This window comes from Balaenoptera borealis (assembly GCF_965194805.1).
Source record: "Balaenoptera borealis genome assembly, chromosome: 3".
NCBI classification, from domain to species: domain Eukaryota; kingdom Metazoa; phylum Chordata; class Mammalia; order Artiodactyla; family Balaenopteridae; genus Balaenoptera; species Balaenoptera borealis.
Window position 1 is genome coordinate 149,045,632 of NC_138866.1, and position 144,179 is coordinate 149,189,810.

The 144,179-nt window shown below is 41.3% G+C and overlaps 4 protein-coding genes and 1 long non-coding RNA gene across 23 annotated transcripts in view; 2 read left to right on the forward strand and 3 right to left on the reverse strand.

The window, feature by feature from the left end:
* The first annotated feature begins 13,781 nt into the window (after window positions 1-13,781).
* RAMAC (RNA guanine-7 methyltransferase activating subunit) lies at window positions 13,782-18,425 on the forward strand. 4 transcript variants are annotated; one of them, XM_082388604.1, is made up of 5 exons: window positions 13,829-13,909; window positions 14,678-14,726; window positions 14,933-15,067; window positions 17,132-17,310; window positions 18,036-18,425. In XM_082388604.1, exons 4-5 carry the CDS (start codon window positions 17,141-17,143, stop codon window positions 18,220-18,222), a joined length of 357 nt encoding a protein of 118 aa, XP_082244730.1. In that variant the 5' UTR covers window positions 13,829-13,909; window positions 14,678-14,726; window positions 14,933-15,067; window positions 17,132-17,140; the 3' UTR covers window positions 18,223-18,425. The 4 variants fall into 4 exon arrangements, with proteins under 4 accessions (XP_082244732.1, XP_082244729.1, XP_082244730.1 ...); XM_082388606.1 differs by lacking the exon at window positions 14,933-15,067 and having other exon boundaries at window positions 13,782-13,909; XM_082388603.1 differs by lacking the exons at window positions 14,678-14,726; window positions 14,933-15,067 and having other exon boundaries at window positions 13,813-13,909.
* Window positions 18,426-24,362: 5,937 nt separating this feature from the next.
* On the reverse strand, window positions 24,363-34,768 carry LOC309627014 (UPF0235 protein C15orf40 homolog). 2 transcript variants are annotated; one of them, XM_082388567.1, is made up of 5 exons: window positions 34,603-34,768; window positions 33,332-33,458; window positions 31,049-31,176; window positions 29,578-29,689; window positions 24,363-29,248 (listed from the first exon to the last, which is right to left on the reverse strand). In XM_082388567.1, exons 1-4 carry the CDS (start codon window positions 34,714-34,716, stop codon window positions 29,594-29,596), a joined length of 465 nt encoding a protein of 154 aa, XP_082244693.1. In that variant the 5' UTR covers window positions 34,717-34,768; the 3' UTR covers window positions 24,363-29,248; window positions 29,578-29,593. The 2 variants fall into 2 exon arrangements, with proteins under 2 accessions (XP_082244693.1, XP_082244694.1); XM_082388568.1 differs by having other exon boundaries at window positions 34,696-34,759.
* Window positions 34,769-38,569: 3,801 nt separating this feature from the next.
* BTBD1 (BTB domain containing 1) lies at window positions 38,570-81,927 on the reverse strand. Of its 3 annotated transcripts, XM_082388524.1 has the most exons (8): window positions 81,388-81,919; window positions 70,903-71,059; window positions 66,800-66,905; window positions 61,042-61,239; window positions 51,245-51,437; window positions 44,391-44,478; window positions 40,649-40,795; window positions 38,570-40,138 (listed from the first exon to the last, which is right to left on the reverse strand). In XM_082388524.1, exons 1-8 carry the CDS (start codon window positions 81,798-81,800, stop codon window positions 39,980-39,982), a joined length of 1,461 nt encoding a protein of 486 aa, XP_082244650.1. In that variant the 5' UTR covers window positions 81,801-81,919; the 3' UTR covers window positions 38,570-39,979. The 3 variants fall into 3 exon arrangements, 2 of the variants coding, with proteins under 2 accessions (XP_082244650.1, XP_082244651.1); XM_082388525.1 differs by lacking the exon at window positions 61,042-61,239 and having other exon boundaries at window positions 81,388-81,921; XR_014243487.1 differs by lacking the exons at window positions 38,570-40,138; window positions 40,649-40,795 and adding an exon at window positions 44,743-44,883 and having other exon boundaries at window positions 81,388-81,927.
* A 38,280-nt stretch (window positions 81,928-120,207) lies between these two features.
* TM6SF1 (transmembrane 6 superfamily member 1) overlaps window positions 120,208-144,179 on the forward strand; it is a 61,956-nt gene continuing 37,984 nt past the window's right edge. For 3 of the 13 annotated variants that reach the window (XR_014243490.1, XR_014243491.1, XM_082388550.1), the window contains exons 1-9: window positions 120,212-122,014; window positions 126,948-127,051; window positions 129,215-129,312; window positions 132,857-132,960; window positions 134,738-134,820; window positions 135,449-135,570; window positions 137,333-137,437; window positions 139,248-139,340; window positions 139,544-139,663. Coding sequence is in view for 11 of the 13 variants with exons in the window: in XM_082388550.1 (XP_082244676.1) it covers window positions 121,923-122,014; window positions 126,948-127,051; window positions 129,215-129,312; window positions 132,857-132,960; window positions 134,738-134,820; window positions 135,449-135,570; window positions 137,333-137,437; window positions 139,248-139,340; window positions 139,544-139,663 (921 nt within the window). In the remaining 2 variants the exon portion in view is untranslated. Of the gene's footprint in view, window positions 122,015-126,947; window positions 127,052-129,214; window positions 129,313-132,856; window positions 132,978-134,737; window positions 134,821-135,448; window positions 135,571-136,110; window positions 137,210-137,332; window positions 137,438-139,247; window positions 139,341-139,543; window positions 139,664-144,100 lie in introns of those variants that run through there. The other 10 variants (XM_082388549.1, XM_082388548.1, XM_082388547.1 and 7 more) reach the window with 10 other exon arrangements.
* On the reverse strand, window positions 122,029-130,635 carry LOC309627041. Its single transcript, XR_014243506.1, has 4 exons — window positions 129,765-130,635; window positions 127,800-129,115; window positions 124,207-126,599; window positions 122,029-122,834 (listed from the first exon to the last, which is right to left on the reverse strand). It is a non-coding gene; the product is annotated as an uncharacterized lncRNA (long non-coding RNA).

The following is a 144,179-nucleotide window of genomic DNA, read 5'->3' on the forward strand; positions in this document are numbered from 1 at the left end:
CTGGGAGGCAATATGGAGGAGCAGGCCAGGGTGATGGGCCCAGGATGAATGGGAGGGTTCACTAAAATGTAGGGGAAAAGGAAAATTAAAAAATTAAAATTATTAAATTAAATTAAATTAAATTTAATTTAATTTAAATTAAAAAATTAAAAAATCAAATCACTTATCACTTATCTACAAAACAGAAATAGAGTTACAGATGTAGAAAACAAACTTATGGTTACCAAGGGGTAAGGGGAGGGAGGGATAAATTGGGAGATTGCGATTGACATATACACAGCACTATATATAAAATAGATAACTAATAAGGACCTACTGTATAGCACAGGGAGCTCTACTCAGTACTCTGTAGTGGCCTATATCGGAAAAAATTCTAAAAAAGAGTGGATATATGTATATGTATAACTGATTCACTTTGCTGTACACCTGAAACTAACACAACATTGTAAATCAACCATACTCCAACAAAAATTTTTTAAAAACTCAAATCAACCTTGAAACAGGTTATATAGAAATATGTACTTATGTGGGTCAATCAATGCATTATAAACACAAAAAAAGAGGAGAAAGTGGAGGAGGAGAAAGGAAAGAGTCAAACCTCACAGTTTCTTTTAAGACAGTGTTAGCTGTAATCTATGATACCCTAGAGTATACCCCATCACTCCCTGACTCTCTGATCCTAGTTTGGACAATGTGGAAAAGTTAAATTTACTAAGGAGTCTCCAGAGGGAGGAGGGTCACGCAGAACTCTAGTAAATAAAGATGGGAATTGTTAAGATACTAATAACCAAGAGGGAGAATGAAAAGGTTCTTGCTGGTGAGTTCCAGTGCTAAACTGGGGCCTCTCAAATTAGGATTTCAGTCATCTCACTGGCATTTCATGACTGACATCTACTGCCACACAGCACTGTGGGATACAGCAGGCAAAGGACTTCGTCAGAAACTCTTTAGAAAATGTTTGATTATGAATGGAACTTTAATAGCATCTAGTCCAACTTCAGTCATCTTCAGATAAGAAACTAACTTCTTCCAGATCTCATTATGGCTAAGAATGAACTTACCAGGTCAGTTCTGGGAGAAGGAGATTGGTCTCTTTAAAACAACAAAGCAACAAGTCAGCTCTAAAGAGGACATTTGTGAGGCACTCTGGGAAATGTGAACACTGCTCTTTGATGATATTAAGGAATAACTTAATTTTTTAGGTTGATAATGCATTGTAAGTAAGTTAAGAAAAAAAGAATCACTAGCTTTTAGAGGTGCATACTGAAATATCTACAGATTGCTTCAAAATAATCCAGTAGGTGTAGAGGGCAAGTGCTCAGGTATAAATGGAGTTAGATTTGCCATGAGTTGCTAATTGTTGAAGCTGAGTGGTAGGTAAGTGGGGTTCATTACACTGTTCTACTTTTGTATAAGTTTGGAATTTTCCATTAAAAACATCACAAAGCAGAGATATCTCATTGCACAGAGGGGCTATCTAATATAAATCTGTAAATATAATAGGCATTTTATTCATTCATTCACTCATTAAATATATATATATATATATATATATATATATATATATATATATATAAATATATATATAAATATAATTATGGTAAAATTCCTGTAACATAAAATTCACCATTTTAACCATTTCAAGTGTACAGTTCAGGGGCATTTTGTACATTCATAATGTTGTGCAACCATGACCACTATTCACTTCCAGAGTATTTTTTATTATTCCAAAAGGAAAGCCCATACCCAATAAAGCAGTCACTCCCCATTCCCTCTGCCTCCTAGCCCCTGGCTGCCACTAATCTGCTTTCAGTCTCTGCAGATTTGCCTATTCTGGATATTTGCAGATTTGCCTATTCTGGATATTTCAAATAAATTCAACATATTTTTTTCCTTTAAATTTTTTTTTTTTAAAGCCTCAAGTAATCTTGGGGTGGGCCATGTAGTCAATCTAGATTTTTATGTTGTCAGGTTTCCTCTTTTTTTAAAAAAAATTAATTAATTAATTAATTAATTTTCTAATGGCTGTGTTGGGTCTTTGTTTCTGTGCGAGGGCTTTCTCTAGTTGTGGCAAGCGGGGGCCACTCTTCATCGCGATGCGCGGGCCTCTCACTATCGCTGCCTCTCTTGTTGTGGAGCACAGGCTCCAGACGCGCATGCTCAGTAATTGTGGCTCACGGGCCCAGCCGCTGCGCAGCATGTGGGATCTTCCCAGACCAGGGCTCGAACCCGCGTCCCCTGCATTGGCAGGCAGATTCTCAACCACTGCACCACCAGGGAAGCCCCTAAATTTTATTTATTTATTTTTATCACTAAAACGTTCAACAGGGGTAAAATTCAAAAGGTACAAAAGAGTTTGCAGCGAAAAGTTTCCCTCCCACCTTTCTTCCCTCAACACACAGTTGACTTTTCCGAGGCATTCAGTTTCTTATACATCCTTCTAGAGAGTAAAACTTCCTGGGGCCTGTGCTCCGCAACAAGAGAGGCCGCGATAGTGAGAGGCCCGCGCATCGCGATGAAGAGTGGCCCCCGCTTGCCACAACTAGAGAAAGCCCTCGCACAGAAACGAAGACCCAATACAGCCATAAATAAGTAAATAAATAAATAAATTTTTTAAAAAAACAAAAAACTTCCTTTCCCCCTTCTCTACCCAAATGACAGTATTCTATACATGCTGATTTGCAGTTGGCCTTTTTCTCATCCTATAACATAATAAAAAGATGTCCCTCCTTCTTTCTACAGCTGTATAGTATTCCACTATTTCAAACTGTGGTAAGTGCTTTGGGGTTACAGATATGAATAAAATATGGTCCTTTTCTCAGGCAGCTCAGTCTAAAAAGTACTTTGTTTTCAGAAGTGGGGAAAGGCAAACTAAGGGTTGAGGTTCAAGGCTGATGATCATCTCAGCTATTTTCACAGCCAGGCACTTGGAAGGGAAAGGAGAGACCCAAACTGAAGGGTTCTGAGAAATCTTTGGGGATTAACTAGGTGTGGCTGCAAAGGGGACAGCAAATTGTTGTCTCTCTTCCACCTTCCCCTGTAAGACATAATTGATCATCTCACTTGTTTCCTCTCTTACTTCTTTCCTGATTAGAAAAGAAAGGGATTCTCATTGGGGGAATTTAGAAAGTGCATAGAGAAGCAGAAATTATCCATAGTATTTGTAAGCATTTTTAATAGCTGCTTAAAGCTGCATTGCATTGATACACCATAACTTACTAAATTATCTCTCCATTCACTTCTCCATTTTAGATATCCAGGAACCAAAGCCACAACAGATGTTTATTTTAAGGAAACAAAAGGACATCTAAGTGCATGCACTAAATGAGACAGGTAAGATATTTGGAATCAGATATGCATATTTGAAAATTATCTCTGTGAAATTGAAACTGTACTAATGAATAATCTTAGGGAGGATGCAGGGAGAGAAAGAGAAGAACAGCAGCTGATAGTTCAGACTTCAGGGATTCCTACAATTACTGGATAGTAAAATAAAAATAAAGAACATTGCAGGACTTCCCTGGTGGCGCAGTGGTTAAGAATCCGCCTGCCAATGCAGGGGACATGGGTTCAATCCCTGGTCCGGGAAGATCCCACATGCTGCAGAGCAACTAAGCCCATGCGCCACAACTACTGAGCCTGTGCTCTGGAGCCCCCATGCCACAACTACTGAAGCCCGCACGCCTAGAGCCTGTGCTCTGCAACAAGAGAAGCCACTGCAATGAGAAGCATGCACTCTGCAACAAAGAGTAGCCCCCACTTGCTGCAACTAGAGAAAGCCCGTGCTCAGCAGTGAAGACCCAGCACAGCCAAAAAAATAAATGAAATTTAAAAAATAATTTAAAAAAAGAACACTGCAAATTAAATAGAGGAACTTTTCACTTAAATAAAATGGAACCTCAGTATCCTCGACAACTACAGAAGATCTCTGCCAAACATATGCAATGAATATGTGTTGAATTGAACTGAACAAGCAGCCTGATGAAAAGGGATCTGGGAAGTCCAATGGGGGATGCAAGAGGACTCATGCACAGAATACACTGTTGCCTAAACACAGTCAGGGCCATACACCATAACTGAGGGTCAAAGGCTCCAGCACATAAGTGGCAGTGGAAGTCATAGGAATAAATATAATTCATGTGAAAAGCATGGAGAATGAGAAGAGGTCAAGGGTTGAGTCCTGGGCACACTGACCTCAGAGAGAGTAATGTCGTGGCAGCCAAGAGTTTTGAGCAAGACCTCCTCAATCTCAAACCAGAAACTCTTCCTGCCTGAGGCAAGGGGAAAACAGGGCTGTCAGGAGGGTCTGGGAACTTTTAGGAGAATCTACATCAGCAGAGGGTTTGAGAGGGCCCAAGAGAAGGGGAAGCCTGTTTGGGGGCCTGAGAAGAGGTCCCTCTCACCAGGGACCATAGTACCAGGGTTCTGACAAGTGGACAGGACTCTTCCTTCCCTAGCAATATAATTTTCCCTGAAAATGGACCTAATACTGTGCCTCACGCTACCATCAAGGCTAAATTGGACTCCACCGGCTCATAAGTCTTTTTATGTCTTCAGCTCTGATGCTTGCTTCCCATAGAACTTGGTAAATGACAGCACTGTTGTTCTTTCTACTGAAGAATCTATTTCAGGGACACACAGTGGACAGTCTATAGTTGTGTGTGCTATTATTACCGGTGGCACAGTGGGATCTTTTATAGCATTCATTTCAAATGTAAAGGAAAAGAGAAAACACAAAATGAAGTAGAGTGATATCTTGCTAGGTAAATCCCCTGAGATGAATTTTCTTTATGATGAAGTCAGCTCTGTGGGAAAAAAAAAAAAATCGAACAAATGGCTACTTCATAAATCTTGCCATGCAGTGTTCGCATGGATCCTTGTGGCTCAGAAACAGCATTTGACTAAGCTAATATGTGGGGTAAAAATACCTTTAGGTTTTGTTTGACTAAAAATGGCTGAAGATACACACATCTTATCCCTGGCAAAATTCAATTCAGTTTGGCAAATATTTATCAAGCACCAACTGTGTTCCAGGGATGCAGGGGCGGAAAGCCATAGTCCATGGCCCCAAGTAGCACCCAGATACCCAGACACCAGGAAAGGGGCACCCTGAATCACTGATGGGAAGGAAGTAGCCCATTCAAAGGGAAGGTGTATTTCTCATTGTAAATGAATAAACTGGTATCTGATTTAATGAGAAACCAGTATGGTAGCTTAGTTAAATAAGCTTGGTTAGCATAGCCAATCCTTGATAATGAGCAACGCTGATTTCTGGATTTTTCAGCTGAGGCCTGGGCGCCGGATCATGCCGCAGCTGCAGGTAATTAAAATCATTCTGGGAGGGTAGAGGAAGCTTATGTGCTCCTTCCTGCTGTTCCAACTCCCCACAGGGCACTAGGGCACGGTTCTTGTTTCTAAAGCTAGTGACTCCTGTCCCTCCTCTCTTAAGAATTCTGAACCAGGTGAGGGAAGAAGTGGTGGTCAAAGGCAGGAGGGAATGGGAGGGGGTGGTGGTGGTGGAGAGAAAGTGGCAGACAGACAGACAGACACACACACACACAGAGAAATGGATAGAGGCTGTTGGGAAGGCAGAGCCACTAAGGGTACCATTTTCTTACTTTGACACCATTTTCAAATAAATTTTACTAATTCTGGCACTGAGAGCCCCTAACCAGTGGCTGGGTGGCTAGCCAGCCTTAACCTGACATTTTAAATGCAACAACTTACTGTGGGGAATTTATTTTAAAATTCAAATAGATTTTAAAGAATTCCTGGAAGCAAAAAAATGATGGCTCTTGCTATTAAACTTTGACTCTGTTAAAGTCAGTCCCGCTCTGGACCAGTGCCTCAAAACCCTCTCTCTACTGTGGAAGAAAAAGAGAACAGATATGAGGGTGAGACAGAACCAGCTGTTTCTGCACAGCCATTATTAATATTACGATGGTCACCTTTCCAAGGGGTACATCAGGAAGGCAGATACTCAAAGTTAGATGTTTGGACACAGAGATTTTAACTATTAACTACTGCCTTTAACATTTTCTAGGCCAAAATCTTCTCTTCTGTGCTCCATGGCCAGTTACCCTGGGGCTTCATGGAAGTTCTAGCCATATATTCAAGCAGGTTCAGAGCTGCTGTTTTTTTTTTTCCCTCCCTCTCTCACATAATTTACACACCATAAAATTCATCTATTGTGAGTGTGCAATTCATGATTTTTAGCAAATTTATCGAGCAACCATCACCACAATCCAATTTTACAGTATTTCCATAACCCCCAAATGATCCTTCATGCTCATTTGTTGTCAATCCCTTTCCCACACTAAACCTCAGGCAATCACTTATCTGTTTTCTGTCTCTATTTCAGCTTCTTTTCCGAACAAAATTTTGGCCGTAACCATCCACGAACTCTTACCCCTCTACTTGAAAGCAGGGTGGCCCTCTGGGTAAGGATACAAATTGCATTCTTCAATTTTTACAATAGAATATAATTTTGTGCTGTGTGTCTGTAGTAGGCCATAGCCAGGCCTGCCTATGGAAAGTACCCAAGTGGACATAAATGGAAAATTCTTAGGCCTTGCAGTATAGGTGTAGGGAAAGGGAGACTGCTCCAAATTCTGGCACACACAACAGGAATTTCAAGGCCTATGATGATAGGCCTTCTCTTGAGTAGCAGAATGATTGCTTTAGATGGAGGCACAGTTGTTTCTGGGTGCTAAGCCCTCCACCCATAGTTTTTTATGCTTTGCACCTGTGGACATCTCACTTTGTGTGGGCTCTTAAAATACACCAGACTTTGGGTACACCTCCACTGGATACAAAAGAGGCAGGCATCAGGGAGCCTGCTGCCTCATTTATATTGCTTGCACTGTTTCTCTGCTTCAGGAATAAGCCAAAGTAAAAGTAACTGTGAGCTGAGTCTCAGCTGTCACTTCAACCCTGACAGACTCCAAGTTCTGGTTCCAGCAGTGTCTAATATGAAAGCAAATGGATCTTGCTTCAATCAATGCCACAGAACATTTGCATTCTACTCTCTCACCACAGAGGGTAATCTTGACTAGCCTGTCATACAGGTTTATCTCAAAACTCCAGCTCAAATATGTTGTTCTTCAGGTTCTTTGGTGTCCCTTCTACAGAAAGGAGCCAGTTCAAATCTCATTTCTCCTGCTTGCTTGTGTAACCTTGGATAAATTACCTGTCATCTCTAAGGTTTGTTTTAAAAAGAGATAATACCTACCTAGGTGTGTTATTGTGAGGAAAAAATGAGGTAATATAAAGCATTGCCCGGTGCCTGGCATGCAGTAATGCTCAATAAATAGTAATAGTAGTAATGTCCACATTTTGACATTGCTGTTTTCACAGGACTATTGTGAAATGTTTGCATCAGAACCCCTCCCTACTGTTCAAAACAGCCAAATCAAGAGTGTTCTACTTTGGTCTGGAAAACAGTGAGGAACGAGAGGGGGAACTAACATTTGTTAATTCTTATATTGTGGTGGTAGAAGTAATCATTATAATCTCATTTTAGAAATTAGGAAACTGAACCTCTATCTTGGCTAAAATCACTCGGGTTGGCCTGCATCTACAGCCAATACCCTTCGCACCTGAAAATGCTGAAGATTTCTGTAGAGATCTCACCCACCTGTGGGAGGGGGCCTGACTCCTACCTGCCATGGGGAAAGGAGAGTCAATCTTCAACAGTGTCTAACTGGAATATGCAGAAACCCGAAGAGAGACATGCATTTCCCCAAGTGAGCTGGGATCTCAACTCATAGTCCAAATATGACAGGGAAGATATTACACAGGGGGTCCCTGAGGGGACTTGGGAGAGAGCAGTAGTAAAGAGCCCTGCAAGGTGGCCTGAAGGGAAATGCAGCATCTTCCGAGTCTTTCTCTGAAGAGCATTCAACAGAAGAATGGCCAGTCTCCATCCTCTATACCCCCAAATCCAGATTACCCACAGGTCCTACTGCTGGCAATCCATTATTTTGTGTGTGGATATGTGTTATTGGAGATTCACCTCATTCAGTAAATTTCTCCTGGTTAATTTCACTTTGAGCTGATATTTTCCTCACTCTGAAGCCTCTCTGTACTTAGGTATCCAGTCTGAATTACTTTTTCCTGCACTCCATTAGGTTACCATGCACTATTTTATATTATGCATATGCTACATCATAACTATCTTCTGCTTGACTCTTCAATTAGATCTTAAGATTTGTGTTCCACGTTTTTTGAAATCTCTCCACTCCCCCCAACACTGAGCCTAGAAATATATTGGATATTGAAAAATGCTTGTGGAGTAAAAAAATAAGTCAGAAATCCTAAGAGTCTTTAGATTAGGGTTTTTTCCTAGAATTCTATCTGAACAGAAACAAAATAGTAAATAAATGACTAAACTTGGTGTTTAGTTTACAAAAATGAGCAAATTAAAAGAACATGCTGAAGAAAAAAAATAATTTTTGCTGCAGAGAAATAATGTGCTTTCAGCTCCTTTCTAGTAGTGGGGGTTTAGTCATAGGGAGGTTGTCAACCACCCTCCTGAGAAGCTCTCAAGGCATATGTGTCATATGCCTTGAGGGGACCGTATGGAACCCACCATCAGATGCAAAGGGGGTGTCTGTTACTACATGGATGCACTGTTTTGCCAACGTTCCTGTTCCTTTTGGAGGATTCACCTTCATTCCGGCTCACTTTCTTAAATGTTTACCTTTATATTTGCCAACTGTTTGAATTGGTGTTTCAACTGTTCTGACCATCTGCTGGGAGAAAGCTCTGAGATTATGTCACAGTTTTTGAAACCTCAAATCATATAGGTTTGGAGTTGAAGGAGAACTTAAAAATCAGCAAGTCTAACTCCTTCATTCATATGTTCACAATGCTCCTCCACTGCCTCATGTGTGACAGCCTCAGTGCTAGGTGTTGGCGAGGCAGACTCCTGGCACTTATACTCTAGTAGGGAAGATGGACATGAAAACAGATAGACTCAATAAAGTGATGCAGGTGCCATGATAGAGGGGTGTCCGGGGAACATGTGCTATGCACAGGAGGTGAGCTGAGTCTTTATCTAGGTAGAGTGTGTACTGAGAGGGGAGGAAGTGGGAAAAGATTAGTCAAAGATAGAACTGGAGAGGAAGGTAGGAGCCAGATCAATATACATTTACTGAACACCAATTATGTATCGTGTTGCCAGACTCTATGCTAATTGTTAAAGATGTGAAAAATAGAGCCTTACTCTCAAGGAGTTTATAATTTAAGTGCATGTAAACAAATTACAATACATTGTGATAAATGCATTGACTACATATGTTAAACATATAAAGGAAGAAATAATGAGGTCCACTTAGAGGTGGGGGGTGTATATGGACGACCACCTGAAGATGATGTAATAGGCTAAGGTTTACCAGGTAGTCCAGCGTGGTGAGGGCACTTCAAACAGAAGGAACAACACGTGTACAACACAGCATGAAGTATTCCAGAAACTTTAAGTAAACAGTTTGATATGGCTGTGCATTTAGTTCACTTAGGGGGAGTGGCAGGAGATGTGGTTGAACAGATAGTACAGAACTAAATCTTAACAGGCTGTGTTCCATGCCAAGGAGCTTAGAGTGCATCCTAGGAACCACTGAAAAGTGGACAGATCAAGGGATAAATGGAATCAGTTTGTGTTTTAGAAAGAGCCTTCTCTGAGCTGGTTGGTAGATACACAAGAATCGGCTACATTATTATCATCAGTTCTTTCCTGTACGTTTCAGGATAGTAATGGAGCACTCTACTAACGGGGTGGAGAAGCGTCTGGAGGGGAGCAGAGCTGCATACAGGGACCAGTTAGAGGCTATCACCATGGTCTGTATGAGAAGTGATGAGGGTCAGAACTAAGAGAGTGGTGGAAGAAAGGAAGAGTGAACAAACAGAAGAGACGGTCAGGAGCTGAAGTCCACAGGACTTGGGGAGGGACTGGGTCGGTAGGATGAGAGAGAGGGAGGAGTCCAGCATGACTGCCAGGTTTCCGATGTGGGTAACTGGGAAGAATCATTCTCCAAAAATAGAGATAGAGGCAGATGGACAGGTTCAGGAAGAAAGATGAACTCACATTTAGATATGTGCTGGAGATGCCTGTTGGACATCCAGATACAAATATCTAGCATTGCAGGAGCTCAGATATGATGGATGGCTAGAGGTATCTACTGTTGAGTCATCAGCACAGAGCAGGAAGCTGAAGCCATAAAAAGACTGAGTCTGCATAGGCAACACACGGAGAGTAGGGACAGGGCCATGGGCAGGGGAATGAGAAGTCAGCCAGGGAGATAGAGAACAAACAGCAATCCAGGGCAGAAAAGAATCATGAGAAATTTGGAAACAAAGTGAGAAGAAGGTTTAAGGGAGGGAGGAGATAAAAGTGTCAAATGCTGCACAGATACTAAATAAACTGAAGATTTTAGATGGACAGTAGTTGAATTTGGCCCTAGGTCAACTCTGTCCTAGGGAACTTTGTCAGAGTGGTTTCAGTGGTGTGTCTGTGGGCAGAAACCTGACTGCGGTGAATAGAAAAGAGGGGGAGGTAGAATACCGCAGCTGTGGGCACTCTTTGTAAGACACTCCCCAGGAGGGGAAAGGAGATCTGAGATATTCAGAGGCGGACACAGGACTGAGGGCAGGGTGTCAGTTTTGTTTTGAGACTGGAGAAACTTGAGCAAGTTTACACAGTGTGGTGGGTGAGGGGGTGGGAGGAGCCATCAAAGAGGGAGAGTTGAAAACAGAGAAGAGAGAAGGAATAACTGCAGGGGCGATGTCCAGAAGAGCAGAGGGTGCACTGACCAGAGACACAGTGGCAAGAGACTGGAAGACAAAAGGTCAAGGGGGCAGGAGGTCACACTGTAGGTGTGAGATTGGGAAATCAAAGGAACTCATGCTGAAGCTCCAATTTCATCTGCAAAATAAGAAAGTGAGAAAACTAAGGTCCAGAGAGGTGGTGACCTGCAGGATAACCCACAGGGAGTAAGATTTTAATTCCAGTTTCTTGACTCCTTGCCTGGTGCTCTTTCTACTCCCTAGATTTTACTCATTTGTTTTGAAGATACCTGCATCACTTGAACATCTGTTTTAAATATTTATTTATTTATTTATGGCTGTGTTGGGTCTTCGGTTCTGTGCGAGGGCTTTCTCTAGTTGTGGCAAGCGGGGGCCACTCTTCATCGCGGTGCGCAGGCCTCTCACTATCGCGGCCTCTCTCGTTGCGGAGCACAGGCTCCAGACGCGCAGGCTCAGTAATTGTGGCTCACGGGCCCAGCCGCTGCGCATCATGTGGGATCCTCCCAGACCAGGGCTCGAACCTGAACATCTGTTTTAAAATGGGGCTTTTTGTACCTTTCTTTTGAAAGGCAAGGCTGGCTTCCAAAAGGGCAGAATAAGCTACCTGTCACCAAGGACAGTAAGCCTGCCAAAACCCAGGATTGGGGCCTGGGAGAAGACTCACCCTCTTAAAATGGGTAAGAGAGCAGAAGTTCACCCTCGGACAGGGATCCTGACTTACTCATGCCACTTTCCAGTGCTTAGAAAATGCGTCTAACACTCAAAAACTGTGGTTATCACTTCACTGAAAAGTATCCTGGAAAAGCCCCTGGAGGAGACAGTATGGTGTTAATGGGGGAAGGAGTGGTTGAGAGTAATCTCTGGACAAGTCTCTTGGCCTCTCCACACATTTCCAAGGTCCCTTCTGAGGGTAACACACATATTTGAGGAAGAGGTGGATAGGACCAAGACACTAAAGTAGTTGACTAGAGGGAGCCAATGGAGCATACAGAGAAAACAGTCACCAAAAAAGCAAAGGAAGGGCTTCCCTGGTGGTGCAGTGGTTGAGAATCTGCCTGCCAATGCAGGGGACACGGGTTCGAGCCCTGGTCTGGGAAGATCCCACATGCCGCGGAGCAACTGGGCCCGTGAGCCACAACCACTGAGCCTGCGCATCTGGAGCCTGTGCTCCACAACAAGAGAGGCCGCGACAGTGAGAGGCCTGCGCACCGCGATGAAGAGTGGCCCCCGCTCACTGCACCTAGTGAAAGCCCTCGCATAGAAACGAAGACCCAACACAGCCAAAAATAAATAAATAAATTAAAAAAAAAAAAAGCAAAGGAAGGATAATAAAGATTAGAGCCATCATTTAGCCCTTGATGGGCCTGTCAAATGGAACAGAAATAGGCAGATATTTTGCAACTCGAGTCCAAATTTAGTCCAGTCAGAAAACATTGTTTGTGCTCTTACTTATATTAACATTAGGAAAAAGGTGAGAAAACACCTTCATATCACAATCACACATTTTAGAATTGGAAAAGGCTTTAGTCCAACCTATTAAAACCAATTCGTAGTTTTTTCATCCCCAAGATTGCTTATCTTTCCTTCTTCTGTGATTTCTTTAACAATATCAACTGGCTTCTACGGTAAATAGAAATTCTCAGGTAGTAAACAAACTTGCAACGAGCGCTGGCTTGCTTTCTGCGGTCTCCTGAAAAAAGGCCCCTACACAAAGACTCCTTATGTGGGAGGATGACACTGAGGTGGAGGACTAGATTAAGGTTTTGTAATCCCTGATCAAAACAATTTCATGTAATTAAAGCCACAAGAGTACAGATGTGAATCTAAACCGATGCCTCATATAACTTGAAATTTTTTCTTCTTGGAGATTAAACATTTATGTAACATATAACAACTCTAATTATTGTTAGAATTTACATAGTATCTTTCTTCACTTGAGCCTAAAGTGTTTTATATATGCAATAATTAATTCTTACAATAACCTTATGAAGCAGAGAAGTAGCACGGATTATTATTCCCATTTTGCAGAAGATAAAATCAGGGCAGGGAAACATGCTGAGATTCGCCCGGATCAGAAAAAGTGAGTGGAAGGTTGTCACTTTTCAATTCTCCTTTAGGAACTTACTTATTGAGTTCACGTGCTTTGTTTGTGAAAGATAGTGTGTTTGTGAATGGAGTGGGATGGGTGGGGTGAAAAGGGGGAGATGGTTTGAATAACACAATATAAAGACAAAAGAACATTTGGGAGTCTGTAATTCCAACTCGAGCTATAGGCACAGAAGTTCAATTGTGCCACTGGGCACAGTCTAGGAAACTATAAACTCAGCAAATCTGCCTTGTCCCAGAAATGAGAGATATTCTTTTACTCCCTTATGAAGGGTATGGATGTTAAAAATAAACAAAGTATTCAATTTTTACATTCCTGACAGGAGGGAAGAGTGAGGGACTCCACCATATAAGGAAATGGGCTGAGATGAAAACTATGATGCACACATTCCCTGACCATGCTTTCCAAAGCAGCAGGCGGTTACCCTCTGTGCTCTTACTCTGCTTAATTACTCTTCATAGCACATACCTAATTCACTTTTTTTGTCTATCTCCTCCACTAGAATATAAGCTCCGTGAGGGCAGGGCTTTTATTCTTATTCATTGATGTTTTCATGGCCTAGAACAGTACCTGGCATCTAAAAGATATTCAAAAAATTAATGAATTAATTTAATTCAAAATAAATGAAGAATGCCTGAAGGTTATAGTTCTAGCTCTGCCACTGATCAATTTTGTGACCTTGGAAAAGTCTCTTGGAGAAGTCTTTTTAATCCCTTGGGGCACAGTCACCAGGCAGACTGAAAGCGCACGGTGGGCACCATCACCTTTAGCCCGCCAACCCACCACCCTCGTGGAGCTCCAGGCGAGCCACCAGCGTTGTAAGAATTGGGGAAAATCCACACGGTGCGCCGAAGATACCGCGAGACTTCACAGGCCCGCCTCGGCCTTAGCGCGCCGGAAGCGGAAGTCAGGCGGTGGTCGGAGTCTGGCTAAAGTGGTCCTGTTACCTTGGAGAGCTGAAGGGGTCCGGAGGTCCTGTGACGGTGTTCTGGGCCGGAGGTAGGTTTCCGTGAGCGTCCAGCTGGCGGAGTCCGGCCCGAACGGGATAGATACAGCCCTGGGCGGGGTGGGGGGGCGGAGTGGGGGGTCGCTCATTCGCGGCCGCGGGGAGGAGGGAGCCGGGCGGGCCGAGCTGAGTAGCCGGCGAGGTGTCCTCCGGCTCTGCCGTTCCGAGACTAGACTCTTTGGCGAGACCGGAAGCCGCTTACTCCTCGCGGCCTCCAGTTTCCCTCGCACCTGGGGCCGAGGTGCTTCAGAAGGAGCGCATCAGTCAAAGCCTCGATAGACAGGCGCTGGTGTGCTGTGAGAGAGGACTGAAAAAAGCAGTGGTTCTCAGTCCGTGTCTTCGTCGGTTAGTTCTCTGGGTTCATCTCCCAGGGCAGCGAAACCCCATTCTGGGTAGTCATTTCCAAGGTTAGTGGCCCGCAGCGAAAGTTCTGTGTGGTTTTATTTAGGGTCAAGAAACTAGTAGTCTTCGAGTACATATCTGAAAGGCTGTACCCTGTGTTTTCCAACAGAAAAGAACATACTTTGTGAAGTTGTTATTCATGCTCCAACTAGCTCATTGGTTGTGAGTGGCATCTTCTAGCTCTCCGGTGGCACTTTAAGCTCCAATTCCCTCTTTGGAATTAGCGTTGCAAGTCTTTAGAGCACTTTTAATCCTGCCACTTCATTAACCTTTATGGTTCCTGTCCCCACGACACACACCTTTTGAGGGTTTCTTTCAAGGGAGTCAAGTTTTGTTTTGTTTTGTGTTTCTTCCCATAGATCTAAACAATCTAAACATTTAACAGTACAGCTGCCTCAAATCCCTGGGGTAAGTAAAGCTTGGATCAGTTAAAATTCTATTTAAATTTCATTCTCACCAGTAATTATAAAGATGATACACATTCGTTTATGTGTGGGAGGGGGATCCTGGAAGAACATAAGAATAGAATAGCACATTTGCCTTGGCTTATGATTTTTACTGCCCCTCTGGTTAGGTATGGGCCATCTTTCTGGTGATTTCTGTGATTCCTATAGAAATCAAGGCACGCCTTTAATTTGCTGAATTTATTTTAAACCATACCCTGGATTTGAGAATTTGACATCTGTTTGCCAATCCCAGACACATTGGTATTTAATAAGACATACTGTAAGAGAGCAGAGGCCTGGAAGGTAAGACATGTAGATATTGTTTCTTGCATCCAAATAATAATCTTTAATTTTGTTGGGACAAAGGTAGTATTATAAATATTTGCATATGTTTTGAGGGATTTGGAGGAAAGAAAAACTAATGCAAAAGCTGTCTTCCAGTATCACATCTCTTTGACAAAAACTTTTCATTGTAAACTGAAGTAATACAGGAAGAAAAATAATTTTAGGACATCAGATAAGGGAGATTTGGTTTTAAAGTTTTAGCATGATGTCACATATGCCCCAAATCATAGAACAGATTTTAGTGGTCTTGAGGCAGAGAACAGAAAGATGGGGTTTAGGTGAGGAAAGGAGGGGATGGGACTACATCAAGGAAGGACTGGGAATTGGGGGCTACCTTCAAAATACTGCTAGGGCTGGCTTCCAGGTCTTGGGTGAAGATGAGAAGAAGTGAACTCTTTGTCCCCTGGTTTCTCAAGGATTAGGCTGCTGCAGCCTAAGTCAAATCTTTTCTCAGAGGTAGAGGGCTATCTGAAAATTTGGGTGAAGAAATACTGCTTCAAAAGTGAATCCATAATTGCCCTGGAAAACCCAGCTGATACAAATTTCAGTTTTCATAGCCATTAGATAACATTTATAGTCGTTTTTTTCATATGTCACAGAACCTGGAGTAAGAATATATTGAATACCATCATAAAGTAGTTACCCTAGACTTTAGTAGCTGTGTGTTTAAGGCCTTTTTATTTGCCTTTCTGATTTCATGTCTTTACTGTATTTACAGTCTTTCTCTTTATTGGCTCTTTTATTTTCCTACAAACAACTTCAGGTGTTGTAGCCTGGGGAAAAAAAGAGATAACCTTCCAGTAACCCCTTAGCTACTGCCCTTTGTGTTTTGTCTCTTGTTTCCAGCCAAGCCTCTTGAAAGCTTGGTCTTTAATCAGTGTAGATTTCTACTTCCTTACCTTCCAGTTATTTCTTAATTAATTGTAGTCCTGTTTTAATCCCTGCTACTCTAATCACCTTCTAATGGCTAAATCCAATTAATTTTCTCTTCTTGTTTCTTCCTATTACTTTACGATTTAACACTGATGACCTTTCACTCTTTATTCTCTTGCTTTCTATGATAATCTCTTTTGGTTCTTCTCTCATCTGTGTGTGGTCTCCTCTTATCCCTTCTTTAACTTCTTTATATGTTGATGTTCTCCAGAATTCTGTTTCTTGATACTCTTTCTTATCCCATTGCCTTCCTGAAGAGTCTCATTCATTCTCACCGTATTATCCACCAACAAAATCAATGTCTCCCATATTCATCTTCCACCCAGTTCTCAATCCCAGACCCTCCACGTGGATGTACGTACCATAGCTAAGTTCAACTCAGTGTGGATCTTCGCCCACCCTTCTGTAGTTCCCATGACACCATAACCTGTCCAGTTATTTGGCCAGAAACCTAGGAGTTATCCTTTATTCCCTTCTCTCCTCACAGCATCTACTCAGTGACTGATTTCTCCTGGAATTCTTTTAAAACTATTCCCACAGTCAGTGCCTCAGATTAAACCCTCAGCATGTCCCCTATATTATTGCAGTAATCTGCCTTTAAACTCACTAATCGCTACCTGTTAGAAAAGTGATCCTTCTAAATAGTAAATTTGCTCTTGAGACTTTCCTGCTTAAACCACCTATGACTCCCCACTGCCTACCAGAAAAAGGGCAAAGTTGTTTGCATTGAATACAGAGTTATTCACAGTTTGACCCCTGTCCACTTTTACAGCTTCATTTCTTGACATTTGCTGCTCCTCCCTTTATATTTACACCATATCTGTCTTTTCTGCTAGACTGAGAGCTCTTTGTGGGCAGGGTTCATGATACATTGTTCATCTTTGTATCCCAGGCTCCTAGTTAGCACAGTGCCTGTACTATAGTAATCAAGAAGTACTGAATTGAATCTAGTCTATCTTAGGTTTAAAAGTACACAAGGACTTTTATGAATACCCTGCCTAAAAGTATTTACTTCTTGTTTTTCCACTATCTGGTGAAGATAGTGTTATTTAAAAAAATTCTAAAAGAAACATATTAAAAACTGTACAGAATTTCAGAATGACTGACACTTCTGAAGCTGTTCCAAATTTTGAAGAGATGTTTGCCAGTAGATTCACAGAAGATGACAAAGAGTACCAGGAATACCTGAAACGCCCTCCTGAGTCCCCTCCAATTGTTGAGGAATGGAATAGCAGAGCTGGTGGGAACCAAAGAAATAGAGGCAATCGGTATGTATTACTTCAGAACAGTAAATGCCAATGGCTGATCTGGGAGAGGATAGCTTGAATCTGCTAGCCCACAAGGCCAGTGAGGGCAGGAATCAGTGTTTTTGTGCAGTGTGGTATACCGAGTGCCTAGTAACTGCTTGGCACACAGTAAGTGCCTGGTAAATATTTGCTTTTAATATTTTGTCAGCACCATATTTTTTTTCCCTTCCTATGCAATTGTGTGTGTGTTATAATGTTTTTTTAAAAAATATTCTTTGTCTGGACTAATATTTTATTTTCTCTGCAAAGATGCTGTAAAAACCTAGAGTCTTTTACAAAACTTTTGCATTAAATTCCATAAAGAAGATACTGTTTTTGGTTTTACTTTAGAAAGAAGTTTATACAATGTAAATTACTTCTATTTGATACCTCAAAATAGATCAAAGGAATATTACCATACTGCTTTTGAACAATTGAATAGGTTTCAGAACCATCCTATTGTTTGGGGTTTGGTGTTGTAGTCTAACTCTTCTCTGCAAAGTATTGAATATATCCAGTATAATACTGGATCTGAATCTTAGGAGAGTTTTGAATAACTAGTGCTGTAACATTCTTTAGAGAAAAATGTTTTTTACTCTTTTGTATACTGAGTATTAGATTGAGAAATGAAATGCACCAGGATAGATTGGTCATGTGTTTTTTTTTTTTAAGGGAAGTATAAAAATCTTTTTGTTTTGTTGTTGTAGGTTGCAAGATAACAGACAATTTAGGGGTAGGGATAGCAGACGGGGGTGGCCAAGTGACAATCGATCCAATCAGTGGCATGGACGATCCTGGGGTAACAATTACCCGCAGCACAGACAAGAATCTTACTACCCCCATCAATATGGACACTATGGTTACAACCAACGGCCTCCCTATGGCTACTACTGATAGAAATGTCAGCAGCTTTTAGTAAAACCATTTACTCTGTTAACATGACAAAAGTTTATGTTGCATTTTCTGTTGGTCATAGTTTTACATCTGATTGTAGAGAGTGGATTGATTTTTTGGAACTTGAGACATTTTTTAAATTAGATCTTACTGGAGAGATATGATGGCTGCTGGAAATATCAATAAATACTCCCCTAAAAAGGTTGTGGCTTATATTGCTTGACTTCTACCTCAGATTCTTCTTTATTTCATGACTTAATAGTGCTTTGAATGTTGTGAATTTTTTCCTTGTTTGACTTTCAGGAGTTCTTTGTTTTACACAGAAATAAAAATTTTACATAGAAAATGCTTGCTTTTACTTTGTAAGGTAAGGAAGTATCCCTGTACTCGGATGTGCTCATTCCTAATATTTTACAGAAGTAGTACAATCAGCTCCTAAATGCACAGCTATGCTTACTTGTGATATATTGTACATAGTAGTAGTTGAAAGGAAAACAGTTATAGTATATTTCATTTGGCTTTTGTTATTATGTGACTGTGGTACTTTGTAATTACTCTATAGGTATGAATCATCTTCACAATCGTTTTGGTTTCTTTTTAGAGGGATATCAAGAATAAAGCTGTAAAATCAGGAAGGAATCATTCTCAGTTTCAATGTCTTGATCTAGTGGTAGGTGGGATTAAGGCACACAGTAATTTTATACAAACTCTAAGGTTTTTTGCTAAGTTAAACATACCAGGTCAAAATTCACGCATTATACAAAAGTTTAACTCTGCAATGTTCCCTTCCTTTTCAGTCATATGTAAATAATGCTGCATTTTGTATTTACTTTTATGGTATTTAATGTGGGTTGATTTTACAATGTTATGTTCACCTCCAAATGTGCACCTTTGCTGCTTCCTCTTCTGTAAATCCAGTGATGCTGTAACTTCCTTTCAGAGTGATCATTGTATTTCACATCATTTTAATGGCCATTATAATGGTTTTATTCAAATAAAATGCTTGTAAGTATTCTCTCTCAAATTTTGGCAGTTAGCGCATTCATTAGAGATGAGCTTTTTGATTTTTTATTACTCTGTTCTCCTATCTGTTGAAAAAGGTTTATTTAGTGTAAGAATAATATTAAGAAAGAGTACAAGTTTCGTCATAGGTCAAAGGTATTAAAAGGCAACTTCCTGAATCTGCCTTCTGCTGCCTTCTCTCTTAGCCCTCCACTCTAGGCCCTTGAGGTTGACATCTCCAGGTACTACTTCTACAGGCTCTGGATCCAACTCTCCCCTCCACCCCTGCTTCCTGAAGAGCCATTCTTTCAGGTAACTATTTTATTAGAAAGGATTTGATAAACCAAGTACTCACACTCAGATGTAAATAAAATTTTAACAATAAGATAAGGGTTTTCCATGTACCCTTGTAATTACATCAATAGGTAACAAGCCAGTGCTGGTACATTAAGATAGGTCTTGATACTATAGAATATTTAGCCCAGAGAGTTAAGAATGGTTTGACTATACCCTAAGATCTTCTCTGAAAGCAGATGGGTTATTAAAAATATCTGTCAACTGATAAAGCACAGCCACTGACCAGTTGGGACAATAGCTGACCACAACTTTAGAGCAGGATCCTGGAGGCCCTCTGCTGTGCCAGCTGTTGACACTAATTAGAGAGATATCTGGATCCAGGGGACAGGGTTGGAGTGAGGGATGCCTCTCAGGAAGCTCAGAAGAAGAGTATTTTCTAACAGTATTTAAATATTTTAACACTGTAACAGTAGGGTACATATGGTCTGAGTATCAACTCTACTTGAAAATATGAGAAGAGTCCTCCTTTTAACATGAGTTATTTCTGCATTCTGCATGAGTAATCTATGTGGTGGTGGTTTTTCTTTTTTTTAAGCAACAGTCATTATCAGACTGCTCCCTGTGTGCTTAAAACCAGCAAGAAGTAAAGGCGTGGTTTCTGCTTCATGTGGGAGAGACAGAAAAGAACATCAAACCAACTTCAGGATCATTTAAAAGTGGAGAAGAAAGAATTAGAAGTGTCAAATGGAGTTAATCTCAAATAGGTGGTCTGTTGTAATAGCATATAGATTGAGCATAAGGAATCCTGGCTCCAAGATATCTGACCTTGAGAAAATCACTTAAACTTTGAGCTTATTTGCTCACCTGCAAAAATGGGGACAACACCTTCCCTTGTCACTCTCACAGGGTTATCATAAAAATAAGTGACCAAACATACGAGAGCTTGAGAATAGAAACTAAAGCTCGTGACCATTAAAACCCCAGTGGTACATAATTGGTGCTGCATAAACATTTGTTTAATCAATGGGAGGGAAGGATTTGATAAATTTTAAAGCATAGTGTTGATATAAAGTATGTAGAATAACATAGAAAATGAGGTAGGCAGCTTGAGAATGAAAGATTTGCGATTGTTCCCTTATGTGAATTATTATATGAATTAGCAAAAGAATAAGACATTATATCCTTCAGAAAATAACAAACACTTCAAACATGGAAGAAAGAAGGGAATTCCCTGGCGTTCCAAGTGATTAGGACTCGGCAATTTCACTGCTATGGCCTGGGTTCAATCCCTGACTGGGAGGCTAAGATCCTGTGGTGTGGCCAAAAAAAAAAAAGAAAAAAACAAATATGGAAGAAAGAAAGTTTATATAAAAGTTGAGCCAAAATTACTGGCATTTGCTGTTTGGAAATTGGCACTGACTTGAGAATGGTGAATGTTCATTATGGAACACATCAAATTAATATCCATTTGAGACAGATTGCTAGAGACTTAGAGAACTTTTTTTTTTTTTTTCCTTGAGTGCTAGAAGGATTTGAGGTTATCCAGAGTGTAGTAACCTTGTGTCACTGCTCTAAGAATAGTTTTTAGGTTCTTGAAACTATATAGGAGAAAGACAGCCAGTAAGATCTCCAGCATGGTTTTGGTTTCCAAAGCTGCATTCCTTACAACATAATGCTCAACAGACAAGGATGTAATTTTCCCTTTGTATTTTATTCTCCTAAAGGAAAATATAGAACTTTATGACAGAATTAAGGGTAATGAAATGTCAGTTTTAAGTTTAGAATGCCAAAAAGGAAAGAAATGATCTTTGACCCTGAAGATTACTGATATCACTGATTTTGAACTCTAATGAAAGCACTACACTTTGTTTCAGTTTTTTTAAATTTAATTTTAGTTTTTTATACAGCAGGTTCTTATTAGTTATCTATTTAATATGTATTAGTGTATACATGTCAATCCCAATCTCCACAATTCATTGCCCCCCAACCCCCGCCCCACTTTCCCCCCTTGGTGTCCATACGTTTGTTTTCTACATCTGTGTCTCTATTTCTGCCTTGCAAACCGGTTCATCTGTACCATTTTTCTAGATTCCTGTTTCACAGTTTTTTAACACCTTAAAAATTTTCCTAGACTTTGTATTCTGTTTGATTCACTCAACCTAAACAGAGATTTGGCTGTGTATGGAAATCTATGCTCTGGGCCTTTGACTTCTTTTAATTAGCACTATTGTTTATAGTGAAAGGGAATTTTTATTCTTTTTTTTTTAAAGGCTATAATTCTTTTTTTTAATTTATTTTATTTTATTTATTTTTTTGGCTGCATTGGGTCTTTGTTGCTGTACATGGGCTTTCCTTAGTTGCGGTGAGCGGAGGCTACTCTTCCTTGTGGTGCACGGGCTTCTCGTTGCAGTGGCTTTTCTTGTTGCAGGGCATGGGCTCTAGGCGCGTGGGCTTCAGTAGTTGTGGCGTGCAGGCTCAGTATCTGTGGCTTGCAGTTTCTAGAGCGCAGGCTCAGTAGTTGTGGCGCACGGGCTTAGTTGCTCCGCGGCACGTGGGATCTTCCCAGACCAGGGCTCAGACCCGTGTCCCCTGCACTGGCAGGTGGATTCCTAACCACTGCGCCACCAGGGAAGCCCGGGAATTTTTATTCTTGTTAAGAAATGTAGGAAATAAATATTCCCAGCTTGAGGTGGCTTGTTGGATAACTTCAGTTAGCGGGAAATGTTACTTGTGAAAGTGCTTACTCTGGTAATGTTAGACAAATTGAGGTATTATATATAAACTATTCACTGAAAAGCTTGTTTGGGCTTTGTCTTTCAATGTCTTGTGTTTTAACCAAAGAAGCATATTTGATATATATATATATAGATGGGAACTTTGAAATACATTAGGCTTTGGCTAATTCTGTGTGAAAAACCTAATTATATAAGTCACTCAGAGAATGTTTCCTCTATTTATAAGCTTAGGTATGCTTTTAAAATTCTCCAGTTTTTAATTTAGAATGAATTAAGACCAACAGCAGTAAATATTCTTGACATTTGTAGAAATTAATGATGTTAATTTTTAGATTAATACTTAAGAATTCAGATATATTCAGATGTGACATTCTATTATATCTAAATGGATATTTTCCTGGGTCCTGCTACATCACATTATTTTGGAGCCAAATCAACAACTAGATTCAAGTAGTAGATTATCATTGGACTCTAAGGTTGCCTTGAGAGCAAATATTTCTTCCTTTCTAGAGGTCTGACTGCCCTCTACTGGGACCAGCTTTTGGGAGAAATAGGGATGGGAGCAGAGATCCCATGACCTGTGGAGATGGAGGGAGAGAGGGCCAGGCCGGCTCCATGGGTCTCAGTCAGTAGGGCTGCTGTATTAGGATATGCCAGGGTTTAAGAGGAAGTGACTTAAGCTGGTGTGACACAGCTGAGGCCCGCACGTGCCAGAGATACATTTGTATCTTAGTAGCTTGTTATCAGTGCTGTCAGACTGGAAAACGGGATGAGCTGTGGATAATACCCCTCAGATTTTAAGAGTTACAGGATGGCATGGGAGGAGGTTAACGAGGACAAGTCATCCTCATCAGAATTGCTAATATGTGATTTGACTGCCCCCTTGAAGGATTAAGTGAAAGCATTTGCATAAAGTACACATCACTGGGCTGGGCACATACTCAGTGCCCATTCAGTGTCAGGTTTGTGCCTCCCGAAGCTGAGCGGGGTACCTCTGGGCTGACTTGGGTGCAAAAAGTGCAGCTCAGATCTTTCACCAGTCTCCATGTGCTGATGGGCTAATTCATTTGTTTTCATTCCTGTCCCTAAGGGATACAGAGAGCCCCACGTATTAATTACCGGTTAGATTTTCTCCGGGTTTCAGTGACTTCTCCTGAGACAGCTTCAGGGGACGATGTGATGATGATCTCATGGTTTTTTTCCACTGCCAGTGTCTTCAACTCCCTAAAGGATCACCAGCCTCTTTGTCTGAATCAGGTAAATAAAGCTGCTGTAATTGCTAAAGGCCAGAGCTTTCTCCTGTGTGTGTGTGTTTGTGTGTTTCTCATTTTAAAGGTTCCTTCACTATATGTTTTGTGTGTATACAAAATAATACTGTAAAAAGTAAAACTAGACAAATATGAATAATCTGCATCCAACCAGTGACTTTGGCCTTTTGTGAATGCTTCTGTCTCTTTCACCATGCCCACACAAATATATATATATAAATTTGGTATATGCATGTTTTTCCTTTCTTACTAAAGTGAGGTTACATATATAAACCCACACACATGTGTATATTATTCTTTGTTCATACAACAGATTATAATAGACATCACTCCAGGTCACTAGCTATAGATTAAAAATTAATGACTTAATTTTAATAACATGATATTGTATAGTATGGATATCCCATTGATTATATGATCATTCTCCTATAGGTAGACACTTAGGTTGTTTCCTTTTTTGCCCCCACTTAACAATGCCATATTGCTTTTGTCCATGTATCTTTTGAATGCTTTTATGTGTTCTGTGGGGTAGTCTCAAAAGTAGAATTGTTGGGTTAAAAAAAACCTGTATTATTTCATTTTAATAAATGCTGCCACATTTTCTAAAGCATTGTAGCAATTTACATTCCCATCAGCAACATACGAGTATTCATGTATGTGTCTCCTCTCTCCCTATGACTTCAACGTTTTGTCTAGATGGCCACAGGCTTTTTTACTTTAGGAGAGCTTTACTAGGTTGTGTTTCATTGTTGATCATTGTCAGTATTTCACCTAGGACACTGCACCTTTCATTATATAAGTTTATCTTCTATTTCTCCAATGTTTTCTTTTTTGGGGGGGGGAGGGCCGCAATGCACTGCATGTGGAACTTCCCTGACCAGGGATCGGACCCATGCCCCCTGCAGTGGAAGTGTGGCATCTTAACGGACCACCGGGGAAGTCCTCCAATATTTTCTTGATTATATCTTTAAATCTTTGTTCTTCTGTTCCATTTCTTTGGTTCTTTTCTCCAGTTATGCATGTGTTGGTTTTCCTTTGTCTGACTTCTGTATCTGTCATTTTCCTGTCTTTGCTCACCTTTCTCTAGCCTGCCCTCTAAACTCCATGTCACATATTCAGCCTTTTCTCTGTTGTGTTGTTTGCAGCAAGGCCTTTATTTCTACGATGCTTTTATTTTTTTATTTTTAAATTTGATTAGCCACATTTCAAGTGCTCAGGAGCCACATGTGGCCAGCAGCAACTGTATTAGCAGCACAGTTCTAGAAGCAGACTAAAGGCTTGGAGTTCTGTTGACTTGCTCCCTTATTTTCCACAGCACTCCAATCCCCCAGGTATCTCTGGGGAAACCTAAGACTCTGAAACAATTCCAAAGACACTTTGATAGTAAAACCACATCATGGATGAGATGAGTTGCATGTAGAAATGCCCACAGACTCTGTACCTTGTGCTGCAAAGTTTGGGGATTCACCCCTGCCAAACTCTAATAAGGGGACTAGATGGACCCTGTGGCACACAGCTAGAATAGGATTATAAAATGCTGAAAACTTGTATCATCAGTTGAATTATAAGGATTATCTGAAAAAAGCCTATGTGAGCAGAGTTAGGTGGTCTCCTGGAGCCTGCAAAAAGGGAGCTTCTCTGCCATGAAGCATCAATGTTCAGTGTTGTCCCGGGAGAGGGGCTGGTAAGATAAATATGTCTATATCCCTGCAGCAGAAATGGGAGCTCTAGACAGTCATAGCTCTCTGCTCCTGGCCGCTAAGTTCCCTGGCTCTGACCCCAAGCTCTCCAAGCTTCAAATGATGACTGGCTTCTTGAAGAGATTTCCCAAAGGGACAGAAGGTGCTGAGGATCCCACTACACAGTCTCTTTGGCAGGTACGTTCTTAAATTAATAAATTGGCATCCTTTTAGAAATTAATTCCTTGTCAATTTTCCAGCCCAATTCCATTTTCAAAAACACTGACTACATGGGATTTCTGAAAGCTGCAAAATTAAGGCACTCAGGACCTCGCTGGCTCCACCAAAGTACTGACCCGAGACTCCTGAGTACTCAGCCGGCCCTGGTTAATGCCACACTCTGGCCTATGCTAAACTCAAGGTATGAGGGGACTAAGTCTAAGGAATGTCTCTGAGAAGACTAGACAAGAAGGATAAGAGATTGTGACATTGGTAGTCAGGCACTACAGAAGGGATTTCCTAATAGTACTGCTCACTTCAAAAGGAATTAAGAGTCCGTTCCCTTCTTTATGTGTGGTTTTCTGCTACTGCATTATGGTGCCACCTCTTGGATATAAATTGAAAATCTAGCTTTAAGATTTTTTAGTCTCCAGGCACACGCATTAAAAAAATCTGAAGTGGGAGGCCATGATGGGTTCTAAAATTTATATTCTGCTTTACAGTTAAGGAACTACTTAACCACATCCCTAGAATCTGTAAGAGGGGGGATGCTGGTGGCTTGCAGCCCAGAAAAGAACTGCCTCCTCAAGTGAGTTTTTAGCTGTTTGGAATTTTAAACAGTGCAAAGGTGCCACCTGCATGCTCTGGTTCTCTCTCCATACCTAGCTGGCAAACAAGTGAGGAATGGCTCACAGGAATCAGGAGTTCAAGTTCCCTGTTTCTGCCTCCAATTGTCAACATATAGTGTAGGCAAAGCAGTATCTGGCAAGTAGTACGCGCCCAAGTTATTAAGAAATTATTCTTAAATCATTTTTGCAGGAGTAATTATGTATTAAGGTGGGGAATGATAGATTACAGATGAAGTGCTAGAACATCACCATGACACTAGTCATCAGAGTTGGAAAAGTATCATTCAAACCTTGTTCATAGGCTGCCTGAAAGGCTGGACCCTCAGGACAGCACAGGATGAGAAAGGCAGTGTAATCAGGTCACTCTGCAGATCGTGTAAGTATTCACTTACAGTTAACGGGGGTAGGCACGGCTATAGCCATGTTATTAGACAACCGTTAAAGGGGTTGGGGATTTTGTGTCCTTGTCCTAGGTCACTGGGCCTGTCTTAATATCCTTGGGGGAAGAACAGGGCCCAGCTGAAGAAAGCTGCATTAATTAAACTTCCACAGCAGCTCAAGGTGCCCAGGCCTTAGCTGTGATTGTTATTAATGGGGAACAGCCCTATGTGGGTCAAGAGAGCATCAGACTGCTAAAGGCAACCTCATTTGCTAAGGAAGAAAGGGAAACATGTCCTCAAACACAGCTGCTGAACTAGTTCCTACCTCTGCCAACAGTTTTTTGATGACAAAGTAAGGATGTTCTTTTTAAAAAGATAGTGTGTTTCTCAAAAAAAGTGATGATTAGGCAAAAAAGTCCGTTAAAATCATGGCCATTTTAAATGAAGTAAATAGACGATTGTGACGGGTATTTGTTGACTCCTATCCAGCATCCATTTCTCTTTCTCTAACTTTTCCCAATTTGTATTCAAGTATCTACCTCTCTCTGCTCACTCCTTTGCTTCCAAGTAGGCTTAGCCCATCCCCAGCTCTAGGATGGGCCTTGATTAGTCTATAACAATTAGAGTAACTCTCCTCTTTTCTCTAGTCACTGTTTTAGGTAACCTGTGTTACAACATGGCATTCCCTGACAGTAGGGGCTGGTTTAGAAACTTTGTGTTACCTAACCTGGGCTGAGATACAAGGAGGAGCTGATTGAGAGCTTTTGGAAAAGAAATACCACAGCTCTTCTTAGAGGCCTTTTTTTCTACTGGAGGGGGTGACAGGTGGACAAGAAGCCTGGAACTGCTGCCTTTTTGCCTCCATGGGGGAAACAGGCCTGAGGGTGAAGCTGGCACTGCTGAAGTCAGGGGAAGGAAAGAAAGTGGGTCCTTTATGACATCACTGAGCTGCTGAGTCAATAACCTCTAAGTAAATCCTGCCTCTGGACTTTCCAGGTATGTGAGCTAATAAATCCCTTTATTGTTTGAGCCAGATGAGTTAGATTTCTGTTACTTACCAAGGAAAGCATCCTAACAAAGAGTGATTCACATAAAAACCACAAGTAAAATGCCTGTAGAGCACACACCAGAACAATGCTGAAAAAGAACAGAAAAGGTTCCGAAGCCAAGACCACGTAAAACAGAAGCACATTTGGAGGGAATGTGGCAAAATGGCTTAGAAGAGAAGGCAGATGAGCGTAACCCATGCTCTGCCCTTAATGTTTACTCTGATCTTGGATGAGCCACCTAACTTTGGTTGTCCTTGGTTCCTCTCAACAGAGTAAGCTGTACTAGATGAGTGGCTCCCAGTTCTTTTACCATCCGTAATTTTTATTATTGGTCCTTTCTGTGGCTTTTATATTTTTAAAGATTTTTGTCTGTGAATAGATTTTTCTCGTGTACTTAGACAAAGTACACAACTGCAGATCGGCTCTTCTATCAGCAAAGGTAATCAGGTTAAGTTATTCACCTTAACAAATTACTATAATTTTATTGAACATTTAAAAACAAGATATTTATTATTAGCTTTTGAAGTTCAATATAGATATGACTTCTGATAGGTTTTTACAAATACTGAATAGCTTCCAGATCTTGTCTTCTTTTGAGGATCTTAGGAGATTTTTTATTTATTTATTTATTTATTTATTTATTTATTTATTTAGGCTGTATTGGGTCTTTCGTTTCTGTGCGAGGGCTTTTTCTAGTTGTGGCAGGCAGGGGCCACTCTTCATCACGGTGCGCGGGCCTTTCACTGTCACGGCCTCTCTTGTTGCGGGGCACAGGCTCCAGACGCGCAGGCTCAGTAGTTGTGGCTCACCTCATGGGCCTAGTTGCTCCGCGGCATGTGGGATCTTCCCAGACCAGGGCTCGAACCCGTGTCCCCTGCATTGGCAGGCAGACTCTCAACCACTGCGCCACCAGGGAAGCCCCTAGGAGATTCTTAAGAACTACCAGATTTGATGACTGCAGTTAACCATCCAAGGAGGAAGAAAATTCATGACTTCTCAAAAATGAAAATTAACATTAAATTACAAGTCTTTTTTTTTTTTTTGGCTGTGTCTTGCATGGCTTGCATAATCTTAGTTCCCCAACCAGGGACTGAACCAGGGCCCTGGCAATGAAAGCGCCGAGTCCTAACCACTGGACTGCTGGGGAATTCCCTAAATTACAAGCCTTGATTATTCTTATTGACTTTTTAACAAAATGGTCAACAGAATTTAAAAAAAACACAGAAAAAAAATTTTGCATTTTACATAATAAAATACATAAGCATTTTAAAATACAAAGTGACACTACGAAGCAGTGACAGGTCTTCCTCTGTCACTTGTAAACTGGATTAGAAGGCCATCCCCAGAATTCCAGTAGTGCTGTGGAAATATTTTAATTTACAATTGGGATAAACTGCATTCAACTGGGAGCCAAGGGGTCTAGGTTCTAGTTGCCATCTTACACCATGTGATCCTGAATACACTCAAATTCTGGACATCAGAAGCCCCATGACAAAATGAAAGGGGCTGAATCAGGTCATCTTAAATATCCTTTCCAGCTCTGTTATTTTGTAACACCATGAAATCAGAGTAACATGTCCCAAGCTGTTTGGGATCAGGGATTTTAGAACCTAAATTCAACATACAGTACTTTCAATCTTCATACTTCTTTTTTGTGTCCTGTTCTTATTAAATATATGTGTATTTCCACATTCTGTGTCTTTAAATATATTTTCCTTTTTAACAGTCTTTTCATCATTAGCAATAAAAAAGTTTCTCGGGGGCTTCCCTGGTGGCGCAGTGGTTGAGAATCTGCCTGCCAATGCAGGGGACACGGGTTCGAGCCCTGGTCTGGGAAGATCCCACATGCCACGGAGCAACTGGGCCCGTGAGCCACAATTACTGAGCCTGCGCGTCTGGAGCCTGTGCTCCGCAACAAGAGAGGCCGCGATGGTGAGAGGCCCGCGCACTGCGATGAAGAGTGGTCCCCACTTGCCGCAACTAGAGAAAGCCCTCGCACAGAAACGAAGACTCAACACAGTCATAAATAAATAAATAACTAAATAAAGAACGTGAATTTCTTTAAAAAAAAAAAAAAAAAGTTTCTCAAGGGTGTACTTTTCATTTCTTGCTTTTATTTTCTTTCAACTTGCTTTTTCAGTTTCTCCAAGATCTCTTCCGGAGTTGTGGAGGCCAAAAGCTTCACCACTTTTTCACGAGATTTACCACCCTGGACCAAAAGGAAAAAACAACAGTGTCAGGATAACACACTAAACTGTCTAATGCTATTAGAGACAGCAGACCTCAGTTGCTGAGGGGTTGTTACAGGTGGGCTGGTGTTTTCCTGACAGCTTAGTGCCCACTTTCTCCTAGCCATTTCTGGTCTAACCAAAGGCTGTCTCTTGGATTCCACCTTACTACAATATTTTTACAACTCTCCAGAGTTTTTAACCTTCATACATCAATTTCTGTAATAATAAAAGCTAGGCATTAAATTTTCAAAATGAATATGGAATCCAGATGTACAATATTCTGGTTTCAAGTAATACTTTTGTTTAAATTATTTTTTAAATTACCAAAACAAATATTGCAATTTTATATAAACTTTGTATAAAAATAATTCCAAATGTAAAACAAATTGGTATTCTCTATACTGTTACACATTTCTGAAAATTCCAAACAAAAAGCAACCACATATCCAAGTGCTATGATTCCACAACTGCTTAAGACAACTATAAAAAGGTAAACACCCTTTAAAGAAGGTAAATTTTGAGCAGGTATTTATCTAGATGGGTAGAAGCTGCACAGGTGGAAGAGTGGGGAGTCTTTCAGGCAAATGCGAGAGCACGTGCGCTGGAGAAAATCCGAAATGACCTGCCGCAGGGGCGACAGTGAGGCAGTGGCCTGATCAGATGGACGTTTAGGTACCGCCTACTAACCAATGACTCTGAGTGCCCGCTGGATCCTGGGTAGGAGCTACAGAGTATAGCACTGGAAAACAGGTAGAGCTTTAAGAAATATAAACACGAGTGGGTCTTACTCCTGCAGATTCTATTTCAGTTAAGTCTGGGGTGATGCCCAGGAACCTGTGTTCTAGAAATCATTTCCAGGTGATTTTGATATCCACCCCTAGTGCAAACCCATGGTATTAATGACTTCACATGAGTCGTCTCTCTTCCTAATAAGCTTCTCCTAGTAAGCAAGGATAACACGGGGGACCAGGTATGCTTGATGCACTCACTAATGGAGATGACAACAGGAACCATTTTAGATTTTTCTAGTATGGTGATGACTTGAGGGAAAAGACAAGCAAGATTAATCTGACAGAGCAGGTACAGGAATGAACTTAGGAGAAAATGCTGGAAATGATGGCAATTAAGGAATACAAGTATAGCGTGTGCACAGTCTGAAGGAGTGAGGCATTAGGAGTGAAGGAGATTAGGAAGAATTCACAGATTTTAGTGATTAAATGATTATGAGCATTAAAAACAACTGGTTTTTCAATTATTTGGAAAAGAAAAAAATTGGTATTTTAAAAGTCATGACTGATGTAGTACTCAAAGATGTTGAGAGAGAGAGAGAGACCTACCTTATCCAAAACCACATCACTCTTCCTGAGCTCTAAGACTTTGGAAAGATACCAACAAAGCTCGGCGTTAGCCTCTCCTTCTGTCGGAGGTGCTGCAATAGCTACACTCACAGCCTCGGCTGTCAAATCTGGAATGAAAACAGTGTGGACTTGATCCTCGTGGAGTTCTTTTTCTCCACGCAGTGAGCATATTTTGTAAAAGTGTTTGCGTTTGTCTGGCATATTGTAGGTTTTCAATTAATAACTGCTGAATGAAGAATGATTAATCACAGTTAAGGGAACATAAACATAAATATGCCTCTACCATTACGGAAATCCAGAGAAGAAAACTGATATTTACCCCACCCCACCCTGCTGACCAAAATGGGCCTACAGAGTCCTGGGCAATAACCTGGATTTAGGAGCTGGAAACTGCACTTGGTCTAACAGGAAGAGCCCAGGCAGGGAGTCAGAGGAGCTGGGTGTTAGCCCCGCAATGTCACTGGGAAGTGGATGAACCAGGCAGCTCACGAAACTGTAGAGGGTTGTTCGGGGTCTCCTCATCAGGAAAGTGGGAGCACTGGATTAGATTCACCTCTTATGTGAAATGTCTCTTTGATGTTTTTAAAATGTAGTATTTAGTTAGCATCTACACAGCGCTTACATACACTAATTTTAAGGGCACACAAACATGTTTTAAGGGCTTTACAAATATTAACTTGTTTATTCCTATAATTTTATGAAGATATTAATACCTTTATTATTTCCATTTTACAAACGAGGAAATTGGAACCGAGAAGTAATGTGTCCAAGGTCACATGGCTAGAAAGTGGCATTGTGATTCACAAATAAATTTGAATTCATGCTTTGAAATCCAGGGACAATGAACACTGCTTTTTGAAGAGTGGTCCAGACTCCCTCATCAATACAGCCTTTATAAAGAGCAACCTGCCTGCAATCCTCCACTGTTATTTCTGAGAGAGAAGTATACACTCAAAGCAGTTTGCAAATGAGCTTGAGCTGGTCCTGCATCTGGGGTTACTTGGGCATTTCCACACACTTACATCTTGCCTGTGTAAACACAGCTACAGAATCCACAGGAATGAAATGGTAGAACAACCCTCCTCCTATCCTGTCACTGATTCTATGATGCACAGTTTTTCACATTTTAATATCTTTGAAATCCTGATGTATCTTATAATAAATGGAAAAGAAAGTGTTTAGTTGATGTGGATTTTGTCTTACTGGTACACAAAGTACTTTTGCACCTTATAGATGATGGCCAGTTAGATCTGATGAAACATGGTATTCCAACAGCAGACAGTGTCCACAGTGACTACTTAGAAAATGCTGGCCAAGGAGGGTACAGCCAACAAATAGGCAAGCTAACATGGCCATCAACACAAGCCAGGCCTAGCACCCCAATTTTGAGGTCTTGTTTTCAAAATATTTAAAAAATTGGAATACAGAGCTTTAGCTTTAGTGGGTGAAAAAGACTGTCAAGATAACTCAGATCAAACTTTTTTCCCAATCAGAAGCCTCCCACCCCACCCAACCTCCCCTGAAGCCCCAACACTTAAAACAAATGTAAACAGCTACTCAGGAGTCCTGTCTGCCAACCTCCCCCTTGCCCACTGCAGAGATTCCTGAGGCACCTTTTGGACTCCAGGGAATAGCTTAAAAGCTTCTAACTGTCTCATCTGACAGATGAAAGAACTGGGCCCAGAAATATCTTGTAGAGTTTTGATTCGAAATAAGCTCACACAGGTGTTGACGATCATGTTCACAGATCTGAGGTTTTCTCTCCCTCCTTGGACCAATGGTCCTTTAAAAAAATCAACCAAAACATCTTTCTTTCTCTGGCTAATGTTTCCACTTTTGGAATAGGACAAACTAAGAATCATCTAGGCTACACGTTTCTATATATGTTCTTTCTAAAATACCTTTTTAAATTTTGAGGTATAATTGACACATAACAGGTGTACAACATAACGATTCGCAGTTTGTATTTTGAATTGATCACCACAGTAAATCCCGGTTCATAAAATACCATATTAAAAAGGACAATACAAAATGGTTCTTTCATCTAACTTGTTATGCTTTAAATATGGTATATTTGCTTTTAAACACTAGATTACACCTTTACATTAGAACCCAGAATTTAAAAATGGAGAAGCCTCTAACTGCAGGTGTGAAAAATATACTTGACCATACAGGATGGACTTTCAGCAAGCCAAGGCAAAGGGAGGATGGAGAGGAGACAAATGGTTCATACAAGATTCCCACCCCAGTGGCCAGGTATACCTGTCACAGCATTTTGTTTGGAACCAGGTTTGGCATGGATGGCTATGGTGATGCAACCTTTGGGATCAACTGCCACAGGACCTGAGGGAGGAACTGGTCTCTCTGCTTCCTTGCTCTGGCTTTTACCCTAAAACGACAACAACAGTCACACTACAACTTTACAGTTACAAAATACTTTCCCACACATGTGATCTTTCCATGATTCCTCTTCACCCTTAACCAAGACAAACTAGGCTAATCGGTCACGTCCAGGGATTTCTGGCCACCCAGAATGGTTTTCCATCATCCTTCATGGCTCAAATCAATTCTTCCATGAAGCCTTCCCATCAACCCCACAAAGTGCTTTTTTCCTGCCTTGGAAGACCTGACTTAGAACTGGTTCCTACTGTCGGCTTTGTATTTCCCATTCCTCAGGGAGCAGCGATTATTCATTTTTCATCTTTGTATCTCAAGCAGCACAAGTTAACAAATGTTTGTGAACAACTATGGCTGGACGGTGTATATCCGTGTGTTCTGGGGGGAAGGGGAGGAGGAAGGAACAACAGTGGTATTTAAAGGACTACTGTGTGCCAGAAGCTGTACTAGGAACTTTCCATTGAACAAACATGAACTGCGCACCAAGGCAGAATGTAGGCAAAGGAGATGTAAAGATGAATAAGTACACATGGAGCTCAAGGAGCTCGGACTACAGCGAGAGAAAAAGAACAAATAATCACTCTAATACACTGTGCTAGGAGCGCCGACCACACACGCACGGGACATCACGGCGCAGAGAAGGGGAAGGCAGTCCCGCCTCGGGACACTGGGGAAGCTCCCGGCAGGAGGCAGTCTTAGAGCCGGATCTTAGGAGCCGATTGGAGTCAGCCCTGCAGAGACGGTGGAAGGGAAGTGGGAGTGGTGCATTACTGACGGAGGGGTGCGAAGACCAGCCAAGGGAAGGAGACAGAACGCTAACTAGAGCCTCCCAGGGAAGCACAGGCCGCATTGCACTGCCGGAACACGAAGCGCGAGCCTGGGAGTGTGGGAGCGAGGCCGGCGGGGTCGGCAGCCACAGCTCAGGCACAGCCTCGCGCGCCGCCGGCCCGGGCCCTCCGACTTCCACGGCGGGCGGCGGCGCATCCGAGAGAGACGGGGAGCGGGAGGCCCGGAACTCAGAGACAACATGCAGTTGGCGGAGCTTCTACCCACCCGCGGGTCCCGCTTCTCTCCCGCGCTCCTCAACCAGCATTCCTGCAGCCCACCCTCCCACTGCCAAGGGACTTGCCACTGGCCTTGTTCGTTGCACCAGCTTTCTTAGGCATCTCGGTGCCCAGAGGGAGCCGGGCAGCAGCCCGAGCACCGGGTCCTGTCCCCAGCTTCCTCACCCCGGAGCCGAGCCGCAGCATCCACGCCAAGGAGGCGGCAGGGAAGGCGGCCCGACGCCGGAAGAGTCCTCTGCACCTGCGCACGCAGCGGGCAGGAGCGGCTTCTCTGGCCTGCGCCTCTGCTCTGTCACGAGGGCGACATCTTCCGGCTGGCGGGAGCAAGACCCCTCGTTCTTCCCGGACCTGCGCGGGAACCTCGCCACCTAGAAAAGCGGCTCAGGAGGCCGAGAGATGGGGAGCTGGGCTCTGGTCGAGTCGTGACCACCACCCACCCACCTCTGGTCTTGTTTCCTCATGGGAAGAAAGGATTGGAGTGAGCGGCAAAGAGCGCACAGGGCCAGGTGTCTTCTCGCTGCTGCAGCCAACCAGCAGGTGCAGAGCCCCACCCTGCTTCCTATGGCCCTTAAGTGGATGTAGAGTCTCCTGCTGCTTTAGCCTTTGGGTACCTTCCGTGTACTGATGGAGCCTCTACCTTGTGCCAGGCGCTGAGGATGCCACAATGTAAAAGGAGAGGAAATATATTCTGATGCGCGAAGTGGCAAAAGATGAAACTGAAGAAGGCGGAGGCAAGATCAGAGTCATTGAAGGGTTTGAAGCAAAGGATTGGTAGAGTCACATTTGTTGTGATTAGAAAGATCACTGGCTGCAGTGTGGCCAATAGAGGAATAGAGGTAGGGAGACCTCCCTCTTAAATGGAAGATGGTGGCCTGAACCAGAGTAGTAGCAGTGGGAATGGAGAACTGAGAGCTGATCATTTCAAGCATACTCAAGAACTAGAATGATCGGAGCTTGGGGAATGACTGGATGTGGGAATGAGAGTGAAGAGTCAGGGAAGATGCCCAGGTTTGGGGCCCGAGGAGCAGGTTTGGGAGTCTGAGGTGAATTGTTCAGTCCGGGACATAATGAGTTTGAGACAGCTGTGGGACACTAAGTAGAAATATTAAGGGGGTAACTGAACGTCTGTAACTGAAGCTTGAGAGATGTGGACTGATGATGGATTCTGGAGCCCTCTGAAAATGGATGGTAATTGAAGCCCATGCACATGGATGAGATAAAGACCCAGAGAGTGTGCAGAGCATGAGGGCCCAGGACAGAACCCTAAGAAAATGTAAAGAAACGAAGGCACCAAATGACATTAGCCAGATGTAGGAGTACGTAGCAGCCAAGAAAGGGTACTTCAAGAGGGAGTAGTCAACAGGGAGTAGTGCCACAGAGAGGGCATGTAAAACAGAAACGAGCGGTGTTAGCGACCTAGGTGCTAGCAGTTTCAGTGCAGAAGAGGAAAGAGATAATGTGTGTAGAAAATAATACAATTTCACTGTGAAGGAGTAACTGGTATTGGATGAGCACATGACGTTAAGATGTTTTTTCTTTTTTAAACTGGATGAGAATTAACCACATTTGAATATGCATAGGAATAAGCCAAGAGAGGAGAAGTTACAACAGAGGGAGGTGGTGGGGTTCTGAGCACAGGTGGAGACTGACCTGTCTACAAGAAGCCTTACTCAGCCACCCCTTCCTTCACAAGAGAAGGAAAAGTTCAGGTGCACATGTAGCTGTGTGTATAGGTTTGATGCGAGGAGCTGGAGTTCTTTCATTAGCTGAAGGAGAGGAGGTGTTGAAGATGTGAGGAGAGTGGAACAGATTTAAATACTCTGGAGAATGTCAAAGAGCTAACTGTTGAAACTCTCACTCTGCAACACTGATGGTCTAGCTGAACTTGGAGACCGTGAAATCATCATGACCCCAGTCTTGTACAGTTATATCATTTTTAAATGCCTGGACCCAGCAGCCAGGAAGTTGAAGGTAAGGCAGACAACTGGTTTCATCCAGGTGGGGATGAGGGGGTTGAGGGTTACTGAAATGGTTAATGGTGATCAAAGATCAAAAGTGGAGAAGGAAAAAAACCAAAAGATCGAAGGTGGAGTCTACTAGGGTAGGGAAGGAAGAGGGTTGACAGAAAGGACGGAGAGGTCAAAGGAATGGCAGTCTTGAGGTTCAAGGACACATGTATGGGAGTATGTGTGAGAGCTGAAGAGGCATCGAAGGTTGTGGTCAGAGAGTGTAAAGTCTGAATTTACCATTTCAGAGGTAGTGCAAGTCCATATGACAAGGTACATGGTGTGGTCATGAGCAGGAGTGATTGACATGAAATGGTGAAGGTTACTGGAGGTTAGCAAGAAAATGGAAAGCTAGGTTTGGCTGGGTTGTCCACCCACTTGGACACTGAGGCCACTCAGTGTGAAGGCTTTGGTAGAAGAAAGTGAACCAGGTGTTAAACCAAAGGCATATTTTCTTTGTTTGAAATCAGTTAAGAATTGGGGCACAAAAGCTGAATCAGCATTATATAGAATTAGTTTGGGGTGAAGTCATGACAGCCTCAGTTAAAGCTTTGACAGTTCAGATGGAAATAAAGGGGGCACTTACAATCGTGGATTATTATGTTACCTGGCAGTTGACTAGATGAGCGAAGGCAGAACGAGGGAAGAGGTGCCCTGCAAGGACCATTCAGACTTTCCCAAAGGTCACTCAGGAGTGGGGAGTGGAGAAGGGGGAGGGGAAAAGCCATCAGCTCCATTTGCCACCCAAACTGTACATCTGTTGTTGCTTCTGCCCCGAATCTTTGCCTCTGGAAAGGAGAGAGTTGGAAAAAAATGCTGCCCAATGGTAAAAAAAAAAAAAAAAAAAATAGGGGATATGATCCAAATGGCAGAAAACCCATTATAAATGTTTATACTGGTTCCTGTTTTCTTTTACATTTCTTTCAGGTTTTAGTAAAGTTCAGTTTAAAAACTCAATCTTATCTTAGCCTTTGCCAATGGAGAAGATGGATTTTTTTATGTGTGCAAACTCGGCAAAAGACTAAATGAGCCGTGTAGCTCTTGGGGCTGGGATTACTATAGCACCGTCCTCTCTTATGAATGATGCATTGTCTAATTCAAGGGACAATTTTCAGGTTTTGAATCTGGATAACTAGAACCGGGAAGCAAAAAGGAGCAGACTGTTTGAAGGAGACAGGACTCGAAAGGGAACAATGTTTTGTCTAAAACGTATTGCATTTAACATACTGCATTTGAAGACCTGGCTCTCTCTAAAGTCCTATTAAGGTTATCTGTTTCCCGGTAAATTTTTTTCTTGCAAATTAAAAGCACTACTTATGTGGGCCTTAAAGAAAGAACACTTTTATAATGCAAACAAATAATCACAATTTGTTGGGTAGATACTGGAGTAATCACTCTTCTAAAAAATAGAAATTGCTTATATTCTACAGTAAATACAGATTAGCCAAGTATCTTTTTGGGTCTCATTGTAAAGTTTGAGAATGGTGGCATTTTGGGACCCAGCAAAATAACATTTTCCCAACTTTGTAGCTTGGGAGATAGATCTGGGTTTAAATTCTGCTTCCCACCACTTACTGACCTTTTAAATCATGAATTTCTTGGCCTGTGAAATCGGTATTATAATAGTACTTCTCTCATACTGATGTTGTGAGAAGCAAATGAGAACGTGTGTGAAGTACTCAGTGCAGAGCCTGGTACCCAGGAGTCACTCAGGTGCTCTATTAATACTAAACGATGGCGAGATGGTCCTTACACTATATCAGAGTAAATAACAAGAACAGTTTCCTTTCTCTCACCTACTGAGAGTAGAACAGGGGAGAAAAACCTGAGACTGAAAAAAACTGATGAAGCAGCAGACGGCAACAGTTGTTGCTGCTATAGTTGCTTTAAGGCAACAGTAAGGCATTCTTACTATGGGTTGCATTACTTCCATAAATTAAAAATAAGGTTCAACCTCAATTAATTAGAAGCTTTGTTCCAAAATGGTGTCTTACACTCAACTTTTAGAAAAGACAAATGACAAAAAAAATAAATAAAAGTACAATAGATATTTATTTTTTAAAAATTCCAGGGGATGTCCCATGTCAGTAAACGGTTCCATTTCTTGTCCCTTGTATGACTACCTTCAGTTACATGAGACCTCTGCCACCACCACACCTCACTACCTTCTTGAAAATAGCAAATAGAATACTACTTTAGATGGAAAAATTTTTTATCCTAATTAACATTTAGAAAAAATTCTTTTTAAGTTGATACTTAAAAGAATTGTGATTTCTACACATCTTCCACAACTATTTGATATAGCTTAAACTTAATCACACATACATTTTTAATGAGATAATCATTTTGAAGGGAAAGAAAAAGAATGTTATTTATATAAAAATTTTGCTTTATAAAAGTGTATAAATGTCATTCTTCCAATATACTTCCTATCCCCTCCTTAGGCAGCTGTACCTGTTGACAGTGAGGTCATGAATGTTAAACATATTTTATTTCTCGGATAGAACTGTGTAGGTGACAGAAAGTATACTTTTCAGGAGTGATTCTGTTGGATATCTTTAAAGTTTCAAAGCAGCTGTTAGAGATGTTAGTATTTCATTCCAGTTCTTGCTGTGTATACAGATTATCGCCACAGAGCTGAACTGAGGTCTGTTTACTCAGCCACCATCAGCACCACCACCATCACCTCAATCTTGGGAATTCTCAACCGCATCCCCCCAGAGAGAGACACGTACAGTGGTGCAGCTTAGTGATAAAGAAGCCAGTCTTGGAGTACCTTTAGACCCTTTGTTTATATCACATTATTGTGAATTCGTACAAATTTCATTTATCGTTTAAAACTGTACTATGTAACATATTATACTATTATAAAATATCCTTTTCTGTAAATGCACTGAAGATTTTCTTTGGCATTTGTTAAGCCTATTTCTAGCAATATTGCAAATGCTAACCACCAGATAGTTAGAAACTCCAAAGATGAGGTCAGTTTTCTTCATTTTCTGAAATTAGTTATTTGAGTTAATAGGAATTCTGTAGGAATACTGACCCACCTCATCTTATGTAACCTTCAAAACAGTTAAAACAGAAAAAAAAAAAACCAGCTATATAAAACAAGAATCTTTCAGTTATAAAACTGCTGAAAGATTATGAGTCAGCTAATCTATGAAACTATGCAAGATAAAGCTGAAATAGCTGTTTTTTTTTTTTTAAACAATTAAACCGGTTCTTTTTTCCCCTAAGGTTATAAGAAAATGGAAAATCTCCCTTTAAATCATGCAGAGATTTAAGTCAACACTTATCTATCTTTTCTAAGAAACTAAAATGTCTCTTATCTTACAGTTATAAATATTCATAACACGAAACTCTTTTCTGTGGCCAGTTTTTTATGCCTTTGAGACTAGACTGTATGGTACTATTTAGCCAGGATGTATTATAATGCTGAATTATGTATAAAATATTATTTCTGGTATTTGTCCATCTTCTATTGAAGTGCCATTATTATTGCCAGGGGAACTAAAAAAGAAAAAAACAGTCTTGCTAGCAGTAGGTGTTTCATGCACTATTTTCTTCAGTCCTTTTGTGCCATAGTGGGAATCTGGACCCTAAATGAGAACAAAAGGTTCATTAGTAATTTTCATTTAATAAGCACTCAATTTAATGTGGTATTTTAATTATATTACCGATCTACTGTATTTCGTTATAGCTCTTGTATAAAAATTTATGCCAAGTCATTTAAGGAAAAATGTAGTTTTTGCTACAAGCTAATTAATGACTAAAAATACTGAATGTAGAGCTCAGCTATCAGAGGACAGTGAAATGGTTTTAAGGAGATAATTGTCTTATTTTATCTTCTGTCAAACTTCCAATCTCCTACTCAAACACAGGGCTATTTCTTATGAAGAACTATTTCTTTCAGAGCAGAGCTCTGCTGAGGCACTGCTCTTCTCAAAGCAGTGGAATATTTTAACTCCCACCTTCCTACCTTCCCTGCTTCCGGCAAGGCTGTACTGTTAGTGACTCTAGCTACTACTGAAACATGCTCTCTGTAACATGCAAGAGGAGACCGCGGGCCCCGCCAGCTCACCACCTGGAACATTCAGGAAGACTCTTACTTTGAGCGTTGCGCATGCTGTGTAGCACACGTTGGGTAGGATCTCTATGGGTTCTTTGAACATGACCCTGAATGTGTTAGCAGTCCCATCACAACTAAATCCAGTATCATTTTGTCCCAGGGTTTGTTTTTTTTCATATTCAATGATCTGTAATTTTTAAAAGAGAAATTAAAGTTAAAACAAAGTTTCGCAGAAGAGAGTATGAAGCCCTTCAGCACAGCAGAATAGACTACTACATCTCTCTGCTGTAATTTTTCTCTACTGTCTCTAACCACCAAAGATGGCTTTAAACACGCTGTCAGAAAATGCATTTACCGCAGTAAGGATGGGGAGGATGTTAGATAACTGGGCCTTGGCTGCAGGAGAGAGGAGCTTCTAAAAAAGACACATGGCTTGGGAACTGGTGTTTTAGACTGTGTGGATTTTAGATACCTGAGGGAAATGAGCCTTTACTCCTTGCTAGCCTATGTCTTGTCGCTGGGAAATTCCTGTAGCATTTCCTATGTGGATATTCAAAATATGAAAATTCCGTCTTTTCGATTTAGTTCCATAATCTGTGCCAGGCACTGAGGGACACCCTCAGGGAGCTTCTAGTCATTAGAGAAGACAAGTAAACAATGACAATTCAGTACAGCACCTGCAGTAGAGAGCTATGCATAAGATGGAGTGGAGGAGGAGAGGAAAAACTGATTTTGTCACGAAGTGGGGAGGCTCCACAGAAGAGAGTTTTAAAAGCTCAACTCAGAGGTTACCAGGTCATAAGGGAAAAGTCTTCATGCAAGGGAACAGTATGTGTGGAGGCCAAGGCTCACAAAGCCATCTTTTTGCATATATCAGGTAAAAACGGTAAGAGTAAAACAGGCTAAACCAGTACATGCAGCGAGAGATCAGGACAGTGGCCACCTCAGGTGGGATAGTGACCAGAAAAGATCACAAGGGGATGTCTGGAGTGCTGTAATACCCTATTCCTTGATCAGGCTGCTGGTTACACAAGTGTGTTCACAGTTTATGAAAAGGGAGCCATACGTATCACTTATGTCTACTTTTCTGTATGTACAGTCGGCCGGCCCCCTGTATACGCGGATGCAGAACCTGTGGATGTGGAGGACTGACTGTACTACGTCATTTTATATAAGGGGCTTTGAGCATCTGTGGATTTTGGTATCCACAGGGGGTCCTAGAACCAATCCCCTGCAGATACTGAGGGACTATAGTATATCACAGTTCAATTAAAAAAAAAAAAAAAAAGACATGATGGTGCCCTGGAATAAAGTAGTAAGACATAGGATTTCGTTGTGGCAGTGTAATCTAGAGTAAACCACTTCACTTCTCCAAGCCTCAGTTTTCTTTTATTTTGGGAAAAAACCTTGTTTGCCTTCTTCCTAAGGCTACTGTGAGACTCAAATTATACAACTACAGCAACAACGACAGCAACAGACTATGTTCCAAACACTTTACATGCATCATCTCAACCGGTCCTCACAAAAACATAATGGAGGTACCACTACTGTCAAAGTAAACAAGGACACTGTGGCTCAGAGAGGTTACCTAATTTGCCCCCAGTCACACCCTGGAGATGGTAGAGCTGAGATTCAAACCCAGGCAGGTCTATCTGGTAGTGTTATCTAGAGGGTGCATGAGACTAGCCACTGGGCGGAAGAAAATAAAGAGAAGTCCTACTTCTATTCATTTTGTATTTTATCATTTTAATATACCTATAACCCCGATGCCCTCCCTCAGACTGTACACAAGGAATCTGGTGTCTCATGTAATACGTGAGGGGCGCTGAAGGAAGACAGGGGTTCCACAACTGAAGAGAATGACTGTGGGGCCCTCACTCCTTCCCAGGCCTGCAGATTATACAGCCTGCTTAAGTGGGCTTATGGATCCTATGGATAGGATCTTAACAATATATAAAGTAAAATGGGGAGTGATCATGAAAATCTTTTATACCCGAGAGGTCTGCTGTGGTTTTTTGGCATTAAAAATTATAGAAACAAAATTTCCTAACCTTTAAAATCTTTCAAATAAACAATTTCAGTGGCTTTTGACCCTATTTATTAAAAATATTAAAACAAACTTTCTAATTGGTTTATAAGAGCAAGGAATTGACATGAATGATTTAATTTATAGCTGAATTTCACTATAAACATTAGTCGATAGAATTTAAAAATGAGCATGATTTCATTAGCACAGCCAATAAAGCAATTCTTCCATTTGGAACAAGGTGTCTTTGTGAGGTAGTGAAGTATCTTTTTTGGCTGTCATCAGACCAGATCTTTATTTTTGTCTGTGTAGGGTCCTCCTTGCTGCACACGGGCTTTCTCTAGTTGCGGCGAGCAGGGGCTACTCTTCATTGCAGTACGTGGGCTGCTCATTGCGGTGGCTTGTCTTTGTTGCGGAACACGGGCTCTAAGCACGAGGGCTTCAGTAGTTGTGGCATGCAGGCTCAGTAGTTGTGGCGCACGGGCTTAGTTGCTCCACGGCACGTGGGATCTTCCTGGACCAGGGCTTGAACCCGTGTTCCCTGCACTGGCAGGCAGATTCTGAACCACTGTGCCACCAGTTAAGTCCCCAGACCAGACCAGATCTTTGAATTGTTGTGTATCTTGAAAGTCAATGATGCATTTTGATCACAAAGTTCACCAATGTTTTTACTATTAAAAATAGTATATTAATTAACATTTTAGAGAGAGCAGTTTTTTCAGCTGAAAGAAGTCTGAAACATTGTTTACTTCCTTTTTTCATTTCTATTTTTGTGTTTTAATTTATGTATAATATAAAATAAGTATAGTATTGCATAGGTATATGTGTATAGTAAATAAAAGTACAATGTAGATGTGTTTCAAAAATAATTTTACTAACTGGGATGTGCAATCAAAAGACGGGAATAAAGACACAGACCTAAGAGAGAATGGACTTGAGGATATGGGGAGGGGGAGGGGTGAGATGTGACAGGGTGAGAGAGTGTCATGGACATATATACACTACCAAATGTAAAATAGATAGCTAGTGGGAAGCAGCCGCATAGCACAGGGAGATCAGCTCGGTGCTTTGTGACCACCTAGAGGGGTGGGATAGGGAGGGTGGGAGGGAGGGAGATGCAAGAGGGAAGAGATATGGGAACATATGTATATGTATAACTGATTGACTTTGTTATAAAGCAGAAACTAACACACCATTGTAAAGCAATTATACTTCAATAAAGATGTTTAAAAAAAAAAAAAAGTGTGGAGAACACTGGTTGACTGAAAGGGAAGGAGAGAGGTGCTTCACTTTCTTCGAGATTAAGTAATCGTGCCGTATCTGAAAGAACTGAGGTGGAGCAGATCTAAGAATGGGGCAGGGTATGGTCAGACAATCAGAAATCAGAGGTGTTACCAGTAGTTATAGGAAATTAGACAGTTTCAAGCCCTAGAGTTCAAAGTACCATGAAAAAAGCAGGTGGGTGTTTTGAGACAGTCAGTACACAGCAGGAAGAACTAATAGAAGCGTTTCCTGGACAAAGGAGAGCTCCTTATATGTTAATGCTTCTGTTAAGGACCCCAGGACCTCAATTTTCTGAAACTACACTTTTTAGGTCAATTGTAAAATGGAACCCTCTAGGCTTAAAATACTAATAGGCTTTCTGATGCCTGTGATAATTATACTGAAATTTGGATTTTGCCGAAACAATATCTTACCATAAAATGGCACCTGTTATATATTTCAGATGGTATACAGTGGGCAAAAAAAAGTGTACCTGTATATTCACTTGATAATCCGTGGGACCATGAATAGATCCATATAAACCAAATCCGACTATAGAGATTCTTCTATTAACTGTGAACCTGAGAGAATGAGGCCAAATATAAAATAACATACATAATTCAGTAAGCATTCATACTCCAAAGGCTTATACATTTTTTAAGTGTTACTCAGAACATCTAATTTTGCTCATAATAAAGAAAACTATCAAAAATTAAACATCCTTGGAAATGTCATCTGCTTACCAAAAAACTCTTGCTAGAGTAACTTATTGGGAACTTAAGTAGAATCTGTTTTCTGTACTGTACATTTTTGAGCCAAGTAATTTATTTAACCTAAATACCCACTTTTGTTGTAATGATAATTTTAGTCCAAATCTGTCTGCACATCTCCTTCATGACGAGAGATGTGTCAGCCATCAGACCTGATGTGCAGCGTCCCAAACTCTGACAATTCTTCAGCTCGATGAATACTTACTGGGCCTGGCACTGGGGAAATAATGGTCAACAAGACAGTCTCTGCCCCTACTGCACTTATAGCCTAATGGAGGACACTGATAATAAATAAGTAAACAAAGGGATAAATCATTAATTATAAATTGTGATAAGAGTTGTGAAGGAAGCAGGCTGCTGTAACAGAGTTGGTGGTGGAGGTCTGGGGACAGGACCTAAGTTACACAGGTGGATCAGAATGAGATTTCACACTAGAACAATTAGCAAATCCAGTCTAGTCACCATAGTTAAGAAATAGACCCACCTTACTCCATTTTATAAATGTATAAAAACTAGCATCAAGCACAAATGGCACTAAATGACTGTATAATAAGAGATAATCTATAATATAAAGCAGTTATCCTCAACATTTCATACTTTAAGAACTGAAGTAACAAGTTCAAGTTTTATTATTATTACTACCATACCATTACCACTTTATGAGCACTTCCTGTGCCAGGCACCGAGCTTCAGTTCTTTACATAAATTATTTCCTTTAGTCATCATAACAGCTCTATAAACTAAGTAACACAGTATGATTTTTATCATCCTGTTTTTATAGCTGAAGAAACTGAGGTTTAGAGAAATTAACTTGCCTGGATCAAAATGTGTAGCAGAGCTGGGACACAACCCCAGGTCTGCATGGATCAAAAGGTCACACTCTTAATCACTATGTTAAACTCCCAGTATGAGGATCACCTTAAAATTGTTTAAATATATTATTTATAATATAATTTTTTATTATAAAAAAGCAATATATTCTCTGTTTAAAAAAAGTTAGAAAATGTGGCTAAGCAAACAAGAGGAAAAATTTAAAGCATCTCTAAATCTACCATCTAGAGACAACTTCATTTTCAATTTGGTGCACTTCCTTTTCAGACTCTTAGTTCTGTTTTTAAACAATAGAAAAACAGACTTTTTTCTATGAACATATATGTATTATTTTAAAAACCATGTCAGAATATATATATTTTTGTAACGTCATGTAAAAAGGTAAAAAACTACTACTGATTCATTATATTTAAACAATTCCTACTTGTTAAATAATCTAGGTTATTTGCAATTTTTGTTATTATATAACAATGCCATGATGAACAATCTTATAGCTAAATCATTTCACAGTGCCTTCATTATTTCCTAGAATAAATTCCTGGAAGTAGATTTTCTGGGGAAAATGAAAGGCATATTCTTAAGGCCTTAGATGAACTTTATCAAATTGCTTTCTGGGAAGATTATAAAACTTTACACCCAACAAGGAATGAAGATCATTTCTATCTCACTCTCAACAACCACAAGTATCTTCATTTCTTTTTGCTGTTGAGAAACTGATAATTGACAAATTCTATTTATATTTGATTACCGAGTTAACGCATTTGCTCATATGCTTACTATCTACTGGATTTTCTCTTTAATGAAAACCCCACTCACGTTCTTTTCCCATTTTTCTCTGCTGATGAGTGTCTTTTTCATGTGGATTCGAAAGACCATGTTATATAGTTATTATATGCTTTGTCAGTAACATCCATTACAAAAACTTTCCTATTTGTCATTTATCTTTTAACTTTATGGTGGTTTTGGATGTAACATTTTGAATTATTTGTAGTCAAATTATGATCTATGCCAAGTTCAGAGAGGCCTATCTCATCCTCATAATAAATAAACATTCTGTTCCGGCACTTTCACGGTTTCCTTTCTTTTAATGTTAAAATTATAATTTATACAAATATTGGAAGATGGCATCAGTAAAGATCTAACTTTATTTTCCCAGTGGTTAATCCTTCCTCACATTCTAAATGTTCATTTACATTAGGTTGGTTTCTGAACTCTGTAGTATGTTCCGTATAACATTCTATAATAGCTTTACAATATTTTTCATATTTGATTAATACCACTCTTTTAAAAAAGAAACCTTTACTTTTTTTTTTTTAATTTTTATTTTTGGCTGCGTTGGGTCTTCGTTGCTGTGCACGGGCTCCCTCTACTTGTGTTGAGTGGGGGCTACTCTTCGCTGCGGTGCGTGGGCCTCCCATTGCGGTGGCCTCTCCCGTCGTGGAGCACGGGCTCTAGGCGCGCGGGCCTCAGCAGCTGTGGCACGCGGGCTCAGCAGTGGTGGCACGCGGGCTCTAGAGCACAGGCTCAGTAGCTGTGGCTCACGGGCCTAGTTGCTCTGCGGCATGTGGGATCTTCCCAGACCAGGGCCCGAACCCATGTCCTCTGCATTAGCAGGCAGATTCTCAACCACTGCGCCACCAGGGAAGCCCCAGAAACCTTTACTTTTGCAGATTAATTAGAGAATAATTTTGCCAACCCACTCCTCCCTACCAAAAACATATGACTTCTACAAGGAACTGCCTAACTCAGAAAGGTTAGTTTGGAAAGACACTGTCTGATTCCAGTCGAAGTTCTCCAGTTCTTTATAAAGATACCATACTGTACATTTCCTATAGGATTTACCCCTGCTACTTTATGTTATTTGTTACTATTGCAAGTGGGGTCCGTTTTTACTCACCATTTTAACTGAAAATTAAAACATTAATTTTTTTTTTTGCTGCATCGCGCGGCTTGCGGGATCTTAGTTCCCCAACCAGGCATTGAACCCGGGCCACCGCCCTGAAAGCGCCAAGTCCTAACCACTGGACCGCCAGGGAATTCCCTAAAATTTTTTTATTGTGGCAAAATATATAACAAAATGTACCACCTTAAGCATTTTAAAGTGCACAATTCAGTGGCATTAAGTAATTCACACTGTTGTTAACCATCAACACCACCCATCTCTGTAACTGAATTTTAATGACACAGGAACATCACTGGTTTTTGCACATACGTTTTGTAAGTTGCCACTACTCTTTTTTTATTGGTTCTAATAGATTTTTACTGATCCTGAGGCTGTCTGGGTGGACTAGCTGTTCTCAAAAGGAGTTCTATGCCCAAGGAGGCAGGCTCTGTTTTCACAAAGGATATGAAGCACCACTGACAGGGAGCCAGGGACGCCAGATTTACTGCAATACTTAGGAAAGTCTCCCAAAACAAAGAATCCCAACCAACTTTCAAGTGTCCTGTCAATTCATGTAGATGAAAAACCTGTTTTTAACTATGAGACTTGAACTTAATCCCTTTTTATTAATAAACCAAGATTTTCACAGCAATTTTAATATTCACTGACTTTTACAAGAGGTGACTACTATACAAATCGAGGAAATACCATACAGTCATTTCTCATTATTTGTGGTAGTTATATTTTATAGTTGGTGCAAACACAGAATTAGCAAATACTAAACCACTGCTCTTAGGGGGAATGTGTACACACACACACACACACACACACACACACACACACACACACACACACACTCACACACCACTCATGTGGATTCTAATCTTAAATCCTAAGAACGACTCATTCTAGTATATTCCATTTTCTGTGTTTCACAAAAGAGAAATGGAATTAAGGAGTGTTAAGTGACTTGCCTGAGGCCACCCCACGAACAGATGCCAGAGCTGGGATTCAAACTGTCCCATGGCCACAGAGCTGTAGTGTCCTGCACTGCACTGCCCCCTACCATCTCCATCTCTGTATGAGCGCTGAAATAAGAAGGTAGAGCATCCTCCTTGTTTGATCTCACACAGAAGCATGCTCCCAGGCAACTAAAATCTTTCCTGTGAATGACTAAGAAAGCGCTGCTGGTATTGATTTGGGGGTTATAATTAAATTCTAGCGAGTAGATGAGTTCTCAAATATGGAAACTGGATAAACAGGATGGACTGTACTTTGCTTTATTTGAAACTTTTAAAGAAAATGACAAAATTGGCAGCAGTGCTGCTCATGGTATTTGGGACATGAGTATAATACACCTGTTCCCTGCACCTACAGCTGTCTCAGTGTGCTGGTGCGTACAGGTACTATCTCTGACTGCTTGTTTGTCTTCCGGTGCTGCCCAAGTGTCTACATATTGAAGTACACATTTGATTTTACTATCAGTTACATTCACTGTCCTTTACATTACAACTAGGCCATTATATCATTTTTAAAAAATGAAGCACATTATCTATGAATTTCATTTCAGGTTAATAAAGGGGGAATACAAAATATTTACTACAAAAAAGGGAGAACTAGGTCTGATGGAGTGAAGAACTACTAATGTAGACGTTATCTGCAAAAAATGAAAAACACCTCTTCCTCTCCAATATTTCTTTTTGTCTGTTTATATTGAAGTATAGTTGATTTACAACGTTGTATTAATTACCTATATTTCTTTATCTTTATACCTACGTCAATCAGAGTTTTAAGAACACTACTGAAAAATAGCAAGGTTACCAGGCATCCCTATCTTGAGGTTTCAATAGTCTATCATGTTAAAGAAGTATTCTTCTAGACCTAGCCTATTAATGGTTATATCTGGATCGAGGGTAAAATTTTATCAAAAGTCTTTTTGACATCTATCAAAATAAATTTTTTTTCTTTGATCTGCTACCGTGGTGAATTATAGTGATATTATTTCCTAGTATTGCGCCATTCTTTCAATTTCCAAACAAACTCTCATCTGCCTTTTTTTTTTTTTGCACTCCTTTTGCATTGATGGACGTTATTAGGAATAGCCTTACAAAACTCAGTTGGATGGATGTTATTTTAAATGATGTCATTGCACTGCTCAGTGTCCCCTTTCTAAGAAACCACAGGAGAAACTTCTCTTAAGTCTCTGTATCTGAAATAGCCACCCTTCTCCTGAGCAATATGTGTACTTTTCATGTGATAAACTGTTCAATTTCTGTAACTTTATAGCTTTAGAACCAAACGTAAGATGTCAGAACATGGATCTTGCATATTTATCTCCACTGGATGTATTTTTCCGACCCTGATTTATCACTTTTTATAAAAAATTGGACTATAGTTTATTTATATCTATTTGCTGTTATAGTATTATTCTTTTAAGGTACTGCTAGATTCAATACACTATTTTATTTCTTTTCTATATAAGTGAGATTGACCTAGAAAATTTTTTGCCTTGTCAGATTCCTGTGTAAGGATTATGCTTCTTTCAATAATTAACCAAAAAGTATTTTCTTCTTTGAATGTTCAACGAAACAAACTGTTCCCTGAATGTTTGATAAAACTCACCTGTCAAAACCACCTTGTGAAGGGACAGTTCTTTGATAACTTTTAATTTCTTCCATGGTAATTGGTCTATTCAGGCTTTCTTCTTCAGTCAATTTTGATAATTTATATTTGCCTATAAAATGATCCATTCCATCAAGATGTTCAATTTATTAGCACAGAGTAAACCCAGAATTAAAATTAAAATTTCCTCAGAATATTATTATATTCCCATTATTATCTGTAGATGTAAGTATGTTTTCTTTATTACCTTTGCCAGAGGTTTGCTTATTTTATTGGTCTTTTTCAGGAACCAGCTTATATTTAACAATTCTACTATTTTTAATTCATTAATTTCTACATTTACCTATTTCCTTTCTCTTTTCATATGGTTCTTTTGCTATTCATTTTCTAGCTTCTTGGGTTAATGCTGAAATCATTTATTTCTACTCTAATTTATTTAATAAAAGTAGTTAATTATTGCTAATTCTCTGTGTGACACTTTGGCCTCATCCCCTAAGTTCTCACATATAGTATTCTCATTGTGAATTATTACTAAATAGTCTACAAATGCATTTTTATTTCCATTTTAACCCAATATTTGTAAGAGTCCTCTCCCTCTTGGAGTTCTAGTTTTAAACAAACTTCTTGTTAGTTTCTAGTTTTATACCAAAGTGCTATTAATATTAAATAAATGAAAATCCAAAAGGCATGTTTTATGAAAACAGGTACATATTCTATTTTGACATTTAACCTAAAGAAACACAGTAGAGCAAATATAAATTCCAAAAGGATTATATGCATGCATCTTTTTAAATTAAAAAAAATTTTTCCCATTCAAAGTTCTTATAAATGTATACTGAGATATTTTCCATGCAACATCTATGCAAATAAAAATCTCACACTAAACCAAGTAAGAGTAAATGTATTAAATTATAGCCCTGAGACTGTAAAAATAGTGTTTGATCAATTAAGGTCTAGACTTCAGCTCACCAGCAGTGGCAATCCAAACAAAACTCACAAAATAGAAGGCCCAAGTCAATCCTTTCTTACTCTACTTGTTTCCTAAGAGATTCCCTCACTCATAATTCAGTGGAGAGACCAGTAAGCCTCACTGACTTCTTGACTGTTGTATCAAGTTAGAAATGTATTAAACAAAGTATAAAATAAAATGTGGTTAATTATCTCCCACAATATGAACATAAAAGCCAAATGCGAGCCGCTGCCCCTCCCCACCCCACCCCCAAATCTACAATATGCAGATACCTGATTCGATCACTCGTTCCACTGTAACCCCACCGGCTCTCTACTTGCTGGAATCTATTGATGCAGCATTCCTTTCCTCTGAGGCAGCATCTTGGTCGATCAATGTATTCAACTCGGGGCTTAGGATTGACAGTAAAATGAAGAAAGAGGTTTACCACTTCACGATCTGACAGAATTCCAGACTGAGCAGGACCTGCAGAAGTAAAAACATAAACCTCAATAAAGGAACTTCACTGCAATTCCTAACTTTGTAATTCTCCCCATAATAATGTGAATTCAAATGTGAAAGATGTAAAGTAACAATGAGGTAGAAAAATCTCAGCATATATAATTTTAGCATATATTTAATTTAAAAGTTTTACTAAATTCATCTAAGGTTCACCTAATATGTAAGTGTTAAAATCATTAATAAATCAAAGCTTAGATGAAACCCTGAGATCACAGAAAGATCCCTGGATTTTTCTATCCATTCGCCCTGAGTATTCTGTTTCCCAGAAAGAGGAGAGTTGGAGAAGTGCTTACAGTGGCAGCCAGAGCTATCGTTACCTCTCCATTCCCCATCTGTCTGAGGCTGTAATCAAACTATGGAATATTTAGAGGTAGAAATAGATGGCACAGTGCTTTCATTGTGGGATTTTGAAATTAGCAGAGGTCAGAAGCTAAGATTGGAAGAGCTGTGGAAGCAGCATATCACATGCTATAGTTTTCTCATTCACTGTTTCTGGGAAGAGAAAATTCCAAACAGCTTAAATTTAACCAGGAATAAATGCTATTCCTCATAAAAGATGCCAGGAGATTCCTTCCAAGGCTGGTAAAAACAATCTAAATAAGAGACTGCAAAACACTAGAAATTTGGTTTAGGAAGCTATAAATCAGATTTTAACATAAAACGCCCTAATTTTTAATATAAATTTTTAGAATATCACACACAAAATTTATCAACCTGCCAGACCTGGCCCCGTGGTTCATTTGCAATCTCTGGATAAGTAAAGATTGTAAAGAAGAAAAAATACAATTACAAACTTAAAACATGCATTTTAGAGAAAAAAAAAAGAACAGAACATAACTGGAACTGCATAAGATCAGAAGAGAGATGGGGGTGAAAATTCATGTATCTTTCTCAGAATGACAAATAAAGACAAAAGAATTAAAATGTTTAAGGTGATTAAAATGGATGATAAAAAGCAGAGACCAACATACAGGTAACTAGTGTTCCTGAAGAACTAACAATAAGAAATAGGATGATGCAATAATTCAAGACTACAGGTATACCTCGCTTTATTATGCTTCGCAGATACATTTTTTACAAATTGAAGGTTTGTGGCAACCCTGCATCAACAAGTCTGTTGCTGTCATTTTTCAACTGCATTTGCTCACTTTGTGTCTCTGTGTCACATTTTGGTAATTCTCTCAATAGTTTAAACTTTTTCATTATTACTATACTTGTTATGATGATCTGTGATCAGTGACCTCTGATGTTACTACTGTAATAGTTTTGAGCCCCATGAACCACACCCATAAGACAGCGAACTTAATTGATAAATGTTGTGTGTGTTCTGACTGCTCCACTGATCGGCCGTTCCCCATCTCTCTCTGTCTCCTCCTGAGACACAACAGTATTGAAATTAGGCCAATTAACAACCTTATAGTTGGGCTTCCCTGGTGGCACAGTGGTTAAGAATCTGCCTGCCAATGCAGGGGACATAGGTTTGAGCCCTGGTCTGGGAAGATCCCACATACCACATACCACAGAGCAACTAAGCCCGTGCGCCACAACTACTGAGCCTGCACTCTAAAGCCCGCAAGCTACAACTACTGAGCCTGCGTGCCACAACTACTGAAGCCTGTGCGCCTAGAGCCCATGCTTCTCAACAAGAGAAGCCACCACAATGAGAAGCCCGTGCAGCGCAACGAAGAGTAGCCCCCACTCGCCGCAACTAGAGAAAGCCCGCGCGCAGCAACGAAGACCCAATGCAGCCAAAAATAAAATAAATAAATTTACTAAAAAAAATGAAAACAACAGCCCTATAGTGGCCTCTTAAGTGTTCAAGTGAAAGAACAGTCAAACATCTCTCCCTTTAAATCAAAAGCAGAAATGATTATGCTGAGTAAGAAGGCATGTCAAAAGCTAGGTCTCTTGTACCAAACAGTAGCCAAGTTGTGAATGCAAAGGAAGAGTTCCTGAAGGAAATTAAAAGTGCTACTCCAGTGAACACACAAATAATAAGAAAGCGAAACAGCCTTAATGCTGATATGGAGAAAGTCTGAGTGGTTTGGATAGAAGATCAAACCAGCCACAACATTCCCTGAAGACAAAGGCTAATCCAGAGCAAGGCCCTAACTCTCTTCAATTCTATGAAGGCTGAAAGAGATGAGGAGGCTACAGAAGAAAAGTCTGAAGCTAGCAGAAGGTGGTTCAGGAGGTTTAAGGAAAGAAGCTACCTCTGTGACATAAAAGGGCAAGGTGAAGCAACAAGTGCTGATGTAGACGCTACAACAAGTTATCCAGAAGATCTGGCTAAGATAATTAATGAAGGTGGCTACATGAAACAACAGATATTCAATGTAGACAAGTGTCGACAAATAGCCTTCTACTGGAAGAAGATGCCATTTAGGACTTTGATAGTTAGAGAGGAGAAGTCAATGCCCGGCTTTAAAGCTTCAAAGGACAGCCTGACACTCTTGTTAGGGGCTAATGTAGCTGGTGACTTTAAGTTGGAGCCAATGCTCATTCACCATTCTGAAAATCCTAGGGCCCTTTAGAATTATGCTAAATCTACTCTGTGTTATAAATGGAACAAAAAAGCCTGGATGACAGCACAGTCTATTGACAACATGGTTGACTGAATATTTTAAGCCCACTGTTGAGACCTACTGCTCAGAAAAAAAGATTCTTTTCAAAATATTGTTCCTTGACAATGTACCTGGTCATCCAAGAGCACTCATGAAGATGTACAGTTGTTTTCATGGCTGCTAACAGGACATCCATTCCATAACCCATGGATCAAAGAGTAATTTAGACTTTCAAGCCTTATTATTTAAGAAGAACATTTTGTAAGGCTATAGCTACCACAGACAGTAGCGATTCCTCTGAATCGCTATTTGCATAGCGATTTGCATCTGGGCAAAGTAAACTGAAAACCTGGAAAGGAGTCACCATTCTAGATGCCATTAAAAACATCCATGATTCATGGAACGAGTTCAAAATATCAATATTAAAGAGAGTTTGGAGGAAGTAAACTGTAACCCTCATGCATGACTTTGAGGGGGTCAAAGACTTCAGGGGAGGAAGTAACTGCAGATGTGGTGGAAATAGCAAGAGAACTAAAATTAGAAGTGGAGCCTGAAGATGTGACTGAATTGCTGCAATCTCATGATAAAACTTGAACAGATGAGGAGGTGCTTCTACAGGTGAGCAAAGAAAGTGGTTTCTTGAGACAGAACCTCCTCCTGTTGAAGATGCTGTGAAGACTGTTGACATGACAACAAAGGATTTACAATATTACATAAACTGAATTGATAAAGCAGTGGCAGGGTGAGAGAGGACTAACTCCAATTTTGAAAGAAGTTTTACTGTGGGTAAAATGCTATCAAACAGCATTGCCTGCTACAGAGAAATGGTTCCTGAAAGAGTCAATCACTGTGGCAAACTTCATTATTATCTTATTTTAAGAAATTGCCACAGGACTTCCCTGGTGGCGCAGTGGTTAAGAATCCACCTACCAATGCAGGGGACACGGGTTTGAGCCCTGGTCTGGGAGGATCCCACATGCCGTGGAGCAACTAAGCCCGCATGCCGCAACTACTGAGCCCGCGTGCCACAACTACTGAAGCCCGCGCGCCTAGAGCCCATGCTCCGCAACAAGAGAAGCCACCGCAATGAGAAGCCTGTGCACCGCAACAAAGAGTAGCCCCTGCTCACCGCAACTAGAGAAAGCCTGCGCATAGCAGCGAAGACCCAACGCAGCCAAAATTTTAAAAAGTGAAAATAAAAAATAAAAAAAAAGAAAGAAGTTGCCACAGCCACATTAACCTTCAGCAACCACCACCCTGACCAGTCAGCAGCCGTCAACATCGAGGCAAGACCCTCCACCAGCAAAAAGATTAGGACTCGCAGAAGGCTCAGATGTTAGTTAGCATTCTTTAGCAATACAGTCTTTTTAAATTAAGGTAAGTACTTTGTTTTTTTTAGACATAATGCTATTGTACTTAACAGACTATAATATAGTGTAAACATAACTTTTATGTGCATTGGGAAACCAAAAAATTTGTATGGCTCACTTTATTGCGATATTTAATTTATTGTTGTGGTCTGCAACACACAATATCGCCAAGGTACGCCTGTATAATAAAATTTCCTTAGTTGAAAAAAGAAGTCTTCAGATCATGAAAAACGTTCTCAGATATATACCATATTATCTATTTAAAGAAAGTAATCAAGAATAAAGTCAACAAATGAGTGAATCAAAATAAAGAATTCAAGAAGGTGTATAATAAAAGAACTGGTGATAAACACTAAATCCAATACAACCTATAATTAAGTCTAATATAGTTGTGTTTTTGTAGTATGTTATGTGGGTGCATAATCAGTTACCATAAAGTGGGCTGGAAAGGTTGAAAGGATGGAACACCATGCTAACATTCTTATCTTAAATAGGGAAGGTCAATAAATATCGTTTTATTATGAAATGAATTAAGAAAATTGGAGGGGAAAAAGTAAATGCAGAATTTAATATTTCCTAATCTCTATACAGAAAACACACACACGCACACACACTCAACAGCAAAATAGAGAACATAAGGGGAGCTCTCCCTAAAACATTTTTGAAAAATATTAATACAGAAATAATATGTATAACAGAAAAGAAAATACATAACAGCAAAAAAAGAAACATTATTCGACTACATAAAAATATTAAGAAGTCTGTAGGATGGAATAGCCTACGTCAGAGAACAACTATAGATGAAACAGTACATAAAATAGCTATTTCATGTTAACAGAGAACAGTTGAGGCAGTCAGTGCTTGAGAAGGGAAATGTATTGAGATGAAGCCCTATATTTGTCACCACTTTTCCCCTTGGGATATTTGCTGATTTGCTTCACAGGGCATAAATGCCACGCAGAAACTGGCAACCTAGAAACTGTGGTAGTCCTCAACTGACTGAAGAGACAAAAACTGTAATTCAAAGCTACCAAGGCAGCCAGACAATGACCCGGAAGAGAATACTTAATAGACAAACAAGACCAATATTTTGTGCATAATTTCACCTTGAAGTATTTGTCAACTCCTGGGCTTCCCCGGTGGCACAGTGGTTAAGAATTCGCCTGCCAATACAGGGGACACAGGTTCGATCCCTGGTCCGGGAAGATCCCACATGCTGTGGAGCAACTAAGCCCGTGTGCCACAACTACTGAGCCTGTGTACTGCAACTACTGAAGCCCACGCGCCTAGAGCCTGTGCTCTGCAACAAGAGAAGCCACCACAATGAGAAGCCCACGCACCGCGACTAAGAGTAGCCCCCGCTGGCCGCAAACAGAGAAAAGCCTGCGCACAGCAACAAAGACCCAACAAAGGCCCAACGCAGCCAAAAATAAAATTAAAAAAAAGTATTTGTCAATTCCTAAGCTATGCACAAGCAAGAGAAAACTATGAGACCAAAACACCAAGCAGAAAGGAGCTGCTAAGAGACTAAAGAGTTAAACAGAAATTTCTGTCTTAAAGCTAGGGAGAAAAATTCCCAAATATTTGAAAATTAAGCTATATACTTATAAGCCCGTGGGTCAAGAAAAAAATTACCATGAAAATTAGAAAATATTTTTTATTGAATGACAATGAAAATACAACATATCAAAACTTGTGGGGGAAAAAAAAGATGCTTAGAGGGAAAACTATAGACTTAAATGTATACACACAAAAAAATAAAGTTGAAAGTCGCTGTTTTGAGTATTTATCTCAAAAAATCATAATGACTAAGTAAATAACCCCCAGAAAATTAAAATTAGAGGAAGGAAATAATAAAGAAAAAAGCAGAAATCAATGAAATGGAAAACACATACACAATAGAGAAAATTAATAAAGCCAGAAGTTAGTTCTTGGAAAAAAATTAATAAAATGCATAAACTCCTAGGCAAGGCTGATTAAAGGCACAAGATACCAATATCAGAAATGAAATAGGGGACATAATTTAGATTTCACAAACATAGAGATAATAAAAGGATGTTATGAAATTCGTGTTAACAAATTAAAGGTCTAGATGAAACTGTTACAAAACGAAAGAGAAAATCTGAAAAGTCCTACTCTACTCAAGAAATTGAATCTCTAATTAAAAACCTTCCACAAAGAAAACACTAGATCCAGACAGCTTCACTGGTGAATTCCCCTAAACATTTAAGGAAAAATAGCACCAATTTTACATAAACTCTTGAATACAGAAAAAAAAAATATTCCTAACTTTTGTATGAGACCAGCATAACCTTGATAATCAAAATCTGACAATTTCATTACAAGAAAGGAAAAATTATAGCCTAATTTCTCTCATGAAGTAGTCCTAAAAATATTTTTTAAATCTGGCAAATTGGATCTAGTAATATATAAAAAGAATAATGCATGACAACCAAGTCTGGTTTATGTAAGAAATCCAAAGTTTTAACTTGGAAAATCAATCAATGCTATATTAAGCTATACTAAGAGAATAAAGGGGAAAACTGTATCATTATCTCAAAAGAAGAGAAACATTTGGTAAAATTCATGATAAAACTCTTAGAAGACTAGTAATAGAAGGAAACTTCCTTAATCCAATAAAGAGTATCTACAAAAAATTTACAGCAAGCATACTCTGTGGGGAAATACTGAAAGCTTTCTGCCTAAGACTAGAATAACGCAAGGATGTTCACTATCCATACTTCTTAATACGCTCAAGGTCCTAGGTCATACAATACGGCAAGAAAAAGAAATGTCTAAGGATTAGAAAGGAAGAAATAGAATTATTATTGTTTGCAGATCACATGATTGTACATGTAGACTATGCACAATGATCTACAAATAATTATTAGAATTTATAAATTTAGCAAGATCACTAGATACAAGGTCAATACAGGAAAAATCAACTGTATTTCTATATACTGGCAATCAATCAGTTAGGACATGGAAATTAAAAAACTAATCATTGCAATAACATTTAAGAAATAAAATACATAAGGAATAAACCTACCAAAAAATATGCAAGACCTCTACCAGAAAACTCAAAGTATTACTAAGAGAAATTTTAAAAAGACTTAAATCAATGTTCATTGATTGGAAGACTCAATATTATAAAAATGTCAATTATCCCCACACCAATATACAGATTCAATGCAATTCCAATCAGAATCCCATGACTTTTTTTGGTGGAAACTGACAAGCTGATTAAAACATTTATGTATATGAAACTATCAATACAATAGACCAAGAATAGCCAAGGTAATCCAGAAGAACAAAGCTAGAGGATTTTCACTACCAGATTTCAAGATTCAGTTTAAAACTACAGAAATGAAAACTCCACAGAATTGGTTCAAGGATACACAAATGTAACAGTAGAGCAGACTAAACATTCCAGAAATAGATTCATTCATATACAGTCACCTGATTTACAACAAAGTTAGCACTGCTGTGTATGGGGGCAAGGATAGTTTTTAATACATAGTCACGTGGGGAAAAAAAATTCAACCTTGACCTCTACCTCACACCATACACATGTGTGGAAAAAACACCACAAAAAATAAAAACCCAACTGGATTACAGACCAGAAAGTTAAATGTAAAACAATAAAGTTCCTAGAAGAAAACCTAAGAGAATATCTTCATGACCCTGAGGCAGGCAAAATTTCTTAAGACATAAAAAGCCTTCACCTTAAAGGAAAAGACTGATAAGTTAATTCATTAAAATTAAGACCTTCTATTTATCAAGACAGCATTAAGATAATGAAAAGACAATCCACAGACTGGGATATTAGCTATAAGTATATACATTATATGTATCTATAATATATTCTGGATACAAGTCTTTTGTCAGATTATATGCATATAATGGAGAGGATGTGAGGCAACTGAAATGAACTCTTAACTCTCTTAGTTTGGCAGTTGAGTGTGAACCATTACAACTACGCTGGGCAACTATTTGGTAGGATCTACCAACGCTGAACATATGTACACTCTATGACTTTGCAATTGCACTGCCACCTGCTCAACAGAAATGTTCACATATGTACACCAAGTGAGAGGTGTAAGAATGTTCTTAATGGCCCCAAACAAACAACCCAAATGTCCAACAGTAAAATGGATAAAGAAATCATGGCACATCCATATAACAGATTACACAGCAATGAAAAAGAATGAGCTACTGCCACACACAACCACACAGATGAATCTAACAGACATAATGTTAAGAGAAAGAAGCCACACACAAAAGAACACATGCTGAATGTAGGACTTCCTTTATATTAAGTTTAGAAACAGACAAAACTCATTTACAGAAGCCAGAAAGTAGTCACCTTCGGAAGGGAGATTAAGGACTAGGAGGGGCATGATGGAGACTGGTGGGGTATGGTAATGTACTGTAAATTGGTATGTGTGGTTAAATAGGTGTGTTTACTCTATTTGTTCACTTTATTATGTACATGTTATATTTTAATTTAAAAAGTTTACAAAAAGAAAAAACAAACATTGATTCTGACCAGCAAAAACAAAAACAACTTGTGAGAATACTGGAATATATATAATAAATCAAAAAGAAAAATGTGAATACCCCAAAAGAATAAAAGTCATGAATGAATACCCAGAGAAAACCATAATTCAAAAAGACACATGCACCCCAATGTTCACTGCAGCACTCTTTACAATAGCCAGGTCATGGAAGCAACCTAAATGCCCATCAACAGATGAATGGATAAAGAAGATGTGGTGCATATATACAATGGAATATTACTCAGCCATAAGTTGGGTCATTTGTTGAGACGTGGATGGATCTCGACTGTCATACACAGTGAAGTAAGTCAGAAAGAGAAAACAAATATCGTGTATTAACATATATGTGGAACCTAGAAAAATGGTACAGATGAACCGGTTTGCAGGGCAGAAATAGAGACACAGATGTAGAGAACAAACGTATGGACACCAACGGGGGAAAGTGCCGGGGGGGGGGCGGGGGGGGGGTGAATTGGGCAATTGGGATTGACATGTATACAATGATGTGTATAAAGTGGATGACTAATAAGAACCTGCTGTATAAAAAAATAAATAAAATTAAATTTAAAAATTCAAAAAAAAAGAAAAAAGAAAAAATACAAATGGCCAGTAAACATAAAGAAATATAATTTTAAACCATTATGAGATTTTTTTTTCTTTTAAATCAATCTGGCCATGACTTAAAAGCAGATGATACTCAATGTTGATATGGGAAACAAGAACTGGTCATAGAAGTAAGAAGCATCAACCCTAAGAGTCAGAAAGATATGTCATTGTAACTTTAGGTAAGGCACTTAACCTCTCTCAGGTTCAGTTCTTAAACCTATAAAATACCATATAATTTTTATATATTTATAATATACAAAATATTTAAAAAGATATAAAATATACATATAATTTTACAATACATAAATATATAACCTACAATATTATCTTGAAGGGCTATTAGGAGAATTGAATGAAATTATACACACAAATGCACATACATAAACAGCTTCTTTTCCTCTCTCACACAGGGAGACTGACTGCCCATTAAAATAGTTTCAAGTAGATTTTGGACAAGTTACAGCCTTACCAGCTGCAAACTCCTCAATGGTCATCAGCGGGAACCGGATCAAGGACAGTGCTTTCCCTAGAACTTTCTGTTTGTTTCCAAAAGTCACAGGCAATTGTTGTCTTTGACATTCTGCTTCTGCCCACCGTACAACAGCTCCAAAAAGTCGACTTTCTCTAATACTAAGAGTGTCTCTTTCTAGAACTGCACAGAGTGTGTCTACAGGTAAAATAAAAAATATGTCAAATTAGGAATATTTTGCTCTTTAACAAAATACTGACAAACACGCTTATATAAAATTTTCAAATCTCAATAAAAATAGGATACTTAAAACTATAGACTCTACACTTAAAAATATTAAAGAATTAAAGGAATTAAACAGCAAAGTTTTCTTTAAAAAATTACTATAAGGTTAACATTCAACTTACTACTTACCATACATGGAAGCTTAGATACAGTATCTCCTTATATATTCATGCCATTCAGCAAGCAAACTCAAATATTCAGAACAAGAATAATAAGTAAGTCAGAGAAAAAGGCTCCCAATCAGTAATGAACAAATTCATAAAGTCTACAGATTACAATTCATTCATTCATTCAGCAAATATTTCTTATTAACCACTCACAATGTGCCAGGCACTATTCTAGACACCGAGGATACATCATTAAACAAAAAGTTAAAAATTCCTTGCCTTCATGGAGCTTACATTCTAATGGGGGAAACATTCAATAAACATAAGTAAATTATACTGTGTTACATAATAAATGTAGGAAAAGATAGCAGGGTAAGGGGAATCAGAAATGCAGCTTAAAATAGGATACTTTGGATAGGCCCCACTTGAGTTAAGACCTGAAGGAGGTCAAGGGGGGTGGGGTCAGTAGGCCAAACACACCTTGAGAGAAAGAGCACTCCAGGACTGGCCAGTGCGAAGGCTCTCTTATAAGAGTGTGCCTGGCATACCTGAGGAACAGCCAGGAGGTCAGTGTGGCTGGAGGAGAGTGAGCAAGAGGGAAAAGTAGTAGGTGACGAGGCCAGAAACATGGTGGGAAGCGGGGTGCAATCATGCAGCACCCTGTAGATCATTTGGCTTTTACTTTGAGTGAAAAAGGGAACCCCTGGAGGGTTTTGAGCTGTGACATTTTATGTTCTAAAACGACCACCCTGGCAGCCGTGATGAGAAGAGACAGTAATGGAGGCAAGAGTGGAAACAAGATCAATTAGGAGGCTCTTGAGCTGATCCAGGTCAGAGGTGATGGTGGCCTGGACCAGGCGGAAGTGGTGAAAAATGATCAGATTCAGGGTATACTCTGAAAGGAGACTGGAGATTTCCTAACAGATTGGATATAGGGGGTGATAGCGAGCTTGAGTTAAGGATAATTCCCAGGTGTATAGTCTAAGCAATGGAGGGATGACAGTGGCATCAACTGAGATGAGAAAGACTACTACATGGAAGCAGGGTGGGGGGTGGTGAGAGGGGAGATCTGAAGCTTAATTTTGGACATATTAAGTTTGAAAGCCCTATCTGACATCCAAGTATAAATGTCATGACCGTAACTCAGGTCCTCACTCAGAATCCTTTTCCCTCTTATCATAGGCAAAATTAAAATAGGCTGAGTTATTTTAAACGACAGTAGACCAGAAATCAATGAAAACATTAAAATATAATTAAATTGCCCAGAAACACACACCTAAGAAAAATTTATTAAAAACAAAATTCTACTATGCCTATGTCTACACATTCATACCAGAACCAAATATTTGTTTAATAACAAACATAGGTATCATTACAGCAAAGATATCACAGTCCCCGGAACATAGAAGGGGCCCAACAATATGTTAAAAATGAAGAGGTTAAACATAATTTTTTAAAAAATCAAGCTTTTTCCTTCTCCTATAGCTGAGCAGATGAGTATAAACTAAGGTCCCAGGAAACCTTTTCAAAGATAAATGAATTTAAGTCAACATACCTCAATACCTGTAGGATTAGGAATATACCATGACCATAATATTTAATCATTCAATAGAAAAACAGACAGCCTTGAACCTACATTTCTCTACCTTGTATGCTAAAAACTTCAGTAAAGGTAAACATAGAAACTTAAAGGCTAAAAAACAAGCACATTATACTGCCCCTGGCATAATGTAAATTAATTCTGTTCTATCAATGTGACATATTATCTTTTTCCTTTGGCAAAAACCTACAAGAGAGAGACAGTATCTCTCTACTTGGAAAAAGGTAAGCGTATCCCTCTGGAGCACATATTCAAATGCCAGAGGAGAAAAAGCATCCCCAGAATCTAAAATAGCTATTAAAGCTCCTGAAGCCAGGTCTTTCTTTCAGATCCTAGAATTCTCTTTCATTCCCAATTTTTAACATTTGCGACAAACTAGACTATGAGGTGAAAACACATAGGTCCTCTATTGACAGATGTGTTATAATAAGAAATGACAGCTGAGAGCCTAATAAAGACCATAAAAACACATAGGATATTTATAAACATCATACAATACTGGGTTTTAATACAAACCACTGCAAATCAAATCAAATCAAATCAACAAATATTTATAAGGTTTTCATCCTGTGCAAGGTACCTACTTCAAGATTCCCAGGATCCAATGGCATGCCTAATGGAGGAGCTATTTACAAAACAACCTCTCAGAGTGAGTCACCCAGATGCAGGCAGTATTATTTCAAATGACAGTAGACTGAAGTGGAGCATTTGATAGCTCCTTAAAGGGAAGGAAACTAGGATTAAGCAATGTTTCATTACCAACGTGGGCAGTGCTTAGGGCTCTCAAACATCCAGTAACTCAACAAAAATTCAACAGCACACAACGTGCAGGTGCTAGGGGGGGAACCAAATCTAGTCCCTGCCCTTCAGCATAATGCAAGAAGAGCACAAATCCTTCCCAAGGTAATGTGCAGCAGACAGGCAAACTAAGAAAGGGATGTTATCGAAACAGGAATATATTAAATTTCATGGAAGAGGGGAGGGTAGCAGTTCTTAAGAAAGAGTTATAATTTGAGCCAAGACATTAAGACTGAGTGAGAACTAGCCAAGGTGGGAAGCAAAGGCAACATTCTAGACATAGCCAGTCAGCCCAGTTGGTCAACAAATATTAACTGAACACATACTATGTTCTACTACTTTCAGTGCTGGAGATACAGCGGTAAACAAGACAAAGTCTCTGTCTTTAAGGAGTGTACAATCTAGAAGGAGGAGGTAGACAATCAATATATACATATTCAGACAAAGACCAAGATAAGATTTTCAGAGAGTGACACATATTATGAGAAAAATAAATCAGAGTAACAGAACAGGGATTGTTTAGGGGAATGTGGTACTTTACGTAGGCGTGAGATGGCCCGTCTCAGGTCTTGTTTAACCTGAGATCTGAATGATTAAAAGGAGGTAGGGGTTTCCCTGGTGGCGCAGTGGTTAAGAATCCACCTGCCAATGCAGGGGACACAGGTTCGAGCCCTGGTCTGGGAAGATCCCACATGCCACAGAGCAACTAGGCCCGTGTGCCACAACTGCTGAGCGTGCGGTCTAGAGCCCACGAGCCACAACTACTGAGCCCATGCGCCACAGCTACTGAAGTCCGCGTGCCTAGAGCCCATGCTCTGCAACAGGAGAGGCCACCGCAATGAGAAGCCCGTGCACCACAAGGAAGAGTGGCCCCTGCTCGTCACAACTAGAGAAAGCCCATGCACAGCAACGAAGACCCAAAGCAGCCAAAAAAAAAAAAAAAAAAAAAAAAGGAGGTAGCCATACAAAGATTCACGGGGAAAAGGATTCCAATCAGAAAGAATAGAAAATACAAAGGCTCAAAAACACTGAAATAACTGGATATGGAACATAGTGAATGAGAAGCAGAATGGTAGGAGACAAGGTCAGCTACAGACAAAGGCAGGTAGTTAACTGCCAGCTCTTTACAAAAATTCTGTTTTCTCGTCTACCTGGGATGTGAGTAGTCTGCATCTTCTAGCCTCCCCCTTAAGTTAGGTGGGATCTGGTGACTGAATTCTGTCCAATGAAATAAGAGGCAAAATGAGGGTGCCATTTCAAGGTCAAAGCTTTTAAGATGTGGGTATTTTCCTTGCCAAGGCGTTTTCCCATGTGCTACCAAGATACAGATAATAAGCAGGCTGTAGGAAATGGCAGAGCCACAAGATGGAAGAGAGCCACTCACTGGCCAGGAACACTGCCCTGGACTGCTGCGTGAGTGTGAAAAAAATTTCTATTGTATTGGAGCCAGTGTGCATTTTGGGGGTTTATTTGTGCAAATGTGTTGAGCTTGCATTTTGGGGTCTATTTGTTACCACAGCCAAGCCTAGCCTACCCTGACTAATACAAGGCTTGATCACGTAGGATCTTGTAAGTTTTGTAAAGAGTTAGAATTTTATTCTAACTGCAGTGGGAAGACACTGGAAGCAAGGATGTGATACAATCTGCTGCTGTGTAGAGAATGGACAGTATGAAAGCAAGGGTGAGTGGAAGCAGGGAGACAACAGGAGACCACAGAGGTTATCCAGGTGAGAGAACAGTGGCTTCGACTAGGTGGGAGCAATGGATATGGTAAGAAATGGTCAGATTCAGGATACCTTTGGTTTTTTTTTCTGGCTGTGCTGTGCTGCTTGCAGGATCTTAGTTCCCCGACCAGGGATTGAACCTGGGCCCCGGCAGTGAAAGCACCGAGTCCTAACAACTGGACTGACAGGGAATTCCCCCAGGATACATTTTTGAGTGGAGAGCAGAGAGCACGTGCTGATAAACTACATGTGGGGTATGAAAGAAAGAGAGTAATCAAGAATAACTTCTAGGTTTTTAGTTGTGCATGGTGGTGCTATTAGGGAAGAATGAGAAAAAACTGGAAAGGAACAGAAAAGATTTAACAGGGAGTTGGGGGGAAATCAATGGCTCTCTTTTAGCTGTGTTGTTGGAACTGCCTATAAAATCTCCAAATGAAGATGTCAAGTAAATAGTTGGGTATATAAATTTGGAGCCCAGAAGAAGACAAGATTAAAGATAGATATTATGGGTTCATGATGGTGATAATATTTTAAGTCATAAGCCTGGATCAGCTCTCTCTGCTCTCCTATAGGACAAAATTCAAACTCCTCAGCCTGTCACTGCACTGTCCTCCACAAGCTGGCTTTCACCTGCCTTGCACTGCCCTTCCTCTACACACACTTCTTCGTGCGGTTCCACTTGCCTCTAATGCCCTCCCCTCTTCATTATGCAAATGCTATCCATTCTCTAAGGCCCATGTCAGAACCTTCTGGGTCAAGATTTTCCTAACACTCCAATGTGAGGTGCTCTCTTCACGTTCTGGATTTGCATAGTAATTATTTTCTACGTATCTAGTTCAGAAAAGGCGAAAGTCACATTTTGCCGTATGTCATCCCTTCTATTTAATGTCTTAAATCTTAATTTTCACATATTCGTTCCCTGATTCTCCAATTAGATGATAGTTTCCTTAAGAAAATTCACATCTTACCCTTCTTTGTATTTCTTATAGGACCCCAGTATAATGCCGTGCATATGGTGAGCATTCAATGAATATTTGTTTGATTTGACATCTTTTAAAAGGCAATGAGGTAGTTAAGACGTTTAGGAATACTTTAGCAAAATAAAGAAAGCAAAACTCTTAAAGAGGTGGACTTAAATCACTTGGAAAAACCACTAATTTAAAAACAGCTTGTCTGCCAACAAGGCTGACTAGTAAGGCATTACTGTACTAAAAAGGTAACATTTTAATTCACAGTGAACTTACCTATATCAATATCAGTAAACCCTTCTGCACTTATTGCATCCATCGTGCTTTTGTCTATTGTGTCTAGACAAAGACTAGCAAGCTGAGGTTCATCAAATAATCGAGCCTAAACATATAAAAAGCTAGTTATTTTATTTTCATAGTTATTTTACTTTCAGGCTGTATATATTCAAAACTAATACTGTAAACAATTATAATTGCTAATTACATAAAAACACATACTAAAAAAAAAAAAAAAGAACACATACTTAAAATACAATTATAATGTCTATATGTGCTTAAAACTTTTCATTCCACAATCAGAAAAGCTAACAGCACAAATGCCCTGCTGAGATAACAATTAATTCATATTACCACTAACAACCCTGTTATTTTTATTTTCATATGCCTATATATGCATTGCGTTGTTTCTTATACATCACTTATTTTATCCTTAATGAAACACTCTAGGTTAGATAAGGCAGACATTATCCCATTATCCAGATGAGGAAACAGAGGCTCAGAGAGGTATACTGACTTGCCTAGTAACATCTAGCTAGTTATGCTCCAAAGCCAGTACTTAAGTCCAAGTCTTAAGATCTTTTCACTAAACGGTAATATCAACTGTCAAGCATACCAGTACCAACAGATTAGATTTTTTTTTTCCATTTCCTGTTTTGATTGGGGGAAGAGAATAAAGTACAAGAATTTTAGAGCATGAAAGTTCTGGGGACCTAAGCAAAAACTAGGTGTGACAACAGAGGAGCAAATAAGTAAATTCACGTGATGGAATATTACACAATAATGAGAATGAACGATCTACAACTACACACAACAATATGAAGGAATCCCACAATCTTAATGGTAAGCAAAAGAAGGTACTGTATATATTGAGCAAAAGAGTATACAGCTGACCCCTGAACAACTTGGGGGTTAGGGGCACTGACCCTCTGTGCAGTCAAAATCCACATATAACTTATAGTTGGCCCTTTGTATCCGAGGTTCCTCCATATCCTTGGATTCAACCAACCACTAATCATGTAGTGCTATAGTATTTACTATTGAAAAAATTACACATATAAGTGGACCCACAAAGTTCAAACCCGTGTTGTTCAAGGATCAACTGTATACTGTATGATTTTAGCAAAGCTAAGCTAGGCTTTAAGAAGTCAGAAGTCAAACTTACAATATGTGCTTTATCAGGATGCATATTATAATTCAAAAAAACAAGTTTAAAACTGGGGTAGTTCAAACTCAAATGAATTTTTTAAAAAACTGTAACACTGAAAAAGGAGAAATGAAATTTTTAAAAAACCATAACACTGAAAAACGAGATATGATGATAGGTGTGCCAATGACCAATTTTCCTTTTGGCCTAGGGTCAGCTCTGTTTACATTTAATAGCATGGACAAAACAGAAGTCTACTGTCTGTATTTCAGTTTTTTCAATTGATCCAATAATGCTTTTTATAACACTGTTCCTTCTAGCATGGGATCCAGTCTAGGATCATAGTTTTTGTATTTTTAAAATATGAAAAATAGTACATTTTAAAAATTCTAACGTCAGCAGATATTTTAACTGGCCAACTCAGTTTTTATAGGTGAGTTAGTGTTCACGCAAAAATTGATATTTTACTCTACGAAAAAATTTTTGGTAAAAATTATTTAATTCAGAGTAGCAATATTCAGTCACTCAGATACAGTATCAAGTTTCCTTTAGAATCTACTGCTGCTACTTAGGAGTAAAATAAATTTTCTCTAAATTTAGTTTGAGTCTGGCATTACCTGATAAAATAGCACTATTTTTAACGATTGTATCACTTCACAGAGGGTGTTTTTCCCTCTGTAATCTATGCTGGTACAGTATACTGGCTCTTTGTTTTAGAGGGAAACTAGCATAGGTCCTCTCAAGTAAATGAACATGCTCAGTTCAAATGACTCACTTGGCAGGAACAAGATGTTCACATGACAATTTGTGGGCTAATTCACATGACCCCACCATGAAAACTTTGGAGTAATGCTGAGTTCTAAGACCAATAAGACACTGAAAAGTTTCTTTTTCTCAATTACATCTGTTAACCCTTGCTACTCAAAGTGTAGTCCAGAAGCACCAGCATCATCTGAAAGTCTGTTAGAAATGCAGACTCTCAGGCCCCACCTTGGCCTCCTGAACTAGAAAGTGTATTTTAATTGTCAAAGTTTAATTTACTGGTTTCTAAATTTTTTTTTTTCTTTTGGCCATACCGCGCAGCATACGGGATCTTTGTTCCCCGACCAGGTATGAACCCGTGCCCCCTGGAGTGGAAGCGCAGAGTCTTAACCATTGGACCGCCAGGGAAGTCCTATTGGTTTCTAAATTTTATGACTGAATTTAAAAAAGAAGAGTAGTTAAGTGACCCTCTCTACACACAACAAAATTCTTTACACAATAAAGAATCTTATGACTATCAACTTCTTTATTAGATTTTCATCACAAATTCAAAAGAGGAAAAAAATGCAGGGAGACATCACTTATTAGTTATATAATCTTGGTCAAGTTATTTCACCTCCCTGTGCTTCAATTTCCTTGTCTATAAAATGGGGATGATAAGAAAATCTTCACCTAGAATAGCTACATCTCCTAAAGTTATTGTGAAGATTAAATGAATTAATGCATATGAAGTATTCAGAATGGTACCTGGCACACAATACTCACTCAATACATTTTGCTATTATTATCATCGATATCACCGTACCTTACTGGTTTAAGGTTGAGACCTCACTTTTACCACTTGCTGTCTCATGTTATATAAGATATTTACCTCTTTACGCTTCCATTTCTTCATCTTTGAAATGGGGATAATAATAATAAACAACAGCACAGCTGTAATGAGGAGTAAACGTGATAATATATACAAAGGGACTAGCTTAGTGTCTGGCATACAATATATACAGACATGGAGTTCTGTGATTATGTCTAAGAAGAGGTGACACCAGCATGTTCTTTCTTCTATAACTATAAATACTTAATGGCCAAAGATTAAAAAAAACATGCCATCAGTCATTTTTTGTATGACAAAATGGATATAGAACTGGGAAACTTGAGCTCTGGGCTCTGGCCCCACCTAGCCTATTGTGAGACTTTGGGCAGGTAGTTAACTAGCCAGGTTTTAGATTTTTCATTTGGAAAATGAGAGGGTTAAGCTAAGGAACAGCCATGATTATTTCCATTACTAATATTCAGTAGGATTATATATTATCAGCTTAGACTTCCCCCCCGCCCCTCATTTTAACTTGCTTAACTCTGTAAAGACCCTATCTCCCCAAAAGGTCTTATTCTGAGGTACTGGGGATTAAAATTTCAACACATGAATTCTGGGGAACACAGTTCAACTCCTAGCACAGGGTTATATAGACTAGTTTAGGATTTTGAAAACAAATTTGTAAAAGGGTATCATAACACTGTCTAAAAAGAACAACAACAATTTATTTATATCTCATGTATGGAGCTCAGATTACAGGCATTTAACAGATGCTAAATAGTATAAGTTAAAGACTGGTTAATGGTTCCATAGATGTGTTCAGTTTGTAAACATTCATCAGACTGTACACTTATGTGTACTTTTCTGCATGTATAGTATACTCAGTGAAAACTTTTTTAAATGTTAAAGTAAGGATATTCTTAAATTCTAACTCCTCCAGAAGTGGGTCAGCAAGCTTAAAGATAGAAGACAGTAAATCTTACAACTTTTCTGGACTTGAAATATTCAATCTTAATTTCAGACGCAACGCAAATCAAGAACAAAAATGTCCAGAAAGCGTCATGCTATCATACTCTCAATCACAGCAGGAACAATGCTGGATAGTAACCTCAACTCCAATCCTAAACAGTTATATAACTTTGAGTCATAATGCCCTATTTATATAAGGCTTCAGTTTCTTTACCTATTATATATTAATTCTAATTTGCTTTTCTATTCTAAAATTATATGACTCTGATGTATTTCCCTGAATGATACCAGAAGATTTTATATGCTTTAAAATAATAATCTAGGACTAATTCTCCAGGAAACAGTAAATATTCATATATAGTTGTACCCAATTTTTAAAGCTAAATGATACATACCTTAGCTACATTTACTTACCTGAGTAAGTAACATAAAGGCATTATCTGCCCTCAGATGTTTGGTGAGAAATTCCACACAATGTGCTTCCAAGGCTGGGACTGCATATTTCTTAGCAGTATAAAGAGTGGTCATAACTGTTTCTGGGCCAATTTGAACTTCATCTGAATACAGAAATCTGGGAAACAAGTGGAAATTGCAGAGGTGGTCAGTAGGGTTTTAGATAAGCAATCCATCAGAGTTAAACCTCTGAGGAATATTTTACAAGATAATGAGCAAAGTGAAAAATAACTTGAAAAGTACATCAAACTTTCCAGGGCTACAGGGCATTTGCACACACATCACCTCATTTTATTCTGACTCAATCCTGAGAGGTAGGCAGTGTCCATTTATAGAGGAGACTAAAGTTAAGTGAAGATCATGGGATCTTCATGTCTCCAAGTCAAATTTTTAGAGGTCTTTTAGCACCTATAGCAGCTTAGGATGAGTGGTTCATTTATCTCTCCTTCATCAAAGGATGTTCCTGTAAGCAAATCTACAGGTGGCTTAAGTTCACATCTCTAAATGTCAAACATCCATTTATTTCCTGATAATGGTGTCTTCTTATTCTGGGCATCCTTTAACCTTTCTTTGTTATCCCAGAATTAGCATTATGACCAAAGACTAGAGTACTGGGGCTTTGGAGGAATAAAACAGTTTAATAGTATATTAAATGACCCCATATTGCTATGTGCTTTTGAGTATTTAGATCCAACTTTCTTTCAAAATACTATCAAACCAATACCTCCTCCCCCACACTTCCCCCACCCCAGTTGGCTGCTTCTAACTGCTAGGTCACTAGATAAATCAGATTCCTAGAAGTGCAGATAAAGCATAAGATTCTCAGAGAAGGCCTGGGCAGTTCTTGCTGAACTATACTGAAGCTTCTGCATATCCACTTCAGGGCTCCTTTGTGGTTCCTCAGAGACCTTTGTGCTTACTGCCCAGTTCTCAGCTACACTCAGGATAGCTGAGGGTGCTGGAGAAATAAGGCATTAAGAACAAGTATTTCATTTTAGCAATACTAAAGACTTAGAAAGAACACTTATTACACTTGTATTCCCAGGACCCAAGTCGTAAAATAGGAGTTTAAGAAAACCCATTAGGGGGCTTCCCTGGTGGAGCAGTGGTTAAGAATCCACCTGCCAATGCAGGGGACACAGGTTCGAGCCCTGGTCCAGGAGATTCCCACATGCCACGTAGCAACTAAGCCCGTGCGCCACAACTACTGAGCCTGCGTGCCACAACTACTGAAGCCCGCGAGCCTAGAGCCTGTGCTCCGCAACAAGAGAAGCCACTGCAATGAGAAGCCTGTACACCGCAACGAAGGGTAGCCCCTGCTCGCCACAACAAGAAAAAGCCCGCACGCAGCAACGAAGATCCAACGCAGCAAAAAATAAATAAATAAATAAATAAATAAATAAATAAATAAAAAAGAAAACCCATTAACATCTTTCAGAACACTCTATACAGTAAAGTGAGGAAAGGAAGTTCTATTTCATGTCCCTATCCACTGCTTTTCAATTTCTTCTTTTATTCTGGTGGGCAGACTCACCGCCCAAGATGAAATTCTAGCCTGTTACATCCCCCTAACATCCCACCCTAACCAAATGCTGGCATTCCTCTAATAATATCATTATCCTTACAACCACCTCCATGGAGGCTGTGCACTCTCATACTTCCCTATGTCTCAGGTTCAGGTGAAGGTTGCTGGTTTTCAAGATTACATTGTTTTCAAACATTTTTTCAAAAACCTTTCAAGTCAGCCATCTGTATCACCCTCATAATACTCATTTAACGTCACGTGCCACTTGGTGATGAGTACAGGGAATGAAAAAACCACTTAGTCCCTTATAGTCAGGGGTAGGGGAATGAATAAAAAGGAGAGAGAGAAAATGAACATTTGCTGCATCGCTACCATCTGACAGATGCCAATTCATTTAATCCTCCCACAAGGAAGGTAGGTGCTGCTACCTGCATTTTAAAGATGGGGAAACAGAGGCTGAGGATATGCAAGAGCTGTCTACCATAACACGCCATTTCTGGGCCTCTGGCTGCTCTCAGTGCTAGACTATCAGGCCCGTCAGGTGAGGGCTGTTTTAATTTGCCTGGACTCAGGGAGAGATGGCTTGGGTTTGAGCCTATTCCATCACCTGATAGCTATGTGACTTTAAACGAGTTATCATTGTGTTCCTCTCTGAAAAGAGATGTGGATAACAGTATCTACTTCATAATGTTCTGGTGAGGATTAATATCAGTTAAAATACACAAAGTGTTTTGAATAATGCCTGACAAATACTTAGCCTCAGTAAATGTTAGCTGTTTATTTTTATATTGCTTCATTTCTCTCTGCTATTTTCCTCTGCATTTCAGAAGGTTTCCTTGCCAGTCTTCTAGCCCTTCTATTTTTCTCCCCAGCAATCACATGTTTAAATTTCTAAGAATTCTTGCTTCTTTCTTGAGCGTTCCTTTTTTTTTTTACTCCACAGCACTATGTCTCCTTTTTATTATGGATGCAAAAATGTTCTCAAGTCTCCAAGTTTTAAAAGTTCCTTTCTGTTCCCTGAATTACCTATTTCCTTGAGGATCAGCTGTTATTGGTCTTTATCATTCATATTCTGATTTTCCTTATATGTCAAAAGATTAATGATTATCTCCAGTTGAATATCCTGGTAGCTGGTAAGTTTTCTTTGCTGCTGTGTAAGTATAGGAGTGCTTTCCAGCTAAAACCTTCTCCAAAATGGAAAGGGTGGCTGGGAGCTGTGCATGTGGGAGGCTTGCTGACTGGCACCTTGCATTAGAGTGGGAAAGCAGCCTTTAGGTTAGAGAGACCAACCGCCCCCCCCCATGCCATTACCCTGGAGTCCCTAAACCAAATCAGCACCCTAGTTCTCCCCAGGTGGTTTGTCTAGTTTATTTAAAGAGGAGCCTGTCAGATGTCACCAGGAGTTAGCATACAAGAGGGGGTTTGAGGGGATGGCCTATAAACAGGCTTTAAATTAATGCCCATGTTTTAACCCTACCTTCTCATTTTCACCCTCTGCACTACCAACTCTCCACCAAGAGCCGTGCTGGGGCTCAGCCAGGAAAGGCAGCTCCCACCACCACTGTAGTTCCTCATGCTCTGGATTCTGGGCTCCAGACTTGGCCACTCCATTTCATCATCAACACACTTCCAACTGCCTTGTTCCTTTTCTACATTGGCTTCCAATCTCTCTCCTTTTTTTGTCTTCACTGTAATGGATTTATTTCCTTTTGTATTTCTTTACAGTTTAACTGGGGCAGAGAGAAGGCTAACATCATGCTCAGTTCCCTTCCTAAACTAGAAACCTGGGAAGTTTTTGTTTTAAGGGCAAGATAGGAAGAAGTCTTTACATCTGTCTTAATTTTTTTTCAAGCAAAAATTACTAGAGTTATAAAATATAGAGCTGAAATGTGGGGCCTTTATTACCATTTGTTTGAGTAGATTCAAACTTAAGGAAACCAGCTCCACAAAGTTGAAGTACATGGTTCTTTAAGAATCTGTAAGTGGGGCCCCTGACAGGGAGATCTGGAAAAGCTTCCTACAAGAATTTCTACCTGAGATCTAAAAGATGAAAAGAGGGTAGGAAGAACATTCCAGGAACCAAAGAATTGTGTTTTTAGACTATTCTGTATGGTCCAAAACCCCATTCAAATTGCTTTTATGAAATTATACCTCAGTAATATACCTTTGGCTCGAATATATTTAAGAAACATCTACATTTATATCTAAAGACATAGATTGAGGATACTACTCATGTCAGTAATGCCTTCATTTATTTATGTTTTTGGGCTGCGTTGGGTCTTCGTTGCTGCGCGCAGGCTTTTCTCTAGTTGCATCGAGCGGGGGCTACTCTTCGTTGTGGTGCGTGGGTTTCTCATTGCAGAGCATGGGCTCTAGGGCGCACGGGCTCAGTAGTTGTTGCTCGCGGGCTCCAGAGCGCAGGCTCAGTAGTTGTGGCACACGGGCTTAGTTGCTCCACGGCATGTGGGATCTTCCTGTACCAGGGCTCGAACCCGTGTCCCCTGCATTGGCAGGCGGATTCTTAACCACTGCACCACCAGGGAAGTCCCAGTAATGCCTTCTTTATGAGGGGACTGCATCAGGAATTTTTTTTTAAACTGATCTTATTGTCAGACAGAGTTGTGCATCTCCTAAGCAGTTGGTTTGTTTTTAATCTACAAACACTATGAATTGTAACTGACTAGTCAGGTTTCTCTTTTTGTAATAGTTGCTAAAATTATCAAAATTAAGTTTGTAGAGTACCTATAGCATGCATTTTTGTATTGGCTTCATCTTGGCTCTGTTTTATTTCTTATCCTTGTGTTTCTTGTAAGACATTTTAAATTCTTTTTGGAGCAATGCAAGTTATAAATAAATACTAGACTATAAACAATAAGAAAGGGAACTCTGTGTTTCTTATATTTTTTCCCTATATCTTTCCTACAGCATCGGACACAGTGTGGGCACCTGGCTAAGCTTTAATGAATACATGTTAGCCGACTAGACAATTCAGTACAGGTTTCTAGCTAACATTGGTAGGGAAACCATTTTCATTTCTAATAAGAAAAAAGGCTACTTGAAAATCCAAGAATCATCTTGATTCATATTTTATCAATACATACATGTTTTCTCTACATTCTATTTAATTATTAAAACTGCTATAATAAAAAAACTATGTAAGCCAGTGTTTACAAAATATAATTAAAAATTAAACATAATATTAGCACAATACTTTGTATTTTAAAGTGAACATTTCAGCTCTGATACACTACCTCTAAGGACAAGAGCACAGAGAAATAATTACAGGTCATCAAACTATTTCTGATTTCTCCCCGAAGATGAATGGCTTTCCAAAAGATAAAACTTAGGTTACATTTAATCTAATTTAAAAATTAAAAGACTAAGGCAAAAACTTCATTTTAAATTAGAAAAATCACAAGATCATGTACAAGAAACTGTGTATCACTACTGATTCTTTCATTTTACTCAAAAACATTTATTGAGGGACTATATAATAACAAGACACTAAGACAGGTCCTAGAAATACAAATATGGGAGAGATAGCTCTGCCCATAAAAAGCTTATGGTATGGTAATAAAATGATTAAAAAGTAATGTCATAATTATAACAGAATTATGCATTAGGCATGGTTTGATAACTAATCTCTAAAGATGGCACCAATAAATCACACCTCCTACTATCCATACCCTTATATAGATCTGTCCCATAAGGAATCTGGGCTAATCCTGTTTGCCTCTCGTTAACTAACAGAATGTGGCAGAAGTTAACACTATGCCAGTCTGGGACCTAAACTTTGAGGATGCTTGGCAGCTCCTACTTTTGTGCTTTCTGGAGCCATGGGCTGCTGTTATCCAAGAAGTCAAGCTACCCTGCTGGAAAGATCAGCTGGAGAAGACATGGAGAAAGAGAGAAAAAGGTTCAGCCAACTCAGTCTGAATCAAACCTCCAGATGACTCCAGCCCCAACTGCTATCAGACTATGACTGCATGGGAGACCTGAAGAATATGCTATAAGAACCTCCCACACAACCCTGAAAGATAATAAAACCATGTTTAAGCTGCTAAGTATTGGAGCGGTTTGTTGTACAGCAATAGATACAAAACTTGCTACAAGAGATTAGATGAGGCAGAGTGCAAAATTAATGATGTTTTATAGAGGAGATAAAGCCTGAAGTATATCTGAAGGGTGGTAATTAAGTGTGGAAATCTTCTAGGCAGAAAGACTAAGTACAAAGGCAAGGAGGCTTTAGAAGGCAAGTATTAAAATAAGGGAAAGGCCATCAGTAGAGTCGGGGCACTGAGCAGATGGAGAGGAAGGGGAATAGATATCAAATCATAAAGGTCTTGTATACCTGCTGAAATGTTTAAACTGCATCCTGTATGCAAAAAGAAGACATTAAGAGATTCAGGGGAATCGTGATAATGTCTGGATGTGAGAGAAAGAACTTTGTTAACAGTGTGAAGAATGGAGATAGCTAAGTCTAAAGGCAGTGGTCTGTCTGAAGCAATGCTGGAAAAAATTAAGAGAAGGGGGCTGAATCTTCAAGACTGGTCCAAACAGGATAAGAAACACATGGAACAGACTGGAACCAAACTACAGCTTGGAGCCAAGCCCACCTGAGTCAATCCCCAACTGACCCACAGAACAAGAATATTCAAAGGAAGAATAAATGATTGTTCTTTTTAAGCCCCTGAGTTTTGGGGTGCTTTATAGCATTATTGTGGCAAACGCTGACTGACACAGGGCCTAATAAGCGTGCCTGCCTCAAAGACTGTTTTGGAATTTGAGTTCCCACAAGGTCCTTAGGAACAAACGGTAAGCGGAACGTGGCAAGCACTCATTAAGTGTTAGATATTTTTACGGTTCACATGTACATCTGTATGGGTACTAGACATTCGTTTGTGATTGTCCAGCTGGAAATTGGGTTCGGGCTGAGTACAAGTTTGGCAATATAGCTGGGGGAGTATGTAGTGCCATGGGTTAATGGGAGAAAGGAAGAAGACAGCTGAAGACAGAACCTGAGGAATAGTTGTCACCTGAGGAACCCATGTCTCCTTCCAGCCACCGCTCCATTTCTCTGTTCCTCTTGGCAACAAAACTCCCTGAGAGGATTATTTATACTAGTGGTCTCCAGCTCCTCACTTCATATTTTCTCCCCAATCTACTCTAATCCTTTTGTTGAAATCACTCTTGCCAGGGCTATCAATAGCCTCCATTTTGTCAAAACCAATAATCAATTCAATGTTCTCATTTTACCCAACTCTCAGCAGCATTTAACATAGTCAACAATTCCCTCTTTATTGGAGCACTTTCTTTAACATGACTTTCAGGACACCAAGTGGGCTCCTTGCTTTCCCTTCTAATTCCACTGACAGTTGTGTCTCAGTCTCATCCTATGCTCCTCCTCCTCTGCTACATCTCTACCTGCTGAAGGGTCCCAGAGCTCATCCCTGTACCTCCTTCTCTTCACAGTCTATTACACATTCCTTCCCTAGGTAATCTCATCTGGCCTCATGGTTTAAATACCATTTACTCTTAACTTTCAAATTTACATTCAGCAAGAAGCTCTTCCCTAAACTCCAGGTTCGTATTTCTAACTGGCTGCTCTTATATCCCTCCTTGGATGTCTGGTAAATCTTCTTGGTTCTACCTTCAAAATATATCCAGATTTTGACTACTTCTCATCATGTCCATCACTACCACCCTGGTATATATAACCCACCATCAGCTCTTGCCTGAACTACTGCAAAAGCCTCTTTTATTCAATTCCCTGCTACTCATTTTACTCCTTCCACAGTCTAATCTCCAAACAACTGCCAGAATGAGTTTTTTAAAAATGTAAACCAGATCATATCGCTCCCCTGTTCAAATGCTTCCCACCATACACCAGAGGGAATCCAAGTCCTTCCACAGGCTCTACAGCCCTGCATGATCCTGGCCAGCCTATCTTTTTGACCTCATCTTCTACCACTTTCCCCTGTATTCTATCTGCTCAAACCACACTGGTTTACTCTTGCAATTCCTCTAACAGGAGAAATTTGGGGCCTTAAACATGTTTTTCCTTGCTTAGAATGCTCCTTCCCTCATGACTTGATCATTTTTCCTTAAAATACTTACCAGTACTTGACATTATATCTTTGTTTCTCCCTACTGGATTATAAGCTCCACGAGGGCAGGGACTTTTTCTTGTTCACTGCTGTATCCAATATCTAAAACAGTGACTGGCACAGGGAGGCAGTATTTCTTTTTTCTTTTTTTTAGACAGGTCTCAGACCAGATAGGGCCTTAGAGACCACATTAAGGATTCGGATTTATTTTAAGAACAATCAGGAGTCACTGGGAGGGTTTAAACTAGGAAAAGAATATAATAAGGTCTGTATTATTATAAAGTTACCTCGGCTATTGTACAAAGAATGATCGGAAGGGATTAGGGGTATATGTGGGGAAATAAAAGAGGAGATTTTTACAGCAGGTGTCTCAGCTATGGTAAAGGTGCTTGGGATAAAGAGAAGATTCAAGAGATTGCTGAATAGGTGGAATGAACAGGACTGGATATGTGGATATAATAGAGAAAGAAGACGAAGTCCATAACAAGGGAGGCAGTATTTCTCAAATGAGCAACTAAAAAACATCACTTAAAGGTCTGGCAGATCAAAGTGAGCAGTTTCTTAAAGTGCTTCAAACTCAAGTTCAAAAGCCTTTAAGTAATATTAACTAATTCAAGTTGTAAACATAAAAGTATGCCCAAGCTAACCTGCTTTTCCACCCCAGCAAGTACTGTGAGACATCTTTTTGTCACACAATAATAGGTAAGTACAGCACCTATGCTTCACAACCAGCCAATAACCTAAGTTTAAAAATCACTTTCAGAATAGAACAATGACTAGAACCTGAAGGACAAATACCACGACTACGCTGAAAACAGGAAAATTTCAAGGACTCAGATTAATTCACTTATTTTCTATTGATGGGAAAGGACTGACTCATCAACAGCTTCAGTGAAAATATGAAATCAGCATTTTCCCTCTACATTCTTATCCTAGCAATCTCAATATTTTTTAAAGGAAAAAGCTACCCAACAATATTTTTAGATCAGTGGCTCTCACGTATCAGTATTTAAGGAGAGTATTAAATATGCTCTCAAGGTCCCACCTCCAAACATTACAATATTGTAAGGAGGGAGGAAGAGACCTACAAATTTAACAAGTACTCCAGGTGATTACAATGCAGGTGGACCAACAGCTCATTAAAGAATACTTCTAGTTTAGAAAATCTAAATGAGCTATAACCAATCCTCCTGTCTGACTTCAAACCAAAAACCAAAATGATCTAGATCCTAGCTTTTGAGTTGTTTTTCCCCCTATATAAATGTAATTGAACTAAATTATAAAAAGTATGAGAAACAAAGAGAAAAAGAAAGTCAACATCATCTTACCATTCCAACACAACTTTGGTTAGCATTTTGGTATATTTCCTTCTCTCCTTTTCTCTAAGTATACATTTGCTGTTTCTTTTCCCAGTTTTTAATCATAGTGAGCACAGTTTCAAATGCTAATTATATACATTTTCCACATTAATATTATTCCCTAGTCTTCATGAATATCATACTTAGTTGCTGCACTACATTCCATCAAATGCACCTATCACTGTTTATCTAACCATTCTCTCTGCTTGACTACCTCCTCACTACTATAAATAATCCTGCCTTAAATATTTTTGTGGGGAACATTTTCAGTACTTGAATACCTCCTACCTGTGGGGGAAACAATCTACAGTGCCAGACTGTTTTACCACCACCTCTGTCAGAGAGGGCTCCCCAGATGTTATCTTAAAAAAAAAACTGGAGGGTTTAATAGAAGAGGAAAAGTACTACACTTTTTAATTTGCACTTCTTTAATTACTATCGAAGTTAAACATTCATTGTTAATTATTATTTTTTCTTTCCCTATCTATCCTGTCTTTATCCACTTATTAATGGGATTTTAGTATTTCTTTTCTACCTGTGTTGTGTTAACTTTGTATTCAATTTCCTTGATCTTCCTGAGAGCTGTGAGCCTTTGTGGAGTATTTATCTGTTTCACTGACCTACCTGTTTTTGTCTCAGTACCACCCAAGACTGCTATTTTAATGATACATTCTACTCAGGCAGCTAAAAGTTTATCTTGGTATATTGAAACACACTTGGCTCTGTTACCTCTTCAAGTTACTTGACTTCTCTGGGCCGCAGTCCCATTTGTAAAATTGTAGAAAACAATACCTACACCTTCCTAAATGGCCTTTTGTGAATAAAACTAATAATGCCAAACTATTAGCTCTCTTCCATTAAATAAAATTAATCAGAAGTCAATCTTCTATCCTCAAATAATCAAAAAGCAAACTCTTAACATCGAAAGGGAGATTCGTTTTTAAGCAAACATAACCTTGTCTGTAGGAACAAAAGGTAGCTAAAGCCAAACTTACTTGTTTTGATATTCACTGTCCTGGATCATGACAACTAACACGAATGAAAAAGGCGTAAGGGCATAAAAATAAAATAAAATAAAAGTAAAAATAAATTTAAAAAAATTTTAAAGGTCATCTCGTCTACAAGACTTCCCAAGTATCCCTCTCCCCCAACAAAAACCTAAAACGTCGCAAAAGGGCAATCAGGACAACCTGACCCATACTCTGTCCTCACCACTTCTCTAATTCCCAAGCGTGGGCAACTACCCGCTACTGGAACGTGAAAACGCACGCTAATTGGCCCTAGACACTAATATTTACTCTCACAGCCGGCGGGCAGCCGTCCCGGCCGACAGATTTCGGTTTCGCCCTTCCCGAGCATCACAGACTCGGGAGGAAACTGAGGCCGGGAGGGTAAGGAGAGCCTTGCCCAAGGACACCGCGGGGTTGGGGAGGCCGGCTCGGCGCCCGCCGCTCACCTCAGCAGCGCCAGGAAGGCGGCGGGCTCCACGTCGGGCAGCTCGATCTCGGCCGACGTGGTGGCCATGCCGCCGTTGAACATGGCGTCGAAGACGGCGCTGCCGGCAGCCAGCACGAAGCGGTGGGCGGGGATGCGCTGCGGGCCCCCAGCGGCGGCGGCGGCGCCGCGGCCCTTGCCCAGCACGAAGCGCACATCGCTCAGCAGCTCCGAGTTGAAGAGGAACGCGAAGCGCTCCTTCAGCGACGCCTTGGTCGCCTGCCAGTTGTACAGCGGCTCCCGCTGCAGGGGGATCAGGGGCCCCAGAGAGGACGGCGGCGGCGGCGGCGGGGGCGGCGGCGGCCCCGCGGCGCCCGGCTCCGCCTCAGCCCCCGGGACCTGCTCGCCCGTAGCTGCCGGTCCGAGCGAGGCCATCCTCCAGCGGCGCGGCTCTGCGGGCTAGAAACAGCGCTCCCGCCGCCCACCCGCCATCGCCGAGGCCGCCCCCCGAGGCCGGCAGCGCCTCCCTACCTTCCGGGAAAGGCGCTTCCGGAGGCCGCGCGCCTCCGCCGGCCCCGCCCCGAGCTGCCCTGCGCGCGTCCCCGCTGGGCCGGGAGGCGGAGGCGCGTGTGGCCGCCCAGGCCGGACCTGGAGGGGACGGACCCCCTGCGGCGTCTGGGCCGCCCTGGGCGCACCGAGATCACCCGAGCCCCGCGCTCCGGGTGGTGGGACTTCGGTGGGCTGCATGCGGCCTGGCGCGGGCGCCTCCTCAGACCTGCGGGCCCCGAAGCTCTCGCCCCTCCCTTCCCTCAGGCCCCTCGTCACCAGCTGCAGCGCCCCCCACGTGTATCTAGGACAGGTCCCTAGGCTCTCCTTCTAGGAGTCGCACGCCTGGAAGTGGAGGGGGCCCGAGGGCATGGCCGGCAAAGCATGCGGGAGGGGACGACCTGATTCCACGTAGCTCCTTCCCCTCCCCGCTCCAGAGGGCCGCTGCTCCTGTGGTAATCCCTGGAGCACAGCTGGAGACCCTCTGCATCTAACAGCCTTCCCTTTCCTCCTTCTTCCTGTTCTGTCTCTAATTGTGGTATCTGTGTGGACTCAGGCATTTTTTAAAATGTATTTTAACCCATTACCAAAAATTAACCGTATTTTAAATCTCAAAAAAACCCTCAAAGGTACCAAAGCAAAAATAATACAAGTAGTATAGGCTGCATTATCTGGTACGGGACAATAAAGTCATAATTTAATAGCAAAAAAAATGAAGACACCGTTATCAAAACTTGTGGAACACAAAAGTTGAGCTCTAGGCTAGAGCATAGCCAAAAGCAGTTGTTTACCAAAATGAAAACAATGAAAATAAGTGAAATAGAGGATCTGGGAAGATGGCAGAGTAGGAGGCACCAGGAATCTGACTCCCCACCTAAATAACAATTCCACTAGCTGAATCTGTCTGATGTACTTATTTTGGAACTCTGGACTCTGTTGAAGGCTGGTAACTTCTAGGGGAAGACTTGGACGGTAAATCGCTGTTAATTTTGGTCAACTTCAGCTCTTTGCACAGTAGCAGCTACCCATCCTTCACCACCAGCTGCATGGCAGTACACGTGTTCCTGGAGCAGCTTGCACACAGCTGTGTCACCTACACATTGGAACTTGCCATCTACCTCTATAAGGATCAAATTATGAGCCACTGCAGCTGCTGACCTTCACCACCCCCTGAAAAGTGTTCAGGGTGGAGATCAGGAATGAGTCACTCTGTGCTCTGGGAAAAACTGGCAGAACAGGTCTTCGGATAGTTAGATATTTTCAGGAGTCCAATTCTTGCAATTCTTGTATCTCCTCATATCTAGAAAAGCACTAAAATCCTTTACAGTGATGTCTGCTCCTTGTGACTAGCAGTAACCTTCACAAGACTAGCAGAAAACTGCAAAAAAATATGTGCTTGATTGCATGTACTCCTCCTTCACCAAAATCACATATATACTGACCTCCCCACTCTTTGGAGCAGTTTCTCAGAGCTATCTGAAATGCTGTCTCCCAGGCTATAGTCTTCATTTTGCCCCAAATAAAACTTAACTCACAAATCTCACGTTGTGCATTTTTTTTTCAGTCAACAGCTTGTAGGAGCCAGGGAGGGCAAAAAGTCACCTATCCTCCAAACACTGGGGATCTGTGCTCTGATATCTGCTTCTGAACACAAATGTACAGACAAAGAGGGGGCAGCTATTGTTGTTGTAGTACCTCTCTCCATTGTTGCAAGATGCTTTAGCTGAAGTGACTTCCTGGGGATTTAATGGACCAACACCTTCCCTCTCCCACCCCTCCACCCCCATCCTTCATTTTCACTTTTTACCTTTTGGGGAGCCAGGTATTAAAGACTAGTATATTAAAAAGCAACCATATTCATGGGGAAAATTAGAAAGTAACCATACATGCCCAAAAGGCTGAGAAAAGACCTGAGAAGACCTTAAGTTTATACCTCAGGCTGATCTGTGGCAAAGAGACAGATTTTACAGTAATCAAAACAACAAAAATAGCAAAAAATAGCAAATGCTGGGGAAAAGGGAGAATCTGATTTGCAAATTACCACATTACTAGATTCAAATGTCCAGTGTTCAACAAAAAAATCACAAGGCATACAAAGAAATAGGAAAGTTTGACCCATTCAAAGGAAAAAAATAAATCAGCAGAAACTGTTCCTGAAAAAGACCTAATGGCAGATATACTAGACAGACTTTAAAAAAACTATCTTAAAGATGCTCAGATAACTTAAGAAAATGTGGAGAAGATCAAGAAAATGATGTGTGAACAAAACAGAAGTATCAATAAAGAGATAGGAAGCTTGAAAAGAAACCAAAAAGAAATTCCAGAGCTGAAAAGTACAATAACTGAAATGAAAAATTTGCTAGACGAATTCAAGGGCACACTTGAGCAAGCAGAAAAAAAGAATCAGCAAACTTAAAGATAAGATAATAGAGATCATCAAGGCAAAGAACAGAAAGAAAAAAGATTGAAGAAAAGCAAACAGAGCCTAAGAGAACTATAGGCCCTCATAAAAGAGACAACACTGTGGGATTTCTAGGAGAAGAGAGAGCCAAAGGGGCAGAGAGAACACTTGAAGAAATAATGGCTGAAAACTTATGAAGCAAAAACTGACAGAATTGAAGGGAGAAATAGATGGTTCTACAGTAATAGTTGGAGACATCAATATCCCACTCACAGTAATGGATAGAACAACCAGACAGAAGATGAGTAAGGAAACAGAGGACTTGAACAACCTGATAAGCCAACTAGATCTAACAGACATATACAGAACACTCCACTCAATAACAGCAGCATGCACATTCTTCCCAAGTGAACACGGGACATGTCTTCTCTGACCACAAAGAGATGAAGTTAGAAATCAATAACAAAGGGAAAATGGGGAAATTCACAAAATTTTGGAAACTAAACAATATACTTTTAAACAACCAATAGACCAAAGAAGAAATCACAAGAGAAATTAGAAAATACTTAGAGACAAATGAAAATGAAAACGCAAAATACCAGGGACTTCCTGGCGGTCCAGTAGTTAGGACTTTGCCTTCCAATGCAGGGGGTGTGGGTTCAATCCCTGGTCAGGGGGCTAAGATCCCACATGCCTCGTGGCCAAAAAACCAAAACATAAAGCAGAAGCAATATTGTAACAAATTCAATAAAGACTTTAAAAATGGTCCACATCAAAAAAAAAAAATCTTAAAAAAACCCCACAATATACCACACAACATTGTAAATCAACTATACATCAATTTAAAAATATATATATACCAAAACTTAGGAGATGCAATAAAAACAGTGCTAAGGGGGAAATTTACAGCTATAAATGCTTATGTTAAAAAACATGCAATATCTCAAATCAACAAACTAACTTTACAAGTTAAGGAACTAGAAAAAGAAGAACAAACTAAACTCGAAGCTAGCAGAAAGAAGGAAATAATAAATATTAGAGCATTGATAAATAACAGAACAGAAAAACAGCACAGGAAATCAATGAAACCAAAAGTTGATTCTTTGAAAAGATCAACAAAATTGATAAACCTTTGGCTAGGTAGACTAAGGAAAAAAGAGAGAAGATTCAAATTACTAAGATCAGAAATGAAAGTGGGGACGCTACTACATGCTACAGAAATAAAAAGGGTTATAAGAGAGTACTGTGAACAACTGTTTGCCAAAAAATTGGATATCCTAGATGAAATGGACAAATTCCTAGAAACTCAAAACAACAACAACAGAAACCTTTTAAAACACTTTTTTAAGGGACTTCCCTGGTGGTCCAGTGGGTAAGACGCTGTGCTCCCAACGCAGGGGGCCTGAGTTCGATCCCTGGTCAGGAACTAGATCCTTCATGCCGCAACTAAGTCCACACACTGCAACTAAACTAAAAAATGCAGATCCCACAGGCCGCAACAAAGATCCCGAGTGCCACAACTAAGACCCAGCGCAGCCTAAATAAATGTCTTAAAAAAAAAAAACCCAGTTATTTATTTATTTATTTATTTTAAATAAATACATTTATTTAAAAAATAAATAAATAAAAGAAAATGAACAAATACAATACAATACAAAAAAAGCCACTGTGACCTATTCATCATTCTGTGTCAGAATCTAAACATGGTCACCTTTGGACAGAGTCCCACCAGTCAGCCCACCTTGGGCAACACGCCCACTGATGACACTTCTTATCCATTACCCAACCAAAACCATAACATGAATTTGAAACAGGGAAGGAAAAAAGAACCAAAATTTCTAAGGCCCTGCTTTTTTTTCTTCTTTTTCTTTAAATTGAAATATAGTTGACTGTAAAATATTGTGTTAGTTTCAGGTGTACAACATGGTGATCCAACAATTAAATGCATTATGAAATGATCACCGCAAGCCCAGTAATTATCTGTCACCATACAAAATCATTACATTATTAACTCTTAATTAAAATTTAGTTAACCTTACAGTATTAACTCTAACTCTACACCCCTGTAACTTACTCATTTTATAACTTGAAGTTTGTATCTCTTAAACCTCTTCACCTATTTCACTCAACCCCCTGCCTCCTTCTCCTCTGGCAAACACCAGTTTGCTCCATGTATCTATAAGTCTGTTTCTTACTATTCTTTAGTTTTGTTTTCTTTGTTCATTTGCAAAACACTTTTTTAAATGGTAAGGAAGACTTTATTCAAGTCCATTGCAATGGGGGCATTGCAGTAGGGGAGAGTGATCAAGCTCAACTCCAAATACAGCAATGAGAGCTGAGGATTTATAGCCAATAAGCAAAATGAGGGTGTCAATAATGGAAAATTACTAAGAGGAAACATCAAGGGTAGGGAGATTCTTGCTAAACTAATTTAGGATTTTTGCTGAAGGCAAGCCAGAGTAATCAGATATCAAGGGTAGGGAGTGAGAAACTTGATCAGGTATTGAGGGTAATCAGATGAAGGGTGAGGGCCTTCTTCCTAAACTAACTTAGAGGATTCTTGCTAAGACTGAGTTAGGCAGGCCAAAGACAGGCCTGGGGCCGAGGTTGAGGCACATCTGAGAAGAAGGCTCAGAGGAGCCTGAGTAAAGTTTGGTCAAGGAGAGTCTTTGTCAGAATTAAAGAATAAATAATGCAGATAAGACTTGAGGGACTAGGGTTTTTAAGAGAAGGGAAGTACATGAGATTTACTCTTGCTTTTTCCCTGAGGGCATTTTCTAATTTGTTGCTTATTTCTCAAGCAGAAAGAACCCAAGAGACAGACTATGAAACTGCCAGAGTAGTTGGGGCAAAGTCCTGGAAAGGAGGGAACTACAAAGAAGTGAACCCCACAATCTTCATACAAATTAACTTTATGCTATTGGATAACTTCTAAGTTCCGCATGGGCAAGGAGAAACAATAGCAGCCGAGAGAACAGAGACAAGGAGAGACTTCACATGTGCTGCAGTGTTGGGGAGACAGAGGTTGTAGTTCAAGGTCCACCAAGATGGAGGAGCCTTAGTGATTACAAGGGACTTTGGCTGAGATCCCATAAGGACATGCCCTAGAAGTAAGGGTTACACACTAGTAGTAAGAGAAAAATTAACTAGGTTAAAACCTGTCTTTGACAGGTTCAAGGTGATCTGTACGAGCTGCTGTGAGGAAATTTAATCCTGTTCAAAGAAAGATATATCATCTGGAGACTCAACATTTTTTCTTCTACAGTGTTGTTGGGAAAAAAATAAAAATTATGAGGCGTGCTAAAAAAAAGAGAGACAGAGAGAGAGATAGAGAAGGAGAAAGAATAGACAACAGAATCAGTTCTATGGATGATTCAGATATTGGATTTATCAGATGAGGACTGTAAAATAACTATGATTAATATGATGAGGAAAATAGACGAAAGATGGAGAATTTCACCGGAGAGTTAGAATCCATGAAAAAAGAGTCAGGTGGAGATTTCTTGACCTGAAAAGCACTATAACAAATTAATACCTAGACACTTTGTGTTTAATAGCAAATTAGACACAGCAGAACAGACGACTAGTATAACTAGACAAGTCAGTAGATGTCCAAATTGAAATACAGAGAGAAAAAAGGACAGAAAATACAGAAGGGAATGTGTCTATTTATCATATGAGACAGAATGAAAAATGGAGTACTAGAAGGAGAACAGAGAATGAGGCAGAACAGTATTTGAAGAAATACTGGCTGGACATTTCCCAGAGCAAGTGCCCCAAGAAAACCAGGTAGAGCTGCATAATTTTTTGGATCTAGCCTCAGACGTCATGCAAGGATGCAAGGTCATATCCATTGCATTCTATTGGTTACAAACGAGTCACTAAGACCAGTCCAGATTCAAAGAGGGGGGACACAGACCCCCACCTCTTGATGGAGTAATATCTAAGAATTCATGGACATGCTTTAAAACCACCACCCTACTAAAACTACACATACCTCTATCCTATGACCCAGCCATTCCACTCCTGGGTATATATGCAACAGGGTACTTATGCCCACCAAAAGAAGTACATGAATGTGCATAGCAGCTTTATTCATAATAAATGACCAAATAATTACCAATAGTAGAATGGATAAATGGTGGTATATTCATACAATGTATGAAAAAGAGCAAACCCTAATACTGAAATAATATGAATTAATTTCAAAACATGTTAAGCAGAAGAAGCCAGACATAAAGAATATATTATGATTTCATTTGTATCAATCTTCACCATAGGCAAAACTAATATGCAGGGCTATAGGTATAGAATAGCAGTTAGCTTTTGGGGGGTTGTTGACTGGGAGGATACATGCGGGAATTTCTGGGGTAACAGAAATGTTCTGTATTTAGTGGTAGTTATAGTGCTGTTGTTCTGGTTATTTATTACTGTGTAACAAACCTGTCCAAAACCTAGCGGCTTAAAACAACAATTATTTTTTTTGTGTGTGAATCTGCATTGTGGGCGGGGCTTGGCAGGGAAGGCTCTTGTCTCTCCGCCCAGAGTCATCTAGGGTGGCTTGACTGAGGGCTAGAAGATCCACTTTCAAGAAGCCTCACTCACGTGGCTGGCAAGTTGGTGCAGGCTGTTGGCTGGGAGCTCAGTTGGAGTTGAGGGCCCAGGACCTTGGTTTCTCTCCACATGAGCCTCTCCATGTGACTGGGCCTCCTCATAGCATGGTGGTTCCAAGGGCAAGTGGCCTGAAAGAGAGAGAGAGAGCCAGGAAAAGGTTCTATCTCCTTTTATGACCTAGCCCTGACAGTCACACAGCATATTACCTCCACACTTAGTTTGTTGAGGTGGTCACAAAGGCCTGCCCAGGTGCAAAAGGAGGAGACAGACTCTGCACTTGATGGGGGAGTGGCAAGTCACACTGTGGGAAAGTCACATGGGATTATAGACATTGTTAAGTCATCTTTAGAAAATACAATCGGTTATAGGAGTTTACACATGTAAACATTTGTTAGCTTTATACTTGAGACTTGTGTCCTTCACTATATATAAGTTATATCTCAATAGAAAAGCAAATAAAATGTGAAAAACTTGTGAAAGAATATATAAACTTACAAAGATTGACAATTCTTGCCCTTCTTTCCTGTACAACCATTCTGTGGGAGTCACCAACATTATCTGTTTGACATGTACACTTTTTTTTTATATGTACACTTTTAAACTTTATCCTGTATACTTGAAAACATTGCCTATCTATCTATCTATCTAACTATCTAAATCTGTCTATCTATCCATCCATCCATCCGTCTATATAGACACGTATATTCCTAAATACAATTTTTTAAAAAATAAAAATGGTATCACATTACACATATTGTTTTGAAATTTGCTTTTTTTCACTTAGTACATTGTGGAAATCCTTCCATGCCAGGCAGTTTGGGAGTGGAATGCCTTCAAATGTTCAAAGAATAGATGCGAAATAAATGAGAGCTTAGATGATAGATTTCCAAATTCATATTGTGAAGTTAGCTTAACTTTGTTACCAAAACCTGCCCAAGAGAACTCACAGAAAGGAAAACTATCAGCCAATCTCATATGTGAATATAATATCAAAATCTCAAAGTAACAGCAAATCAAATTTAGCACTAATTAAAAGCATAATTAACCACAACTAAGTAAAATTTATTCACGTAGTAATTCGAAGGTAGTTCAATATAAAGAAATAGTACGGGCAATTATCTCTTCAAATATGGACATCTTGACCCAAGTATCAAAAAGACATCTCCAAATACCCTTTGACACAATAGTTTTCCTCTTGGATATTTATCTGATTCAAATATACTCATTTATTTGTGAAATGACAGAAGTACCTGGATATCATTACAGTTTTATTTGTGTAATAAAAGATTTGAATTTCCATTAAGAGAGAACTGGTTAAATTGTGATATATTCATATAATGGAACACTATGAAGTCATTAGAATGAGGCAGTATTATATGTACTAATATGGCAGCAATTCAAGTTATATTGTCCAGTGAAAAAGGAAGATTACAAAAATAAATTAAAATGAGTTATACAGCTGAAATAATACAAAATTTAGTAGGCATTATAGTGTATAGCAAAAATCCTATGTGACGATGTATTATCCAGCTGTTGGCCTTGACCTCTCACTACCTCGGTTTCCTCATCTGTAAATTTATTATTATATCAATAAAAGTCATATCACAGAGTCAGGAGTGGACCCAGGTTTTACGGGTCTGAAGCTAATACAATAGTGTGTGTGTGTGTGTGTGTGTGTGTGTGTGTGTGTGTGTGTGTGTGTGTGTTGGCGGGGGTAGTTTTTAAGAAAAAGAATGCAAAATCAGATAGAAAATTGGGGTATATGGGTCTTAATTGCACAAGTCTTTCAAACTTTTCTATATGTTTGAAATTATTGAAAAATTAGTTAGAAAAGTATTTATTTATAATGAAAAAAAAATCATAAGAAATCACACATTTTTAAAAAGCTGACCAATATCACAAACAGCACAAATCCAGAAAATAACATAATCTTTTAAATTAAGTAACTGCCTGAAAAACTTCTATAATACTTTCCCTCTGTAGTTTTGTCTTTATACTCTTTATCTCTTGACATGAAAATGATTTTGGAACATCATTTTCTAGAGAGAGAACAGAAAAATTATTTATGCTTTTCCTCTAACAGGATCAAAAAATTTATTATTGGTTGTTTAGAGAAGTTTTTTCATGTTCAGAACTTGTTCCTGATAATATGCACATTCTAAGTATTATTATGAAACTTGGGAACCTCTCTCTGTCGTTTCTTCTCTGTCTGAGCTGTAACAGACATTTACAGTACTGCTAGACGTTTGTGTCCAACAAACCCAGGAATTCTGATAAATTATATTTTGTGTGATTCCTGTCACAAAAGGCTATGGTTAGCTATCATTGTAACCAACGAATAATCAAGAATATTCCCAAAAAGAGAGGACTTCTTTCTTGACCAGATATTAATAAAAACCAAATCTTCCATTTGCAATTTTACATTTTGATAGATTGGAAAAATTTCCCACAGAAATCTGTTGTTATTTATTTTTAACCTTGTTTTTTTCCACTGCCCACATACCTCTGGGGCTGAGTCCCAGAAGATCCATTTAAATTGTAATAAGAGTTCTGGCTTGTACCTTTGTGTCATGATGCTGGGTAAGTTGGCACAAAAGGCAGTAGAAGTATTCCTGGAAGCTATTCCTACAGTGGCCATCTAGCAAAAGTGACTGATAACCACATAAGGATATCCTACTAAACCTAACTAAATCTATCACTGACTCAGGTTCTCCTTAAGGCCAGAGGCCATTCCAATGCCTCCCAGTGACATAGAGAAATTGCGATGGAAGATTTATCAGAACCACCAGTCTTAACCAACAGTCATTAACATATCTTATTTTGCAAATTTTACAAAAACATATCATTGTGTGAATATATTGCTAGGGCCCCTCCCAGACTCTTGGATGAGGTTTGTGCAAGTGAAGGGCCCTGAAGCTTAAGCTTCATTAGTTTCATGATAAATCTGCCTCTGCATAGAGTTGATGTAAGGCTTAACTGAATTAATATATGGAAAGCATTTAGAACAGCCCAAGTAAGTGCTCAATAAATACTATTTATTATACATTACTGATATAGAAATAGATAGATAAATACAGCAGACTAGCAAGTCCAGAAAGAGACTTGATTACATATATACATTCATTTATTGGAGGTAGATTATATTTCACTCTCTATTCCAAAATATACACCTGAAAGAATAAATCTATATATTAAAGAAGACTGATAACAGAGAAGAAAAGAAGAAGAAGAACAACAACAACAAGACAAAAGGAACCAAAACAAAGTGCAAGTGAAATGATCTGGTTTTGAGGTGGAGAATTTCTTTTTTTTTTTTAGAAATTAAAAAAAAAATTATTTATTTTACTTATTTTTATTTTTGGCTGTGTTGGGTCTTTGTTGCTGCGTGTGGGCTTTCTCTAGTTTCGGCGAACGGGGGCTACTCTTCGTTGTGGTGCGCCGGCTTCTCATTCGATGCCTTCTCTTGCTGCGAAACGGGCTCTAGGCGCGTGGGCTTCAGTAGTTGTGGCTCGTGGGCTCAGTTGTTGTGGCTTGCGGGCTCTAGAGCGCAGGCTCAGTAGTTGTGGCGCACGGGCTTAGTTGCTCCGCGGCATGTGGGATCTTCCCGGACCAGGGATCGAACCCATGTCCCCTGCATTGGCAGGCAGATTCTTAACCACTGTGCCACCAGGGAAGTCCCTCATCCCCTTTTTTAAATGGACAAAGGACATGAACAGGGACTGCATAGAAGTATAACCTTTCTGAACAGCGACTCAGAAATGTGTGTTCCAGTTTAAAATCTATGTATCTTTCGTCCCAGCAATTCTACCTATGGCAATTTATCCTGAGGAAATAAGAGCAGAGTATAGAACTAAAAACAACAACAACAACAAGGATGTCAAAGCATTATAATAAATTTTTAAAATGGAAACACCCTAGACAGATGATTGGTTAGGTAAATTGTGGTACAATCATATGACAGAACAATAAATATCTATTAAGGAATGTTTATTGGTATGAGAACGTCTTCTCAACCCATAACGCTGAGTGAAAGAGCAGGCTACAGAACAAGATGTAGAGCATACCATTTTGTCCTATGGGCTCAGAGTATACCATTTTGTTTTAAATATCTGTATTATATGTATAGCAAAGACAAAGTTTATAACCACTGCTGTTAATATGATATATTGCAGGGTGATGGGACTGTGAGTGGTTCCACACACTTTATATTACTTTTCTTATTTGAGATTAAGAAAGAGGTAAAAATATTGTGAGGTTTGACTGCATACAATTATTGAATTGGTTAACTGGTAAGTTATAGCAAGGACACCAGCATGTCTAGGTCATAAGATGCAGTTTATTTCTTTGTCTTCCTCTGAAATGCTGTTAGGTATCACCTCTCATTTGACTAAATGCAATTTAATTCAGTTCAACACTCATTGCATACTCCTAGTGAAAGTCACTGGAGATGACATTACAAAGATGACTAGAACATATTACTTTCCTCAAAGAAGCTAATAATTTATTAGGAGGGGGAAACACACTGGGACCTGCTTCAGCTAGAAATAAAATTTCTTTTTGGATTTAAAAAAAAAAAGCAACAGTAAGGGCAATTTGCCATCCCGTAGACTAAATTCAGCTTATTTATGGAGTTCTTCTTTCTTTGCTTGTCATCGCTTTCTGGAATTCAGCCTAGAAAGTAACATATGTCACCATGTGTGCTAGTTTATAATTAGAACAAATGTGAGGATTTATAAGAAAAAGAGCTATTGGCTAAAAAACATTTAGTAAAACTCTAGAAAAGGCAGTCAGGAGAAAGAAGGAGGAAGAGTTCTATTTTGGAAATTAATTTAATGCTAAAGAAAGAGAAGACTTTTAAAAAATATAAAAGGCAATTATTATGTCCTTAGGATTTTTATGTTTCAGGAGCGCGTGAAAAAGTAGCTGCTATTGGATTACCCTGTATTTGAAAGGATGAGTATTGTGCGTATAAATAGAAGCTAAGGTCAAGAAACTAAAGGCAGAAAAAGACTCACGTGTTCAGCAGAGACTGATAAGCATGTGAAATAAAATCTTTTACTCATAAGCCTGCAATTATGCCTGTGACCAGAGTTTGAGCTCCAGGGAAGAGGGGAGGGGTAAAAGTCAGAAAGGTCCAAGATCGCCCTTCTTGTAAACCTTAAACCAGTCCAAGACTTCACCAGACTTCACTATGATAACATTAACAGCAGAGACTTATTTCTAAGACCTCTGAGCCCATAGGGTAATTTTCTCCCTACACTTCACCTGTTTCCAACTGAGCATTAACACTTTTCAGAAAGATGTGGTTGACCTAAGCCCTAAAAACCACCATCCCCTCCCCATTTAGGGTCAAGAGTTTCTGAGAAGGCTTTCCCAGAGGCATGGCCCCAGGAATTAAAAAGCAGACAGGGGCTTCCCTGATGGCGCAGTGGTTAAGAATCCGCCTGCTAGTGCAGGGGACACAGGTTTGAGCCCTGGTCAGGGAAGATCCCACATGCCGTGGAGCAACTAAGCCCGTGCACCACAACTACTGAGCCTGCACTCTAGAGCCTGTGAGCCACAGCTACTGAGCCTGTGTGCCACAGCTACTGAAGCTGGCATGCCTAGAGCCTGTGCTCTGCAACAAGAGAAGCCACAGCAATAAGAAGCCTGCGCACCGCACCGCAACGAAGAGTAGCCCCCGCTCACCACAACTAGAGAAAGCCCACGCACAGCAACAAAGACCCAACGTAGCCAAAAATAAATAAATAAATAAATTTATTAAAAAATTAAAAGTAAAAAGCAAACAGGTAGAGGGTCACCTCTAGTCTGAAGTAGCTTGATTTCCCACCATCTTTCCATCCCCCTACTGACCTCCTCTAGCCTAGAATTCCCATGTTCTGCTTTCCTGCTCAGGACAGAGCAATTCAGCTTTCATCCTTCTCCACTGTCCTGTCAGCTTTCATGTCCCCTCAGGCTTTAGCAGGGCATGTTTCCCTGAGCACTTCCCCACCCTCCCCGCCTTGACTGTCCCCTCTGTCTTTTCTTGGGCTCCTGTCCCAGCTTCCCTTGGCCAGACTCATTCACCACGGGCTCCACCGCTACGCCCCACTGTGCATGGTTGCCAGGGTCTCCACTGAGTGGTGGTGGGTTACCTGGATGCTCAGCGGATCTGCTGCCTCTTCTTTGTCCTTCTCTGAGGGACTCTGCACTTGACTCTCATCACTAGAGGCTCTTCAAGGACAGGGGAGAGAACTGCCTTTTAGTTTACCAAGTCAACTCAAGTTCTCTAAGTCCACAGTTCTTAGAGAGATGGACACACCTCTCCATGTGGAATATCTCTCTTCTGCTTTCACCTAGGAGCCACTCTTGCCGACTTGAATGAGAATGTAATGGCTGATACACGGTTTTAGTCTGTGACCCATCTGAGGGATAGGGGGACATATCTACCCATCCCAAACAGATTCTTGGTACCTTTTCACTAAGGAACTGGACTCGTGGGTGGGAACAGGAGGTACTGTCTGTTTCCTTTATCTTTTGGGTCCTATTTCTTAGGTTCCCTCAGGCAATAACATTCCTTCTGATCCAGCTTTCTGGGAGTTGAGGAGGGGAAAGCTGAGATTTGTAACTCCAAATAGCCCTGGTTTCTTAACCCAAACATTTGTCCATTGGCTGGCCCTGGGGGGTCCTAGGCATGATTTATCTTTATTGCCTTCCCACTATTTTTCTTCCAAATCCCAGATCCCACAGAATTCTCATGGACTCCCAGAATCTGTCATCTTCTGTCAAAATTTCACCTCCTTTCTGTGATCCCATGAGAGCATGCATTATTTTGGGCCAGTACAACTGAAATAAACGTTAGATTTTTAGTTAACTAATGTGACATAGAGAGGAGTGTAGGGAAACTAGGTTTGTCAATCAAGTAGAAGTCAGGGAACTCTGAGGAGAGTTTATATAGATGCCACAACAATACCAATAAGCACACAAGTACTGAGGTTATTGTTTTGGGTAATCACTTTTCTCCTCCTCCCCCTCCCCTTCCTTGTTCTGACACTGCCTCATCACTTATTTTTAACAACTTTCTTGTTCAAAAATTCCATTTTTAATTCACCCTGGTTGCACAGCCACTATGGAGAGTAGTATAGGGGTTCCTTAAAAAACTAAAAATAGAACTACCATGTGACCCAGCAATCCCACTACTGGGCATATACCCTGAGAAAACCATAATTCAGGAAGAGACATGTACCCCAATGTTCATTGCAGCATTATTTACAATAGCCAGAAACAACCTAAATACAGAAACAACCTAAATGTCCACAAACAGAGGAACGGATAAAGAAGATGTGGTACATATATTCAATGGAATATTACTCAGCCATAAAAAGGAATGAAATTGGGTCATTTGCAGAGACGTGGATGGACCTAGAGACCGTCATACAGAGTGAAGCAAGTCAGAAAGAGAAAAACAAATATCGTATATTAACGCATATATGCGGAATCTGAAAAAATTGGTATAGACGATCTTATTTACAAAGCAGCAGCAGCATAGCACAGGGAGGTCGGCTCAGTGCTTTGTGATAACCTAGAAGGGTGGGATAGGGAGGATGGAAGGGAGGCTCAAGAGGGAGGGGATATGGGGACATGTGTATGCATATGGCTGATTCACTTTGTTGTGCAACAGAAACTAACACAGTATTGTGAAGCAATTATACTCCAATAAAGATCTATTAAAAAAAATTGACACACACACACACAAAAGAAAAGAAATAAAGACACAGGCGTAGAGAACAAACGTATGGATACCAACAGGGAAGGGGGGGGGTGGGATGAATTGGGAGATTGGGATTGATTTATATACACTATTGATACTATGTATAAAATAGATAACTAATGAGGACCTACTGTATAGCACAGGGAACTCTACTCAGTGCTCTGTGGTGACCTAAATGGGAAGGAAATCCAAAAAAGAGGGGATACATGTAAACGCAGAGCTGATTCACTTTGCTGTACAGCAGAAACTAACACAACGTTGTAAAGCAACTATACTCCAATAAAATTAAAAAAACAAAAAAGAAGCAGCCAACAATTTGAAGTGGGATAGCACGAAGTGTAGAGCACACACTCTGGAGCCACACGGCCTGGGTTTGAATTCCGGCTCTGCCCCTTACTGATTGTGCGACCTTGGGCAAGTTGCTTAACCTCTGTATGCCTCAGTCTCCTTACCTATAAAATGGGGATTATGACATCTACTTTACAGAGTTGCTACGAAGATAATGTAATAAAGCACTTAAAATACTGCCTGACACATGGTGAGAGCTCTCTTTAAGTGTTTTAAAACAAATATATGTCTTTGAGCAAATTAGGGAGAATAAGCATTTGATTAGTAAGTTTTCTGAGACTTTGCAGACCTGAGAATGTCTTGGTGTTGCCTTGTTCTATGAATGACAGCCTTGCTGAGAAAACAATCCTTTGGAATAAACCTCACCCTTGCCCCCTCCCCTACCACCAAGCCCTGTAGATGCGGTTCCATTGCATCTGGGCTTGACCGGGTCCTCAGAAGAAGTAAAGGCAATCTGACTTGGATTCGTGAAAGCCATCCCTGCTGGGAAAACCTGCAAACTATTTGCAATTGAAACAACCATGTCACAGTCTCTGACTTAAATAAATTTTTGTTTTTACTTTTTATTGTGGAAGATTTCAAATCTACATAAAAATGAGAGGATTCCTGACAATTTTAATAAAGACTCTGCTTATGTATAAACTCATCTTTTCCTTCTCAAATTACCTTTATATCTTTAGTTATTGACTGTTGAGGGTTGGAAAATCTTCCTGGAGTTTCCCGAGGTCTGGAGTCCAGATGCTATTTTCTGTTGTCTAGGAGTTCTGTGATAAATGCTGTGGAAAGCCTGGATCTAAATTCTGGCTAGATCAGTTACTAATTATGGCTTTATTAATTTTCTCTACACATTTCTTCATTTTTCAAGCAATGTTCACGACTTTAGATTATTGTATGGGATAAATTAGTTAATACTGTATCTCAGCAAATCCAGGACACCAGTGATTATAAGAACATATTTTATATACCACTAAGAAACAAACAAGGCTTCCAATTAAACTAATACACAATGAATTTTTTTATCACCTAAGATTCTTGTTTTATACTTATTGAAATAATTCTTTCAGACTTATTTAGAAATATATATTTATCATTTACCACTTTGATAGGATTTCATTAGTATTTTCTATTTGACTAAACCTATAGTTTTATTTTTTTCTCAGTTGAATGACACATATCAGTTATAAGATGCATTCTGATTTTAGAGCTGTTAAAATGGGAAGAAAATATACATTTAGAATTGATTAAATACAGTATATGTAAACCTTTCTGCTTACAATAGGAATTCAGTGATTTTCTCCAGTTTTGTTTTGTTTTGTTTTACTGTACATTTCTCTTTTGGAGTTCTTTTATGTTCTGACTGATTTTCTACTGTGTCAATTTTTACTTCCACTGCTTCTAATAGTGACTTTAAGTAGTCTGGTATTAATTTTTTATAATAATTTTAAAACTTGCCTGTTGTTCTTGGATATATGTCCTCTTTTATCTCTTTCACAGCTCATGAACCTCACATGATATAAAAAAAAATCCATTCCAGATCTAAATGTAAAAGGACCAAAAAAAAATTCTTATAGCAGAAAACAAAGGAGAAGATATTGGAGCAGGCAAAAATTTCTTAAAAAGGAAATATAAAGCACTTTACCCATCAAATAAAATTAATGAATTGGCCTATATTAAAATTAAGAACTTCTGTTTATCAAAAGATACAAATTAAGAGAATGAAAAAGCAAGCTATAGATTTGGAAAAGATATTTGCAATACATATATCTGACAAAGGACTGTCATCCAAAATGTGTAAATTGATAAGAGAAAGGAAGCCAGCTGAATAAAAAATGGGCAAGAGGGCTTCCGTGGTGGTGCAGTGGTTAAGAACTGCCTGCCAATTCAGGGGACACAGGTTCCAGCCCTGGTCCAGGAAGATCCCACATGCTGCAAAGCAACTAAGCCCGTGAGCCACAGCTACTGAGCCTGCGCTCTAGAGCCTGCGAGCCACAACTACTGAGCCTGCATGTCACAACTACTGAAGCCCGTGTGCCTAGAGCCCGTGCTCCACAACAAGAGAAGCCACCGCAATGAGAAGCCCGTGTACCGCAACGAAGAGTAGCCTCCGCTTGCCACAACTAGAAAAAGCTCGCGTGCAGCAACAAAGACCCAACGCAGCCAAAAATAAATAAATAAATAAAAATTTTTAAGAAAGGGCAAGGGACTTGAATAGGCACTTCATTAATGAGGTTACTCAAAAGGCCAAGAAGCACACAAAAAGTTGTTCAACATCATCATCATCAAGGAAATGCAAACTAACACCATAATGAGATACAGCTATACCAGGACCTCAATGGCTAAAAATTGAATGGCTGACAATAACAAGTGCTGATAAGGATGTAGAACAATCAGAATGTTCATCGTCTCCTGATGGGAGTGTAACTTGATACAACCATTTTGAAATATTATTTGGCATTATCTCCTAAAGATGAACATACACATAATCTATGACCCAGAGATTCCACTCTTAGGGATATTCCCAACAGAAATATGTATGTATGTTCACCAAAAGACATGCCCAAGAATGTTCATAGGAGTACAATTTGTAATAAATGAAAACTAGAGAGCACCCAAGTGTTCATCTTCAATGGACAGAAATGTAAATTGTGACATATTATCACAATGGAAACCTACACAGAATGAACTGATACAAGAGCATAGATGAATCCTACAAACATAATATTGAATAAAAGGAGCCAGACCCCAAAGAGTACATACTGTGTAATCCTGCATATGTAAAGTTCAAAAACAAGAAACTAATCTGTGGTGTTATAAGTCAAGGTATGAAAATTATGTGAGGCAGTCTTCTGGGTGCTGTTGATGTTCTATTTCCAGATCTGGGTATTGCAGAAGTGTAGACCCACTTTTGAAAATTCACTGAACTATACTCTTAGGATTTGTGCACCTTTTGGTGTCTGTGTTAGACTTTGAGTTGCCAGAAAAATGTTGAAGATTTGTTCTCCAAATTCTTACATTTCTTCTGGATGATTTAGTCAAGAAGTTTTCCTTAGGCTCTTACTGCTTTTTACTGTCATCATCCTTAGATTACTTTTTGCTTGTTTACGTATTGGTGATGATATTTTTGCACACAATAAATGGATGTATTTTATTTCCCTCTTAAATAATGTTCCTGCGCAGCCTTCCCTAAGACAGGAGGCTTATCTTCCCAGAGAAGGAAAGAGTGACTATTTGGCCTCCTTATCAAAGTGATTGGTCTAAAATTAGGGTGGCCAGAGAAAAGATGCAGTGTTCATTCCTGAGCCTCTTTTAGCCCCCTCGGAATGTAGAATTGAGAGCCAGCAGCCCTGCCATGGATCTGCTGGTGGGGGGTGGTGGTGGTGGTGAGGTGACCCCACAGCCTGGACCTCCTGGTCAGGGGCCAGATGGACAATGTTGTAGCGATTCAGTGAAGCCCATGGCTCCGTGAAAGCTACGGTGAGGTCAAGCCAGCTGGAGAGCAGCCCTCAGGCTCTGAGCAAGATAAATAAAACTGGGTTACAGGTTAGAGCAACTGCAGGGGTCAGCTGTGGACACCAGAAGCCAGGGCCAAGGCCCGTTGCGCCTCAGTGGTCACCAGCCCCCACAGAGCAAAGGGCCAGCATGAGGCCACGATATCTTGAGGTCACCAGGGCCCCTTCCCTGTACCAAAATGCTACCTTAGAGATAAGCTGGAGGAGAAGGGTGGAATCTGACAGACTGAGTCGTTTTGACTCTGAAGCAGCCTTACTAAAAGGGCTTGGTCCTATTCCTGACTGGGACTGATTGTACTAGAACGGACTAAAATACATGTTTCCGTGTCACCTAATCAGTGGGACCCGGTAAGGTCAGATTGCTTAAAGATAAATAAAAGAGCTACATTTCTTTGGCACTTCTGAGTATAGTGCAACGAAATTTGCAGCCCTCTTTCTCTCTTTTATATTTTCTTGATTTTACCAACTTGTAAACTTTTGTTGCTGGAAATAGTTCATTTTAGGAATTTTTCTAGCTTTTTGAATAGAATGTGAAGAGAAAGCTCCTGGCATTGCTACTCTCCACAATCATCCCTTTATTTATTAGTAAAACAATTTTATAGTTTCTCTTACCTTTCCATTCTATTCATCATCCAACCATCTATCTACCCACCCAAACAGTAACCATTTTTTGGAGCCATGTTCCAGGTATTGAGCTAGAAGATGAATGACAGTCCTTTGCTATCAGGTGTCGAATACAGAGGGTAAGCAGATAGCCAACACTGTTCCAATTTCACCTTTCCACACATCCACACAGGCTTGTTTTCACTTTTGGTGTCTAGGCATACTAATTGCCAGGAATTATTGAAAGTACTGGGTTTCTGAGTCTTATGACCCGTTGGCAATCATCTTTAAGAGCTTCCTTGCTTTATAGTATGTCAAGATGTACATCTGCTGCCCTAGACCTGGAATCAGCCATTTCTCTAAGGAGCCTCGGTTCCATTTAATAGGAAATATATTTAGAAACCAGAATCTGGCCTCTAAGGAAGCTCATTTCTTCAGGGTTGGTCATTATTTCTAGTTCTTTTCAGTGGACAGAGATGAGATGAAGAATATTAGGGGAGGAACAGATTTTAGAGGGTAAAGGAGAACTAATTTTTCTCAGTCATTTTTCTATTATCAATCATAGATTATTATTTTTGACTATAAATACATACATCTGTTCTAAGTACCTTTATTTATAGTTTTTATTCCCCTTTGAATTCATTCACTTAGGATAATTTACTCTTGTAGGTTTATTAGGACCGAGGGCAGGAACACTCAAGTGTCTTGCTTAATTATTTCCTGAGTCTATATACAGGACCAGCTATGTAATTTGCCATCCCATATAAAATGAAAATGGGGGCCCTGGTTCAAACAGCAGTTAATAAGTTCCACAAAGGTACTAAAATAAAAAGCTTTTCTCTTTTTTTTCACCGTCTCTCCCTCCCCGATCCTCCCTCCACCTGTCCTGGTGTTTCTAATTTGCTATTTAATGTCAGGTTCCCCTGGGCCCAGGGCTACTGGCAGGCTGAGTGCAGACCTCACAGGCTCCCTAGGGGGCAGTCCCCTTGGCAGCAGGCATGCACGGGGCACAGCAGCTGCCAGGTTCCCTTCCCTGGCAAGACCAGCAATGTCCCCTTCCCATAGGCCAGTTGCCCTCACCCACAGGAATGGGAGAACCTCAAAGGTATTGCAACCTTCGTGCCAGGACGTGGTAGGTATCTAGATTTGGGGATGGGTGAGAGGTTTGCCCCGAGGCCAGGGTGTTTCTACTCTGGGGTGAGGTCAGCTGCCTGAGCCACCACCAAGTGCACTGTGCCCAACTCTGATCCTTCCCATGCCCTAGCCAAGGCTCCCACCAGGAACGAGGGTGCCAGTGGTTGCTGGGCAGGAAGGCAGGCCAGGTAAGGCCCAAGGCACCAAGGTGGGGGGAGTGGGTGGCTCAAGCTGGTCCCTGGGAGGCAGGCAGTCATCAGAAGTGGGGGACAGTGCATGAGCCAAGGCTCCAAGCCTCTGGTGCATGCCCCATTGTCCCACTGGACTTCACTTACGAAACACAAATTCAAAGATTAAATTCTTAAGAATTTCATGATGGTGACTACAGAGCATTAAACCCCAAATGTGGGGCTCTTCAGAGCACAGGGCTCTGTGTGCCTCCACTGGTCCTGTGTCCATGAAGTGGTCCCTTCCTGTTTCAGCAGCAATTTTATAAATATGCCTAGGGCCCCTGGGGTTCTTGGAGACCCTTCCAGGGGATCTGTGAGGTCAAAACGATTTTCATAATAACAGGAGGACAATATTTGCCTTTTTCACTCTCATTCTCTCAGGAGTGTACAGTGAGGTTTTCCAAAGGCTGCCTGACAGTGTGATACTGTAACAGATTGAATTCAGAAGCAGAGAATTCAGCTGTCTTCTATTAAGCCAGACATTAAAGAGATTTTCAAAAATGTAAAACAATACTATTCTTCTCACTAATTTCTATTGTAGAAAGTATAGTTATTTTAAATAAAAATATGTTATCTGTCATTATTTTAAATTTTTAATATTTATTTCTATATAGTCCTTTTTGTTGTTATTTTTAGGTGAATGAAGATATTTAAAATTTTCCAGTTTAAATTTCCAACACAACAAATATCGATAGATAGACCCACATAAACAAAAGCTGTTGGGGTCCTCAATACTTTTTTTAATGAATAAATTTTAAAAATTGAAATAAAATTCATGACATAAAATTAACCATTTTAAAGTGCGTAATTTGGTGGCATTTAGTCCACTGTGTTGTGCGACCATGACCTCTATTTAGTTCTAAGACATTTTCTTTCATCACCCCAAATGGAAACTCTGTGCTCATTAAACAGTCACTCCCCCATTCTTCCCTCCCCTCAGGCCCTGGTAACTGCTAGTCTGCTTTCTGTCTCTATGGATTTGCCTATTTTGGACGTTTCATATAAACGGAATTATCTAATCTGTGACCTTCCTTTCACTTATCATAATGTTTTTGAGGTTCACCCACACAATAGCATGTATCAGTACTTCATTCCTTTTTATGATTGAATAATGTTCCATTGTATGATATGCCATATTTTGTTTATTCATTCATCATTTGATGGATATTTGGGTTGTTTCCACCTTTTAGCTACTGTGAACAGTGCTACTGTGAACATTCATGTACAAGTATTTCTTGGAATACACGTTTTTAATTTCTTGGGGTATGATACCTAAGAGTAGAATTTCTGGGTCAAATGATAATTTTATGTTTAATTTTTTGAGGAAGTGACAAAGTGGTGATTTTTTTGTTTGTTTTTTTGACAAAGTGTTTTTCACAGCAGCTGCATCATTTTATATTCCCATCAGCAATGTACGAGGGTTCCAATTTCTCCACATCCTCAACACTTGTGATTTTCCTTTTTTTTTTTAATTGTAGCTATCCTAGTGGGTGTGAAGTGGTATCTCATTTGTAGTATTGATTTGCATTTCCATAATGATTAATGATGAGCAGCTTTTCATATGCTTACTGGCCATTTGTATATCTTCTTTGGAGAAAAGTCTATTCAAACCCTTTGCTCGTTTTAAATTGGGTTGTCTTTTTGTTGTAGGGTTCTAAGAGTTCTTTATATATTCTGGATACTAGACCTTTATCAGATATATGTTTTATAAATATTTTCTCCCATTTTGTAAGTTGTCTTCTTACTTTCTTGTTAGTGCATTGTTTTAAATGAATTTTTATTGGAATATAGTTGATTTCTTAGTAGTGTCTTTTGATGTACAAAAGTTTAAAATTTTGTTTACTTATTTATTTATTATTGAAGTATAGTTGATTTACAATATTATGTTAGTTTCAGGTATACAGCATAGTGATTCATTATTTTTACAGATTATACTTCATTAAATGTTATTACAATAGCTATAATTCCCTGTACTATACAATATATGTTTTTTGCTTATCTACTTTATACATAGTAGTTTTTATCTTTTAGTCCCCTACCCCTAACTTGCTCCTCCCCTTTCCCTCTCTCCTCTGGTAACCACTAGTTTGTTTTTTATATCTGTGAGAAAAGCTTTTAATTTTGATTAAATCAATTTGCCTCATTTTTCTTTTGTTGTTTATGTTTTTGATGTCATTTCTAAGAATCTCTTGCCAAATCCAAAGCATGAAGATTTACCCCTATGTTTTTTTATGAGTTTTATAATTTTACGTATCATTGTAAATCAAATATACTTCAATTAAAAAAAGAGTTTTATAATTTTAGCTCTTACATTTAGGTCTATGATCCATTTTGATTAATTATTATATATGGTATGAGGTAGAGTTCTAACTTAATTCTTTTGCATGTGGATATCCAGTTGTCCCAGCACCATTTGTTGAAATGACTATTCTTTCCACCATTGAATGGTCTTGGCACTTTTGTTGAAAATCAATTAATCATAGATTTCTTGACTTATTTCTGGACTCTCTATTCTATTCTAATTATTTATATATCTATCCCTATGCCAGTACCACACTGTCTTGATTCCTGTAGCTTTATAGTAAGTTTTGAAATTGGGAAATGTGAGTCCTCCAACTTTGTTTTTCTTTCTCAAGGTTGTTTTGGCTATTCAGAGCCCCTTGCAATTCCTTATCAATTTTATAATCAGCTTGTCAATTTCTGCAAAAAAAAAAAAAGGTCATTTGAATCTTTGTAGGGATTGCATTGACTGTGTAGATTGTAATGGGTAGTATTGCCATCTTAAAGGTATTAAGTCTTTTAATCCATGATCCCAGAACGTCTTTCCATTTATTTAGATCTTTATTTTTTTTCAGCAATGTTTTGTAGTTTTCAGTGCACAAGTCTTGCACCAACTTCGCTAAATTTATTCCTAAGTGTTTTTATTATTTTTGATGCTATTACAAATGGAATTGTTTAAAAATTTTTTATTTTCAGATTGCTTGTTCCTAATATATAGAAATATAGCTGGCTTTTGAGTGTTGATCTTAGATCCTCCAACTTTGCTGAATTCATTAATTAACTCAGTTTTTGTGTGTGTGTATTTTTTGAGATATTCTATATACAGGATCATATTATCTGTTAATTTTACTTCTTCCTTTCCAATTTGGACTCCTTTACTTCTTTTTCTTGACTAATGGCTCTGGCTAGGACTTCCTGTATAGTGTTGTTGACCAGCAGTGGTGAAAGTAGACATCCTTGTCTTGTTTCTGATCTTAGGGGAAAGTCTTTAGTCTTTTATTATTGAGTATGTTAGCTGTGGGTTTGTTGAGTGTTCTTATCATGAAGGGCCCAATAATTTTTAAGAATGTTGGGAATTCCCTGGCGGTCCAGTGGCTAGGACTCTGCCTTTCACTGCCGAGGGCCCAGGTTCAATCCCTGGTCAGGGAACTAGGATCCCGCAAGCCATGGGGCATGGCAAAAAAAAAAAAAAAAAAAAGGAATGTAAAGGGGTCCTGCTGGTATAGAATATTAGTTAAGAGCAAGAGCTTTGTAATCAGTCTAGGTCATTTGAATCACAGCTTGGCCGCTTACTTGCTTCATGAACTGCTTGGACAATTTAATGGTGTGCTCCAGTTTCCTTATTTGGAAAATGGAGATTTATTTATAACAGTGACATGATCTACCTCAGAGTGGTAAGTGAGGATTACATGACTACACACTAAAACAGTGCCTGAGGTGGAGTAAATGATCAATACATATTGGCAATTATTCAAAGAACTGAACCAATTTAAATGTTCCCTGGCAATTTCTATTCTGCTAAAGTCCACTCCACATAGATTTAATAATTTGACTTTGTTTTTGATTATTTAATAGATGGTGCTTCATTTTTCAAATTTACATTTCTGTAACTACTGTAGAGGCTGAAGAGTTTTCAAATTTTTATCACAGTTGTGATTTTCCCCTTTTTAATCTATTTTAAATCTCCAGTTGTACTTTATTATTAGCTGTCTCACATATTAGTTTGATGCAGTCAAGTATAAGATAAATAACTAAAATTAGTCCAGTTTACACCACGTTATCAAGGCTGTTGTCCTGTTCATAAAAATAATATTAGGGCTCCAAGGACATTGAAGAGCTGGAATTATCTGTCCCACATAATTTGAATCTTCGAAATAAGCCATGGAGACTGAGCACAGTTGCTGTGATTCTGCTGCAGCGATATAAATATGACCTTCCACGAAAAAGCATGTCATGGCCAGAACTGAAATTCAAAGCAGCAGGCTGGTTTTCAGAGTCCACATCATTAGAATAGGCTGCCTCTCTGGTTACAGCAAAGTAAATATAGACCAGGCTTATTATATGAACACATTTCATTTAACTTTGCCCATCTCTATTGATTTCCCAATTCAGTTTCAACAGAAACTGGATCAACCCAGTTATAAGTAGGTCTGCTTATTCTTTTCCCATCCACCTCAGACATTTCCTTTCTTCCCAAGGCTAAGTTTTCCACCTTTGCTCTTCAGTTCATTCCCTTACTATCCTGCTGTTCTGTCTCTTGCTTTTCTTTCTGGTGACTTCAAGCTCTCCTCTTCCACCAGCACCTTTTCCCGGTACCCACAAATATGTAAATATTTCCCCTAACAGGAAAAAGGTCCTCAACCCCGTGTCAGTCTCAGAGTGTCCCCCTTTCTTCTTCCTTCCTATCACAGTATTCACTCTGCTTTCTTATTTCTGGCAACTCCTCAAGCAACAATAGGATGGCTTTGGCCACCACTCCTCTGAGCACCTCTAAGGCCGCTGGAGATCTCCTAACTGCTACATCTTTGTCATTTCATTTTTTTTTTAAGATTTTTTTTTTGATGTGGACCATTTTTTAAAGTCTTTTGAATTTGTTACAATATTGTTTCTGTTTTATGTTTTGGTTTTTTGGCCGCAAGTCATGTGGGATGTTATCTCCCCGGCCAGGGATCGAACCCGCACCCCCTGCATTGGAAGGCAAAGTCCTAACCACTGGACCGCCATTTTCACTGGGTGTGATGGTTGACTCCTAACTCTTTGACACTCTCCTTGCCTGGGTCTGTGATATATTTTTATAATTTTTCACCTTTCTAACTTTTCCTTTTCATTTTCCTGCATGACGAGCTCCTCCTCTGTCTCCACCCTTAACCGTTGGTTTACTCAGGATGCCATTCTTGGTGCCCTTTTTTTTCCCCTACACCCACATTTTCTGCATGATCTCTTCTGTTCCCATGATTTCAGCTAATGCCGGTGATTCTCAAATCTATATCTTCATCTCTGATCATTCTTATAAGCATAATACTTGTTTTAGATATCCAAACGTCTACTAGAAATCTCCTCCTGGAGTCCCACAAATGCATCAAACTGAGCTGACATCTCCTTTGCCGGAAGCTCCTTCAGCTCCTTATGAAGTAAATTGCTGCTAACTTAAAAAATCCAGCTGAAATCCTGGCACTCAAGTGGAAAGAATGTCTGGCTGTCTGATTTTAGCCTCTGGTTTCAACAGATCACAACATACAGAATGCAACACAGTTGTGTTCTTTCTTTCTTAGTTTATAAAATTTGATTTTATTTGGGCAGCAACAAGCACAAGGAAGGAGGACCCTGTCTCCAGGCCTCTGAGAAAAACCACGATAGGTTTCCATATATCTCAGTGTACCTTCATCCCCTGAGTTCCCTGTCCCTTTCCTTCTCCCCAGCTAGCTGCCACTCCTAAATTCTTCTCTGCTTTGTGCCTCTCACGTCCTGTTAATCTCCAAGCTCTGTAGATTCTATTCCTAATTAATCTCTCCTTTCTACTCTCATTGTAGCTGCCCTGGTTCAAGATGCCTTTTTTTGTGTTTTTTTATTTATTTATTTGTTTGTTTTTGTTTTGGGCTGTGTTGGGTCTTCGTTGCTGCGCACAGGCTTTCTCTAGTTGCGGCAAGAGGGGGCTACTCTTTGTTGCGGTGCACAGGCTTCTCATTGCGGTGGCTTCTCTTGCTGGGGAGCACAGGCTCTAGGCGCGCGGGCTTCAGTAGTTGTGGTGCACAGGCTTTGTTGCTCTGCGACATGTGGGATCTTCCCGGACCAGGGCTCGAACCCGTGTCCCTTGCATTGGCAGGCGGATTCTTAACCACTGAGCCACCAGGGAAGCCCGACGACTTCGTTTTTCTTGCTTGGATTACTGCTCCTCTTATCCCTTTGCTTCCTGTTTCATTCCCCTTCACCTCAAACCCTGCACACCTACTAGAATAATCTTCTAAAATGGCCAACCTGAACATGTCCCTCTCCATCTTAAAAGTTTCATTCGTTCTTCTACCCCGGGGGTACCCCAGGGAGGCTGGCACTTCCTAGATCGTGCTATGGTATTTTAGCCTCCGTTCCATTCCATATGTGGTAGATAACTTCTTTCTGAAATGCCCTCTCTGCCTTGGTCCTCCAGGGATTACTTCCTCTGAGACGCCTTGGTTGAATTAATGATTACTTCCCTGGGGCACCTTTCATCTTTATTATTATTGTCCTTCTCAAATACAGCTGTGACTGTGATCATTTTTTTATAGGTCTGAGTCCTCTGTAGATTGTGAATAGGTTGGTCACTTATTTATACTTTCCTTTTTTATAACCACAGTGCTTAGTAGAATATGTGGTACATCATCTTTATTCAATAAATAAATGTGTATTGAATGAATGTTTTAAATGTGATTGTTTGGATAGGGAATTCAGTGAGCTCTCCAGTACTTGGAGGCTAATTATAAAATATACATCTTCTTTAGTCCTCATTCTGTGTCTCCTTCCCACTTCTCCTTTCTGCTTCCTGCCTTTATGTCATTTCCTTTCTACACTAGACATCAAGCAGGTGGTGAACCAATGAGTGAGAAGTGAATATGACAGTTGGGACAGTCAGTTTTACCGTAAACAGAATTCTTATTGTCTGAGTATTCATTAGTCAAGACCCCACCGTTTGAGTTTATGTAAAGTAGCAGAAGTCAACAGCCTTCCAACATATTTACTAACAAACCAGTCAATAACGAAATCAGTCCCAACTGGACTAGCCAGAGTTTACCTCTGCCATTGAGTCAATGGCTTTTTTTAGTAGTCAGTCATCCTTTCCAGGATTGTGGGGTTGCAGAATTTCATGAAGTTGATTAAAGGGATGTTGGAGAATGGTTTATTCACAAATGAAAATTTGATTATAAAACCAGTTAACAAATGAAGCAAATAAGTGACAAGGATAAAAATGTGATAAGTTCTTCAAAGAAGGTGATTTGAATATCAAAGGACTAAGAACTGCCTTTGGAGGAATTCCCTGGCGGTCCAGTGGTTGGGACTCCACGCTTTCACTGCAGGGGGCAAGGGTTCAATCCCTGATCGGGGAACTAAGATCCCACATGCTTCGCAGTGCGGCCTTAAAAAAAAGAACTGCCTTTGGAAAACTGACTAATCTCTTGAATACTTATGCAAAGACACCTGTTTTGGATCTTGATGAAAAACTCAAAAATGATATGAATGTTGTGCACTATGCCATCATACTAATTTTATTTACTTATTTATTTTTATCAAAGTTATACATCTGTTTAATAAAAAGAGGTGTATGTGGCTTGAAACGAAAACCAGAATCCCTTTCCCTTCTTTTCCCCATCCCTGCATTCTGCCCCTGAAGGCAACATCTTCTAATGCCTGCTTTTGCCCCATATTTCTAAATAACATGTTTACACTGGAATTTCTTGATTTTTTTCAGGTTTGGATGTTATCTATTGACTTTCTACTATAGAAGATAAGGCCGTTTGCTTAGTTTTCTATTTCCTCTCACTACTTCAAAGTCTCTGGAGTTGTTCATATCTTAATACCTTCAAACATACTAGGTAACCTAATAGTTACATCTTTTTCTAGAGACAGTTCTCCTGGAGTTGCCTCCCTTCTGCCCTAAACTGGACTGCTTGTTCTTCAGGCCTGCTCCTGCACAGCTGTCACCCCATCTTCCTGGGTGATCCCTCAGCCCCGTTCATGGGCTGGAGCTCCTGTTTCCTGAATCCCACATCTTCTTCTACATTGTATACTCCCTTGTATCAGTGAAACACGTTTTCCAGTAGCTTTCTGAGAAAAGGCTCAAGGGAGGTAGATTTTTTGAGACCTTGCATTTCTGAAAATGCCTTTTTATTTTCACCTCTTGCTTGATAGTTTAATTTTTTTGAGTTAAAGTCCTGAGCTATCTGGACTAGATAATCTGAAAACTTTCCCGCTTAATAACGCCTAAATGGGAGGACTTCCCTGGTGGTCCAGCAGTTACGACTACGCTCCCAATGCAGGGGGCCCGAGTTCGATCCCTGGTCAAGGAACTAGATCCCGCATGCCACAACTAAAGATCTCTCATGTGGCAATGAAGATCCTGCAAGCCGCAACTAAAGACCCAGCACAGCCAAATAAAAAAATAAAAGAATAAAAATAAAATAAAAACACCTAAATGCTGGATACAATATAACAGGAGCACTTAAACATGTAGCCTAGACTGCAAGAAAGTAAGTGAAATTCCCAGAGGCTAAAACTAAAGTCTGGGGCCTGGAGTCAGCGAGAAATGCAGTGCCTACAGCTCCAGGGAGGTTGTCATTTCAATAACCTGGAAACTTGGTTTTTATGTCTACACTAGTCTAGGAGACCTGGCTTTGAGTTCACTGGATGCGGAACATTGAAACTGATATCCTGCAGAGAGCTGGGACCTTTAAAGGAGACATAACCTGTGATGAAAGGGTGAACTAGCAAAAAATGTCCCACCACAAAAGGGGCTAAAGACAAAGATCATAGGTCATGTCCTGAGCTCAGAGTAGTGGGGGAAGCCCTCCCTTGTAAAACTGTAGCCATTCTATACCATTGTTTGAGATCTGAATTTCTTCTACCAGCATATTCTGGGGGAAATTATTGACCTTTCCCATCTGATTCTTCTTATGATCAATTGCATCTTTTCCTGACATCTGATTTGGGTTTGAAGATATTATCTGTCTCCAGCAGTGGATTAGGACAGTGTTTCTCAGAGGGTAGACTGGAGACAACTTTGAGAACTTCTGGATTAGAGCCAAGCTCACTGACTCTTGGGAAGGACCTTTGCTTTCAAAGCTCATCAGGTCAGTGAAGAAACTTGCAGGAAACTGACCCTGGACTGAACAAGTGTAAAGAAGCTCCAAACAACATGCACACCTTGACCTGGCCGTTTTGTGTTTAAGTATTGCCACCTGGAGAAACTCTTGATGTGTGCACAAGAGAGAATCACAAGATGTTCATTACAGCATTGTTTATAGAAGTGAAAAATTAAAAACAATTCTGAGATCTATTAGCAGAGGAATGAAAAATAAATCGTGGTATGGTCATACAGTAGAATGCTCTAGCAGTGAAAATGAATGAACAAGTGTATAGAAATCAGTGAATTTCAAAAACTCAATGTTAAGTGAAAAAAATATGTAAGAATATTATCATTTATGTAAATTTTATAAAATAACTATATATTGTTTACATGTATAGAGACATATATAAATAAAGACTGGATATGCCCCAGTTACAGGGTAGTGATTACTTCTAGAGATGGTGGGAGAGGAATGGGACTGGAAAGGGGATTTCAATTTCAATTTTATTAAAAAAAAAAAAAAGGCTTTGAAACACCTTCTTCTCTGTCAGCCCCTCTCAATTTTTGTAGCTGTGATTCTTACAGGGTAAAAGTTTACAATATTTACATTTTGTTTTGTAACTCTGTTTTCCAGTTATTTCAAAAATAGAAAACTTTTTTTTTTTTTTGGCTGCAGCAGAGATCTCAGTTCCCCGACCAAGGATCGAACCCACGCTCTCTGTAGTGGAAGCGTGGAGTCTCAACCACTGCACCGCCAGGGAAGTACCTAGAAAACTTTTAAATAGCATAGTTCTGTGACATGTAAATATTAGTCACTAAAGAAACAATTCATGTGATTGGAGCCAGAGAATATTAATAAATGTAAATCCTCATGTCATTTAAACATTGTTGGTCCAGGGAGACCCATTCAAGCATCCCAATGTGATCAATTCTCTTGATTTGTTGCTGGCTTTTTTCACTTCCTTGGGGTTTCAGTTTCTTGTATTCCATGCTGTCTTTTCTTGAACTTTTAAAAAAATTTTGCTGGAAAATATACTGGCATAATCTGTCATCTAGGATGCATGGATAGTAAATGTTCTTGCATATCTGAAAATGCCTTATTACTGCCTTCACAAATTACTGGCAGTGTGGCAGGGTTTAGAATTCTAGGTCCGAGACTGGTTTCCTTGCTAACTGTGAAGATACTACTCTGTTTTCCAGGATTCAATGTTGTTAATGTTAGAAGACGTTCTGTGTCTTGTTCTTTAGTAGGAAATCCCAAAGATTTTAGGATTTCCTGTTTACATGTACAATTATAAAATTTTACCAGGATGTGTCTATCTAGATTTTAATTCAATTCAACAAATATTTACTGATGCCCGCTAAAGGTCAGGCACTGTTCAAGGTGCTAGGTTTCACTGGACAATGAACAAATCAGGAAAAGATTCCCACCCTCCTGGAGCTGACAATTTAGCAAGGGAGACAGGCTGAAAATAATATGCATATTTCTTATGCATGGATAAGAAAATTACATAGTATGCCAGCAGGTGAAATATGCTATGGGAAAAAGGAATGAGTAGATCAGTGTAAAGGGTTCTGGGAATGCTGGTGGGGAGAGCTTAGTCTTTTTTCTTTAATTTTGTTCAGTGGGCTTTTTCAGTCTTGAAGACTTGTGTATTTCTTGAGCTGAAAAAGATATTGTTCTGTTACTTCTTTGCTATTTTCTCTCCACTATTTTCTCCATTCTTTCCTAATAAGATAGGTGCAGGACCTCCTGGGTCCCTGCTCCACGCTCTTATATTTTCTGCCTCTTTATTTTTCTTGCTCTATATTATGTGAGATTCCTTGATTGTAGATTAACTGCTTGGTTTTTAACTGTGTCCAAATTATTATTTCAGCCCATGAATTGAATTTTCCCTACTGCAATCCCATTTTTAATTTCCTAGAACTTTGTCTTGTTCTTTGTTCCTTTCTGTTAGCCACTTCTGACCATTTCTCAACTGCAATGCCTTCTCACGTTTCTCTGAGGATGTTAATTGCAATTTTTATAAAGTTCTTTCTTAAATTGTCTCTGTTTCCGCCAAGGTCAGTTTTTCTATTGGTTCAACCTGGGCCTTCTCTTTCATGCTGCTGATGTTCCTAATATATTTAGCAACCTTGGTTTTCTGCTTATAGTTATGAATAAAGGACTATGTTAAGCAGTGTGGGTAGCTTTCCTGAACATCTTGGCAGATTTGTTGGTCCCCGTCAGGCCTCTCCCCTGGCTGACAGAATTGTCTGAGAGTTCTATGCATGTGGGGTTTCAGAAGATAGATACCTTTTTAGGGTACCAGGATAAGAGGGAAGCAGTCAAGTTAGAGACCCTCACGGTTGTCCAAGTAGGTTTTATTCTGGGGGCAGAGCCCTTTAGAATTTCTAACTGGATTCTGCTTAATTCTCAGGCCCTCCTACTGGCCCCCTCAGACATCGTCTAAACAGATTTCCCTCTTTCTTTAGAGAGCAGGTTTCTTGATTAATGATGAGGGAGAATGCCATTGCTTTCAGCTATTACATTTTCGTGCCAGGAGAGAAGGAAGGGCTGACTATCTGAGCTGTCCACAATACTGTTCCTTATGCTCGTCCAAACACCCCCTACTCTGCATTTATTGACTCTGAACTTGGACCTGCTCCTTATCTCCCTTGGGAAGAATTTTGGTGTCTCAGGTTTAAATTGTCTCTGTTCTTTCTCCACTACTGTTTCCTATTTTTCTGTTATCCATGACTGCATAACAAACCACCTCAAACTTTCGTGGCTTAAAGCATCAAAAATGTCTCACTTTTCATGATTCTGTGGGTTGACCATGCAGTTCTTTTGCTTTATGTGGTGTTGATGTTGGGATGGCTGGGAGGTCAAAACTAACCTTCTTCCATGTTTGGTGCTGGCTGCTGGCTGGAATCTCAGCTTGGGCTGTCAGCCAGGGGCCTTGGTTTTTCTCCGTGTTGGCCTTTCCACATGGCTGCTTGGGCCTCCTTACACCATGGTGGCTGGGTTCCAAGAAAGAGCACCATAAGAAGACAGACTCTAATGGGCAAGCTCTTATAAGCTTTTGTTTAAATTATGCTTCCTAATGTCCCATTGGCCAGAGCAAGCTAGCCACCTGCCAAGTCCAGAGTCACTGTGGTAGGGAACTACAAAGGGCACAAATACTGAGAAGTGTGGTTCAGGACACCAGCAAAGTAACAGCTACCACAATCTTCTATGTATCCTTCAGATTTCAGGTCTACTAGGAGTATTCTTTCCTATTTCAAGCACTGTATTGCTTAGTCTTTTTTTAAAATGTATTTATTGGCCAGTTAATTATGTTAACTATTCTTATGTTAACTACTTTTATGTTAACTCTTGAATCAGAGGTTGAAAAGGTATCTAGAGGGGAAAAGTAAATGTCAAGGAAGTCCCTCAACCTCCCCTCCAATGGGTTCTGTCTAACCCAAACCCTGACATGTGAGGTCTTTTTTGTTATACCTCAGGAGCGTCTGAACAATGCAGCAACCTCGGGTTTGTTTGTCCCATGCTCATCCTTTTCATGCAGGAGTGTCAAATTACCCTCCATTTGTTTGCCTGTCAAACCATAATGCTCTGTCCTTACTTATCCACTCAGAATGTTTCTTCTCTCTTGCCAGCCACTGTAATTTCAAACTCTCTGTTGCTTCATTTGTATTAAAATGTTACTATATGAAATAATATTCACAGAACATTGCCTGAAGGATATTCATGAATACCCTTCGATCAGAGCTGGCAGATTGATTTAAGTTGGCAAGTGAGAAGAAGCCTATTGGTGATGTCCAATCTCCATGGGAGAAGGTTTCATTGATCATTGGTGAATGATCAATGAAGCCCATTGGTGCTCTGGACTTGGACTGGACGTGGTGGTTTGCTTGCCGGGAAGGTATTTCCGCCTCTGCCCCCAGATATCGTAAAATTTATCACCGAACCAAACCAAACCCTCTGAGAGTTGCTTATCTGTGAGGAATTATTTTGGCTCCTTTGCACTGAGTGACTCTTGGCAATATGCTAGCCACCTGCACTGAAGACATACTGAGAGACAACTGTTCAGAATTAGATTTCTATATTTACTGTAGGAATGTTGCTGAGGACATACTATATGACATGGTGTTCCCTTTAAGAGGAGCCATGAGAGAGTTCTTCTGAGCCTATGATCTGTTTTTATCTTACGGACACTGTGACTGTGATAACATTGTTTCCCTCTGCTTTGATTGCTAGGAAACCCAGGGCAATGGTGCAGATCTCATCTAGCAACTGCACAAGACTTTTTGACAAACATTTTACATACTAACTTTACCTCTCCCTTCAGTCAGCATTTATTGAGCATCTGCTCTATGCCTGGCACTACCCCAAAATACCCATGTTAATCATTGTAGCACATGAAGACAGTCAGGGCACTCGTGGCCAAAGACAAACCCAGTGTTTAATGTGACTTAGTGTTTAGGATAACTTAATGTTTCTTTGCGTGGACTGGTCACTCTCTGGTCCCTTCTCGGGACAAGACCCTAGTAATGTACCCACTAAGATACACCACCCTTGCCCTGGTCACTCTCAGGTCATTTTTTTTCTGTCTCTATACACCCCACAGAGCAATCTGTTTGTCCCTTTCACGTTTGTCTAGAGTGTTCAGCCTTTCCAAAGAACACGATCACAACTTTTATCAGAAGGATAAAAAATAGGAAAAAATGGGGAGAGGGAAGAGGGGAGGGACAAATTAGAGGTATGGCATTAACAGATACAAACTACTATATATAAAATAGATAAGCAACAAGGGCCTACTGTATAGCACAGGGAACTGTACCCAGTATCTTGTAATAACGTGTAATGGAAAAGAATCTGCAAAAATTACTGAATCACTATGCTGTACACCTGAAAGTAACACAATATTGTAAATCAACTATACTTCAAGAAGAAAAAAATAGAAAGAAAAAAAGGAAGGAAGAAAGAAAAATAGTGGAAAACTGAAGCATGTGAAAGGGGAAGACGGCACTGGGGCTGGGGGCTAACGAGTGAACACAGGGCTGACTTCTTCACTCTTCCAGAACAGCCTCACTGTGCTCCCTCAGTTCCTGCCCAGCAGTATTCTTCCTTAGTTCCTACTTCCTATGTGACCGGGTTCTCTGATGTTTTGCTTTCATTTCCCCTCCATGGCAGAAGCAGACATGGTCAGGGGCCCTTCCGTGTAATTCCAGATTCGTCAATTCTTTTGAACCAATACACCCAAAACTGTCTTTCTCATCAGGGAATGGGCAGAGTACAGACCTCCATGTGTCTATTTTTGCTTCCAGGAAGCTTGGAGTCAAATTTCACAGCTACAATATTAGCCTTCATGACTTGCAAGATGGATGGTCCTAAAAAAACAAAAACCAAAAATCAAAAAACAAATTTATTGTCTGAATGCCTTTTATTTTAAGTCATACCCAACCCTTTTTCAAGAGAAGGGGCAACTTAATAATTACTGATTTGCATAGAGCAGAACTCCAGAACTCAGCCTCCTAAAGCAATGAGTCAACTGGCCAAATCTGTAGGGTGTCCACCCACCATTTCTAAGGTGCCCGATGTGATGCTTTGCTGCTGGTCAGCTGTGGCATCATGGGTATAGTGACTTAAAGTCAGCAAATCTGAATTTAAGTGCACCCTCTCTTAGCCCTTTGACCTTGGGCAAGTTGCCTCACCTCTTTAAGCCCCAGTTTCTTCATCCATAAATGGCTCCATGTTCTTCAGAGAACTGCTGTGAAGATTATAGGATAATGTTGATGGAATTCCTTTATAATTTACAGAGTACTGCAGTGCTGGAGAATGAGATTATATTCACTGGGTTTGTGCCCTCCCCGGAAACCTGGGGAGGGTTCCTATCAAATAGTCTTCACCACTACAAGCATTCTGACCACTCATATTTTCAGCATTAAGACAAATTTTTGTCAACAAAATAATATAATCTCCAACATGTATACCAAAGTACCGCAAAGCTTTGCCATGGCCCTTGGGTCCCTTGCAGACTCCTAGGGAGCAGCTCACAGGTGTGGGATGTTGGATGCTTCTGCCATGGAGTTCAGATGCCCTTGGGCTGCTCTGCTGATGGAAATGCTCACCAGCCCCTCTCAGGTGGCCTCTGTTACCATTCTCTTTGACTCTACCCTCTTCCTGGACATTGGATTCATTTCCTTGATTTTTAAGCCACACCTCTAGGCTGGTGACCCTCAAATCTGTATCTGCAGCCTGTGCTTCTCTTGGTGCCAAAGACCAGTATCCCCAACTGCCTATGGGATGGCTCCTCCTGGGAGCCCCATGGGTACTGGAAACCCAACATATCCAAAACCAAACTCATCCTCAAGCCCCCTTCTCCCAGCTCTCTCCTCTTACAATTCCTATCCAGATCTTTCACATCTGCCCCCTCCTCTTCCCTCTCATTGCCATCACTTTGGTTCAGGTCCTCAGCATCTCTTGCTAGGATAAGCCTCCTAACCGGACTTCCTGCCTCCTACCTCTCCTCTTTCTAAACCATGGTCCACATCAGCTGCCAGGCAGATCTTTGAAGATGCTACTCTGGGGAATTCCCCTGCAGGCCAGTGGTTAGGACTCCGTGCTTTCACTACCGCAGCCCAGGGTTCAATCTCTGGTCGGGGAACTAAGATCCCACAAGCCTCGTGGCATGCCCCCCCCCCCAAAAAAGTGACTCTGATTAAGTCAGCCTCTCCTCCTACGCATAAATCTTAAATGCTCCCTGCCCTTGAGGTTTTCTGAGACTGAGTCCCCGATCACCTCTCCATTGCCACTTCCCGCCAGCCCCCCTCATGCATGAGTGTTTCCAACCAGAGCAAACAGCTTGAAGTTCATTGACTGACATGCTCTCTCGTACATTTCTGCCTTTCACAGGTGTTGTTTCCATTTCCTGGAAAACCCCACTAGTCCCTGCCTGCTTGTCCAGCTTCTACTTGTTCTGCAAGGCTGGTCTAAAGCCTCAACTCCTCTCTGAATCTTTTCTTGACCCCTTCAGACAGATTGGTGATTCCTACAGCAATTTGTGCACAAATCTTTTATCACCTTGCATGCTAATTGTTTACATGTGTTTTTCTCACACTAGACTGTGGTCTTTTTGGGCGAAATGTGTTTGTAATTCATCTTTGTGTGACCACTTCTTAGAACAATGCTGGAAACATGGTAGACTCTCTGAGGATGTTTGAGTCCTCTTGTTAGTGATTTAATTGTCACACCCATTCCTAAAGTAGCAGAGAGCATAACCGAAGCCAGCTTGATAAGATAGGAGGAATACATATAGAACTGTGAAGTCCAATTCAGAAGCCACTGGCCACAGGTAGCTATTAAGCACTTGAAATGTGACTAGCCTGAAATGAGATATACTGTAAAATACACACAAAATTGCAAAGCCTTAGTATTAAAAAAAAAAGAATGTAAAGTTTCCCATTAACACCTTTGACATTGATGACCATTGAAATGATCATCTTTTGGACATATCGTGTTAAATAAAATATATTATTAAAATTAATTTCACCTCTGTCTTTTTACTTTTCTAATGTGGTTACTAGAAAATTTAAAACTACACATGCGGTTCACATTTGTGGCTTGCATTATATTTCCGTCAGACAATGATGATCTAGAGCGTTCATTCTGTGAACAAATATTTCTCGAGTACCTGCTTCATACAGGTGTTAGTCTAGGTGATGGAAATAGAACGGTAAACAAGATAGATAAGGTTCCTGACCTCAGGGAGCTTATATCATAATGGAGAGAGGGACACAGAACAGGAAGCAGATGTGTAAACAAGATAATTTTGGACAGTATAAGTAAAGTACTATGAAGAAAGCAAAGCAGGGTACTTGATAGAGAGGGTGGGGGAGGCACAGGAGGGCGGCCAGGTAAGGTCTTCTAGAGCAGGTGAGGTCAGAGGCAGGGAGACAGGGGAGGAGGCTGGCACATGGAAGATAGTAGAGACCTGAACTGAGACAGCAATGGTACAGATAGGGAGACAGACTTGAGAGATATTTGGGAAGTAACAGGAGGACTGTGGTAATCACAGGAGTTCGGGATTGGCCAGAACCGATGCGGACTGCCAATTTCCTGGATCACCAGGTGAATGGTGGTGCCACCAGATGAGATAAAGCTGGAGTGGTCTTGCGGCAGACGAGGAATTCCATTTTGGCCATGTTGAGGGTGAGGTGCCTGTGGAATGCCAGGGAGCAGCGCTGAGGGGAGACATCGGTGCTAGGAATGATAAAATGGGATCTATTAGCACAGACACGGTCATTAAAACCCAGCATAGATGGGACGAAGTGAGAGAGTGGCATGGACATATACACACCACCAAATGTAAAACAGATAGCTGGTGGGAAGCAGCCGCATAGCACAGGGAGATCAGCTCGGTGCTTTGTGACCACCTAGAGGGGTGGGATAGGGAGGGTGGGAGGGAGACACAAGAGGGAGGGAGATGTGGGGATATATGTATATGTATAGCTGATTCACTTTGTTGTAAAGCAGAAACTAACACACCATTGTAAAGCAATTATACTCCAATAAAGATGTTAAAAAAAAAAGTTTTAAAAGGGATAAAAACAACAACAATAACAACAACAACCCAGCAAGGAAAGAGCGAAGATGGCAAATGGAGAGGACACACAGGTCCAGGGAGCACTTTTCTAAACTGGATCATACACGAGCGTGTGTCTAGGTTGAGGGGAAGGACCCAGGGTGGCTAGAGGGGTTCACGGTATAAGAGAGAAGGCAAGATGGATTCGGCAAGGTTTGGCTGGTGATGGAGGGGTTGGGCTGGCCTGGGAGACTGGCTAGGAGGAGAGAAGGGGTCTCGGACGAGGTATTTGTCCTTGGGGAGGAGGAAAGAGTTTAAGGAGCTGGTAAAGGTTAGGAGTAGTTGTGGAAGAGGATGATGTCCAGGTCACAGGTAAGGACATCACTTGGGGAAGCTTTGGATGTGTCACGGTTTGGGCCAAGGCTTTATCATTATGTCCTCAGAGTTTGAGAAGCCTCCAAGAAGCGCTGGGATAGGGGATTGGGAAAGCTGGCTTTTGAAAGTTGAGTGGCCCTGGGGCAGCTCAGAGCCTCTTTGCCACTCTTTTCTCTCATCTCTAAAACGAGCTGCTGGTGTCTTCAGCTCATTAGCAGGTGTAAGGTCACTAAGTACATGTGCTTCCCTTGGTTGCTTGAGCTGTCCTCTGTCTGAAACTCACTTCCCTTCCCTTTCCTAGCCAGTAGAGGACTCCAGGCTCTGTCCCAGGGGCCGCCCCACAGCAGTGGTCAAGCAGCCAGGACAGACTTGGCCCGCATTATTCTCTGTAACGAGGGGGCGTCTGTCTGTCTGACAGCAGTGTGAGGGCAGAGCCCTTGGCTTCCTTGTACTCTGTATGGCCTAGGGCAGGCTGGCTGGTGGTAAGATGGCTTCCAGGAACGTTACCTGTAATAGAAATGAATAGCGTTCTAGTCTCTTAAATCATCGTATTCCTCGGAGTGTCAGCTCCAAGTAAAAATGGGAACTGCAGGTGATAGCAGTGTACTGAGCAGTACTGGGCACGCAGTTCATGCCTATTAACTCAGTGAATCCCACAGTCACACTGACGTGGGTTATTCCCATTTGGTAGAGAAGGGAAAAGACACAGAGAGGTTAAGTACTTGACCAAGGTCAACATCTGGTGAGTGAGCAGACGGGGTTTAAACCGGAATTCGGACTCGGCGTAGGAGCACTGCTCGCTGCCGGCTGTTGGCTGCTCCGGTGGAGAGGTTCCAAGGTTTCGGGATCATTTATCCCTTCCTATCCCCGGCCCGAGGGTTCCCCACGTGGATGATCTCGCGGGCTCTTCCCGCTCTGACACCCCCGGGTCTGGCTCCACCCTCTGCCTGCCCGCAGTTCGGCCCAGACACTCTCCAGAGCCTCTCTCGTCGATGACAAGCTCCCGGCTGCGCCCAGGGCCGGGGCCCCGCGCCCACCTCCCGGTCCGCCGCCTTCCCGCAGAGCGCGCGCCTCTGGGGACACCTGTCCCCGGGCAGGGGGCTGTTGCCGCTCCTCGGCGCCGCCCGGCGCTCGCGGTGGAGTCCCAGCAGCCCCGGGCGGGAGGACGGCAGGGGGCCTCTCGGGCCTGTGCAGCGGCCCTGCTTACCAGGCGGCTGCGGGCGGGCGCGCCGAGGGGGCGCTGCTGAGGGCGCAGCACGGTGGGCGCGCTGGGCGCGCTGGGCGGGGCGCCTTGAAGGGCGCGGCCGAGGGGCGCGGGCGCAGCCGGAAGCTGGGGCGGGGCGCCCGCGCGGGATGCGGTGAAGGGCAAGCGGCGCGGCGGCGGCGATGAGTGCCTCGGCGGCCACAGGGGTCTTCGTGCTGTCCCTCTCGGCCATCCCGGTCACCTACGTCTTCAACCACCTGGCGGCCCAGCACGAGTGAGTGGGTGCGCGCGGCGGGGGTTGGCGCGTCAGGAGCCCCAGCAACTTTTCAGAGGGGGCCGAGCCGCAAACTGCAGGGCAGAGGTTCGCCGGCCTCCAGGGCTCCCCGCGGGCGGCCGGAGGAGGGGAGGCGCCCGGAGTCGTGCGGGCCGGGGTCCTCGCTTAGGCTGGCATCCCTGACATTCGGCGCAATTCTGGGGGCAAGTGCTGGGCGTCCGCTCTGTGCCCGCCCCGTGCCAGGTATCCGGGGTTACAGAGGTCAATAAGGCAATGCCCCTGCCCTTGAAGTGCCCAGGGGCAGGGGTGGGGCGGTACACACACCGACAGCTTGGAGCTTGGTCTTATCTCGGGCTGTGCCTTGTTCGTTTCGCATTTCTCAGGAACGTTTCCATGTATGGACACACGCATACTTGTCATTTCGTATTAATTTTAGAAACTGTTGTGAATGACTAGCAGAAATAGCCCAGAACGAACAGGTAAAGACCTGGGTTCTAGGCCTGGCTTTGGCACTAACCGTGTGGCCCGGCCTCAGTTCTCCTGTCTGTCAAATGGCCTATATTTGCATCCTATTGTCGGGATCCAAAAAGCCGTAAGGGCGCAGTGTTGTGTAGGATGGGCGGCGAGGCAGAGAGGCAGGGCAGTTCCATGCTAAGGAAATGGGTGGGGCTGAAGGAGGCCGCACATGGATTTTTGATCAAAGGCCTGCCTCTCCTCTGGGAGGGACCCCTGGCCAAGCAACGGGCACCAGGCAGCAGCGGGCCTGCTCCAGCAGTGGGAAAGGTGCCAGACCTCCGGGCCTGCTGATGTTTCTTGCTGTCTGCGGGGAAGAAGAAGTAAACCTGTTATGTTTCCCACAGCAGTTGGTGCTAAGGGAATTTCATCAGTCTGTACGCTGCAAACCCCCTCCAGACCTTCAGGCTGTAGACAAGTGTCTGCCCACAGGGCAGTGACTTGCTCCTCTCTCGTTCATGGGGTCACCACTTGCTGACAGCCTTATCCAGGTGGCACCCATCCATACTGAGTGCTCCCTAGGCATGGGCGGTGACAGCCCTTGGTCTGACCCAGTCTTGGGGCACAAATCCTGGAAGAAGCATCTCTGGGCAGTGAATGTCACATGTCTGTGAATATAGTGCATGGAGGACCCTGCCCTCCTAAAATGGCATTATGGGCAGTTCAGCAAATATTTATTGAGTACATATTGTATGCTTGGCACTGTTCCAGGTGCTGGGGAAATAGCTATGAACAAACCACAAAAGATTGGGGAGGCATGTGTTGAGATAGACATCAGCACAGAAAATGGGGCGACATGAGAGTGATGGGGGGGACTGGTGGTCAGGGAAGGCTTCTTGGAGGAGGTGACTTGAGCTGCAGGAGGTGGCCACAGGAAGATCTGGGGACAGAGCTTTCCAGGCAGGGGAACAGGGAGCAGTGCAGGGAGAGGGATGTGGCTGGGTGTGAGGATATTTGGGAGGGAGGGCAGCGCAGCTTGTTGAAGGATCACATGGCATGGAGAGGATCTGAGGATGACTGAGATTTTGGCCTCAGCCACTGGGAGGATGGTGATGGCATTTACTGAACACATGGTGAATTATGTATTGCTGTGTATTGTTGAGCACATTGCTAAGCCCTGCAGAGTTTGGAATAATTGGTTCCAACCATTCTTCCTGTCCTCCTGCAGGTTAAAATCCCAGTAGCCTTTGCTTCCTCCCTCTTCTTTCCCACTCCTTCCCTCCAGCCCTCCCACTGTCTCCTTCCCCCTAATTCCCCGGGCTGGGCTAGCATCTGTTTCTTCCTTCCTGTTCCCCTGGCACTGGCCCTCTCTGGCCCAGCCCATGGCAAAGCCTCCCACGAGAGGTCCCCTTCCCGCCCCAGTGCCCTGTGCATTTCTGCCTCAGCCCACCAGCCCAGCCCACTGTGCTGGTGCTTCAGCCACACTGGACTGTTCTGTGCTCCTAGGACACTCCTTAACTTTCCCACCTCCTTGTCGTTGCTCACACTGTTCCCTCTGACGGTAATGCCTTCCTCCCTGTAGCTGACTGTTGAAGCCACACCTGGACGTTATGGGCCAGAGGAAAATGCCACCTCTGCCTCTTCCAGGTCCCTCCAAGCAGATGTGATCTCTCCCTCCTCTGAGCCCCGCTGGGTTGTGCTCTTCCCACAGGAGTTACTTTCCTGTGGTCAGAACTTACCTTCTCAGGCCATAGCTCCCCTTAGTATTGTCCTGCCCAGCACAGGGCCTCGTGCCTAGTGGGCATCCCGTTAAGTTTGCATTAGTTGACTTAGTTGAAGCTTCCTTCCCACCAGACCTTTTACGAAAGCCTGAAAAACAGAAAAATCAAATTAAGTCGAGGAGTCAGAAAAGGGTGGGATCTCTCTCTCTCTGTCACATACACACACACACACGCACACACACAAATACACACACACACACAAATACACACACACACGCACACACAAACACTCTGCTCATAGTCACCCATACATGACCCCTCTCAGTAGCTGTCTGTTCATGGAAGGGCATCAGTAACTCCCCGCCCCCCATCCCAAAACGCACACACATTCCAAGACTAACAACATTTCCACCCTTGGGTTAGTGGCAGCCCTTACCCCTCCCCCCACACCCCGAGTCCCTGCTGGATCCATGTCTCCCTGTTCTGAGCAGGTCCTGCACTTGGCTGTCACTGGGAGACACAGGTGATCTGTTGCCCCAGTTTCTCTTCATTTTTTGCTCCTCCCCCAGAGGTGGAGAGTGTGAGAGGACACCGTGAACCAGTTCACACTGCTCTCTCATAGTCCAGAAGAGCACCAGCTGTGTGACCGTGCTGGCTGCGAGCCTAGGTCCTTGGTAGGAGCAGGGATGGGAGTTGTCTCCTGGCCACTACCTGTCTCAGGCTGTGATTAAAATGTCTGTCAGCTTACATCGCACACCTATCCTCTTCCCTCTTCACCGGATGCTTCAGCCCAGCATCATGTTCCTGACCCACATTAGCTTCCTCTTCCATCCTCTCCTCCTTTGTCTCATCCCTACAGGAGGAGCCTGGAGCATCCACTGATGTGCACTGCTAGAAACCTCCTATTTCAGTCTCTTACCTGGTCACTGACATGGTCATCCTCATTCTTGTCATAGAACTATGTCATCCATTCACCATCCGTCCATCCACCCATCCATCCACCATCCATCGTCCATCCATCCATCCATCCATTCATCCATTCACCATCCATCATCCATCGCTCCACCCACCATCCATTATGTCATCCATCCAACTATCCATCCATCTACCATCCATCTGTCCATCCATCTACCATCCATCCATCCATCCATCCATTTCTCCTTCTTTTCTTCCTCTCCCTTTCCTTCCCTCCCTCATTCATCCATCAATTCCTGAACACCTTAAAAGAGGTCCCGAGGCAGACTTTCTGTGCGTACTCATCCAGGTTTCTTGAAAAAGGTTGCACGTTCCCATACCCCACCCCTGAAATATTCTGATTCTGTAGGTCTAGGTGGCATTTGGAAATCTGGGTGCTGCTGATGCCCAGAGCCCACTCCTTTACTCTTAAGTGGGTCCTGAGGCCAGGTGCTGGGGATACAGCTTTCCTGGACCTGGGGCCAGTCTCCTGGGGGTCCATCTACCTGCAAGTAGTTGGATCACTTCCTGACTGACCTCTCTGACATTAGGGGCAGATTTCTGACTGGTGCCTAGCACCCATTCCAGCTGTAGGTGTGTGGAGTGAACTTCAGCATAAGTTCGTCCCTCAGATATTAGTAGGTATTGGTGGGCTGTGAAGGATACTTTCCAGAAGTCCCGGGGCATGTGGCAAAGGTTTTCCAAAAGTCCTCTGTGATGGTGTGGAGGGCTCTTGGCTAAGGAGTGGTGCTTGCAGCAGCTCTCAAGGGCTACTGAGGAGTGTAGCAGGCCATGGGAGTGGGCCAGGTGGTGCTTTGTCTAGAACTGGATGCCTTGTTGGTGTGGAGGAGCAAGAGAGAGAACATCTCTTAGGACTGGAGGTAGCCTTCTGGGTGAGAGAGCTCAGAGCCTATTGAGATAGGTTCCCCCCATGTAGACAGGGATCTCTTTTTCATCCGCAGTGCCTGGCACATAGGGGTGTACAATGCATTTTTCCTCAATATGTTTTTTAATGAATTGAAAAACAGATGATGAATGACATGCTGTTCCTAAGGTCACACAGGGAGTGGCAGAGTAGGTACTAGACTCCAGGTCCCTTGACTGCTAACTCCACCAAGCCTCGTGCCCTAGTGCTGTCCTGCTGAGGAGGGGCTTTGGTCCCCAGTCTCCTTGGTGCCATGCCCTTTCCCAGGAGAAAGACCAGGGGCTGTGCCCAACCTAGCCTCACCCTGGCTTCCTGGGTGTGGGGTTGGATGTTGGCTTGGCTTCCTGGGTGTTGGGGAGCTGGCATCATTCTGGCCTTAGGCCCGGCCTAGGCTCTTCCCTCCTTGGATTGGCCTTGTCCTCTGGCCCCTTTGATTATACACACAGCCTGTGGGCTTGGCCACCGAGAAGGTGCATGTAGTTGTGACTCCTGTGTGTTCCCTGGAGCTCAGTCTGAGGGTTTCCAGCTGGCCCTGAGAGAGGAGGCAGACTCAGTGGTTAGACCTGTCAGACACTGGGAACAGGGCTTGGAGGAGCAGGTGGACAGAGGCAGCGGGACAGCAGCAGAGGGCGCTCGGACACATGGTTCACCCAGGTGGGCAGGATGACAGGAGAGTGAGGACCTAGTACCTCTGGTCCCTGAAAGTCACAGGGGCAGCCCAGGGGGGCCCAAGTGCTGCGGATAAACTTCACGAACTCCACAGTGCTTGAGGGATAGGCAGAGGCAGAGCTGCGAGAGAATGCATTCAATAGCCAGGAAATTCCATGCACCAGTGTGTTTATTTTGATAAGTGACCACCTCCCTGTTCTGGTTGTTGCAGTTCCTGGACAATTGTAGGGGTGGCTGCCCTCATCCTGTTCCTGGTAGCCCTGTTGGCTCGTGTCCTGGTCAAAAGGAAACCACCCCGGGACCCACTGTTCTATGGTACGTCTGCATGGGCGGGAAGCCCTTTGTGTCCACCTAAGAGCACAACACTCGGGCCTCAGTCTCTTTCCCTCTGTGGTTGTGAATACTCTGAGCCCACTGGTAAAGCGGCGGGAAGGGTGGGAGTATTTTTGTTTTCCTGTAAGCTAAAGTCTCTCCCAGGCTGTGGACCCCACCCTGTCGCAGCTGGGATCCTGGTGGAGGGAAGGTCGCTGCCAGGGCCAGGCAGGACACCCCTCCGTTCCTCTCCCCTGTCCCCAGCCATGCTCTGACCTCTGACCTCGGCTCTTTTACCAGCTCCTTCCTGGCTTCCTGCCTTCAGCCTGCTGTTTGCAGCGCCCTCCACCTGGCACGGAACGTAGCCATATGGAGCCTCAGTTTGCACATTTGTGTAATGAGGAAAATAATAGTATCGATACTTACCGTGGAGGGTTGGTACAAACATTAAATAAGATACTAGTTGTAAAGTACTCAGACCATTGCCTGGCAAGTACACTTGTATGTTAAAGGAATAAAAACACCACTGATTGAGCACCTGTGGTGTGCCTGGTGTGACTCTGAGCACATTAGCAGTATCATTTTATTTAATCCTCACAACAAATGTCCTCCCTGCACAGATGAAGAATCTGGCTCAGAGGTGCTAAGAAACGTGGTCAAGGTCACAGTTAGTGAGACAGCACTGAGCCGCACAATTTCTCCCAACTTGCATGTAAAAAATGCTGAAGCTTAGAGAAATGATGTAACTTACCTAAGGCCTGACAGCCAGTCAGGAGATGAGCTGGGCCTGTCTGAGTTCAAGGCCCCACTCCACCTGCCTTTGATCTGGCCTCTGCCCGCCTCTGCAGACTGGTCTCCTGCTGCCGTCTTCCCCCCACTCCCTCCATACTCCGTGGAGCCCACGCTTAGCTGCGCTCATGTCTCTCCCAACTCCTCAGGGTGGAGGGCCCTTGCTCCTACGCCCTCAGCCCTCTGTCCTCATGTCTGTCACTGCAGCCACAGGGCCAGACTGGAGGGCAGAGAATGTCCTTGTCATCTCTGACCCAGCGTCTGACGCTCCTGTTGGCACCGGCGATTGTTGGTAGAATAGTCGAATGAGCATGTGCTGAAGGCTGCCTCTCCTGGGGGACACGCAGTGGCCGATCACCTGATGGCTCATTGCTGTCAGCGGGATCTGGACCAGAGGCCTGCACAGAGGCCCGGGGAGGCAGGGTCTACAGGGCCGGGCACGCGTGGGCCTTCTGCTTCTTCTGGGGAAGATGTAAACGCAGACTCAGGGCAAGGCCAGCTTCCCTTCTCTGTGAGTTAACCTTCCCCGCCCTCCTCTCCATTTCTTTTTTTCACAGCTGTTTTGATATTCACCATCAGATTTTTCTACCATCCATGCCCATCACATAGTTTGACACCGATTTGTTACAACTTGAACATGCAGCTTTACTGACAAACTGCCACACACTAAATTTGATCACTCACTGTTTAAAATGTATTATTCCTAAGCTGTTTGTTGCTGGTAGTTTTCAGCCCGTTGAGGAGATTCTCACAACCTTAGTGAGATTCTCTAAGATGCTACGGCTTTCCTTCTTTAACATTCAATGGTTCCATCTCGTATCCATTTTTTAAAAAAATCACTGGCCTTTCTTCTTAAAGCCACTGTCACTTGCACGTCAGCCGCTGTCTGTCTTTCGGATCTCCAGTGTGGGATAAAGCAAGTGCGTTGGACACACCGTGAGGCGGACTGCTTGGTAACCACTGAGATGAATGATCTCTTTTGAGTCCATGTTTTAAACCTGGGGGTCACCTCTGTGCTTCCTTGGCCACTGGTTAATGGTTTTGTTCCCGCTACCCAGGTGGGTTGCAGATGTGGCCCTGGCAGCCACGTGTAGGAAGTGGAGGATGGATGGGGCAGGCTGGTAGAATCCTCTGGGACAGTCAGTGGGTGACTTTGTCACTCGCTGCTCCCTGGGGAGGGGGGTGTCCTCTTCCAGCTCCACGACACGGGCAGAGATCCAGCTGCGTGCACAGGAGGTACGTTCTTTTAGTCCGTATTGACAACGTCCGCAGTATCTTCTGGAAAACATGAAAAGAAATCATTACTGGCGAATGCCAGGCTCTTAGGCAACGTCCCCTGAGCTACGGCTTTTTGAACTCCTGCTTTCTTTGCTCTAGTGTACGCGGTTTTTGGATTTACCAGCGTGGTGAACCTCATCATAGGACTGGAACAGGACGGGATCATTGATGGCTTCATGACATACTACTTGAGAGAGGTACGGGGTCGGTAGCGAGTACAAGCCTTAAACTAAAGGGTCTGCGACCCCAACAGCATTGCTCGAGATGGAAATCCTTTCGTTTAGTGTAAGCAGGGATGACACACGGTATTTCATTTGCTGCCATAGACACAGGACACTTAGTCACGTGGAAGGTGAAGCAGAAAGTTAGGATTGGATCATGGGAGGCAGTTCTCCTCGGCGTTCGGTCTTACAGCTCCTTCCTCACACCCAACCCACCACCTTTCCCCTTTACTTGTATTTAATATAAATGAGGTTACTTTAAATGAATCCAGTATCTGTGTATCTACTGTTATTAATACACTACTCTCTAAGAAAGCCCAGGTCAGTCTTAAATGTATAAAGCCCCAAACACTGAGGCAGTTAATAAAGCCATTTGATTGTGAGGATGAACACGCACTTCTCCCCCCATCACAGCATGACAGACCTACCTGGCACCTGACAGAGCTAGTCCTTTTTCCTCATTTTATGGTGTGATGAATCCAGCCCCAGAGAGGTTAAGTAACGTACTTAAGGTCACACAGGAAATAAGGAGCAGAGCTGGAAGTGTATTCTTCATCTGTGTTTCAAATAATGGGGAGCTTTGTGTGCAAGCTAAGGGAGTTTGGATTTTGTCCAGCATGTGAGGGAAGATTTTAAGTCAGCGAACAGTGCAGTCAGCTCTGAGAAGGATGGGCTTGACGGGAAGGGTCGATGTCATGAGCTGGGACTCCCGTCAGGAGGCTTTTGCAGGGCCAGCAAGGGCATGAAGATGGCCCAGACGGAGGCCAAGCATGGACAGTAGAGAAGAAGGACGGACTTCAGAGAACTTGGGCGGCTGGAATGAGTAGGTCTCGGGGATGAGTTTGGGGCAATGGGGAGAGTAAGGGCTGAGGTGCCATCCTGATTCCTGCTTTTGGAAGAACGCTGGTGTTATTCAACCGGAGAGGGACAAAAGGGGAAATGCAGTTCCACAGATGTTCGGTGAGCAGACTGTGGGGGTCACAAGACCTGCTTTCTCCCTCCAGGAGCTAATGTGGCAGTGAGATGGCATGGTCCTAGGCGCAGAGATGGAGGCTCACGCCGGGCGCGGCCTGCACTGAGGAAGAACTGACTCTGGGAGCACTCGGGGGATCGGGGGAGCCTCAGCGAGTTGGTGCTGCTGCCCTCGGCTTCTTTAAAAATGGCAGTGGCAGTGGATGATAAACGTTTTCCAGATAGACTAGGGGGTGGAGGGCATGCCAAGGAGAAGAGACAGTGTGGGCAAAGGCTTAAGAGAAGGGACTTCCCTGGCGGTCCAGTGGTTAGGACTCTGTGCTTCCACTGCAGGGGGCGCAGGTTCCAGCCCTGGTCGGGGAGCTAAGATCCCACAAGCTGCACGGCGTGGCCAAAAAAGAAAAAGAAAAAAAATGAGGCTTAGAGAGGAGAAACAGCATATGTCTCCCCACTGCCAGCCTGGGGCGCACGTGTGCAGGGATGATGCTGAGTTCAGCTGGGGACGTGTGGAGTCTCAGGTGGGTAAGGAACATCCTGGCAGGTGTCCCAGCTGGCAGGGCTTCGCAGCTGTTGAGCTCGGGGAAGAGATACAAGGACCATCAGGGTATAGTTGGTACCTGAAGGTCTGAGAGGAAAGGAGAGGGTAGAGAGGAGAGGGCCGAGGGTGGAACTTGGGAGACCGTGGCCAGAAGATCAGGAGCCTCCGAAGTGGACTGTGAGGGGACAGGCGAAGAGGCAGAAGGAAAGCCTGGAGAGCACAGGGCCAGAGTCCAGAGCGGGGAGGTTTCAGGAAGGAGGCGGCTGCCAAGAGGGCCTGGAGGTTGAGCTGGTGAGGGTGGTGAGACAGGGTATGAGATGAGGGGCTGGGGTGTAACTGTGGGAGGGTCTGCAGGGCCAGGCTCAGGGACCCGGCTGCCAGATAAGAGGAGGTGGGGCTTGGTCTTACAGCCACCAGCAGCTTTGGCAGGTTTTTGAGCAGAAGAGTGACATGTCAAGAGCCAGGGCAGCAGTGTGGTGAATTGGAAGGAGAGGAGAGAGGTAGGAAGACCATGTGGGAAAGGTCCAGTGAGGGGCACTGAGGGCTTGAACTAGGCCATGACGAGAGGGAGGGTTGCCTGGGGTGACATTATAGAGGTAAAATTGATAGGACTTGCCAACAGACTGCATAAGAGAACAAGGAATGAACAACGACCCTGTGGTTTTGACCTGGGTAAGTTGAATGGTGTCGCCATGAAAATAGAGAGGCCAGGTGGGGCTTGGTTGAAGGGGGAAGCCAATGAGTTAAAGGAGGTAAGGTGAGTTTGAAGGGCCCATGGACCAGACAGTTGAAGATGCCCATCAAGCCACCAGGAGAGGTCAGCACTGGCCCCGAGAGCCAGGTGTGTAGGCATCAATGATTAAAACCATGAACTTAGATAGTATTATCCAATCAAAGCATGTCAGAGAGAAAAGATGTGGGCCAGGCACGGGTACTGAAGTATGACTCACGTTGTTTCCTCCACCTCTGTGATTTTCACTTGATTTGATTTTTGAGGCAAGATGACAGAGAGCAGTCTTTGCCCCAGGGGAGTGCAAAGCTTCAGAGAATCCCCTGCTTGGTTGGTTGACTGATGGGCTGGTTGATCTGCACTGTTCCTTGTTGTAGAAAGGACTTAAGGCATCTTAGGAAAACATCTGAAACAAGGCAGGAGAGCACAAATGGAGAAAGAAGAAAGGAAAGTGAGGTGGAGCCAGAATGACACTAAAAACCCAGGCAAGTTTGACAGTGACTTTACAGTAGCCACCTGGAAACATAAGCACCTGGGAAAGGGAAATGTCGTTCATCATATAATCTGTGCTTATAAAATTAAAAATTTCTCAGAAGTATAGCTCTTCTTGGTAGTATAGTTTCTGCTAGGAATTAGCTGTGTGACCTTAGGCAGGTCAAGTAACCTCTTCGAACCTCTGTTTCCTCATCTGTAAAATGGAGTCAATCGTGTCTATCCCATAGTGGTGTTGGGAAGGTTGAATGAGGGGTTGGGTGTGAAGCTCTGAGTGTAGTGCCTGCCGGTCTGTGCCTGCATGGGGACAGAGGCGGGGGAAAGGCGTACCTTCCTCGCACTCATCCCACCAAGCCTCTGGGTCAGTATGAATTTTGACGGTCAGCCAGTGGCTCTGGTCAGCAGGGTCTTCCCTGGCCACCCCCTCTGCCCAGAGCCAAACACCTTTAGTCACAGATTAGACTTGGCCTCAGTGAGTTCGTCATGTGGCCAGGACTGCCTGTAACACCATCAGTTTTGCATCACTGTGCACACCTGTGTTGACCTAGCATAGGCCAGGCATTCTCTAATTCCACCCTCTGTGGCAGACCCTAGTTCTGGCGGCTCCAGGGTAAATGTATATTTTCATGTTTCTACCAGTTGTGTAATTGTATGGGATTAAGAATAGTTTCATTTTAGCAGACGAAGATGTTCTGCTGCTTTATTTTACTTTCAGTACAGGTCTGGTGTTCTGTGTTGAAGTGTCTGAGTCATATTTAAAGTGGACTTCTGTTTAATGCTTTCCTTAGGGTGAACCGTATCTGAACACGGCCTATGGGCACATGATCTGCTACTGGGATGGCTCTGCTCATTATCTGATGTATCTGGTGATGGTGGCAGCCATAGCCTGGGAGTAAGTCAGTTCGCCTGGTGGGTGTGCCTTTGTTACCTTAGCAATTGATAGGCGGGTAGGTAAGGAAAATGGATGTATAGAGGCACATACACAGGCAGGTACACATGGACACGAATCTAGGGTCTATGGAGACAAGTTAGACATGGCTTTATTTTTCCTTGTGTCACTGCCTTTCGAACATATGCCTTTGGATTTCTCCTCTGCCATGATGGACAGCTCGGGCAGACCCCTTAACTTTCTGATTATGTTCTCTTGTAAGAGTAGTCTCATTTTCAGAAATTAAAGCCCAGCACATACTAATTCAAAACTTCAAACAACTCCTTTCAGTTCAGAGCTCTCTTTCCCTCCAGTTCAGGCTTACCCCTGAAGCTTAGCAGCCTGCTTTGAGGCTGGGGTGCGTGGTCTGTCCCTTTATTCCTTCTCAGCTTGCTCTGCGGCTGGCTCCTCTGGGAGCATGTGTGTATGTACACGGGGTTAAAGGAAGAGGGGCAGAGTCTTACACGACAATTGCTGTTTTCTGGGAATTGGTAGCCTCTGTTATGATACGCTGGCTCTGTCTTGTGGGGCACATGTGTGGGTTCTTGGAGACCCCTACCACAGGAAGGAACCTCTGCATTACACTGATCCCTGAAATGAGCAATGCTCTCTCAGATTGAATTTGTGTGACTCTCCTGCTCATGGTGGTACACCCACAGCTTCTTTCTGCTGTGGCCTCTGTAACCCAGAAGGCACGCCCTTTGGGGTGGGGATCCTTTAAAGATGGCTCAAGCCCAGCTACCTTCCCAGGCCTCCCCTTGGCTCCAGGTTAGAGAAAGTCGTGCATTTTGCCCCACACCAGGTTGAAATTCAGCTTGACCAACTGTCCTGTGCCACTCCCATGCCCTCAGTCATCCACTCAAGGACAGTTCCAACTAATTTCTGGACTTTTCTAGGCCCCCCGCCCATCTCTTCATGAATGTTCCCAAGCTCCAGGGAACACATCAGGTATTTCTGAGAATGCTCAGGCTCTGCTTGCTGCCAGGAGTGGGCCAGTGTTTCTATGGTTCGGTTAGCATCCAGCTGGGGAGGAACATTCTGGTCTGTCCCCCTGCTGACAATCCCAGTCATTGTGAACGGGCCTCTTGGGATCTGATGCATTTGGCTTGGGGGGTGGGGCAGGGCAGGAAGCACACAGTATTCTCCACTTCTCTTTCCCATCAGAGAATCTCTTTTTGAATTTCTCATGGCCCTTTATGGAGGTGACTGTCAGTTATCAGTTGCAAACAGTTTTTGTCAACATCGCCTATTAAGATTAGGGGTATGTGTCTAGCAGCTCCTTCAGAACATGGGGTAGGTATCACTTATTACACTTATCTCTGGGGCTTTGGCTAAAATCCTGTGACACCAGGGAAAGTCCACTTAACATCCTACTACTCATAATGATTTAAAATATGGATCCAATTTTCTTTGAACCTTCTTTTTACTTTCATGCTGTGAGTTTCATAAATAATAGTGAAATGCAGGACTCCTTTGATAGTGATGACCATGGTATGGTTTAATAGATCAGTGTAGCAAGCATAATTTCCTATTCAAAAGGACACAAAGAGGGTTCTATAGCATATCACATATGGAAATGCAGTTTGATCACCAGGGTTCCTTGTATTTGATTTATTACTCTTGATTCAGTACATTTTGATTCATGTACTTTACTAGTTAGAACAAAGATAATATTGTGGAGCATCTTACGCTAATAGTATTCTAAGACAAATGTGTTAAGTCAGGATTTTTTTCATTACAGGGAAAGTTATAGAACCATTGGCCTATATTGGGTCGGATCTATTATTATGAGCATTGTTGTTTTTGTGCCAGGAAACATTGTAGGTAAGAAACTTTATCTTAAAGTTCACTTTCCTTTTCTGAAACAATAGGAATTGTTTTTAAATAGGGAAGCTATTTTGGTTGTAATAGAACCAAGAAATTCCAAGTATACCAAAAAAGCTGTTTTGCAGAATTACTCCTTTTCCCTTCCATCTCACCTTTTAAGAAATGCTTTTGAGCAATTTTCCAAAGTGTGCACTGAACAATTAGACTATCTAATATCAGTGTTTCCTGACTTTTAGAAGGATCTAGTGGAATAAGTATTGTGTTTGTGGCTACATTCAGTGTGAAAATATTTCCTACAACTCTTTGTATTATATATAACTCTTGACACACTATGGGAACTTGATAAATGTACTTGAAAATTAAGATTCTTGAAAGCTAATGTAGAAGAGTTATTTATGCATGCAAGAAATCAGGATATTATGTTGTCTATTTTTAAAGTACTGTAGATAGGGCATGCCTGTTAATAATAAACACCTAATAATTTTAAATTGACCTGTTTTTGGTTTTATTAAAAATACTGTCTGGCCCATATCAAAATTTTAGATGAATTGAGATGGGGAGGTGTTCTCCATGTTGTGTTTGGATATACTTTTGACTTTCTCTTTTTTTTCTCTCTTTTAAATAGGGAAGTACGGAACACGCATTTGCCCTGCTTTTTTCTTAAGCATACCATATACTTGTCTTCCTGTCTGGGCTGGTTTCAGAATCTATAATCAGCCATCAGAAAATTATAATTATCCCTCAAAGGTGATTTTATTAAGTTAAATGTAACCTGTTCTCAGACTCACAGGGCTCACTCACCACTGGCTACTGGATTGAACCATGCCTCCAGGGATGGAACCTTTGGGGCATTCAATCAGTGTGACTGTGCTGATTCTGCAGCATTGGTTCACACCTCAGTTATGGTGGCCAGAATGGTCTGTTTCTGCGTGAATAGATCTGCTTTGATTGGCCAGGCCATGCTTTTTGGAACTTCCTGTGCCAGAGGTTACACTGGCTCTTCCCATCAGATTCCGCATTAGTGTGCGGAGCGTGAGGTTTGTCTGGGGCTGTTAACAGCCTGGAGTCTGAGCACCTGGGCACCTCTTTCAGAGATATCTATGCACTACTGCCCCAAAGGGAGGCTGGAGAGATACTGCTGTTCCAGGTAGCACACACAGCCATAGGGTCTGATTACCAAGAGATCCAGGCACATGGAGACTGGCTACAGGACGTCTTCTGAGACACCTCCCTTCCATTCACAGCCGAGGTGGTCAAGGTGAAACAATACTGGCCGGGCAGGTACTCTGTTAAGGTCTTCATTTCTAAGCTAGTGACATTTTTCTAAGTTTCTCTTCCTTTCATAGGTATTAGATCCTTAAGCAAGATCCTTTAAGCAAAATTGATATATGAAAATATGAGTTACTAGAGATAATCAGAACACGATTCTTCATTTTACAAAAAGACTTAGAATAGAATTCATTAAAATACATTTTAATTTACAAACACTTCATTTGTAAACATTTAGACACATGCTCTGTAAACTCAGCTTGGCACACTGACAACTGGTACTCCCTTACACCCTTCTGAGGAATGAGGTGGTTGTTAAAAAATAAGCAAACAGTAACCATAGCCTTGGTCCTCGCTCGGCTCCACGTCAGTGTATCAATACCGTTCCGTTCATGTTGTAAGACACATAGACTGTTCATTTAAAAAAACTGTTAAAACACAGTGATGGCCGGGGAGAAATAGGCATTGTCATACAGTGCTGGTAGGAACATAAACTCAGAATCGCTCTGCAAAACCACCTGGCAGTGTTATCAACCTTAACAAATTTAACTTTTTAATCTATTAATTCTACTTCTAGGGCACTATCCTAAGAAAATCATCAGAGATGCTGTCAAAGATTTATGTACAAAGTTGCTCATCATCACATTAAGTGTAACACTGAAAATGCCTAAATGTCCAATAATCAGAGATATGGCACTTCCATGTGATGTTAAGTTTTAGAAGAATTTTTAATAATGTGGTAAAGTACTGATAGGTAGATAGTGAGAGGCAAGAGAACAAATGCAAAATTGTTTATACATTAAGTCCTAATTTTGTGAAAAAATAAATGTAGATTATATATTATACATACCTATGTAGTACAATGTGTGTGTGTATATATATATATAACTATATATATGTGACTGGAAAATATAACAACTGTTAATAGTAGTATGATGGGTTAATGGTTTATTTTTTAAAAATGAGTGTATTTTACATTTATAATCATAAAAATGCTTTTTCAAAAAAAATATGGCCTCATAGAGCCAGAAGGGCCCTTTGAGATCACCTGGCCCAGTCTCATTTCACAGATGAGGAACTGAGACTTGAGGAAGAGAAATTATTTTCCTGTTACATGGTTAGTGGTTTTGAATCTTCAACATTCTCTTATCACCCATCATCATGGTATCTATGTTTCAGTAGATCTCAGATTATTCTTCGGCACCTTGGGCCTGCTCATTAGTTACCAACTCTACTTTAGGTCATTCAAGAAATCCAAGCGAAAGACCTGCTGAGAAGACCATTTGATTTAATGTTGGTTGTGTGTCTCCTTCTGGCAACTGGATTTTGCCTGTTTAGAGGCTTGGTAAGCATAAGAGATCATAATAACATAAAGTATATTTTAAATCAGATTTCCTAGTGCACTAACAAAACATACCTCCCATTAGAGCCTGGAGGCCTGGACCTGCTTCCTGACACTCTCCTACCCTCACCCCAGACCTCTCCTCCCAAAGGGGTAGTCCCTTCTGGGATGCTCCATACCACCTCCTTCAGGTCCTTAGATCAAGCTCTGTACCCGAAAAATTAGCCATTAGTCTCATTCTTTTGGTTCCTTTGATGTTTCTGATTTAAGTATCTTTGGTAAGGGTGGTAACTTAAGACTAGTCAAACTGTGGCACAGAGCATCCATGTGTTCTCAGGAGTAGGGAGATGGGATTGAGGAAGGGGTACCAGAGTAAAGTGTTAGACTCCTGGCCATTTACTAGCTGTGTGGCCTTGGAAAAATCACTTAACCTCTTTGATCCTCAGTTTCTTCCTCTGTAAAATAACAGTACCTACCTTATAGTACTGTTTGAAGATTAAATGATAAGGCACATCGAACACTTGCAGAGGGCCTTATACCTAATAAGCGCTCAGTAAGTGATTGCTCTTACTATTTTTATTGATCAAGGATCCTTCACAATATCCCAGTTTCATGGTTTATTCTCAGTAGCAATAAATTTGAGCAGCCAGAATTACACGGGTAATTATATTTAGCTTTAATGACAATTACTGTTCTAAGGCTGCTGGCATTACACAGCAGTTGGGGGGCAGAGTGGCAAGTGTAAACTGATGCAGCTGATTCATTGTTTTGGGGCGGCTAGCTGGGTCAGGGTGAGTAGTCTTAAGAGCTGTCTCCCTCTGTGGATCATCAGAAACTTCCTGGAGCAGAGTTGGCTAATAGGAGTGGCATGGAAGGGAAGTAAAGGAGAAAGCAGGGCCATAGGCTTTGCTCAGACCACAGAGCACTGAAACCATTCTTTGTTTAGTTTGCTGTAATTCCTAAAGTCAAAAGAACAAAAACAGCAACAATAAAAATGAGCCCCAACTGTTTTCTTGCATAGCCATCTCCACTCGCCTGTGCACATGAGAAAAACGTGTGCATGGGTGAGTGTGTACCCTTGGTAGGTGGGGCTTTTAGGTTGGGGCCCATTTTTACCAACTCTGCCACTGACGTGTTCATGTTATTTAGGTGGGACAACATTTATGGCTAAGGACACAAGGAATGGTACCTGAGGGAGGTGACTCAGAGGGGACCCAGTAATGTGCCAGAGACACTTTGTCTGTTCTGTGGCCTAAAGTCTACTCTGCCGTGACTAAATCTGCTCTGCCCTCTTTCAAAGTGGATATAGGAGGTGGCTTCAGAGAGGACCTCACTTTCAAATCATTATCCTTTACTGCCCCCAAAGGCCATTTACTCTGTGAGGCACTGGAGATAGGAGGATGCTATTTTTGAATCTTGCAAAGCACAGTATAGATGAATTTGGTATAGAAATGTACTTTTCTTCCTGCAGGGAATAGTTGGTGAGTTATTCCCAGGAAAAGTGAAACTGATAATCTAAAGCAAGCTGTGCTTTGGTTAGCCAAACCTAGACATTTAAACTGAATACTCGAAAGATCCCCAAGAACAGAGCATTAGTTTCCATTTCCTTCTCCACTATTAACCTCTACTTAATCTCTTCAGAGTAAATCTGTAGAATATTTATTTTCTTTCCTTTTTTTACTGATGAGCTTCTAAAATAGCTTTTGTTAAATAGAAAGCAGCTTGTGACTAAACCTGGCACATTTAGCCTTATCAGCAAACATAAGAACCAGATGTGACTGTATCTTTATAATGCATTCATTTTTGTTCGTAGATTGCTTTGGATTGCCCAGCTGAGCTCTGCCGATTATATACGCAATTTCAAGAGCCCTACCTAAAGGATCCTGCTGCTTATGCTAAAATCCAGGTCAAGCAGTTATGAAGCCTAAGATTTTTCTAAAATTAATTTTCTCTCTCTTTTTTTTAAGAATGGGAAAATGTGATACCATGTAGGAAATAGGAGTTAACGTTTTCTAAGGCGAAAATGTTAATTGATGAAAATGTTGTGCTTTTCGTAAGGCCAGATTAACTATTAATTTACTGATGACGTTATTTCTCTGTTCCATGCAGATGCTGGCATATCTGTTCTATTCTGTCCCTTACTTTGTGATGGCGCTTTATGGCTTAGTGGTTCCTGGATGCTCCTGGATGCCTGACATAACCCTGATACATGCTGGAGGTCTAGCTCAGGTACTAAGAATATGCTGTTAAGAAAGTTTATTGGGGATTTGGCTGTCATTGTTGAGTGTCTAAAAAATATCTCTGCTCTGTGTTTTAGGGTAGGAAACAGTTATTAGATATGTTGTGCCCTTTGCTTTACAGTTCTTTGGAAGACATTTCTGCATTACTTAAATCTCATAATCTGGTAGGTGCGCCATTCAGTTATACAGATGAGGAAACTGAGGCCCAGCAAGATTAAATGATTTGTTCAAGGTCATATACCCAGCAAGCGGCACTGCTGTTTCCCAGTCTCTGAGCACCACAGCTACTAAAAGAGAATTGAGACCTGTTATCATTAAGATGTCTATCTGAATTTAAGATTTCAGAAGTTGACTATATTATGCTACACAGGACCAGGGAAACTGGTTTTAAAAAAGTTCTGCTCCTGGGAAGCTGGGCCTGTCATTCCATTCCTCCCCTCTGGTACTTAGTCAAGCCTCTGGCCTACAGTAGATGTTCAGTGAATGCTTACTTCATTGAACTGGGAATGAAAGTATCTATAGAATTATCATTCAAACCATATTTTTATAACAACCTATCAAAACAAATTGATCTTATGAACAAGGAAAATTATTTTGTTCTTTTATTACTGTAAATTAGAAAACCCAAGTGAACTCATCTTTTAAAATCATTATCTTTGTCTCGCTCTTTTCAAGCAGGCATAAAAATGAGGTTCATCCAGGAAGTCTAGGCGTGTACAGTTAATTATATTCATGGTATAATAATTATGATGGCAAAAAGACACACTAGAATTTACAGGGTTTAAAACCAGTAACAGCACTTATGGGTTAATACATTGGGCTCAATCTTTCCAGTCTGAGGTACTTCTTCTTAACTATAGAATTAGAATATAAATATCAAAAAAGTTGATGCAGTATTCAAAAGTAATGTTTCCTGTCCTTTCCTTGAAGGACATAAGGAAAGAGAACTAGTATTTACCCTCTTTGCAGACCTCTGAATACCTTATTTCTCAGGCCTTGGTGTGGGTCTTTATTTCCATATCTTTCAATACCAACTATAAGGTGATGACTTTTAATTTCCCATCCTTAGCTCAAAGTGTTCCCAGACTCTTATATTTAATTCCGAACTCCTTCTTTTCACTTGGGTGTCTTACTGACATCTCAGATTTAAGGTCTAAAATAGGACTCCTGATCCTCCCCACAACTTCTCTTTCATTTCCCCATCTCTGAAAATAGCCCTTCCTGGCATCCAGCAGCTCAAGTCAAAAATGTGGAGTAGTTCTTTACACTTCCCATTCCCTTACCGTCTACGTGTAGCCCATCACTAGGTCTGGTTAGTTCTCTCGCCAGAGTAATTTGCAAATCCGCCACTTTTTTTACAGCTCCACTGCCACTATGATAGGCTGAGCTCTCATTACCTTACTTCATGCAAGGCAAGCCATGCTAAGTGTTTTACTTACCTATTTGTGTAAAGACAGGCTGTGTGCTCTGCTGGAGTAGCAAATACCCAGTGGTTAAAAATAAAGTTTTATTTATTGCTTGTGCAAAGATCATGTGGGATATTTTCAAGAGTCAGGCCTGGCACCGACCCAACCGCAGAGGTGGCTGATACATGTGGTCTTCCTGTGTGCCTCAGAAGAAACTGTGTGATGAACACACAGCATCATCTCTGCAAGTTTTTCAAAAGCCTCACTTAAAGATAAGCAGGCCAAGACCCAGGGTAGTTGTTACTTGCCTAAGGTCACAAAGTTACTAGAAGAGGGATATAAAATCCCATCTGACTCCAAAGCCCAAATTCTTCTCCGTTGTGTTATCCCTCTCCTCATGCAAACAATTAACTATGCTCCAGAATCCTACAGCAGAGTAAGACTTTGTACGTGGCGTGTAGGAGTTAAAGAGGACCTTCTGGGAGTGGGAGGCAATGACACCTGAGCTGTGGGCTTTACTGGCCGAATAGACTTGAGAAGACTGCGGGAGCGTTTAGATGTTGGAGTGTGCCCCGGTTAGAGGGTACAGAGGGCCTCCCACTCGCCCCACTCTTACCAGCCCCTTGATTAGATTGTTCCGGGTTCAACATCTACTCATTACCCGTGTGCTTTTGCCTGCACAATCCAGCTTCCTCTGCATGCCATGTACCTTGGCCTGCCCTGCACCACGCCCTAATGCAGGAACACTGAGTGCCATCAGCTAGGAGGCTGGCAAGAGTAAGGCCAAGTGTTGGACCTGGTCAAGTCTCAGGAGACAACTTGAGAACTAGGCAGGAAGACCTAGGCCAGGGCCTAGCCATGTGCACAGCGTCAGCAGAGTCAGGAGGCTTAGGATGGTCAGAGCTTGGGGGCAAATGGGTACTTAAATCTGTAACAGTAAGGTGAACCCTACACTGTACCTGCTAGTGAGGCTAAGCTTGCAGACAGGCACCTGTGACTCCAGCCAGGAGGTTCTGGGAAAGGCAGTGTGGACAGCAGAGCGGCTGGCAGCAGCAGTGGCAGTCTCAGCCATACGCCAGGCCTTGAAGAAATCTCTGGTCTTATCCATCACTGCCCAATTTGCAAAGGTAGCCTGAGGCTGTCGACTAGATTCCGTCAATGTCAGAAGGATGTTTCTCCCAACCCAACAGAAGAATGGTGTAATCTTGAGAATTATGTGTCTGACATTCCCATAACTCTTAGCTGGGCTTTAATATCTACCTATTCAGAGTGTTTAGCCTAAGGAAAAGTTACAAATCATACTGCGACAAAACAGTGCATATGATGAGAATGCTGAATCCCAGTCGTGTGACTTGTCTTCTGCTTAGCGAATACTTGCTCACGAAATGAATTCTCATCTTGAGAGGATATCGGACACATTCATCATAGAAGCTCTCCATTACCGTGATTAGCACCCCGAGCTTGCTAAAACTGCCATTCCTAATTTAGAAGCTTTATGTATTCATGATCCCACTAACTTTATCAAAATCTGCTTTTATTGTAAGATCTAGTGAACTCCCAAGAACCTGTGACTTAATAATACGAAAAAAATCCTTGAAGAACTTCTAGATCAGTACAAGTCAATGGAAAACATGGTTAGTAGTTATTAGGTCCCTCATTTCAGACCATTTAGGAATTTGCCAAACCTGCTGCCTTCAGAAATCAAAAGATAAATCAAAAGGTAAACTGAAATGCAATAAAACCAGGACACATTTTACACCGAAGAGTTCCATTGGGGACTTTAACCCAAGTATCTTTTCATATAAAATCAAAGTTTCAAGTCTAATTTGAAAAGTATTACAGGCTGTTTAGATCTACTTATTAGCATTTTTTTAATCAACTGAAGAATTTTTCTCTGCTAAAATATCACTGAAAATTAAAAGAAAAGATATAGTTAATATGGTTAAGACCATGAGCTCTGGAGGCAGACTGGTTCGAATCTCATTCACTGATCACTTCAGTGACCTTGGTCACTCACCTCTTTGATACTGTTTCCTCTTCTATAAAGTAAGAATAATAATAGTACCTTTCTAAAAAAAAAAAAAAAAAAATAATAGTACCTTTCTCATAGAGCTGCTGTTAAGGATTTGATGAGGTAATATGTGTAAAGGGTGTAGAGCAGTGCCTGGCACATTATAAGCTGTGGGCCTCTTTGTTGCTTTTGTTAATATTGTTGTTGTTAGAAGCTTCCCAGTAAGAGTTCGGAGGAGAAATGCCTTATGTTGCTCAGAAGATACATTAATCTGTAGCTGTGTGTATTGCGTGTAATTACCTAAAAATCAGAGAAACTGGAAGAAAGCTCTGGGACAGGTTCACAGTGGGTTTGGCAGGGAGCCTGCCATGCCATCCAATTAACAGCTCGCAGCCATGGAAGCAGGAGCAGTTCCACTTCAGTCAGGCAATGCCAGGGCCCCTTCCCACCTGCTGCCTCAGACTCTCCCACCCCCTGGCTATGCAGGTGCCATGTACTTTCTCACAAAAGGGTCTGCAGGCTCATCTGTGGATAATCTGGTTGTCAAGAGTTGACTCTACTGGGGGACAAGTTTTATTAAGTTTTTTCCTTTATGGAAGCCTTTAAGAAAACCTGAAAGTAAAGGTTTAGGAAGAACATGGATAATTGGGATACTAATGCAAATCTCATTTTAATCATTTGCTTCTGATGTGATTCATCACTAAACATCTTCTTTAGTATTAAAACTAGAGCTTGGGTTTAATGTCTTTTTATGTGCTTGTTATCCTTTGGTGGAGACAGACAGTCTTGAAATTGTCAAAAGATCAGCAAGGGAATCTAACAACAAAGGGCCCAGGTTTTCAAGCAAGTAGAGTGCCAGATCATGAACAAGTATGTCACTTGGGTTTTGTATCTGTCTGTGGAAGAGCTCCATGTGCTCGGCACTGTCCTAAGCACTTGACAAAGATCAACTCATTGAACCTGTATAACAATCCTATGAGGTGGACTCCATTATTATTCTGCTTTTCAGGTGAGGAGCCAGAGGTAGTTACATACCTAACACAAGGTCATATTGCTGGTTTTCGGTGAAGCTGGGATTTGACGCTGTC

Bases quoted from the DNA above. Each gene is read 5' to 3' on its own strand.
- LOC309627014 (XM_082388567.1), bottom strand. From the start codon at position 34,716: ATGCTGCGGCTCGGCTCCGGGGTGAGGAAGCTGGGGACAGGACCCGGT. The intron at 31,177-33,331 runs GTATACCTGGCC...TTTTCATTCCAG, and splicing joins CAAACAAAATGCTGTGACAG to ATTTGACAGCCGAGGCTGTG. The intron at 29,690-31,048 runs GTAGGTCTCTCT...CTTTTGGTCCAG, and splicing joins GTGATGTGGTTTTGGATAAG to GGTGGTAAATCTCGTGAAAA.
- BTBD1 (XM_082388524.1), bottom strand. From the start codon at position 81,800: ATGGCCTCGCTCGGACCGGCAGCTACGGGCGAGCAGGTCCCGGGGGCT. The intron at 66,906-70,902 runs GTAAGTAAATGT...TTATATGTTTAG, and splicing joins CCTTTATGTTACTTACTCAG to GCTCGATTATTTGATGAACC. The intron at 51,438-61,041 runs GTAAGGCTGTAA...TTACTTCTGCAG, and splicing joins CATTGAGGAGTTTGCAGCTG to GTCCTGCTCAGTCTGGAATT.
- RAMAC (XM_082388606.1), top strand. From the start codon at position 17,141: ATGACTGACACTTCTGAAGCTGTTCCAAATTTTGAAGAGATGTTTGCC. The intron at 17,311-18,035 runs GTATGTATTACT...TTGTTGTTGTAG, and splicing joins CAAAGAAATAGAGGCAATCG to GTTGCAAGATAACAGACAAT.